The following is a 105,922-nucleotide window of genomic DNA, read 5'->3' as shown; positions in this document are numbered from 1 at the left end:
TAACCCGTGTAACTGCATAGGCTAAAGATCAGAATAATAATTTGTTTAATTCATAAAAAGTGTTATCCTATTAACTTTTTTTACTTCGGAATTTTTATTGGAGTAATCAAATTACTTATTTTATGATATTATTTATTATTAATATGAGGGCTTTAGAAGAGTCTCCAATTAGTATATATAAATATATCAAAAGTACAATCATGTTAAAAAATATTGTAGTTGATGAAACACGTAGCATGCAAGTTAATACATTGGGAAATAAAGTATTGCCGTATAATTGTAAAATATCTTATACTATGGGGCGCAGCAAGCCATAGTATTATTTGGTTAATTTACGTGCATTCGACGAATTCGTCATCGCTGGACGGAGAGCGACGTGACGCAACGCGGCAGACAATGAGTAATTAAGCATATACAGCATCATGTTGCAGTGACTTCGGCCCAACACACCAATTCACCACATTTGCTCAGATAAAAGTAATTAAAACGCACACAATAATGTCAGCAAAAGCCGCAGGCTACTAGCTTTCTTCGTCAACGATAATGGTTGATCCAGTGCCGATCCCGAGCTCCATGAGAGAAGACGTGTCTTCCTCCAAGAATTGTGGCAGAGGGCATCCCTGTCAAAATTTTGCCTCGATCAGTCCCAACCATTCCTAGCATGAAAGCAACAAACTATCTCGTTACCTCTTCCTCAAGATATAATCTCAGTTTAATATCCTTCAGTTTAAAGAAGCTCTCACATAAAGATTTTAACTTCCCAACCTGTCACACCGCAAGCATAAGCAGTTCAGACATCGTGATTAAAAAAAAAACAGGAAATTGTGTTCTAGTATCGTCGTTGCAAGTTGGGACTAATGTCTCGCGTATGAAAGCTAAACACAACCAACCAACAAAAAAGGATAGCTAATACTCCCTCCATTTTATAATGTAACGTTTTATAATGTAAGAAGTTTTAGCTATGCTTAGATTCATCTATTAACCAATATATATTGTTTATATATACGTCTAGATTCATTGATATTTATATGAATTTAGGATACGCTAGAAAATCTCGGAGATAGTAACTAACCAACAAGTACTTACAGTAGTAGCAGGAGGCAGCTTTTTTGTCAATGGTTGCTTCTCACCCATAGATGGCCCAACGCATTTCAAGGTGATGCCTGCGTGGAAGTAGGGGGAAAAAAAATCTCACTTTGCGTGCAGACCATAGAATTCTCTTGCCTTAATTATAGTTCAACGGTATTAACTTATAAGCCCAGAAGACAATTTTTGATGGCCAGAAGTCCTTGAAACCGGTTTCTCATCCTCAATACCATGGCAGGCCTTCAGCTCAGCAAATCTGCAGGTGCATCACTATCAGGTATCTGTCCCAGCCTCCCATGTAAGTTAAAAATAACAAATAAAACTAGATATATAATACTAAACGTGAATAACAGGTATAGTTATAACTAATATCTCTTCTCAATCTTATAATCATATAGGCTGGAGTAGACTAGCTAGATCTCTAGTTAGTAAGGTCATGGTTCATGTGGTTAAATCATTTAACTAAATGTTTCCTTTGAAGCAATATAATGACACATGTGATGACAAATCCATGGGTTATATACCGATCATGTGGTGTGAAAAATTAACGTGAAATTACACAATCTTACCTAGGGTGCAGCCGTTTGACCTCCTCAGGATCATATGATTCCACCTTTCCCATAACAAGGCGAACATATCTATATTTTGCATAAAAATATCAGATATCGGAATTGCGATATTCTTTCGAGAAAAGTGGGCATACATAAATACAAGTGATACACTTTCTAGAAAACCAGAACAAAATTCCACAGTTGCCATGGATAAAAACACCTGCAAACAAAGGATGGCTAGCCATACACAGAGGCCTTGTGCGTCATAAAATAAGGTAAGGGGTTAACTGACCTTATCTCCGCTTCCCTTCGCTCACGCGGGCTTACCTGGATATAGAAAAGCAAGTTGAACATATTTGTACAACATACATGCTCAAGAAACACCCACGGACTCAACATACCTCACTGCCATTCAGTATTTTAACTTTTCCTAGTCGAGCGATAAGCACAAATCGAGGCACACCGCCCTTGGCAGGGTCAGCTATAGGATTATCAGAAAGCCTGACATCCTTTAGAAAAGTATATATTAGTATTCGCATGCTAAACCGTAACTAAAAAAATACAGTGTGCTGGACATCACAACATTCTTGTAAATTTAAGAGTATCTGTGTATCAAAACCTAATTTTAAGCTTTTAACTGTTCAAACCTCCTAGAAAAAGAATTGAACATCGGTACTAAATCCAGAGTAATAAACACAACCCATTAGAAAGAAACTTGCTTACCGTTAAACTAGGAAAGAGATTAAGTGAATCCACAGAAAGGAAGTCATCTATTTGGTTAGATCCTGAGGGATTTGAAAATGATCAGCAGAAGTTATTCTGAACTTACTTGAACTGGAGGCAGTCCTCAACAGAAAATATTGTGGAACACAATTTGTGGTGCATGAGAAATTTTCCCAAATCTATCTATACTACTTTAAATGTCAGTGATGGTGGCAGTGAATATGCCACCTCACTACTTTCTACAGTTTTTTTTGCAAATTAGCCTATGGTATTTCTTGATATCATAGAATAGTCCATATTTCGTTGAAACAAGTGATATTATAGTTGATAAAAAATTCCTATAACATTTTGTAATACATTTCCATAGCAAAGCATGGGTATTTTGCTAGTAGTATCATAATTTTGTAAAGGAATAGACAAGGGAAGCCAGATCGAAAAAAAAATACCTAAGAGAAGAACTCGTAATTTTTCAAAAGGCACAACAGCTGCATCACCAAGAGATCCTGGTGAAGGAAGATTGGATGGATATGCTACATGTTTTAGCATGTTCTTGTTCAAATGGAGCTGTTCCAAACTACACGAGAAAAAAAGGAAGGAAAATGTAAATATCTACAGCTCTGAACTGAAATGCAGAAGTAGCATTCACTTACGACAAAAGCTTCAGTGTACCTTCGTAAGTAAGATAGTTTCACAATTTCATCCCATGAATCAATGTGATTGTCTTCTAAATTTAAGAGTCGCAGTGTATGGAAACCTTGAACAATATCTCCAACTGGAGTCTAGACAAGCGGACAAATAATAGTTAGCTCTTCAAAATGTTTCTTAATGTACACAATGTTGAAGAAGGAAAACCTTGCACTGCAATGGAAAGGACTACCTATTAAAATTTTCAATTCACTTTCCAATTAGCCAGGGGAAAACTTTTGTGAGGAGTTTATGTTTTATTTAGGATGAATAACAGTAAAGAAAGCAATAGAGATAAAAGACATGGCAAAAAATGTACAAAAAAAATGCTAACCATGATTATCTTTATCTTGTTCGTCATTAGATGGAGTTCACTGAGACATAAAAATGGGAATTTAATCTTTTCAACCTGTTCACATAAATAAATATCAACTTATATTGTGATTGGCATCGACAAATAGAAGCTTCAGTGTGCCAGAAAAGGGGTATACCAGTTCCCATGTTACACCACAGTAGTTGAGAACCAAAACACGGATATTCTTGACAGATGAACTTTTAGTAAAGTCATTCTCCATGGTATTGTTTGTCAAATCAAGAACTTCCAGTGATGACAGAGCTTCACAGAGAGAGAATATATCCTGTGAGAGAACAAAACTGTTCAACCAAATGCCAAAAGAAACATAGCATTAACATCAGTTGTGAGAAAACATAACAAAACCATTGGAAGATTAGGATATCAAGCAAGTCATAGACCATGTACTGTCAAGTGAGTAAAATATGCTAAATGTGCTTTCAATTTAAGTGAGGTATAAAAGATAGGATAATGGGTGATGATTACATAGATTACTGATGCACATGAAAAGTATGAATGATCCAATACAGGGATATAACACTAGTATTAGACAGGAATTAAAACAAACATAAATTTGAATAGCTACAAACTTATGAATAATCAAGTTCAACAGCACAACATGGCACAATTCTAATGAAGTGAGATATAGCATACAATCTTTTCTGTGCCTGTTTCAATTTACAAAGTTGTGTATCTTATATCCATACTAATTAAAATATGAAAACCATAATTTCCCACGGTACATACTTGCCACGGAGAGAGAAGATTTCCTGTTAAATCAAGCTGTATGAGATCTGAAACAAGCAAAACTACTGTAAGTACTCATCAGCTCAGGATAAACATAGGACAAGTATGCATGACAGTCCAACCAGCAAATTTTTAAGGAAAAATTAGTAGTAAAATCATCCCTCCAATTTTCAGTGCCTACAAATGGCCTAAGAGAGTTCATACTTCACAATATTTTCAAACAGATAATGTAATGGTGATACAACTGGATTAGGTTCTAAGAACCTGAATAAGAAACCTAGTCTTAACCCAGAACCTAGAGGCTAGAGGTAATTCAGTACATGTCATATTGATAGGAAATATGACGAAATCCTTGTTGAGAACGAGGCCATCTGTGGGGTGAATACAAATTTAGTTTGCTAACGGAAACTTTAATTAAAAAAATGCAGTTAAAAGGTATTTCAACTCAGTTATTGTAGATACCAGCATTGTTTAAGTCTGCCAGTACATTGAGTCGCAAATTTAGAATCAAAGAATCAAAAGTGATACAAACACAGAGTACTTAAGTTTATCTCCCTTTTTGTTTTTGCATATTGTTAACATACTATAAAGCTTATTCCATTATCTCCTTTCCCATGACAAATTATGCACTGAACTGAATGATTTAGATGCAGACCCTTCATTGAACCAAACAAGATACAGTACATTGTGTTACCTCTAAGGAGGGTAGCACTACCAAGATATAAGATCAGGAAGCTTCATAGGTATCGACAGGTTACAAAACAATCAAATAAAAGAGAAAATTTAAGGAGTAAAGGATAGCAATTACTTGGAACCAAATTCTTTAGTTCATCTTGTGGCCCAATTGAGCTTACTCCCATGTAGGATACAGATGCACCGGTCAGGTCATTGAGATTTTTCAGTTTTTCCTGAACTTTGTTCTTTCCAACCAGTTCCACCGACACACGCTTCTGGCTTGTTGAGAAGACATACATTTCATCTGGATGCAGCAAGTTGTTTATACCGGGCATCATTATAAACGTATAGAAGAGTATGCATATCGCTTTTACATGACAACATAGATGCGTGAGGCAAACAAAAAAAAAGTTTTTCTTTTTTAGTGTGACCATTTCTGCAACCCTACTCTGCAATGCCCACTTGATAGTAGAGGATGTGCGAGGAGGAGTTTTAGCAAGAGATTAGGTGTGGAATGGAAAGCTGCTAGATTTGGATTTGGAAGGCCAAAGGGAGGGAGGAAGCGGACCTTGTTCCTCCTTGGTGAAGTCGTCAACACGGTAGCGGGTGCGGAGCGCGTCGGGGAGCGTGATCCCGGCGCTGAGCGCGGTGGGGCGCGCGAAGGAGGCGGAGCGTTCTCCTGCAGCGAGGAAGTAGCGGCGGCCGGCGAGCGAGCCGTCATGGCGGCCGCCAGCGCCGGCATCCCAGTCGACGCCCACCCAGTCTCCGGAGTGGCCTTCGACGGGGCCCAGATAACGCACTGTTCCGACGCGCGCGGGGTCGCCGGCGGCGTGCACGCGCTGGCCCAAGCGGAAGGCGACGGCGGCCATGACGTCGTGCTTGCCGAGAATGAGGCGAGGCGAGGCGAGGCCGGAGTTGGAGCTGCCGTTCATTTGGTTGGCCCATTTCACTGACGACTGCGGCCCAATTAGGTGTAAGGAAAAATAAATAAATAAATAAAACCGTTATTTCTTTTATGATAATAAAACTGTAACTGTCATACTATACTTATTAATAAGACTATCATTTTGTTACCACTTTACTTTTCGCAAAACTACAGTTTTATCATTTTTATATATTTTATAGGTAGCCCAACTTACACCAATATAAAGCAATATAAGTGTAATGATGGTGGGTCTAACCTATCATATAAACATGGTAAGTGGTTTTTCGATAAAAATTTTACTCTCTACGTTTTATAATGTAACATGTTTGACTTTTTTACTTGTAATGTTTGACTATTTGTCTTATTCAAAAAATTATGAAAATATCATTTATGTTGCTTGTGACTTACTTTATATTAAAAAAAACTTTAAGCACGACTTGTTATTTTTATATTTGTACTAAATTTTTGAATAAGACGAATGGTCAAACGTTGCAATCAAAAAAGTTAAACGTCTTACGCTATGAAACGAAAGTAGTATGAAACATAGCTAAAACGTAACAAACTAATAGTTTTAATATAAATAGTTGCATTTTTATGAAATTTACTCCTTTTATTGCAAAGAACATGCATACGCATATTATACTCATACGCCCAGACTCTATAGTCTCGTTAAGATCCCATTAGAAGTACACCTTCGAGTACATAATATTTGTGATCGCTATAGTTTTAGCCTACTCGATAAGGTTATACACTTACTTCTACATTGGCACACCACCGGTTTTTCCAAAAAAAAAAAAACAAAACCTTTATATGTCAAGCTTTAAATAGCTTCACAATCTTTAGCTAATGCATCCATGGCAGTAATAAATAAAAGAAAACCTACCATAACCAAACCACTTTGCACTATCACAAAAATATAACAATATTAATCATACAATTCAAAAAAAAAATATTGCAATCTAAGAAATTGACTGTGCTTAGTCACCTGTCAATGAAAAGTTATCTGTCCTTTGGACTCTTAAAAATTCCTTTTCAGCCGGCAAAACCTAACCCACTGGAGAGTTTCTGACTTGGGTTTATGGCCTGATAAAACGGATGCGAGCGCACCAAGAAAAGGAGCAGCCTTTTTCCTCCCTTTGCTTCGTTTGTTTCCTTCTCTTTTGTTTGGGTTGCCTTCTTCTTCTTGTGATCCTCCTCCCTCCCTCTAAAAGTCTCGCCTTTAGTTAGTTTCTCGCCCTCCGAATCCGTCGAGACCCAACTACCCACGCCATGAGCATCGAGTAGTAAGTTCCCTACGCGCCGCCGCCGCCGTCGCAGTCTCCAGTTTCCCCCCCTTTGTTGTGACTTGTGACCGTGACCAATGGTGTTTGCGTTCTTCTTGATGCAGCGATTACCTGTTCAAGCTTCTCCTCATCGGCGACTCCTCCGTCGGCAAGTCATGCCTCCTCCTCCGATTTGCTGTAAGAAAGCTTCCATCTTTCGCTCGGAAACATCTCTCTCTTTCTTTTAATCTACAGGAAGAAACAGAGTTAGTGCAATTCTCCGTGGTTAAGTTCTCGTCAAGTGACAATTTCTGGTTGTTTTTTTTCATACAGGACGATTCGTACGTCGACACTTACATCAGTACCATCGGTGTTGATTTCGTCAGTACAAATGAGAATTATCTTTTCTTGCTATTGATGGGTCGTTAATTTCTGCGGTTGCGATCATCAAACTGAATCAATTTTTGCTAACTTTTTCGCAATGTGTCACTTTTTTTCAGAAAATTCGAACCATTGAACTAGATGGGAAGACAGTTAAGCTACAGATTGTAAGTTCATTCTGACTATTTAATTCATGTCTGGGAATGGGTTAGGACGCATGATTTTTCATGTAATAAGGAAGGATTGTCCACGACCCAGTTGTAGAAACTGTGTAACTCAATCCATTAGTATGAATAAGGAATGCTTGGCCTGTGTCCTAGCATTATCCTGTCAAAACTCAAAACTTGAGGCATGAGGTGGTGTTTCCAATCCTGACCCTACGTTTATATGTTCTCAATATTCAAAAAGTGGGGCTAGTTCCAATAATCCAAAATTGTAATCTCGCGTCCTCATCTTTTCGCTTATGCTTATACTTATAAGACAAAATATGAATTTTTAACCTTAGATTTGAAGATAATTTGGGGGTTTTTCATCGTAGTTTATTTTTTAGCATTTGCCTTTAGATCACTAAGAACACGTGTATAAAAGTTTTATTCATAAATTATTTTTTCGTTTGCAAATATGTCATCTCATTATTATTATTTTTTTGAAAAAGCCAAACGATGACCTCCTCGGAGTCATACAATGACTCAAGGGTGTTGATGGGTGTGAAATCTAAGAATTTTGCCATCTGTGAAGAATATCTTGAATGATACAAATATGCTTTCTGAGTTGTTGACCTGCCATTTTCTTCCTATTATTGTTGGAGGGAGAAGGGACAGGAAATGGAGGCCATCTTGGCTGGCACTTTATTTTAAGCAGTTACCATGCAGGCATGCATTGACAATTACCCCTAACCTAATATGACGAACTGGACTGTTCAGCAACCTTATTTTTGGAGAGGGCCTGGTATATTTGATAGGAGAGGTTTTCAGGATATAGCTATGTGCAATAATTTTTTTTGCCGGGGTTGGCAAGGAAAGCCACCCGAAATTTCATTAAGTAGAGAATGCACAACAAAGTACAAATGACCAGAGGTCGCGGAAGAAAAGAATGGAGGGAGTGGCTTAGAGCCAGAGATAGCTTATAGTAGGGCCCCTAAAGAAAGGCTTAGAGTTGAGATAGCTTGATCTTCTTTTTTTTAAAAAAAATAGATACCTTATAGTTGGGGCCCTTAAGAAAAACTTAAGAGTTGGGACAATGTAGATGCCAAGGAGCTAATTTACGGCGTCAGTTCACATTAAACTTATGATTGCACATGCTTGCCAAGTAGACAGTTTTGCTACAAACAATTGTAAGTTATCCTATATTTCAAAAGAAAAACACAACTGGAGGTTATGGTCTTAACGTTTATTTGTTTTGGGACTTTTGATTTGTCATGTCTTGTATTGATTTACGAGATCTACTGTGTTTGTTCAGCCTCCAGTTATAATGATGTTGTGTTTCTTTTTCAGTGGGACACAGCAGGTCAGGAGAGGTTCAGGACTATAACAAGCAGTTACTATCGGGGAGCTCACGGAATTATTGTAATTCCGCTTGACATTTTGGAATTTATGTGATATTTACAATCTTACATGGATTTTTTAGCTGTGCTGTTTTTCTTCCCCAATGTAGTACAGCAGTTTAAAATTGACTGAATAGGTTTATAATTTACTAGAGTTGTTACTGAATTGAGTTTCTTCCTTCTTCCTTTTGCATTATATATTGTACTCTACTTTTCAAGATCTAGACCTCAATACCTCTTATGATGCTTTTTCAGATTGTTTATGACGTGACAGACATGGAAAGCTTCAATAATGTGAAGCAGTGGTTGAGTGAGATTGATAGGTATGCCAGTGACAGTGTATGCAAGCTTCTAGTTGGGAACAAGTGTGATTTGGTTGACAGTAAGGTTGTTGATACAGAAGAAGCCAAGGTAATTTAGTTCTAAAGAAGTCACAGGCAATTTTAGTCATAGTACAAATTACGTATTTAATTTATGCAGTCATAATATGGTACCAATGTCATATTCACTGATTGTTGCTGCCATCAACTTATCACAGACTGTCTGTTATTAGAATGCATACATTTAATGTGGTTTCCATCATTCTGGCTAGCATCTAATTATGTTTATGTGTCGAACATAATTGTCAAGAAATGTTCACAATTGAAGGAACAGTGCATACATGGCTGCAAATAGTGGCGAATGTAGAATGAAAGTAGAGATGGGGCTCTTATGTTGAACCGATAACACAAGATATTTTTTGCACTAGTTTAATTATCACAAAATTTCATATTAGTACTAAGATGAAAGAAATATTCTTTTAGTACTGATAATCAAAATTATTACTTGGCAGTTTATACCTAAAATATAAAGATTTTATTTTATTTTTCCTATTTTGCTATGGCCTACGCTAGCAGACCTCAAGAGATAGAGTCTAAATTAGTAGGAAGCTCCATGGTCAAATAAGCTAGTTAGCCAACCAGGCGGTCGCCTTCTTCCTTGCTCCTCTTCTGCAGCCTAATGCTTCTGCTTTGTGCTCTAGAATTCTATTCTCTGTTTGGTTGGATCCTTGGAGCTGGGTTCTAGCCCCAACAGTAAAATCTCCCCTGGTTGCAAAAAAAGCATATAAAAAAACACTATGTAGTATGTACCTCCTTCATTTATTGATTTATATCTTTATATGTTCTTGATATATTTCTTCCTGAATGCATTTTCAGCCTTTGCTCTTCAGGACTAAACTATTGGTGTTAATTTCAGGCTTTCGCAGAGTCATTAGGAATTTCTTTTCTTGAGACAAGTGCAAAGGAATCCATCAATGTGGAGGAAGCTTTCTTAACCATGTCATCAGACATCAAGAAAAGGTGGAGAACCATATTTTTCCCAGCCAATTTTGAACTCTTTCTCATATTTTCAGCCACATCCTTTGCTTATGTTTATACTTATGCTTGTAAGCCAAAATTTGAATTTCGAAGCTTAAATTTAAAGTTGATTTTGTGATTTTTTTCATCGTAGTTTATTTTTCAACATTTGTTTTTAGATCGCAAAAGTATCTCCAAGAGAAAGGTCAAACGACTCTCTATACTAAGTTCTAGTATATTGAAAAAATAGCCTCTAAAAGACTACTCGTATGACTTGTCATGCAAATTTGGCAAGTCTCCCTCCGCCAAGCTAGATGGCTATTTGTAGGTTCCATAGGGATGGCCTACACTTAATAGAGAGTGGATATAGAAAGTCTGTCGGAGGTGTTGGAGTTTTCAAATTTTAAATAGTGATAGCTAACATTAGGATTTGAAGAGTGCGGATAGAGAGTTTGCTGGAGTGCACATCAATGGCGAGATTGAGATTTGGAGAGGCAATTTTTAACCAATGCTCTTGGAGATGCTCTAAAAACACATATATAAAATTTTTATAAATTATTTTTCGTTTGCAAATATGCATTTTCGTTTTTTCACTCAAAAAGCCAACTGATGACCATATATTGTCATGGATCTTTCCATCTTTAGAAATCCAGTCAACCATAAAATTTGATTTCCTGGGTTGGTAGTTATGGCCATTTTTGTGGATATCACTTTGTTCTTTATTAGTTAAATGGATGATGGATGAAACTGAGTTCATAAAAAATTATTCGTGGAGCACAAATGAATGATTAGACATTAGAAAATCAGAAGGTTAATTTAAAAGGGTTTTTAAGAAATGCTGATGAAAAAACTTTTTATTAGAAATCACAACATTTAATAGCTTGAGGAAATGTGCCAGCAATAATGCCAAAAAGAACATGACCAACTTCATGATGAATAATAAATGCCGATGATAGAGTTTATGTACCTTTTGTAGTTCCTTTCCGTGCCTTTCAACAATGGTGAGAGGTCTACCTGACTGACTACTAAATTTCCTTGCCGTGCAACCTCTGCAGGATGGCAACCCAGCCTGCCGTGGAGAGGAAACCAACTGTCCATCTTCACATGAGAGGGCAGCCCATTCAACAAACCAGCAGCAGCAGTAGCTGCTGCTCATCATGAACTCAAACAAGAGGCCGTTCCTTTCATGGCACTAGTACTTAGCCAGAGGTTGGAGAGGATTCATCACAACGCTGGAGAAAAAGCATTGGATTGGATACTTTAGCATTACATAACCATCATGCGTGCAGAAAGTGTTACTTGCTACAGTTTGTTGCGACGTGATATCATCAGTGCTTATAAGCCTAATTTTAATATATGATACATGTTGTTGGATACTTGGAACCGATCATGATGCTTGAGCTTGATGCAAGCTTGTCACTCTTGTAAATTGCCTTCGTTTGGAAGCTTGTCAGTTTCTGCTCATTAGCAGGATGTTGACAGATGCAGCCCTCAAAAATGGACAAGAGTAATGCAGGAGGAACCAATGATCTTGACATGATATATAGTAATTAACTGCTTTAGGTAGTAATATATATGACTGTCAGGTATAGCAAGGTAAATATCTGACAAAATGAATCAACGAAGCTTTAAAACTTTAAAAAAGAAGGAACAATCACAAGCACCACACAAGGTACACCAAATGACATCTGAAACTGAAGGATCGGTTCTAAGCTGAGCAGCATTGCTTCTTTTCACTATTGGCATCACCGGCGGCCACATTGATCGTCTTCCCTTCTTTGACAGCCCCGGCGGCACCTCCCCCGGCTTCATCTGACGCCACGGGCTTCTTGCTGATGGACCTGTAAATGTCACCAAGAATCAGCTGGAATGCCTCCTCCACATTTGTGGCCTCAAGAGCTGAAGTCTCGATGTAGGACAGCCCTTCTGCCTCAGCAAACTTGTGTGCATCATCGGTCGCGACGGCCCGGAGGTGCTTCAGATCGGTCTTGTTGCCAACGAGCATGATTCTAATGTTTGCGTCAGCATGGTCGCGGAGCTCCTTGAGCCACCGGCTGATGTTGTCAAAGGTTGTAGGCTTGCTCACGTCGTAGACCAACACTGCTCCTAGAGCTCCACGGTAGTAAGCACTGGTGATAGCTCTGTATCTCTCTTGCCCTGCAGTATCCCAGATCTGTGCCTTGATTATCTTCCCCTCCACCTACATCAAGTGAAGTCAAAGATTCATGCATTCAGTTTCTACTGCATGTGTTATCCTACATACTTACATTCAATAGAGATAACTACTGTAATCAGTTGCCACAAGAACTATTCCAAAAAAAAGAGAGAGAGAATATTGGGAGGAAACCTCAAATTGAAACTTGGGAGGAATGTGGATTGGCTGCAATTGAAGGCGAAGCAGCAAGTATAAGAAGGATGCATATATAGGCCACTGGGAGTTTATTTCTTTGTCGTGGTAAGTTAGGTGGTTTTCTTAAACTGAACAATTGAGTACATTCTGACTAGAACTGCAACCTATTGGAATATCTGCAAAGAAGCGAACATGGTGTCACAGTCTCTTGTCTAATTTCAATTTCTTGGTCGGTACGTACTGTATACGGAGTATAACAAGTGTTTTGATGGTCATGAGCAGGTCAAGCCTCACAGCTAGAAACTGTCAAACCTAGCAAGTACAATAAGAAAGAAACAAACTTTAAGATGTGCGAATGAAACTCTATTGCTTTTCTTCAAATGAAAAGAAAAGGCAAACTATTACTGTGGAGAGAGAAACAAGCAGCTAGTACTTGCTAAGTCAGCTACAGAATTGAGTGTGACGCTGAGATTAGCGCGTACTAATGGTGGTGCAGTTGGGTTATGGCCAATCAGGGTATCACACTCGATCCCATAAGGCGCACACGCAGCTGGCATCTCGTCATCATCCACATGTATGTGACTTCACTCGTTGCTCCTAGCTGGCTATTATTATTTTCATCTGCTTCTTTCTAAAAGAAAAATAGCTCACTGTTTTTACTGAGGAAGGTGGTGTGAAATTGATGAATCTGGTGATAGTTAGATCATGGTTGAGCAGCAGCATGGAAATTGAGAGAGGGAGAGAAAAGAGGACGAAAAGGGCGGAGGTAGATCTAGCTAGCAGAGCAGCTCATGACAGGGGATTGCAGATTGGTAAGGAAGAAGAGAAGGAAGCTAGCATGGATCCCTGATCTGCCGCCATGAATTTCCTGGTTCCATCAATTGGACATTCTTGCAGAGAAAAGACCCGATCTAGCTAGACGATAGCACAAAGCGGCAGATCCACGCGCGCGCTCGCGAGAGAGAGAAAGAAAAGATGGGTTCTTGCAGCATGGAATCCATCCCATCCATGGAGGAAGAAGAAAAGAAAGGAATAGGGACGTACATGGAGCGTGCGGGTGGCGAACTCGACGCCGATGGTGGACTTGGACTCGAGGCAGAACTCGTTGCGGGTGAATCGGGAGAGGAGGTTGGACTTGCCGACGCCGGAGTCGCCGATGAGCACCACCTTGAACAGGTAGTCGTACTCCTCCTCCGCACGCCGCGTCCCCGCCATTAACCTCCTTCTAGCTCTACCTAGATCGCTAGCTGCCTATGGCTTCCTCTCGTCGTCGTCGTCAAGAACTCCTCGACTGGGCTACTCTGCTCTGCTGTGCAGCTTCTACCTCTAGTCTAGATCTCCATTTCTCCACTCCACTTCACAGCCGACCCAAACCTGCCACCGCCGTTCCTTCTCCCTCGAGATTCGTGCTGCTGATTTGGCACTGTCCTCGTTTACTTACTTGCCTTGAGGGCAAATTTAACATCATGCCAGGCACCAATTAACTTTGCTGTTGATGCTACTACTAGTAGAAATAAATTGATAAATACTACTACAGCTATAAAGGTTGTTAATTTAAGATGCATCCCTGTGGCTGTCTTTTAACTCTTCCTCATCAGGACATATGACAATCACAGGTTACATGTGACAAATGATGTGTATATATATATATATATATATTTCACTACCTTCTACTATAAAAAGTGAGAGGGTATATCTCAATTCATTGGATAACAATATGGATGTGTATTAAGCTCTTATGATCTACTCAAGTAATTATACATTGCGTAAGTAATCCTTACGGAAGTCCAAAACATAAGCTATCTATATGTAGAAAGACTACCCACAAGGAATAAAAAATTCACCATTTTCCATTTCCCTTGCATTGTTAGCCCCTGTTTAATTTTCAAAAACTTTTAAGTTCATTTGTCACATCGAATTTTTGGATATATATGTGAGCATTTAATATAGTTAAAAATAACTAATCGCACAGTTTAGAAGAAATTTGTGAGACGAACCTTTTAAGCCTAATTAGTCTATGATTAGCCATACCTGCTACAGTAACTCACATGTGCTAATGATAGATTAATTATATTTAAAAAATTTATCTCGTGGTTTTCTGACACCCTATATAATTAGTTATCAAAATTGTTTTCCGAAATCCAGTCAAATATCCAATATGACACCATATCTGTAGATTTTCACGAACCAAACAAGCCCTTATTTTATCTCCTTCAAAAATAACTTTCAAACGTGAGATTCACAATAGTGCCCTCTCTACCATATACATGGTGAAGATTATTACGGTACATCTCAAAGAGAAGCAACATATGGTTGGATTGAGTCATATACATTGAGGATAATCTAATATATTGCTATCACTTGATTTCAACTGTATGCACATCGACTACTCTTTTTTTTTCATTCTGAAATGTAGCATATACTTGACAAAATGCAGAAAATGGGGTATCACATATTGACTACTCCCTCCATTCTGAAATAAAGATATTCTACATCGTTCTAAGGTTAATTTGCCCAAATTTGACTTAATTTATAGTAAACCTATTAGCATTAACACAAAATAAGTAAGCTATAGAAATGCATTCAACGATAGATTTAACACTAATTGAACTCAGTCTATAGTTGAGGGAGCCAAAATGTACTTTTCTTTTTCCTTATTAAGTAGCAATGTAGAAGATTAGTGCAAAGAGTTGATGGGCTTTCGGCCTGCTTGCTGCTGGATGGGCTGGGCTGGGCTGGGCTGGGCTGGGCTGGACGACGACCATGCATGCAGATATATACACACGTGAGGCTCGCTCTTGCATTAATTTACGATTGCAACAGGTAATTAACGCACGGGTACAATATGCATATTTCCATTAACAAGTTGCAAGGTCGCTATCCTAGCTCTAGCTGGTCCCTTGATTGGCACATATGTATATGATTTTTTTTATTATTTTTGAACATTTTTATTTTAAATTTTAAACTAAACTCTTGCATAATTTATTTTCTTATCTAAAACTTTTAGCCAAGCCACCTTATTTGACGTGGCCAAATAACACCGTTATGGCCGTGTTCCACAATACCGGTTACTAACATATATTCCCTTTTTTTTCTATATGCGTACTTCCCAAACTGCTGGACAGTATTTTTAAATAAATTATATATGAAAATTATTTTAAAAATTTAGATTAATCTATTTTTCTATTTTTATAGTTAATAATTAATTAATCGTATACGTTTTAACCCTTAGTACCTATGTACCTCTAATATCTTTCATAATATATCTTTCGCCATTTCACCGTGAGCCGTTGGATCTGTGCCATTCTAGAAATAAAACATTGTAAAGACCTCATTAGTATTATTTAGTACAATAAGGATTTCTATATTTATTTTCGTACTGGGGCTCTAAAAAGAATCAGTATGATGTTTAACATCACCAGACTTTTTTTACAGACAAGATGTGGCTTGAAAAAAGAGTGGCTAATCACAATTGCAGTAGCAACTAAACAACTAGTGCTTCACTATGAAATATAAGAAAAGTGATGTTTATGGCTGATATATAAGGTGAGAGAGATATGGCAAAGTTGTGGTTGAAGAAAAATCAACATCAAAATCGATTGGATGGACCATATATAGTGTTTACTGAACTTTCTCCAGCTTATTTTATTTCACGTCTATATATGACTTCTCGATCTATGTTTAATTATTTAACTTATTTGAATATTTTGTGTTGATATGTAAAATTACGTACAAGAGTGATGTTTAAACTATTTTTAATGACAAAAGGTTCTACAAAATAATATCATAAATATGCATGGTGGGCTCCACAATTACGCAGGCAGGCAGGCAGGCAGGCAGCTGTATTATATATGCATGCAGATGCAGATGCAGCTCTCCCGTGCCGTGCCACTAAAACAAATCAAATCAAATCAAATCAAGAAGCTTGAGCTAGCTAGAGGGAGGGAGGAGGAGGAGGAGGTGATCGAGGCATGGGCAGCGCCGGCGTGGAGGAGGATGCGGCGGCGGCGGCGTTCCTGGAGCGGTGCTCGGCGTCGGGGGACGTGGCCTACGGCGAGCTGAAGCAGCTGCTGGGGCGGCTGCAGGAGCCCTCCACTCGGCCCGCCGCCCGCGCCTTCCTCACGGCGCTCCGCCCTTTCTGCTCCGCCGCCGACTCCCTCTCCCGCTACGGCTTCCGCATCCACGACCTCTTCCTCCTCGACTGCGCCGCCGTCCTGCAGCCTCTCACTCTCAACGACGACGACGACCGCCGATTCATCTCAGCCTCAGGTATATATATCTACTCATCCATCGATTACGCCTGCTGCATGCCTGCCTATTTTCTCGGAATGGATTACGTACTCTGATCGATCGAGCAAGAAACCAATTTATATAGAGTATATATATAATTTCTTCATTGCATCGCTAGCTAGGCTAGCTGCTACGTACTGATCCATGGATCGATCAGAACTTAACCGTGAGTCATACTAATTAGCCGGCCGGAGTACTGTGTTCATCGATCCATCTCCTCCTCTCATTATATATATTAATTTCTTCTTCGTCGTCGTCTCATCACCAGAAGAAAGAAAGAAATAAAACAAGTAAAACGGTCGGTGTCGATCACCTGTATACATCGTCTGAAAAGTATGAATAATGCAGCAGAGCGACGGCGACGCCCGACCAATCGCAGCCAAGCAACTTGAGAAAATTAACAATAACGTCGTCTATGCACTCCAAAATGACTGCAGGCCGGGAAGGCATGGATATAATATATCCATAACAAATACTCCAATAATAACACTGCCTCAGTCAAATTAAGGTGGTGTTTAGATTGAGAAAATTTTTGGGAGAAGTGTCACGTCAAATGTTTGATTGGATGTCGGAAATGGTTTTAGGTCACAAATAAAAAAACGAATTTCACGGCTGGCCTAGAAACCACGAGACGAATCTTTTGAGCCTAATTAATCCGTCGTTAGTACATGTTGGTTACTGTAGCACTTATGGTTAATCATGGGCTAATTAGACTCAAAAGATTCGTCTCAAGATTTCTTTCATAACTGTGTAATTAGTTTTTTGGTTTATCTATGTTTAGTGCTTTATTTAGATATTCAAAAATTCGATGTGATGTTTTTAGAAAAATATTTTAGGAACTAAACAAGGCCTAAAGCTGTGCATATTATCTATCTATCTAAAGCTGTGCATATTATCTATCTATCTAGTAGATCGATCGACATGACAATGCAATTACCCCCTCCTCCCTCTCCCTCTGTCCGTGCAAAAGGTAACCTTTTGATTTCCATGTCGAGTGTTTGACCATCCGTCTTATTTAAAAAATTTTATAAAAAAATTTAGTCACACAATAAATAATATTTATGTTTTATCATGTAATAAAAACAAAAATATTAATCGTAGTTTTTTAAATAAGACGATGAGTCATGTATAAAAACCGAAAAATTGATTTGTTTTGAAATGGAGGGAGCAGTAAACCTAACAAAGTGTGGTGAGCAGGTTGGCACTCTCTGCACTGATATCTTCTCCTTCAGTTTCTACCCCTGTCCTATGGTACAACCCCTTAGTAGTATCTTTCATCTTCATTGGAGCAAAAGTCCTCCAAGATCAAATATCCCTTGAACCCATTGAAATGAGTGGTAATTAATACATGGTGAGAGTTGAGTAAAAGACAAAGAAATCTACATAGCAACAACGTAGCGTTCATGTTCAAAAAGGGAGAAAAAAATCATCAAGTTGGCATGCAACTTTCAGGATTTCACCTAACCCACAAATAAAGGCCACGGCCATGAGTTTTCTCCCTACCCCTTTATTTTGGAGAACTTTCCACCAAAAAAGGTAATACTCTCTCTAGATTTTAATATATAATGAACCTTTTGAATTGATGTTTGAACATTTATTTTGTTAAAAACACTGTACAAATATTCTTTTTAAAATATTGTGCTTAAAGTAGTTATAGGGATAAAATAAGCTACAATAAAATAAGTAATGTTTCCAATTTTTCAATAGGACAAATGACCAAACTTCATGTACAAAAGCAAAAGCGTCGTACATTAAAATATGAAGACAAATAGTAATTAAGAACAGTTTCGTAAGTATCCAAGTAAAGTAAATTTGAAGAAAAATAATAATATCATCTATATTAAATATATGACAATGTTGATTTTATTGGTTTGGTCAACTCTGGGGGGTGAATTTCCGTTAGACCGTAACAATTAATAATATATGTCAAAATTATAATATCGTAAAAGTACTATTTAGTAAAAAAAATGCATATATGAATCTACGTTTATAAACTAAATATTCTAAGAGGTACTTATAGTTGACTTAATAAAGTCTAGCAGTATTATTTTCTCTGATTATTAATATTTGATATTGTTGACTACTTAACATATTTATCACTATTTTTTTATTCAAAAAGTTTACGTAAACATGCAAAATATACGTCAGGCTCGTAGTAGCAAAACAAATCGTAATAGTATAAATCAATGGTGTAAAGAAAAAAGAGAAAAAGAGGGGGTATCATATACTGTATTTAAGTAACAAGGGAGGGCATTTTTAATAAAAAGGAAAAAAGAAAACAAAAATACTAGTATTGTCGTAACATATACAGAATCCTGATCGAGTATGTTGTCCTGCTCCTTAATAAGAATAGTATTTGTATCGGACGGGGTATATTCGTTGTATATAAAAGCGAGTCCTGCCCTGCCCGCCAATTTCTATTCTATTCTGCAGACCAACAAACCCAACCCAACCCATCGATCTATTCTATTCTATAGAGTAGAAATCCAATGGCCGCCGCCGCCGACCTGGAGCTGGAGCTGGAGTCCTTCTTGGCGACCTGCGCGGCCTCCGGCGACGCGGCCTACGCCGCCGCCAAGGCGGTGCTCGAGCGCCTCCACCACCCGCCCTCCCGCGCCGATGCCCGCCGCCTCCTCGGCGCCGTCCGCCGCCGCTTCGCTGGCCCCGCCGCCGGGGAGGAATGCTTCCGCACCTTCCACTTCCGCATCCACCACGTCCTCCTCGACGACCCCCACCTCCAAGGTACCCCTTTCCTTTCCTTCTCACTACACTACCACCCCACTCACCCCAAGATCTCGACTTCCCTTCTCCTCCCGTGGTGTGGTTGGGGAGGAGACGACCCCGCAGATTCGGCGATCTGATTGTCTGCCAACGGCATATTTACATACAAATAAAACTTTTTTATACGCGATCCAAAAGCAAATACTGAAAAAGACACTATCGTGTTATTATTGATCCCCCCCCCCCCCCCCCCCCCCCCCCCCCCCCCTTTGCGGGGAAGTAACTGCACTCATCTCACTTTGCCCATGAAAAAAACACCATGTATATTAACCCCTTTCGCAAACGGTTATACATTCGAGTGGGATCAACACTTGTCTGCAATGTTCACTATATGTGATAATGCTATACTGTTGATTCTGGCCAGATTGCTTATCACGTGTGATGCTGTTGCTTATTGTGGCCAGATTTGATCCACATGTCCCGTTTCTGGGAACAATTTGTCTAGGTAGTTGGATAATTTATGCCTTCTGTTCGGCATACTATAAAATAACGAACCCAACCACCAAACCACAATGCTGCCTGATTGTCTTTTTCTTAAAAGAATATTCTGTTGAAGGGTATCTACATTTTCTAATTTCTTCCTTGGCATAACTGCCCTGCCCGACTTATCATCAAAAGAATAAAAACATGGCATAAGCCTGGTGCCAACCATATACTTAGAAGTAATATTGGGCAGCATAATAGTGTTTAAATCAGAACAATTTTCTAGATTGCCTGGAGTATGGACCTGACAGGAATCCTCTTCTATTGTTTTCTTTTTGTTTTATGTGTGTTGCCTCAATGGTAAACCCTTCCTACTTTTTTATACCAATACATGACCCCCCCCCCCCTTCCCCGTTGTCTTGTAAGTATTTATTGTTTGGTTTCCATAACTTGACAAATTTATTATGTTTGTAGGATTCCAGCAGAGAAAGAAGCTAACAATGATGGAAATACCTAGCATTTTCATTCCTGAAGACTGGTCCTTCACTTTCTATGAGGGCCTCAATCGTCATCCAGATTCCATTTTCAGGGATAAGACAGTAGCTGAGCTGGGATGTGGCAATGGTTGGATATCCATTGCGCTTGCAGAAAAGTGGTCCCCTTCGAAGGTTGACATCTCTTTCCTGTGTACATTTTTTTAGTTCATCATTACTGATATAGAGGCAGAAGCTGCAGCGCTTATACATTAACTCAAGTCCAAATATGAGTTTTGGTAATACATTGATGTTCTAATTTTGTTTGATAAGTCTAGACACGATTATTGAAAATTTCTAAAATTTGACCAAGGCAACTGTTTTATACCTCAGAACTGTTTCAGTCTTGTTAAAAAGTTGGTGTACTGTGGTAATGAATACTCCCTTCGTATTTAATAGATGACATAGTTGGCTTTTTGGCACACGTTTGACGATTCGTCTTATTCAAATGTTCAAACGTGTGACAAAAAGTCAATGATGTTATCTATTAAAATACGGAGGTAGTAGTAAGGAAAACTAACATGTAATTTCTATTTTAAACTGAAATACCGTTTTATCTAACTAATTAGCGCCTGTTCTATGCTACCTCACTAGTTCAGCCTTTTTTTTTGTTCGCAATCCAAGCTGAGAATTGTTTGTTTCTTTTGAAGGTCTATGGACTGGATATAAACCCAAGAGCTGTCAAGATTGCATGGATAAACCTCTACTTGAATGCACTAGACGACGATGGTCTCCCAATCTATGATGGGGAGGGGAAAACATTGCTGGATAGAGTTGAATTCTACGAATCTGATCTTCTCTCTTACTGTAGGGACAACAAAATAGAACTTGACCGCATCGTTGGATGCATACCACAGGTACAGTCAACTGTTAGTTTTCCTTTTTGTGAAAATAACCATACAGAAGGAAAACTCTTACTCTCAAAATCCCCCCTTTTCAGATTCTTAACCCGAACCCAGAAGCAATGTCAAAGATCGTAACTGAAAATTCAAGTGAGGAGTTCTTGTATTCCTTGAGTAACTACTGTGCTCTTCAGGTAAACATCTGTACTTGATCAGTTGTCAGATTCTTTAACCCCAGTAGTCCATTGCTCTAGAAATACCAAGTCAGGCAAACTCACAAATTTATCGATAGAAAAATCAGTGAGTAGTGGTAAGGACATGAACTGACAATCTTTACTAATAGGGGCAAGAAGATGAAATATTGAAACTAGAAGTAGAAAAGTTTTGTGCTGTTGCAGAGCACTTGATAATAATTTATGCTGTGATGTTACAAATAATTTTACCACCTTAACATGTCTATAGCTATCTCCAGTTTGAATTTGTGTATTTGTTGTGCTTTTAATCTTACTGCATACCTTGCGGCATTCAGGGTTTTGTTGAGGACCAATTTGGCCTTGGGTTGATTGCTCGGGCAGTTGAAGAAGGGATATCAGTCATAAAACCTATGGGTATTATGATATTTAACATGGGTGGTCGACCAGGACAAGGTGTCTGTGAACGCCTATTTCGACGCCGTGGATTTTGTATCACAAAGCTCTGGCAGACAAAAATTATGCAGGTAGTGATGCTGTTATCAATTAGATGCTAATTGATCAAAAATTGTAATTTATATTGCGCAATACCTTTTTAGTAAGGACCTAGCCTTTTCATCTACTAGTTTATGCTTTTGCATTGCACTTCCATTTGTTTATCATGGTTAATCATATTACTAACTAGTTGGGTTCATTGCAGGCTGCTGACACAGATATTTCAGCTTTAGTTGAAATTGAGAAAAATAGCCGGCATCGCTTTGAGTTTTTCATGGATCTTGTTGGGGATCAGCCTGTCTGTGCACGCACAGCTTGGGCATACATGAAATCTGGTGGGCGTATTTCACATGCTTTGTCTGTGTATAGCTGTCAACTTCGCCAGCCCAACCAGGTTTATTGTGCACTCTTTATATTTCTTAAAGTACTGCAATGAAAGGAACAATGCTAATTCAGATAACTTTCAGGTGAAGAAAATATTTGAGTTTCTTAAAGATGGATTCCATGAAGTCAGCAGCTCCCTGGATTTGTCCTTTGATGATGATTCTGTTGCTGATGAAAAAATACCTTTCCTAGCATACCTAGCTAGTTTTTTGAAGGAGAATAAATACAATCCTTGTGAGCCACCAGCTGGGTGTCTAAACTTCCGGAGTCTCGTGGCTGGATTTATGAAGAGTTACCACCATATCCCGTTAACTCCCGATGTAAGACTTGGTGTCTGTTATCATTATAATTACATTCACTCACTAGAAATCAATAGATCTACCTATTTTATCATTCCTTACCTGTATATATATTTCCTGGTCCTCCAGAATGTTGTTGTTTTCCCTTCCCGCGCTGTGGCAATAGAAAATGCTCTTCGACTATTCTCACCTGCACTTGCGATTGTTGATGAACATCTGACCAGACATCTGCCAAAGCAGTGGTTAACATCTTTAGCAATTGAGGTACGCTAATTTCTCTCTTTCTATAACTGATCACGGTTCTGCATATTTCCCAACAAACAAAATAATACATAGACATGGATTTATCCCTGGAGCTTGTACACATCGTCCAGATTTTTTTTGGTGCATCTGATCTCTTCTTTAGTAGTCTCATGTCATTTTTCTTTCGCTTTTTTTCCTTTCTTTTTTTAATAAAAAAACCTTGTTCATAAGGAGCGGTGGAGAAGAAATTATGGGCAAGACTCATAAGACACCCATTCTATTATAGAATACAAGAATGTTGACGCCGTTACCTCTTTTTAAATTTCAGGGAAGAGCAGATTGTAACCGTGCCGAAGATACAGTTACCGTAATTGAGGCACCCCGCCAATCTGATCTGTTGATTGAGTTAATCAGGAAATTGAAGCCTCAGGTTGTTGTTACTGGCATGGCCCAGTTTGAGGCTATCACAAGTGCTGCTTTTGAGAACTTATTAAGTGTAACGAAAGATGTTGGTTCCCGGTTATTCATTGATATTTCAGAGCATCTGGAGTTGTCTAGTTTGCCAAGCTCCAATGGTGTATTGAAATACCTTGCTGGAAAGACCCTACCTTTCCATGCAGCTATACTGTGTGGTTTAGTGAAGAATCAGGTGCCTGTAACTATTGCAGCAGCTAATTTTAATTGACTAAACTTAATCTCCCTACTGTATTATTTTTTTGTGGCATTTGCTTTATCTTATTTTGGATAAATCCCTGCAGGTTTATTCTGATCTGGAAGTTGCTTTTGCCATTTCTGAAGATGAAGCTGTTTATAGGGCATTATCACAAACAATTGAGCTATTGGAAGGGCACACATCTCAGATCAGCCAGCACTATTACGGTTGTCTTTTCCATGAGCTGCTGGCATTTCAAATTGCGGACCGACATCCACAACAAGAGGTAAACACCCCCATCTTTTCGCTTTTGCTTATGTTTATAAGCCAAAATTTGAATTTCAACCTTAAACTTGGAGTTGATTTTGGTGTTTTCACCGAAGTTTATTTTCTAACCTGGGCTTTTAGATCACTAAGTATACGTATATAAAAGTTTTATTCACAAATTATTTTTCGATTACAAATATACCGTTTGGCTTTTTCTATGAATGACTTGCCTGTTATTCTTAACCTCATAGATCCTTATGGTGACCGTTGATATCTAGTAGTTCTTATATTTTGGACTGGTACCCCTTTGTTGGATAGCACACATTAATAATAAACAGCTAACTTTCTTAGAAGAGTTTAATGTGTTTTTTATTTGTTCTATCTTATGTCTAATTATGAGTGAAGTTGGTAAATTCCCAATGACCTAGAGACTGTTTTATGACCTTGGTTTTCCTTTTTGGTTTGTGGTCTTTTTAATTTTTCTCTTGCTCGTTTTCAGAGACAACCTGCAGAAGTGATACCTCAGAAGATGATTGGATTTTCGAATTCAGCTATGTCTACCCTAAAAGAAGCTGAATTCTTCGTTCCTGACCCCAAAGAATCTGGTGTTATTCATATGGATTTAGATCGCAGCTTCTTGCCAGTGCCTTCTGAAGTGAATGCCTCCATTTTTGAAAGTTTTGTTAGGCAGAACATAACTGAATCTGAAACCGATGTTCGCTCTAGCATTCAACAGCTGGTGAAAGATAGCTATGGTTTCCCAGAAGATCTTTGTTCTGAAATTATATATGGCAACACCTGTCTTGCACTCTTCAACAAGCTTGTTCTTTGCTGCATCCAAGACCAGGGTACCTTACTTTTCCCCTTGGGAGCTAATGGGCACTATGTCTTGGCAGCAAAGTTTGTGAATGTAAATACAGTTACTATTCCAACAAAGTTAGATTCAGGCTTCAAGATTGAACCACGGGTTCTAGCTGACACACTTGAGACAGTATCTAGGCCATGGGTTTATATTTCTGGCCCCACAATTAACCCTACTGGTTTGCTGTACAGTGACAATGATATTCAAGAGCTCCTTTCTGTTTGTGTTAAATATGGAGCTAGAGTAGTGATAGATACCTCTTTTTCTGGTCTGGAATTCCAAACTGACGGCTGGAGTCGATGGAATTTGGAAAGATGTCTTTCTGCTGTGAACTGTCCAAATCCCTCATTCTCTGTTGCTCTTCTCGGAGAGCTGTCCTTTGAACTGACTGCAGCAGGGCATGATTTTGGGTTCCTAATTTTGAATGATTCATCCTTGGTCGACACATTTCACAGTTTCCCAAGCTTGAGTCGTCCCCACAGTACGCTGAAGTACACTTTCAAAAAACTACTGGGCCTGAAGAATCAGAAGGATGAGCGCTTCTCCAATCTCATCATGGAGCAGAAGGAGACACTAAAGAGTCGTGCTGGCCACTTGATAAAGGTTAGCTTCTCATAACATTCTGAATGCTGTTTCCAGTTTAGCTTTCATTCACAGTTCTGTTCCCTTTGAAGGAAGAGCAAGGGCATATTGGCATGACTGAAAGCGAACATAGTAGCCTTAATATCCATGATAGTTGATATTCAAAAACTAGTTATGTCCATCTTGGTACATTGAAATGATCTTGCTGCAACTTAGTAGGCATATTTTGCGCAACACTGCAACTCACTACACACACCAGGCTTTCTGAGATTTCCAGCTAGGCATAACATTTTCTACATCTCCTTTGTTTTTTTTATGCAATGAACAGACACTCGAGAGCTGTGGCTGGAATGTTGCCGGCAGTCGCGGTGGCATATCGATGTTGGCGAGACCGACTGGCTACATTGGCAAAACAATCAAGGTGGAGGGGTTCGAGGGCAAGCTAGATGGCTGCAACATCAGGGAAGCCATTCTGAGGTCCACAGGGCTGTGCATAAACAGCAGCTCATGGACGGGGATACCGGATCACTGCAGGTTCAGCTTTGCTCTGGAGAGCGGCGAGTTCGAGCGTGCAGTGGGCTGCATAACTCGCTTCAACGAGTTGGTTCTGGGAAGCAAGGGTTCTGATATGAATGGTAACTAAAACGAAAGCATTGTCGTGAAAGCTGAATCCTAAAGAAATGTAGCCACCACTGTAATGCATATATTGTTACTCTTTTTATCCGTTGGTAGAGCCTGTCCGTGGCTGATTGAAGAACCCTTTTGTGCTTAGAAAAGGAATAACGGCATGGGATGCATGCACTTGTGCTGTGAATGAATGAATGATAGTATTGGCATTTGGAATCACGTAAGTCTGAAGGATCAAGGATGGATATATTGGCAATTGGCATTGGCATATACTATTTCAGCAGCAGATGCTTCTTCCGTTTTTTTTTTCTTTTTTTTAAAAAAAAATTCTGCTGCTATCTTGTGCCTGCATTTCTTCCACGGTAAGATGCTTAGATGCACCGTCATATATAACAATATCGAATTCTGCCCTCCATCCGCTGTAAAATATAAAAATTTCTACTTTATATGTTTTTCAAAATACACCTAGACGTAGGGGTGTTCTGGTGTATTTTGGAAAACATGTAACATAAATCCTTACATTTTCTAAAAGAGTAGGTATATGGTAATGGTAGTGTCATTTTTTCTCGTCAAAAAAACACGAAATATCTCGACCTGAATGTATTTAGAGCAGTTCAAGTTTGGTGCTTTGTAGAGTAGCAGGGGCCGTTCAAATTGTTGGCAAAATGAATTAAACCAAAATCAAAATTTGGCACTCCAAATGTTAATAAGTTGACGACATTGCCAAATTTTGGAAGAGCAAGATTATTTTGGTTGTGTTTAGTTTGTTGCCCATATTGTATCCTAACAAAATTTGGCATCATTAGCTCCTAATGACTGTCAACCCAAAATTTAGAAGAGTGCCGTAGCTGTTGCCAAATACTTTAGGCACCTTGGAACGTTTGTTAATAAACTGAATGCATCCATATTTTGTGGTTTATCGATCAAATGGTATGGTTTAAACTGGCATCAGTGAGCTTCTCCTATTATGATTGTTTGGAAAATAATTGTCCCGTCCTATAGTATAAGACTTTTTGTTATATAATAAATCTATATATATATATATATATATATATATATATGATTAATAATTTTTTTCACAACAGTAGTACTAACTACGAAGTCATCTCCTATTGTGATTCGTGAGTCGTGACGGGTGACTCATTTTTTTTCTTCTTCGAGGCTACGCGTTTTTTTTTCTTTGGCCCCGTTTAGTTTCCAAAAATTTTCGCCCAAAAACATCACATCAAATCTTTGGACATCTAAACATAATAAATCGAAAAATTAATTGCATAATTATGTGAAAAATCGTGAGACGAATCTTTTGAGCCTAATTAGTACATGATTAGCCATAAGTGCTACAGTAACATACATGCGTTAATGACGGGTTAATTAGGCTCAAAAGATTCGTCTCGCGGTTTCCATGCCAACTGTAAAATTCGTTTTTTTATTCTTGTCCGAAAATCTCTTCCGACATCCGATCAAACGTCTAATATGACATGTAAAAATTTTCGCTTCACCGACTAAACACCCCCTTGATCTGTGATTTGTGAGACGCGTTTTTTTGCTTCTTTATGAAGAAAGGCTACGGAATACTCATAGATTGGTTGGAAGGAAGAGGAAGCAGTAGCAAGCGGAAGCGATTTCAAACCCAAAAAATGGATATGGCGGCGGATGGCGTGGCGAGGCAAGCGGAGCTCCGGCGGATCGAGGGCAACGCCTGCTTCAACAAGGCTCGCATCGGCGCCGCCATCGACTGCTACACCGAGGCAACCTCCCCCTCCTTTCTCCTCTCTAGCAGTTTTACTGGGTCGGGATGTTCTTCAATCTCTCTCTCTCTCCGGACCAATCATTTTTTGATTCACTCCTTCTCGATCGCCTCAGGCCATCGCTCTTCGCCCCGACGTCGCCGTCTACTGGCTCAACCGGGGCCTCTGCCATTTCAAGCGCAAGTATTTCTCATCCCCTCCCTCCCTCGCCATCATCTCCTCTTTCTGGGAAGATGAAATCTTTTCACTTTCTTAATTTAATTTCATGTTAAATGTACAGGGATTGGCCCAAGGTGGAAGAGGATAGCAGGAAAGCTCTTGCGCTTGATGCCACTCTCGTCAAGGTATCATCATGCCAATGTCCCCTTGTTGTTCATGCAGAAATCAAGTCATGTTTTTTCTTCTTTTTTTTCTTTTCTTTTTTTTGGGTTAGGGGCGCTCACATTCCTATTTCTTGCGGTTGCCTGGTCTAGGGTCACTATTTACTCGGATGTGCGCTGCTTGAGAAGGAACAATGTGCTCTTGCTATCAAGGAATTCGACAGGGTTTGTTCTAGGCTCATCTCATCTTATATGTATTCTGCATCGACTGTTCAGACACCTTCTGAAAAACACCTCTCAGCAATCTGCACTGACTAAATCGTTGTGGCATCATATTTCTTTGTTACCTCTATTATTCAATTATTCCCATTCCTTTGAGATTTCCAAGAGCTGGATTTAATTCTTCTCATAGATATGGCAGTACCGTTTGATGACTCGCCTCAGTCAAATTCATGCTGCGCGTCTATCCTAACAATACAAGGAAACAGTGAAGTAAAAAACTAACCCTGTGTCCACCTTATTGCTCTTTTTGAGAAATATGGTGGCATAAACATGCGATGACTGATGACCTATAAAATGGCTCAGTGCCTCTTCCAGAGTTCTGCGCTAATTTATGGATTGAATCATCCTACTCCCTTTGATTCCAATTCAATTTGGTTTAGATTTGTGCTCAAGAATTGAAAAATATATGTTAGGGTTATATGACCTTGTTTCCCTTCATTTATGCTACACTGGAAAAGATGAGCCATTTATTTGTGGGAGAGAACGTTTATTTGGCTAGGGCAAACATAGAAGAATAAAAATGAAAAAGTACCTACAAGTTCCAAAATGCCTTGCACTCACGGAAGACTTTTTTTTTAGAACACAGTACAACGCAGACGCTCACAACGCACGCACACTCCTCCCCTAAGAACGCACGCAAACCCTACCCCTATGAGCACCTCCGAAGACCACCGCCGGCAAACTCTAGAATAACGAAGTCACCACAGGCACCTCGCTGAGGTGCCCTGTCATCTCCCACTCTCCCCCCCTGAGAACGCATGCAAACCCTACCCCTATGAGCACCTCCGAAGACCGCCGCCGGCAAACTCTAGAATAACGAAGTCACCACAGGCACCTCGCTGAGGTGCCCTGTCATCTCCCACTGAAAGCACAAAGCCGTTAGAATTATGCGAATACAGAACTTCAAGTGCTACTAAGGCCTTTGTAACCACTAGGCTACATGCCCGTTCGCATTCACGGAAGACTTGAAAAGGCAAAAACTACTTATATTTTGAATCTGAGGGAGTACTTACTAATTGCATGCTAATGTTGTGTCTTCATGACCGTACACACTTATCTATTTATCACTAGTGAACTCAGCAATATTTTGTTTTACATTCATGTTTACATGGGATGTTGTTGTCCTGCCATGCTATCGCTAAGATCTTGCCTATTTTACTATTAAAACAGGCTTTGGATCTTCTGAGGTCTTCAAATTTGAAGGACAAAATGGTGGAGGACATTTGGCAGGTTCTTGCTAAGGCAAAATACATAGATTGGGAAATACACTCGACTGAGAGAGTTTGGAAGATGCAAAGTTTAAAGTACGTTATATGGGAAATAATTACAATAATAATGTTTCCATCATTGTTTTGCAGATTAAGTGAACTATGATTCTTTGGCATTGCAGGCCAATGGCCAGTTGCTAACAACTTCAGCACTCCCTATAGTGCATAATATTTAGCAAACTTTCTAACACCTCTATTTCACATGGACATTTAGGGAAGCATGTGAAAATGCTCTCCAGGAGCATCACTTTCTTAGCGGCACACTTGTGGGAGATGGGGCAACCAGTGAGTACTCAGACCAACTGAAATTGTTATCAGAAGTCTTCACCAAAGCTACCATTGACGATACACCAACAGATGTAAAAACAGTATCTTTGCCTCTCTGTGTTTAATTTCTTTGTGTTAGCATTTCTTTTCTACTCTGTGACCTTAGGCTGTTGCCACCCTGAAAATCTAGGTGCCTGACTACCTTTGCTGCCAAATAACCTTTGAGATTTTTAGAGATCCAGTGATCACACCCAGTGGTATAACGTATGAGAAGTCCATACTTCTGGAACATCTTCGCAAGGTACTTCTTCCATGCTAATTTGGTATCTGTTTTTAGAAGGTTTTTGATTTTGGATATCTTTTTTTCTGCTGTAGCTAGTATTTCACTAAAAGGCTCATGTCTTAGTTGGCTACCTCAACAAATAATGTTGCTCCAACAGATCAAATACTTGATTGTATAAATATATAAATAAAATCAAAATCGAACTAGTGGAGTATGGAGTTAGTACATTGCTACAATATTTAAACATGAGACTGGCGTAGTTCGTATCTTCCGTAGATTATGTGTCGATGATCTAATGTAAGCACCTGCTTGCCTGTAATTGCTACCATACACTAGTAGGATCTACACTTGAACTGTAATTTTACATTGAGTTAGATGAGAATAGTATACTCATTGCAATCTTCCTTTCTTTCAGGTGGGCAATTTCGACCCAGTGACACGAGAGCCTCTGAAAGAGCATCAGTTGGTTCCTAACCTAGCCATCAAGGCGGCAGTTCAAGCTTACCTCAAGGATCACAGTTGGGCCTACAAGTTGAACTGATGATACTGCTCCCTAGCTGCATAGTGCTAACAATAGGTGTTGGTAAATTATTGGGTTGTCAAGGGGGAATTCTTCTTTACTTTTCTGATGTTCGTAAGTTCGTTAGTGCCCTCATGGAACTGAGTGGTTCTGGGCAACTGTTAACGAACATTGGCAGGTGTACATAAACATCACAGATTCACAGCTGTAGCTCTTTATCATGTTGACAAGTGTTCCTTCTACTATACCATGGGGATGATGTATGTCTAGTAACTTTCAGCGCCAAAATGGCAATTGTCAATGACAATCATTCCTTTTGCTGCATTTCACCATTGCAGCAGCATGCAAATTTAATATCTCTACTGGGTTGCTATATTTTGGAACGTGTGTAGTAGTACATATTTATAAGTAGATAGAATTAGACAGTTTGGCATTACACTTTTTTCTAAAACTTGCTGCTCTCTCTGTACCATATTGCAATGTGGTTTAGTTGTAAGAGCAAGTTCAATAGTATAGCTAGCTATTGGCTCTAAATTAGCTATAGTGAATCTAATAGTCAATTCATATAATAGTTATCTACAAAGCCTTAATACATGGTCCTACATATCATACACACATTGCTTCTTAGCTGTGCTGCAGCTGGCTATAAATTAGTAGTCCGTCACTCTTCTCTCTCCTCTCTTACCTCTAAAATATATTTATAGTTGGCTTATAGTCTGTTATTGTACCTGCTCTAAGTCCAAGTTTTTAAACTGCGATCAAGTCCACAAGAAACTAGTTAACATCTACTATACTTAGAGCCCTTTCTGTTGGTAATAAAAATATAATATCAAGATATTTGATACAGTGAATTTTAATGATACTTTATTTAATGTTGTACTTAGAGCCCTTTCTGTTGGTAATAAAAATAATAATTTATTGTTAAAATTTTTATATTTGCGTTATTAGCGATTTTTAAACAAATGTTGATAAAATTATTATAGAAACGAAAAAAAAAATCAAAATTAAGTTTTAAAATTCAATGTTTGGTAGCGACAAATACTTCGCAGGACCCTTGAGTCCTGGATCAAGACTAAAGAAGTTTGATTTAAAAGCTAAGCTATATAACGATGCATGCTTAAAACTTTTATATTTGTGTTACTAGTAACTTGAAAGCTAATACTAAAAAGGAAACTGCGATAAAAAATGCAATTCCAAACATAAGTTTTAAGATGACTTATTACAAACCATGAGTAAATTAAAACTAAAGAAGTTTGATTTAGGATAAAACCAATAAATGGAGGGAGTGCCAAAATGTAACAAATACTATTGACAAACACTTAATTCTAAGAAATAACATCGACGAGTGTGAGTTCTAAGAAATATCATCGTACAAACGAATTTGTCTAAGAAATATTGTCGTCGTCGTTAGGGTTCCATGATATTTCTTAGACAAATTCGTTTATACAATGATATTTTTTAGAACCTGTATTTGTCAATGATATTTCTTAGCCTTAGATGTTTGTCAATGATATTTTTAGATTTTCTCAATATAAGAAAAAATATTAGGCTGACATGAAAGAGGAAAAACACACAACCCACCTTATCAAGGGAGGGAGCAGAACATAAAAGAAGCACACCAACCCGAATCTCAAAGACAGTGGAGCAACCAATAAAACCCTAATCACAACTCAAGAGGACACGACGCCCGCCTCGCCTCCTTCCCGCCGTCGCCGCCGCCTCCGCGATAAGGAAGATTCCCCTTCGCGATGGCCGCGCCGGAGGGCCCCGTGCTGCTCTTCCCCTCCACCTCGTCGGCGTCCGCCCGTGTGGAGGCTGTCGTCGTCTTCAACATCTGCGACAGCTACGTGCGCCGCCCCGACCAGGCCGAGCGCGTCATTGGCACCCTCCTCGGCTCCGTCCTCCCCGACGGCACCGTCCATGTCCGCAACTGCTACGTCGTCCCCCACAGCGAGTCCGCCGACCAGGTAAACCCGCCCGCCCGCCCCAGATGATTTGAGATCTAGGGTTTAGTGCCTCACATTGCCTTCACGCCCATAGGTTGCTCTGGACATCGAGTACCACCACAACATGTACGCCTCGCACCACAAGGTCAACCCCAAGGAAGTCATCGTTGGATGGTAATCGCTCGTTTTCTCTGCTCACTACCATCTTGTCACTTGTTACAGCGTTAGTACTGAAGTGGTTTCACTAGATCAACTCGTCCAATCATGTCCGCCACGCACACCGCATCTCAATCTAACCGGTTTCTGTTATGTTTTATTTTGATAGCAAGTACAACAATTGATCTGATCTCTCTGTTTTAATTTCTCACGATTCTGTCCTGTTTTTATATAGTGCTGTGGAGGAAACTTACAATTAACAGTAGTTCAAAATGCAAACTTAGAATTGCTTTTATAACTTTTTACTCTTTCTGAGAAGGAAAGAAATATTCCACAAATGATTATGAAATCAGCACGCTTGCTTGGTTAGAAAATTAGTGCCCTTTCTATACCTCTAAAGTTGCAAGTTTGGTGATCTAATACATTCTATCTGTATGCAGGTTCTCGACCGGCTTTGGTGTTTCAGGGGGGAGTACACTTATCCATGATTTTTACTCAAGAGAAGTACAGAGCCCCATTCATCTCACTGTTGACACTGGGTTTACAAGGGGGGATGCTTCTATCAAAGCCTATATCTCATCCAACCTGTCTCTTGGAGACAGGCACCTTGCTGCTCAGTTCCAAGAAATTCCCCTTGATCTAAGGATGCTTGAAGCAGGAAAAGTTGGATGTATGTCTCATATTCATCATTGCTGTTCCATACATTTTGCCATTGATATAAAAATTCACTCTATAGAATTTATATGTTTCAGAGTAAGACCTTAAGAATATAGGATGACAGTTTTACCACATTAAATTAACAGGTTTATGTTTTCACTAAATACTGTATGCCACAGCTAAAGCCTGACGTGAAATTTAAAATATCCTTGTTTTGGCAGCTCTGAAGTCCTTAATTGCTCGACCATGTATAATTTCTTTTTGTTTTATTGATCCAAACATTGGAGGGTATTTATATCTTGGAACATTTCTCTTCCATTGGAGAAAATAATAGTTTTGCATGTGTGTAGTTCTGTATTCATTAGTATGTGGAATGCTTACTCGAAAGGTAGCAATCTGATTTTAATATTATCATGATCAGATTTCTGCCTTTAGTGTAAGCAGTCCACATGAATTCTTCTAGATGTCTTAAGAAATATTCTTTTCTGCAAGCAAAACATTTTTCATCGTGGTTGTTATTATTGCTTATGTAACAGTTGACATCCTGAAATCTACAATTGTGGAGAAACTCCCCAATGATCTGGAAGGAATGGAATCCTCCATGGAAAAGCTATATGTACTCATTGACGAGATCTACAAATATGTTGATGATGTTGTCGTAAGAATCGTTTGGTGCAAAACTCTCTTATTTTTTATGTACTGCAGTGTTAAAAAGCTCTTTCCATCGCTATGTAGGAGGGACGTGTAGCACCGGACAACAAAATTGGGAGATTCATCGCTGACACTGTTGCTTCGATGCCTAAATTGTCACCAGCTGCTTTTGACAAGCTTTTCAATGACAGGATCCAGGTGAATGCAAGCTTGTCGATATTTAAGCAAGTGAATTTTGTTTTCAATTTTCTAGTACATAATCATTGTGCCATTTGGTGATACAGGATAATCTTGCACTGGTGTACCTATCAAGCATCACAAGGACACAGATCAGCATAGCCGAGAAGTTGAACACCGCTGCCCAAATCCTGTAATTTCAATGTAGTAGCATCTGGGTGTCTGACTTGATGCTATTCTGTTTGTTTTCCATTTGCACGACTGAAAAATGAGGATATGTTGGCAGAGTATGCGTTTTTGTACTTCGTTTGTAAGGTCTAAAGAAATGATCAGTCATGTTTCAGATGATAATGTTATTGCTGATAGAGGTAGGGTGCACTCTTGGATTATCGTGTTTCAGATGGTATTGTTATTGCTGATGGAGGTCGGGTCTCGGGTGCACTGTTGAATTAGTATGTTGTTTGTAATTCTCTAGATATATTTGTATCGCTTGATTTTCTGGGAGAGCACTCTAGGAAGGTGGCGTCAATTTTATTGGGCCTTCATTTTGAGGCAGAGATAAAGGAACAGACCATCATTCTACCCTCCTGCCCTTCTTGGATCTAAATAACTTTATCTTTGTAATTCAAATCTGAAGTATTATATTAGTGCAAGCTGGGTTAAATCTGAAGTATTATGTGAGTGCAAGCCGAAGCTGTGTCCGGCCGTCAATGGCTGGCAGTCTTATATGATGATCAATTTAGAATGTAAAGAGTATAAGTTTAATACCATGCATTTCACATCATTATATTTGTATTTAAAAATATGATATTATACAATCCAATTAATAATCAAAGTATTACATTGGAGAGCGTGTAAAAAGGTTATTCATCTGATATATATTATGGCGTGGGACGTCGAGTGTATATCAATTCATCAAAGAAAACAGCGTGCATGAACCCTAAGCAGTGTTTTTGAAGGTTCTTATTTGGAGTACTTATTTTTTGGTAGCATGATTTGCTACATTGCTAGTGCTTAGTGATTACTACTAATATAATAGCGTGTGTTAATGTGAATGGTTGCATGGAGCAAGCGGGGCGCCGCAGAGGCACTTGTTGTGCTGGAAGCAATAGGCGTCGAAGCTGGCCATGTTGCCGCCGGTGGGCACCGCGCCGCAGAGCCGGTTGTAGCTGACGTTGAGCATCTCCAGCTGCGCCGCCTTCGCCGGAATGGTGCCGTAGACGAAGTTGTGGCTGACGTCCAGAGACCCCAGCTGGCGCGGCAGCTGCAGCTGCGACATGTCGAAGCTCAGGGCGTTGCGCGACAGGTACACGCCGTCGAGCTCCTCCTTCCCCTCCCCGAACAGCATCGACGCGTCGCCGGTCAGCTGGTTGCGCGACAGGTCGATCTCCATGAAGTTGACGGCGCCGAACTCCGCCGGAATGGTCCCCGTCAGGTTGTTGTGGGAGAGCTTGAGGGACACCGCCGTCTGGTTCTTCCGGCCGGCCTTGCTGAGCAGCAGCGGTGGGATGGCCCCGGCGAGCTGGTTGCGGCTGATGTCGATGTAGGTAAGGCTGGGGAGGTTGCCGAGGTTGGGCGGGATGGCGCCGGTGAGCGAGTTGAAGGAGAGGACCAGAGACTGGAGGGCGGTGAGCTTGTCGCCGATGAAGGATGGGACGGGGCCGGAGACGCCGGTGCGGGAGATGGTGAGGTCCGTGAGGCCGGGGATGTTGGCGAGCGCCTCGGGGATGGGGCCGGTGACGCCGGGGACCTTGAAGAACATGAGCCCCCGGAGGCTGGTGAGGCCGGCGATGGCTTCGGCGGGTATGGCGCCGGTGACGTTGTCGTCGCGGATGATGGCGAGGCTGAGGACGCGGTCGTCGTCGGAGGGGTCGTAGTCGTAGTCGTCGCCGCCGCAGTCGACGCCGTACCAGTGGCAGCAGGCGATGTCGGGCGTCCAGGACTGGAAGTAGGAGGCGTTGTTGAAGGCCGCCCTGACGGCGAGGAGGGCGGCGCGGTCGCCGGCGTTGCAGCGCGGATACCGGGTGGCCGCCGCCGCCATGGACAGCACGTGGGCGAGCAGGAGCAGCAGCCCGATGGCGCGCGCCATTTGGGTTGTGATTAATTATTTTTCGAATGATTTAATCTCTTTGTGTTGTGTATATATAGACGAACAAAACAAAACATGGGTATATCATGCAGTTTCGGCGCCAACCGCTTTTGAAGGAAACAAACGAACAAGCCAGCCAACCAACCAGAGAAGCAGAGGACCTCCCCTTTGACTTGAACTCTTTAGTGGAAGACTCATCACAAAAAAGTAATTTTTGCACCCGTGTGCCATAGCTGATAGCATCTATTATATGCATGCAGTCCAAATAGCTTTGAAAAAAAAATGACAAGGTACATTGAGTTACTCCTTTCGTTTTATAACATAAAATATTTAACTTTTTTTTTACAATGTTTAACCATTTATCTTATTCAGAAAATTATAGAAATATCATTTATTTTGTTTGTGACTTATTTTATTATCAAAAGAACTTTAAGCAAAACTTGTTATTTTTTAATATTTATTCTAAATTTTTAAATAAGATGAATGGTCAAACATCGCAATAAAAAAACAAAATCAAACATCTTATATTATAAAACAGAGGTAGTACTACACAAACATACAAGAAATAGATAAAGCAAATTTTGTTTGCGCTATGCAGGTGTTGTTTGCTCTCTGGGTTTAGTAATTTTTGTTTTTATAAATATAGATATAATTTAGCCTTACATTTTTTTGATCATCCTAATCAATTCTATCATTTTTCTAAAAAAAAATGAATAACCATTTTGACCGCGCGCACAAAATAGATGCTACTACCTCCATCGTCCAAAACTTTTTTTTTTGCTCTCTTTATTTTTCACAAAAATAAGACATTATTTTTAGAGCAATTATTGTATTGGAATTTGGTAATGTAGGAGACAAATCTATTGGATTTTTTTAAGGAACATGTGTATTGGAATTTGAAAAAAGTATAGAGAAGTCTCTTTTTTATTTATTGATATATGTGATGTAGGCTAAAATGAAGTTTATTCGGGGAGTATTGGGCGTAGGCGCTAAAATTCACTCACTCAGAAGCGCATCCTCATCATCTCTGTTCTTCCTCTGCTTTTACAGGAGCTAGCTAGCAAAATGCAGCTTAGCACACAGATTACAATTGAAGAACCCGACTTTATTCATTCATCCGTTCGATCGAAATATGCATGGAACATATATATGTTTCAGTTGCAGGCAGCGAGAAGCGGCGGTCCGCAGAGGCACTTGTTGTGGAGGAAGGAGTACTGGTCGAACCTCGCCGCGCCGGCGGGCAGCTCGCCGCAGAGGCGGTTGTAGCTCACGTTGAGGTAGTGCAGGTTGGCCATCCCGGCGACCTGCGCCGGCACGCTCCCGTACATCATGTTGTGGCTCAGCTCCAGCGACAGCCATCCCTCCCCTTCCCGCAGCCGCAGCCCGGTCATGTTGAAGCTCAGCGCGTTGCGCGACAGGTCCATCTGCTCGAACCTCACGCCGCCGTACTCGCCCGGGATGCCGCCGGTCAGGTTGTTCCGCGACAGCCGCAGGTAGGCTCCCTGGCTGCCGTTGAGCTTGCTGAAGAGCGCCGGCGGCAGGGTGCCGCTCAGGCGGTTGCGGCTGATGTCGACGCTGGACAGGTAGGGGAGCGCGGCGAGCGACGGCGGGATGGCGCCGGTGAGGGAGTTGAAGGAGAGGTCGAGCAGGGTGAGGCTCTTGAGCGCGCCGAGGAAGGAGGGGACGGGGCCGGAGACGGCCGTCCAGGAGATGATGAGCATGGACAGCCTGGAGAGCTTGGCGAGCGCCGGCGGGATGGGGCCGGAGAGGTTGGGGAGGTGGTGCCAGACGAGGGTGCGGAGGCGGGTGAGGTTGGCGACGGCGTCGGGGATGGTGCCGGTGAGGTTGGCGTCCTGGAAGACGGAGAGGCCGACGACGCGGCCGGTGGAGTCGTCGCAGTCGACGTCGTACCAGTCGCAGCAGGGGTTGTCGGGCGTCCAGGAGGCGAAGTGGTAGGGGTCGCCGAGGGCCGACTTGATGGCGAGCAGCGCCGCCTTGTCGCCGGCGTTGCAGTCCTTCTTCTTCGTGGCGGCGGACACGGCGTGGGCCGCGAGGAGCAGCACGACGGCGGCGGCAACGACGACGGAGGAGCGCATCTTGGATCCCTGCTCTGCTCTGCTTGCTGTTTTGGCTGTGCGTTGGATTGAGGTGGATATTTCGATATGCATCGCCATGTATTTATATAATATATTGCTATGCTAGGTTAGGTTGGTATTAATCAACTCAACTGTAGCCGTACTACCTCGGCGTACCAGTTTCTTGGGAAATATATACTCCATACTAATACTATCTCCATATAAAAAACTAATACTATCTTTATTTCAAAAAGACTTAATCTTTTGATTTCGTTTGTTCATGCGTCATATTTAAAAAATTATTAAAAAATAAAAAAATTAGTCACACGTAAATTACTATTTATGTTTTATCATCTAACAGTAATAAAAATATTAATTGCAAAAATTTTTAAATAAAATAAAGAGTCAAACGTTAGATTAAAAACTAAAATTAAACTTATTTTAGACCGGAGTGAATATCTCTATTTAGAAAGACATTATTTTTAGCAGAGGTGTAGTGTAGATAAGGAAGAAGCTTTTTTTGTCAGAGGTGTAGATCGCAAGAAAGAGCGCAGTACAGTGGTCAACATAAGAATTGACCAACCATGCATGCATGTGGATGTATAATTAATTAAGATGAGTGTAGAGTAGAGGCAGCTCATAGTGGATTGTATATGCGATATGTTTGTTAGGCAGCATTCCGCTTGCATGCACATGCGTTGCGAGAGAAACGGGATCCTCATGTGGTGAACAGTACAATGAAGGATTTTAACCGTACAATTAGAAATGGATAGATCAGATCTGATTGCTATAGCACTGAGGTGAACAACGGTAATCCTCTGCTATAATGTAGAAGATTCAGACCCGTTGTAAAAACAATACGAGTTAATAGTCGACCTAACTAGCGTGAAGCCAGCTAAATGTTGGAGAATAGTACACCTCCCATGTTAAGATATAATTATTTTTAGGATTTGAATTTTATACTTTCCTAGCATATAATAGTTATTTCATATTAACCACTTTGCATTAAATTTTACTAATTTCATTTCTATCAAAGTGTTAACCTCCCATCACCTCAACTCATTTCCCGTTTGATGATACCGGCTGAACAGCCAATAAATAATCTGTAAATATTTATATTTTACAATATTTTAACTTATTAGCGAGTATTGGTCAAAAGTTGCTAGTGCAAAACTGCCCAATGGTCAACGGAGCGGCAGTGAAGCTGTGCAGGGACAGAGGGGGCCGGGTGGGTATCATTCTCTTGTGTAGTTGTAGATCATTCATGCATCACGTGTTCTCACGCTCGTCCATATCGGAACAGTATGTATTGATATTCTTGTCTCAGAGAAATCCAATCTTATCTACTTAGGTGCGTTAGTGCGTACTGTAGTACAAATTCTGTGGTATTATTAATACGGACTTGCTAAATGTCATGTAACAGATTTTTTTTTTACTATATTTGTAGTCAAATATGTGACCTTCGAGTATGTTTCTGCTGGATTTTGTTTTGGGCTCTGCAGCCCATGTATTTATTCATCGTAGGTTATGCAAGACTATTAGAATTGATCAACAATAAGAAATAATTTAACATGCAACGACTCTATAATTTTATTTTTATGGATACCACGAGGTATATTTATATTTCATATATACAACTCTTACATTTTATTAACAAATAATTTTATTATCCTTGAGCTCTAGTTACCAAAATTTACACCTTAAGGTATAAATTAACTACGAGTAATAAATTTTATACTGAAAAATTTAGTATCTTTCGATAATTTCCGAAGGATCATAAAAGAAAAAATGAGCCATCAAAGTGATGGGTAGTGGTACTCCGGTGCAAAGTATGTGCAAGAGAGAGGCAGTAAAACAAAGGTAATTTAAAATCTCTGAAGTATAGCACAATCAACTTCGTTCACTAAATAGTAAAGTTGAACTGATCGATATATCACACAGTAATATAAATTACCGAGTACATGTTTATCTTTCAAGTTCATTTATATATGCATATATTGCTCTCTCCACACTTGCTCCATACAATTATTACCACTCGTAGCACAGCACACTACACTTTTGAGCATACATATGTGTGCTTAATTAATTAAGATGGACTAATTAAAGCGTAGCACGGTAATATATAGGATATTGCATGCATGCATTAATATATATGTTGAGTAAGTAATTAGAGGTAGCCTAGTATATAGTTTAGTTTGATGTATAGTCTATGGAGGGCAGGGTGTAGGGAGAGGAGCGCCGCAGAGGCACTTGTTGTGGTGGAAGCAGAAGGCGTCGAAGGAGGAGGAGGCCATGTTGGGAATGGCGCCGCAGAGGCGGTTGTAGCTGACGTTGAAGGTGCGGAGGCCGGTGAGGTTGGCCACCTGCGCCGGGATGCCGCCGCGGATGCCGTTGTGGCTCACGTCCACGTAGTACGCCTCCTCCGCCAGCACCACGCCGGACATGTTGAAGCTGAACCCGTTGCGCGACAGGTCCACGTACTTGGCCCGCGCCAGCACCGCCGTCGCGTCGCCGCTCAGCGCGTTGCGCGACACGTCCACCACCGCCAGCCTCACCTCCGCCAGGTCCGCCGGCACGCTCCCCGACAGGTTGTTGTGCGACAGCCGGAGGTACGCCTCCTGCTGCTGCAGGTTGGCGAAGAGCCCCGCCGGGATGGCGCCGGCGAGGCGGTTGCGGCTCAGGTTGATGGCGGACAGGTTGGCGAGCGCGCCGAGGGAGGCGGGGATGACGCCGGTGAGGGAGTTGAAGGAGAGGTCGAGCAGCGTGAGCGAGGTGAGGCCGGCGAGGAAGGAGGGGACGGGGCCGGAGACGGCGGTCCAGGAGATGGTGAGCTGGGAGAGGCCGGTGAGCGCGGCGAGGGAGTCGGGGATGGCGCCGGAGAGGTTGGGGAGGTGGCGCAGGACGAGGGTGCGGAGGTGGGTGAGGTTGGCGATGGCGTCGGGGATGGCGCCGGTGAGGTTGGCGTCCTGGAAGACGGAGAGGGAGACGACGCGGCCGGAGTCTTGGTCGCAGCCGACGTCGTACGAGTGGTAGGGGGGCTTGCCCAGCGCGTCGCTCATGGCCAGAAGCGCCGCCTCGTCGTCCTCGTCGCATTTCTGCAACGCGACGGCGGAGCAGAGGAGCAGCAGCAGCACAACAACCATAAGCTTCACATCCATCGTCATCACCATATATATCTCTATCGTTTTTGCCTTACCTCTGACAAGTTTATATGTGATGTACTAGGTGAGTGAAGTTGCCGTGCATGGGGCATGCGATGGTGTGTGTATATATATATATAATAGATATGTAGCTGGCCTGTGGCTCTCACTTTAGATTAGACTCAAATGAAAAAAAGAAAATGAATGTTTTCCTTTACCTTGATCAGAATTAAAGGTTAATAAGTTGGGAGCACCTGCACTAATGAATCTCTCAGATTTGATTCAGATAGATCGATTCGATTAAAAGATTGGGAAAAGCGCAGGCAAGTGCGCGACAAAGATACATGGAGGCAGGCCAGGCCATGCAATGCAGCAGCGACATTCACTCGCTCAGATATTTCACGCAGGCCGACCTCATGTGATCTTACTGTACTCGGCCTTTTGCCTTTCCATCGATGGATGCTTGCTTTGCCTGGACACATACATACAGATAGATAGACAGCCACTTGCAACAGCATGCATAAACAAGCAGCCCTTGTGGTAAGGGAGGAGGCAATCAACTGGATTGCCGGCAGCTTAAGCAGGCATTCTGTTCTGGCTGCTAACTGGAGCAACAAACAATGCATTTGCCTCTTCGACAAAGCGTAGCACACCACACACAAATGCACAAAAAGGCAAGGCTATCTTGAAACCTGTCAATCTCTTGTCTTTCCTCTTCTATTTGACACAAAACGGCCTTATGTCCTATCTCTACAGTGTGAAATCCTAACACCTAAAACTATTTATCCCATATTATACTGTCAGAATAAGAGAACAATCAGCTATGGACAAAGAAACTACCAAGACTTCTGGTCGATCATCGGAATCTAGTTTATCAATTTCCATGACCAATGTCCGTATGGTTTCAGACCTATCACTGCTGAATGCCCCTTCAAATGCAAAGGGGGAGGTTTTGCCACCAACTAATGCGTGCTCTCTTTTCATGATGCATAGCACTGAAAGAGAAGGCGTGCACATCCACGGTTTGCTTGTCTTGGCTTCACTATCTACTAACGAGCCAGCTTTGTTTAAATATAGCACTTCTCCTGAAGTTGCGTCCACGTCCAGATGCAGAATCACCTTGATTTCGGTAGCACTGCAAAACAAAATGTTGAAGGGTCATATATAAACTATATGCACTTTTTTTATAAAACAACAGCAGCTGCCTGACCCAAAAACACACACAATAAAAACGGTTCCAGCTCATCGAGTAAACCATAGATGTCCAATACCCAAGTTGATAAACAAAGTTAAATTGGTTATATTTTTGTATGAGAGAATTCACATGCAGTGCACTATTGGATAACAATCCAGTGTATGCATGTGGTGACTACCAACCAAATTATGGTTTCATTTTAAAGAAGTAAATAGCAAACCAAACAGCAGATTTCTTCTTAGTTGACATACCCTGTAGCATACAACTGAATCATCTGGGTACATGACAAATAGCTTGGTGCCAAGGCGGGCTCGACATGAATCGCATATGCTCTCATCAGTGAGTTGCACATGCCTTGACCTCTCCTCTAATCTGGTCAACCGCGCATCAAGGTTCGTCGCGCGTGATAAGTTATGAACAATCTAGCAATAGGTACAAATCAAAAGAGAAAATGGTAAGTCCAAACTTCACAAGAAGAGCAAGTTTGAGTTCAAGAGAAAGATTAACGGTGAGGAAGCAGAACTGTTCCTCGAACAGTCACATTGCAATAGAAGATATTGACTGAAAAACAAGCACGAAGATGTTTACCTGCCCTTGACGATGATGGTGCACCCGAGCTCTAAGCATTCGCAAAATTGTATCTGATGCTAGCTGAAGAGGCATGTCGGCAGATAATCTCTGGCAAAAGAAAATTATAACTCAACAAATTCAGAATTCTTGTTCTAATAAAAATAGCGCACAGTAGGATAACCACACCAAAAGCAGTGAATGATATAATCCTATAAGAACATGATCTGATGCCACTATGCCAGCTTTCTATTATCCATTGTATTCTTGATTTATTTCAAAAAACCAATACAGAGATTAACAAACAGGACTACAGAGAATGATCACAGCAGGCATCTACAGGCCAGGATGTTTAAGGAATATCAGGAACCCAAAAAGGTAAATTCTAAATACAACATTCAGGCAATGGGCATTGATGGTTCAGAATCTCATTCTGAAGGAACATGGACACTTTATTTCTCAGAGAACGACACGAATTGCTTGAGTATACTACTCACTAGCCCCCTTGTTAACTAGCATGCACACAATAATATCATCAAAGATGTTCTGGTCATATTTTTGTTAAGTGGTACCTCCAACACTTGTAGTGGATCCAATGATTCCCCATGATTATGGAGAAGTCGAACAGCTGCTGTAAACATGGGCCCCTTCCCATTTTTTGGGTCCAGATACAAATCCAACAGCCTGAATTCATAGGAAGATTTACACAATATGAACCCATAAGCCAACATACAAAAGCTAAAATCAAATCAAAACAGAGAATATACAAAGAACACTAACAAGTCACTGTATATAAATACAAACTGAGGTAATAACATACTGAATATAGGCATCGTCTCGACCGATCTCTGCACAGTACTGCTCAGCAGCTTCACTATCCTCCAGTTTCCTATATTACAAATGAAGAACCAACAAGTAAATCAGGGAAACAGAACTTGTAAACATTAGAGGCATAATATGCTGAAAAATTTGCATATGTCCCTAACATGTAGGGGCCTACAAATCCAGTCCAACAAAACAGTACAGGTTACAACAAATTAATAATAAATAATGCAACACAGCAGCTTACAGCGCTAATATCTGAAGTACAATGTTCTCTTGGCCCATTTTCCTATACAACATGGCCTGACAGAAGGAAAGAATTTTTGTCAACTATACCAGATGAGGACTAAAGGCAAGCATAAATTTCAATGGGTAGAAAACAAAATGAGCTAGAATAGAACACAGGAAGGAAGAAGACAAATTCTATAATCACCTTTTCCAGCCATAGCTCAGAGTCTGATATCACATCAAGAACTTCTTCTGGGTCATACAGGTCTGACGCTTGCAAAAATAATTGCAACCTTTCCCTCAATAGATAAATGAACTGCATATCAGATTCAAATTCTTTACTGTTTTTCTCTCCATGATTGGATTCCAAATGGATCGCATCCATCGCAGATTTGGACAGGGAAAGGGCATATGACGTATGATAGTGAGGCTCATCACAGCCCTGTTCTTCAATCAACCATTGCAAATATCTGCATAACTTAGCATATTAAGATTTCATAAAAGCTGAGGATTTTATTCAGCAAACATTAGTAGAAGGTTGTCCCCTTGATGATTGAGTGATTGACAGGTGTCAAGTGATGATAGTAACTATAGTTGATTAAGAACTATTAAACACAATATGCATATGTTACAACAGTTTCAAGAATATGTTATTTCAATAAGCATAATTATATAAACCGCATATATTTAGAATATACTTAGTGACAACTATTATTGTTGCAAAACAGCATTTACTCTACAGCTGGCAATGGAACCCAATGAGTAAGAAGCTTGACAAACTGCTGATCAGTTCATTGTTTATGGTCATACAATTAGTATAATGAACCAGAAGCACAAAATATACCCATAATTCAACTCTGTTACTATTTAACATTGTTTTTTTCACAAGGAACATTGGAGGATCATCACGGAATCTTAAGTTCTAACTTGTAATGGTTTTGCTGATTCATTATGTGTACCTTTGGTGAATGCCAACCTTCTCTGGATCAATGGCAGCAACAACCTTTTCTGCAGAATAACCACCATCCACAATGAATGTTAATGAACCATTACATTGAACGAGTCTCCTAGCAGCCCTAAGTAGTCATTGCACATAATGAGTTTCCTAACAACCATCCAGCTTTGACTCATTGACAATTCAAAAGAAAAAAAACTGGAATTTATTTGAAACAAAGCAATTACCAGGTGAAAGCTGTTTTTCCCTCATTTCAGATGTTAGAATTGTGGTTGCAAGCTCTTGATCAATATCTGCCACCTGCATGCAAACAGTCAGTAGAAGAACATGAAATGGAACATATCATTAATCATGAATTCCTTAGTGTGAAGCAATACCCATCCAAGATGTTCCAGAACAAGGTCCAGATCAGATGATGCTTGAAGTATCTTGGAGGCTTCAACAGCAGCAATTTCCTCGCCGGACATTTTACCAGCCGAAGTTTCAAGGGAGTCTGTTTCAGATAGGCTAGTATGATCCTTCCACAAACCAGTGCTGTAATTCCTTGCCAAGATACGCCAGATACCAAGAGATTTGGAGCACATTCCTTTACTGCCATATAAGAATGCAAGCGTCCGCAGATGTCCAGAATCATCCAAAAGTGATTCTAGTTCCTCCTGCTCCACCATTGTCTTTTTAGTATGCAGATTTCTTATTTTTAACTCACATGTGTGAGGGAAACATAAGAATATCACTGAACCGTACTATTCTCAAGTCTCAACTGAAGAGTTAATGACGATTTTTAAGTATATCATAGGTGGGCAACAGTTTTAGATGCTTCAAGGATCACAGATGTTTAAACATACCACAACACAGCTATTCTGAGATGATGCAAGCTTCTCCATGTCATCAACAAGATTAAGAGCTCTATAGAGATACATCAGAAGAGTATCAACTCCTTCCATTTCTGCAGAAGATAAATCCTTCTCCCTGGATGCACACAGGTACCTAGTTTCGTATAGCACTCAGACATCAACTGAACGATGAAGCTTCTTTATAATTCATAAAAGAATAAAACATGTCGTGAATGAAGCAAACCTGATAATATTTCTGATAGCTAGTTCCAACAGATCAGCTCTGCTTGGTGGATTTGAAAGGAAATCTTCATCCACAACTGTGTCCACACCTGCCTTTTTGAGAAACAATGCTTGTTGAAGTGTTACTAGCCCATCATCAATAACTTCTTCAAGAGGCTTTGGGGGAGCATGCAAGCCCCAATAGCGCTTTCTTGGCACCTAAAATTTAAAAAGTTCACAATCAAATATAAACTGTTGAATACAAAATGTAGCCATAGTGGAAGATGAACAGGTTCTATTGAAAACGTGATCAATATGTTAAGAGAAGAAAACTACAGGGTCAATTTAACAGTTGCAAATATATGTTGATAAATTAGCTGATCAAAACTCACAGATTTCCCTGCCAATAAAAGCTTTACGCTTAAATTTTGATGGAACGGGTTCATATATCAAGAAATCAATCAGATCTGATTCATTAAAACCACATTTAAGAGCTAAAAGAAGTTGCGGCATTCAACATGAACTTTCCGCATACAAAAGGAAAGAACACGATGAGAAAATCAATGGTAAGGTTTAACATTGAAGATTTTTCAAAAAGTCTTCAATGTTAAACCTTCACCATTGATTTTTCTCATAAAATGCATTTTCAATAGCTACAAATGAATCATTTGGTATTTGTAACTTGACTAATTGGTGGTCTAAATCTACAACTTTTGACTTCTTCAAATCAAAAGAGGAGATACAACACTCCAATTAACATGGGGCAATGAGGCATACCAGATCTGACCAACGATTAGGATCCCGCATGATGAATGGAAATATTTCTGCCGGTTGCATAGTTTCCGAGAGCAAGAAATGATTTACAGCATCCTCAAAACGCAAGTCAAAAAATAACAAGAATCCAAGTTGTGCATGCACAAAGGAAATCATGTCATTTGAGATTTCACCATCAGCCTTGAACTCTTGTAACAAAGAAATAGCTTCCCCATAACTCTTTCTTCGTAGTAGTGCCTTGATCTGTTCCACTGCTGATGCTTTACGGTAGCAAAATACCTGGTCAAGCCAATTAATTTGTCTATAAGTACAATAGGTGATACAGTCTCTATGATAAAATGGTGCTGCACATTTATGAGAGAATCCATTGTCAGGGTTTCATTTCAGAGTAGAAAATAACTTTCTTCATTGGAAATTGTATTTTGGAGTGTTAACGAACACAGACCGCAGCAGAGTAGCTAAGCAAGCTGGCAGCATAGATTAGAAATTATGAGACAAGTCGCACCAATCGATGGGTTGACATACCTAGGTTACGTTACCTTATAAGCCGTAGCAACAACAACTACACCGCTGCCAGTTCCAGCATCCTCGCTCGCTACAATCAGACCACCTGTACCAGCCCTCGCAAAAGGAATAGCCTGCAGATGTGCCCCGTTCCTTCTTCTGTACACATCCACCTTATAGTCCCCGGCAACAACAACATAGGGGAACACCTCGGCTATACAGTCCGGCGTGGTGTTAAAGACGAAGCTGCTTCCGATGGGATGCCCCGACCGATCCACAACTACACCGACATTGTCGACCAGCAACATCACCTCGTCACCCCCGGACAGGGGCTTCACCCTGGGTGGCCTGGAGGACTCAGGGAGCGTGAATATATCGACCCCTTGGGCGTTGGTGGTGGCGGTGGAGAAGAGCGAGTAGCCGGAGGCAGTGCCGACGAACACCGAGTCGCCGACCCAAGCCAGCGCCTTGACGGCATCGACGACGGCGATGTCACGCGTCTGCACCTCCAACTCGTCGGCGTCGTGTAGGGTGAGGTCAACGAGGAGCAGCTTCTTCCCAACGGAGAGCGCTAGGGAGCAGGAGGAAGGGCGATCGGGGGCGCGGGCGGCGACGGCGGAGACGTTGCGGAGGGAGCCGAGGCGGCGGACGGGGCGGGAGAGGAGGGGGTCGGCGAGGAGGAGGAGGCCATCGGCGAGGACGAGGAGGCGGGCGACGGCGGGGAGGGGGAGGATGGCGGAGACGGGACGGGTGGGGCCGATGGGGAGGAGGCGGAGGAACTCGGGGTCGGGGGAATCGAGGGTGAAGAGGAGGAGCTTGCCACCGCCGGTGCCGACGTAGAGGTAGTGGGCGGAGAGGGCGGCGGAGCGGACGGTGAGCGGGGAGGAAGCGGGGAGGCCGGCGAGGGCGGCCGGGTCGAGAGTGGCGAAGGGCTCGAGGGCGGTGCGGGACGGCGGAGAGTTGTTGGATCCCATGGGAGGAAGGCTTACTACTGTACTGCTTTACTTAGGGTTGGGACGGGACCCCCATGGAAGGATGGCGATGAGCTCAGACGGAGGAGGAAGAAGACGACAACGATCGAGTCCACCACCACCAACAAGTCTCACTAGTCTACTTTGGTCGGTGACGATTTGAGATCCTTCAACTAAAATCTACTCAAATATCTACCTATTTCACCCTAATCTCTCTCCATTCCAAATTCTCCCTCTGATCAAAACTATTTAACGTTGAGGACAAGATTTGATCACACTTTCAAAATTCTAATAATAAGATTTTTTTCAAATACTTGATTTAGTAAAATTCTATCGTGATATCGTACTACAATTTTAAAAGTTCAATCGGATAGTATCCATTATACTATAATATAAATATAGTTTTTGAAACAAATCACCATGTTTGGAAAATAAAAGATCTTAACCGTCAGGCCCGATGAGTGTAGATTATAACAGTATATATCGTATACGACATACAATTATATATGTAATTAAGTTATATATAAAATCCAAACATATAAAAATAGAATCTATGAGCTATATATTAAATCTAAACCTATAGAAATAGAATATAATAGTTGTGTATGAAATTCAAACCATATAGAAAAATATGGTGTTTAGCTTCTTTTTTTTTCACTCTTTACTACGTAGGTTTAATTTCTATAACAACCCTCTGAGAAGAGAGTAATAGAAGGTTAAATTTTAAGGTACAAGTTTTATATAAAATTCAAATACACTTCTGTATAATGATCTATTGAGAAATTTTTGAAGTGCTACATGAATTAATACAAGACTACGTTGGGCAATCCCTAGTCATTCTAAACATCAAATATTTTTTTCACCAGAGATAATTCGGCTGCGTCCATTTGCTGATGAATAGCACAGAAGTTTATCATGTCATATTTTTAAAGTAGATTTCAATTTTATAATAATTAATTCTATCATCTATATCATTAAATAGCTATATAAAAAATTAGATAACCTTTCAACTTTCATCACCAAAAGAACACAGCCTTCGGTGTGTTTATAATCGTCAATATACTTGATCTACCTAGAGAAAACTCAGCCAGTTAAACAATTTCTAATTTTGAGCCTCTTCATCCCATCCCACCAGGCATTCACTGGTGGAATCATGGAGGACAATAGCAGCCAATTAACCATTGCCGTGTACAACTCCAGGATCAAAGAGCAGCATTCTCATCAAACTAGGGAGAGATGATACTCCAGGCAGAAAAGATCCATACCATCATACCAGTATGCTTGCTACTACTTTATACAAGATCTAGAACATTACATGCATATAGCTATATAGATTTGCCATCAATTGTGCGGTAGGAAACATAATCTCCATTCATATATGCTACAAAATTAATAGCAACAAAGAGATGAGATGGCAATGACAATTTGCCAGCCTGCAGCTCAAGGCGTTGTCATTCCCATTGGCGCAGCCATATTCCAGTCTCTACCCATGTAACCACTGCTCTTCTTCATCTCATCCCCAGCTTCTTTACAGATTCTGTCCAGCATGGCTAGGAACTCCCTCACACCGCCGAAAACCCTCACCATCTGCCCTTCCTCGCCGCTTGAATCACCTTGGAAGAAGTACTCTGTCACCTCCTTCACACAAGACAGGCAGATGCTCTCCTGGGCCTGAAGCTTTAGGATCTCCTCCTCTGCCTGCCTCAGGAACATGCTCATCGTGTTGTGGAACCTCCTCGCGCTGTCAGCTGAGGTGACCATGCTGTTTAGCCTCAACACGTCATGGATCTTTCCGAGCCCTACGCCAAGCTCTGAAACATCTCTGCTGAGCTTCATCATATCAATGGATGAAGCTTTCTTGGTATTGCTCAGCTCAGCCGTGAGTTTGGACACAACCTGAACACCATGCTTTCTGCACTCCACATCATACTGCATGGTAGTACTCGCATTTGTTTTGTATAACGGATTGTGCCCTTCTGGTTTCACAATTTCATGGACAATATATTGCAGGAGAGCAGCCTTGCCATCAGCTCCTTTCACATCAACGATCTTTAGAAGAGTGTTGGGCTCCATGGCATGCGAATTTGGAGATCCTGTATTGATACTCATCAAGTTGCCAAAGTTCAAGACAGCCTCAAGGACCTTGTGGAACAATCTGCTACTTTTCAGCTCCTGGCAAGCTGCCTGTATTCAAAAAGTGAAGAAACCTTCAGACCCTATAAGGAGTTTGGTAATGGTCTATGCCATTCATGCACATTCTCAAATCATTTGTGCAAATACTAATATATAAAATACCAACTAGAATGATGGCCCGCTCAAATTGCACAGCAAGCATTTCCATCGAATTTTCTCATACAATACCACATATACTAAAGTGTTCTCATGTTTGGCTCAAAATATACATGAAGCTCCTATAAATTGCAATATAAGAAACATGCTATGTATTCCTATATGTAACCCAGAGTCGAGGGTAGTTTGCACGCCATCCTCATGGCCAGTGACATGATGCAACAATTATGTAGAACATGAATGAACGTGCGCTAGAGACGCAGGGCAAGATGCAGTGTGCAACGATTGATTTATCATTCCATTGCAATTGAGATCCTACCCGAGATGCTTGATTGATGCTGTAAGACTAACAAAAAACAACTTTGTACAGTTCGAATTCCACGTGGAGACATGGAGTTATCTTGAAGTCTTGGTTCAGGAAACAAATTTAAGACATTCTAAATTGTATTTCTACTTGGACTCATTATTTTAATCTAGGCCGCTATAATCTGGGTCAACACTTTAATTAATGCCTTACCATTTTTTCTTTATTGTTTTCCGATTAATGTGAGAATTTCTATGACATGAGAGCAAACGTAGTAGCTCATTTTTCTATTACTTAATTAAGATAATAGATTACCCATTCCACATGGGAAATAATTGTTTTGTTCCTTTACAGCAAAGGATGCAACACAATTTATACAAGAATTATAGTACTTCAGGTCTGAATATATAGCCAATATGATTTTGCTGTGACTTTTGAAATATACTACAAAATATTCAACCAAGGGCTCAAAATATACCTCAAGAGTAGCATATGACATCCTGAGCTGATTGACCTCCAAATAAAAGTTGGCAATATAGAGCATAGCATCCATTCTCTTGAACGCAAATGGCACATCCAGCATTGCCTTCAGAAAAGCTTCTACAGGGCAAAGTTTGATGGACGGATCATCCTTAAAATATTTCAGCTTAAGCTCTTCCTCATTGGTGACGGTCATCTGCATGAGCATTCGCAAAGCTTCAACTCCCAAACCATGTGCATTACCTGTATCCAGAAAGCACAAACAACAGGATTTAACAGTATGAAATCATACATGTATTAAGCCATAGCATGAAATTTTAGCAAATAATGTTATCAGGCTCAAGAGCTGCTTAACTATGATTTTAGTAACCATTTCCATGAAATTCTATCTTGTTAACTAAACTGTAGAAGCCCACCACAGGGAAATATGTACTCATCAACAAACATTTTACTGGAGTTTTGGAAAGTGTTGACCAGTACTCTGTTGATCGCAGAGGATGCAAAATGCTGAAAACAAGTTCTTTTTTTTTTCTTTACACAATGAGAAGGCAACTGTAAATAAGAGATCAGATCATGAGAACAAGGAAATTTCATGTGCGCTCATGTCAAAAGCGCAGGTTGTGAAATTAAGCAATTCAGCCAGCTAACCATGTCATGTGGGACACACTCAGAGGTCAAGAAACAAGATCAACAGATGGTTCAGATTTATGAATTTAAATGCTCATAACATTAGCCATTTTGTTGTATAATAAAAAGAATTTGTACTGAACCAAATTGTGCGATGTAACTGGTGAAAAGGCAACGAAAGTTCAAACAGGGACACCATGCATCATGCCATCATCTAGTCATCATTGATGGTGATTGGTGGCACAATAATGCATTGCAAATATGGGCCACTGGTACTAGCCACCCATTCCAATGCGGCGATGCCCCCACAACAAGTGAAGCGAACACTAGTTTCATTCAGAAAGATGACAACTTTCGACAGCATAATTCAAGACCACAACATTGCGCGCCAAATCCAATTTCTAAGAAGAAGCAACCACGCATACCTTCCATGAGGGCTTCGCGCACTTGCTCCTTGGAAACACCCAATGCTCCCACCAGCATGCCGATGCCATGGCACCTTGGAGCACCCAGTAGGCACACCTCCCTCGGCATCGCCGCCGCCATGGTGGAGTTGTTCAGGTATAGGTGGATCATCTCATCCTTCGTGCTGCGAATCAACAGGAAGAGCAGCAGGTGGCGTGAGAAATAAAATCGAAATCATCAAAAAGTAAGAACTTGGAATGAGAGAGAGAGCTGGGTGGTACTGAAATGTGGAAAACGCCTTACTGCAAAGACCCGGGCTTGAGCTTATCCGAGTGCAAAGGCCGCGACTTGCGCATGCTCTTCTCCGACGGCGAGTCCTCCTCCTCCGAGGGAGGTGCCTGAGGCGGCGTGGGGACGAAGGGGTTCCAGGCGTGCGCAGCCATTGGCTCCGGAGGCTGCGGCCTCCGCTTCGGGGGCGATGGATTGGGGGCTCGCCCACGCGGCTGCGGGATCGACGGCGGGCGGAGATGGACCGGGCTGGAGCCGAGCGTGGGGGAGGAGGCCGACGGCGAGGAAGGGGAGAGCGACGACGACGATGCCTCCGCGGCGGCGGGGGGCGCGGTGCTGGGGTCGGAGGCGGAGCTGCGGGAGGCGAACTCGCCGGAAGGTGGGCCAACGCGGGGGAGCGGCGGGAGAGGGCGGAGCTCTGGCGATCCCGGACGGAGATGCGAGGTGGTCGGGGGCTGCTGCGGCGCGGCGAGGGTGCCGAGGTATAGGAACTCCGTGCTGGGGTTGGAGGAGGAGGTGGGCATCGGCGGCGGCTTGAGGCGGCGGCCCTCCTCATCGCCGTCGCCGTCGTCGTCATCGTCGTGGGTGCGGCGGTGCGTGGCGGAGGCGGAGGAGGGCGGGCGGGCGCGGTGGCGGCGGAAGAGGTGGAGGGAGAGGAGCGCGGAGAGGAGGAGGAGGCAGAGGGAGAGTAAGGAGAGGAGCAGCGCCTGGAGGAGCGGGAAGCGGCGGGGTGCGCGCGGCGTGGGGTGGACGAGGGTGGAGATGTTGGCCGGGAATGTGGGTAAGCCGCCGTCGCCGGAGGATGGCTGCTGCTGCTGCGCGGGGGGCGGCGGGGCGGCGAAGTTGGGGAAGAAGGGGTAGTTGGTGAAGGGGTAGGCGTCGGGGGTGGGGGTGGGGGTGGCGGAGGAGGAGGGGAACTTGGGCGTGGGAGGTGGAGGTGGAGGTGGAGCGGCGGGAGTGGGGGTGGGGGTGGGAGGTGGCGTGGTTGAGGTGGGTGGTGGTGGCGGCGGCGGAGGGGTGGGGGGTGGCGGGGTGCGATGGCGGTGGTGAGGAGGCCTTGGTGCGGAGGGTGGCGGGGGAGAGGGGAGAGGAGGAGGAGGCTGGAGCTGCTGCAATGGCTGCAGCTGGGGCTGGGAGGTGTGGTTGTGGGGGGGAGCGGAGACGGAGAGGGATGAAACGGCGCATGGGCCGCCAAGAAGAAGATGAAGAAGCAGCAGCAGCAGCATGAGGTCTGGGAGGGGGCGACGTGAGGACGGTGGCGGCATCGCCATGGCCATCGCCATTGCCAAGCCCTGCAACTGCAAAGCTCTGGGTTTTGGGGAGGTTTCTCTATGAAAAGGCACAGTTGCTGATGGGGGAGTGCAGTGATGATCCTGGCAAGTGTGTGTCCTCTCCGTGAAGAGCAGGCCAGCTAAGGCGGTGGCAGCAGCATCTTGGTTTGGTTCCTGGATTCTTGTGTATTAGAGCAAGTTTCCAACTGTCGGCTCCAATTTATCTATAACTAATTTCATAGCCAATTTATATAATAACTATCTATAAAATATATACCACCATGTCACATAGGTTATACATATATTCTGTTTTGGAGTTCGTGCTGCAGCTGATTTTTTAGCCCACTCCTATTCTCTTTCTTTTCTTGTCTCTTAGAGCAAGTTCAGTAGTATAGCTAACTACTATCTTTAATTCATCTATAGTTAATTCATACAATAGTTATCTACAAAACATCAATATATGGTTTCACATGTCATACACACAATTTGTCTTGGAGCCCGTATGCAGCTAGCTATAAATTAGTAGTTCATATCTTTTCTTTCCCCTCTCTTATCTATTTAAAATATGTTTATAACTGATTTATAGTCTATTATTGTCTATATTTTTAAAATTTATTTATAGCTGGCTTACAGGATATTGTACCTGCTCATAGTGGTGGCGAAGTGGGGGTGAGTGGTGACCCTCCCTCCTCTTGCTCTGCCTGTGGCTCAGTGTCTCGTTTGCCTTGGGAAGACAATACAAGGGGCCTTTCTGCCTTTGAAAATTGATTACGGATAATCAGTGGCTAAAGGCATCTCCTTTTTGAATTTGACGATCTTTTGGTTGTCGGCCAAACTTATCAGATTAAGATTTTATGGGGATGGTTTCCAATATTAATGTATTAGCGAAATACCATCTGACTGGATAAATAATCAGTCTCAACTATAGTACTTGTGTATGACTGAAACACTACCACCATTAATTAAACAAAGGGGTCAAGTGACACTGCAGCGATCAATTGGGTTGTATGTAAGTCGGATGGTTTAGTTGTACGCATAGCAATTTTTATAGATAATACATGTGTTCCTAATACAAAAATTCACCTTGCTAATATATCACTTAGATGTTGCGTTCAAGTGACCGATAAGAGTTGATTAAATACGTGGATTAAATGCATTACTCTCAGTGAAGGTTTCATGTTTCATAGTCTAGGTATGCTTACACCAAGTTTCATTCTCCCAAAACTCAACACATCTCTTCTATCATACTCTCATCATATTTTTTATATGACGTCATTGACTTTTAAGTCCATGTTTGACCATTCGTCTTATTCAAAAAATATATAATTATTAATTATTTTTTATAATATGATTTATTATTATAGAAACTTTAATTATGCATTATAATTTTGCATATTTAGATATAAATTTTGAATAAGACGAAGGGTCAAACGTGATTCTAAAAGTCAACGGTGTCATACATAAAAATATGGAGGGAGTAAATTTTATGCCCCATCACTAATTTTCCATATTTGAAGTTTTTCTTTTCAATATGGATATTACTATATTTTTAGATAATTAGATAGATGACATGTTGGAACTCATTTTTCTTTTATATTATCTATTTTTAAGATAATGGTAGGATACACGATCTGTTGTGTTTGCTCTTAACCGTTGTTTAGTTGTAGCCATAGTTTAAACAAGAGTCATTTCGAGCAAACTAGGCTCTATATGTCAATGAGACTAAAAATTGTGACAAGATTCACTTAAACTTGCTATATTGTGGCTAAGAATTTGGTAATCTTAACTTAGGAAAGAGTGATGATTTTTGTTATGTCACGGTGGTGAATATAGTTGCCAATTAAACAAAAGTCCTTAAATTGTCAAAGATTGTCATATACTTTTTAAGTTAAAATTGTAAATAACATGTAGGATTCATATAATTGTGAAAAAAACTTATTGCAAACGTAGTATGAACCAGACAAATATTTAATTTAATCAAATCTCCCTAAGTTATTCGTGGCACGATAAGACAAATCGTGGCAACGAACCAGCGGCCCCTGAAAATGGGTGCCATTTTCCTGTCAGTGCGTGTATGCCCTTGGGTTTGAAAAAGGAACAGCTGAATTGTAAAAATGATGCTTTGCTTTTTTTTAGGCGCATTCTTAATGCACTGCTATATTTATTTTAAAATATAAGTAATTATAGATTGTTTAATAAATACTCCCTCCTAACATTTTTATTCATATGGAGGGAGTAGTAATGTTAAGAAAAAAAAAAGACTACAGCGTCCGTTAGTGATAAAAAATAGGTCACGGTGGAGGAGTAGGTGTGAGATAAAATAAGAATATTAAATAAAAAGTGATCGACGGGATAACCGGTATTGCGAATAGTGCTATAAATGCATATATTTAGGACAAGATACAAATGTTTGAAATGATTACATTTTGAGATGAAGTTGCCTTTGCTTTTGACATTATTTTGAGACTGGATGTGATACATTAGAGTACAAATATATATATATATATATATTCATATTTATTACAACAGAATGCGTCAAAACTCTTACTAGGCTTTATTTTTATGGGACGGAGGGAGTCAGGCAGACGTATGGTTTTGGTACGGCAGAAAAGTAGGAAAATCAAGATGAGAGAATTTCCCAGTAGCAAGCAGGTTCACGAGCTGCATAGGAATGTGAGAACACATTTACATAGTGGAGTAGTATCACAGCAGGCTCATTGATCTTGTACATCCCATGTGGATGTGGTGCAGGGCCTCTTCCTCCTGGGATTGGATTGGATGCTAAAGCTTTGTTGCTTCCAATAACATGTATCCAAAATAAAAGGCGCCTGCATGCCTCACACTAGTGCGCCCCCTCTTCTTGTTTTGCATCCCACCTACCTATACATAGCATTCATTCGCAAGACAAAACTTTCTTCTTATAAGGGGCATGCACTATGCTCCGATGTGGTAGGTCGCTCTAGTCCACCATGTTGGAGCCGGCTCATCAACTGGGTATAGACTGTGCTCCCGCGGAGAGTACAGATCCTGCAGAGGCATTGAGGTCACTGTTGGAGAGTGTGGGAGCCACACACGCGGAGAGAAGAAGAAAAGATGTCACCTGGATCTCATCGGAGCTCCATCGATATCATTGGCGGCCGCCTGGATCCGTTCACTGGAGCTCCATCAATCTCGTCGGCGCCCGCCTAGACCCGCTCATCATAGACATCGATCTCATCAGCGCCCGCTTGGATCCGCAAGCCATGACGACGGCGGCGTCGGAGAAGACCGTTATGGTGGTGGAGTAAGCGACAACAATAACGAAGGAGGCACGACATCGGCGTGGCTGGGGTGACAACGGCACCGAACGTGGCGGCGGCATGTGACGGAGAACGCCACAGTCAAGAAAAAGGGCCCTGGATGATAGCTAGAATAGTTGTTGACTGAATGGTGATTGTAAAGTTAGAACAAACTTTTCTGAAAGTTCATATAACAGTATGATTTACTAGTAAGTTATGTAACTTGAAGATTTCTAATTGTCTGAGGACAGATGCATGACATCATAAGCAACAGAAGTGTAGCATTTTATGGATTCGTACCATGTTGAATGTTTAAAACTTATATTTTATCCTTACATTTAGAGTTAACTTTAAAGATTTTTATCATAATTTATTTTTTAATATTTGGTTCTAGATAGCTAAGGGCACACATATAAAAGTTGTATTTGCAAATTATTTATTTATGAATATTTTTTAATATTTCACTTCCACCTAGCCCAAATACCCCCCACACACACAGATATATATATATATATATATATATATATATATATATATATATATATATATATATATATATATAACATGCTTATTTTTTACTTCAACAAGTGTGAAATGAATAGTTTTATACCTTCGTTTTTCTTTTTAAAAATAAATTAGGATGGATCGCTTACGAATAGCACATCTATAGTTGAAACAAGCAAAATTGCAACCGGACATGGGTGGCTCATGTGCTGCTAGTATTTTATTATTCTCTTCTAGAAGGAGGACGAAGAAGACGACAAGATCCTTTCTTCTCCTCCAAGAAGCTAAGAACCCTAATTTCTCAAATCCATATACTACAAATCAATATGGTCTACATGTATCACATTGAGCTTGCACTGATTCTATAACAGTAGTATGGCATTTATTTATGCCCAAGAATTTGCAGTTTGATCTACAACATTCTATTATTACAAGTCAACCATTGTTTGAGCATATGAATGACAAAAATGGCCCTAGCACGATACCAAGGTGCTTCGACAAGAATGAAATGGTTTTCTTTGAAAGCCATAGCCTAATCTTTTGTTTAAGCATAAACAAAACGACATATTAATAATTCAGAAAAACACTAGTAAAATTAAAATATCTTAAAATAAAGTCTGAAAAAAATCAATTTAAAAATTAAGCTATAAAATTTAAATGTTAGCATATGCTCACATGAAATTGCCAAAACGATGGGACCCTATTTGTAGCATAAGCTGAATAGGAGTTATATGGAAAGTCAAAGGGAAAAGAAAGGGTAAGTTAGTGACATCATAAAACTAAAACACAATTGTCAGGCTATATCAACATCGTCTAATATTTACTTATAAACTTTATTAAATTAGAAATATTTTTCACTTGTGGTTTTATAATTTCAAACATATTAAAAAATGCTTTATTCGCAATTATTGTTATCTCACATTTATATGTAGTAATATCCTTATTTATGAAGAGAAAAGCTCTCTAACCTTGAGTACAAGCTGTGACTGCCCAGGACGTAGAGCAGGCTACAAACGGGGGATGGAGATATTAGATCAGATGGGGATATCTGATGGCAATGAGAGGGTGGAGAGGAGTGGCAAAGAGGGTGGTGGGGCGTGGTAGTGCGGCGGCGGACCACGGACCCGGTGAAGTAGGCGGCAGCGAGTCCGAGCTGCGGATGTGTGACGGTGACGATGATGGCAGCTAGGGTTCGGGGGATGGGCAGTGGACGTGTCACGGCGATGACAACGTCTTGGGTTTGGGATGGGCAAATGAGGTGAGGAGGCGCCTGGAGAGAGGGGAGTCAGATTGATCGTACAATCTAATTGATTTAGGCCGATGGATGCGTCACGTTATGATGATGAGTAAATCATATTTGTGCACTATAGGGCAATGCCCATGCTTCGCTACAGGCAAAAATCATTTAATAAAACTCTATTAAAATACATGGGATATATATGCATCATGTGTAAATAATTTAATGAATAGTTGAGCTCCATACTCTCCATATGTATTTTAATATAATACCCTTTACTTTTTGGCACATGTTTAATCATTCGTCTTATTAATAAACTTAAGTTACATATAATAAATATATTTTAATTATAACATACATTATCCATGTTTGCACATAATTTTAAATGATTAAACTTGTGTCAATAGGTCAACAACATTATTTATAAAAATACAGAGAAAATATTAACCTGCCCTCAAAATATTATCACCAAGCTAAGTAAACTTAAATAATATATCTACAATAAATAGGTGACACGTCAATCAATGTTTAATTAGCCAAATTAATTTATTAATAATGAAATACTCATGTATGGATCGAGACATACATGAGTTAAAAAATATGTGGTCCACGACCTCCATTGCCATGGGAAACAATTGCCCCACACGCGGTTACCCGTGGCTACTACCAACCAACGTAGCCTACTCTAATATAGAGTAAATATCCGTCGGATCTCGGGTGGAGGGTCTCCGTTACCATCTTTGATTGTTATACCATTCTTTACTGACGGTGAGTCCATAAATCGATTACATGACACGACAGAAACACTATTATTTTTTTTATAACAATAGATATTAGTGTAACACAGAGATTTGGATTATACAACTATTAAAATAATCTATCCTAAAATCATAATAATAATTTAATTTAAGAATTTATATAGGTGTCAAAATTCATCAATTTTTATAACTGTAGAGACTTGGATATTTTTTTTAATAATAATAGATATTTGGATTATAGAACAATCAAAACAATCTATCCTAAAATCGCAATAATGATTTAATTTGAGAATATATTTAGGTGTAAAAATTCTGGTGTTAAAATTGTAATTTATTTTCTGATATATATAATAACAAAAAAAATAAAAATAAAGCTATAAATTTAAGACTAAAATAAAATCTTAATTTTAATTAGTCCGCGGCTACCTGCATGTGCTGCAAAAATTGTAGGCGACTAGTTGAAACAACCCTAATTTGTATCTCCCCGACCTCACCCGCATCGCTACTCTCCGCCCGCACCGCAGGCCGCCGCCCCCACCTCCTCTCCTCCGCCCGCACCGCGAGCTCGCCGTACCTCGACCCGCGGACGCTTCCCCACCTCCTCTCCTCCGCCCGCAACGCGAGCCGTCACTCCTCGCCTCCCGCGGGGTCGGGAACCGGACTTGCCCAACCCGCCCCCGCCTCCGCCCCGTTGACAACCACTCTCGCCTGACGCCGCCGCCTCCCTTAGATTGACGCCGGCCATGGTGCTGGGCAACGTCGCCATCCTCCTCGGCTCTGGTGAGTCTCCCTCCAAAATCGCTTAAGGGCAGATGCCACTTGCAGCCAAGCCTCACTTCCATGGAGGACACTTTACCTAGATTAGATGAGAGCTAGACTTAAATGAGATGCCACTATCAAATCCCCCAAACTTAGGTTAGAAATTTAGAATGGATCACTTCTAGGGTCATCTGCCTTTTTTTTTTGTGTGTACCAATATATTTTGTTTCTTTGCAGGAATTCTTGGATCAATTCTTGTAGGTGGTGATGCCAAACTCCCAACAGCCGGGGAAGTACTTTATGGTGCTTCCAAGGTATTTTTTTTTATCTTTTATATTACTGCCTCCATGCCTTTTCTATTAATCCATACTATTGGCTATATGCTATAATTCACCCATCCCTCGATTTTTTTTCTTCTCCTAGTTTGTCAAGAAGCATGGAAACGAAGACAAAAAAACATCATCTAACAGCGATGCACACACTGCTCAGTTACTATCTCAGGTCAACCATCTCAGACAGGAGATTCAGTCTCTAGGCTCAAGGCCTGTTACAGTTGTCACCAATGCTGCTAAGTCAGGTCAGTTCCTGCTGACTAGCTACTGTAGGACGCTTTAGTTGAGAGTGAGACCGAGATCCTACAAACACAAATTTCGCACGATACACACTCTTTGTATGGCCCAATGTTGATCTGTTGCAAATAATTATTGTGATTTTAGTTGCCTTTTGATTATTCATATTTGATGTATTTTTCTTACCTGAATTATTAGATGTTTTCTACTCTACATGCTTTACAGAGCTACAACCACATTGGCTATTCACATACTCTGTTTTGTTATTCATATGTCTGCATTTTCTTTTGTTTTTGTCTCCTTACCTGGCAGAGACGCTATGTATTAATGATTCATTGTGTTGCTCGCTGCACTATAAAGATTCTTGGACATGTGAAAGTTTTCATGGTTATTGCACATAAACTGTCATCATGCCCTTTTGCCTTTAAACATACATGACTACATAATGTCTGTTCCTCTATAGTTTACTTGTTTCTCTGCTCAACAGTCCGTGAACAACATTCATGTTGCCTTCTCTTTTGTAGGACCTGGTACGTTTACTGTAACAGTGGTTGTTGTTGCTGGGGTTGTTGGCTATGCCTACATTAAGTGGAAGGTAATGTTTGACCTTTGATTATGCCAGTTGCAATTGATGTTTATTGTCATTCTATATCATGGATGCAAGCGCACATTGTTACAATCATATCTATTTGTCATCTCTTGTTTTGTCACTCTAGCTAGTTTCTAAACTTTGCACATTAATTTACAGGGTTGGAAACTTTCTGATATGATGTTTGTCACCAAGCGGGGTTTATCTGATGCTTGCAATGTAGTTGGCAGCCAATTAGACAAAGTTTCAGATGATGTTACTGTAAGTTTCTTAACTTCTTTCAGCAACACTGCTCTCATATTGTGTTACAAACAACACAGCTGTGTCGTGACTTCATATTTTCTTTGTTCCAACCCAAACATCTAATTGACCTTTGATTTTCACTATTCAGTCTGCAAGGAAACATCTCGCTGGAAGGATTGATCGTGTGGATATTAATTTAGATGAAACACAAGAAATTATTGAAGGGACAAGGGATGAGGTTGGAACTGTTTTCCTTCCTTTTGTTTAAATTTTATGGTTTTTGTTGCATTTTGGAGCAAACTAATAGCATTTCATGACTGACTTGTAGGTCACAGTCATCCATGGGGATCTGAGTGCTTTCCAAGAGGATTTACAATCAGTTAACCTTGTAGTTCGGAGTCTTGTATGTGCCTCATACTGAAACAGATTTCAACCTTATTTACTGAAATATTAGTACTCATGTAACATTTTATGTTGCAGGAATCAAAGCTCGTGAGTCTTGAATACACTCAGGTGAGTAGCTGCTCATGTTGTGACTACCTATTTTACGTCCAACAAACTTGACATGCACCTAATGCTATCTTCCTTCAATCTTGTTAGGATCGTACGGCTACTGGAATATCTGACTTGGTTGAGTTCACCCAGAAAGCCACTGTTCGCCAGGCAAGTTGGAATAGTCTAGTGATTTGTTGATGCCCATGCTGCTTGGTTTATTGAACAAACCAGTTCCACCTCAACTATTGCATCTCCCTTTTCTATATGTTTATTCTGAATATATGTTTTGGTTTTCAGGTCCCAACAGCATCCGTTCCTTCAGCTATTGGATCTTCAGAGCGAGTTGTTAGGAGGGTAAAGACTTGCACCTTTCCAAATCTGCCGTGGTCTGAACATAAACCTATTTGCTGACTTAAGTTCCTGTGTTTTTTGCCGCAGGCTACTTCATTGCCGCAGGCTGTTGCTCTTCCAGCTCTGCCGGCAGCCACACCTGCAGCTGAACCATCACATAGGGCAGAGGCATCAGAGGTCTGGTTTGGTTTCAGTTTGATGTTGCACTTTGTATGGCTATATATGCAAAATTTCAGTTTCCTCTTGCGTTTTCCATGATTCAAACCAGCTGTTGCTTGACGTTTGCAGGAGCAGCGGGGTATTGCGAGCAGAATATCATCTAGTAGCGAAGGATCAGGCCTTTTGCAGGAGCAGCGGGGTATTGTGAGCAGAACATCATCTAGTAGTGAAGGATTAGGCCTTCTGCGGGAGCATCGGGGTATTGTGAACAGAACATCATCTAGAAGGGAAGGACCAGGGCTTTTGCAGGAGCAGCGAGGTGTTGTCAGCAGAACATCATCTACTAGGGAAGGACCGCCTGAGTCTTCAAATGAAATCTCATCCCCAACTGGAGCGAGCACGAGCACAGGCACACGGAACACAAGCGCGAGCCGGTTTGGTGGTCTGAGGCTGCCTGGACTTGGGTTCCTTACGAGTTATACGAGTTAGTTGATGAGGTCATCTTTTTTAAGTTATCCAAGATTGTAGTTAGGTTGTACTAGGAGCATAGTGGTGATGGAATAAAACACACACATACATACGGGTTCCATTGTTCTTGAGGAGCCCAAAAATTTTTGTAGAAAGAAAGGAAGACGTGTGAACCTGGCATCATCCAGAGCAACGCCGATGTCGAGGTCTTTTTACCTGCAATGCTGCTGCCAACTTGGTTGGTTAAATCTATGATGAGACGTTACATGGTTATTACACATGTTAGTCCTAGTTGCTACTGTTATCTTGTATGGCAACCTATGCTGATAATGCTATCTTGTTACACACAGCTTTGGATCGACCAGGATGCTTGGTTACAGCTATATCATACTAGGATCATACATAGCACATACAAATAAGATATCATAAATTATTTTAATGTAATATTAGATAAACCAAAGATTTGAAGTTGTTTGTCTATTAATCCTATGTTAATTTGATATTTAAATAAATACTAGCAAAATAGCAGCAAATCACTTGCTAATATTGACTAATGTAGTTTTGCACAGTTAATTATAGGTGCCGTAGGTTGATAAAGACGAAAGTCTACACTTGATTATAATAAATTATAAGTTTTCAAGTTTGAGCGGTAATTGTATAACTTGTCATGTAAGTTTCAGAAATATTGTAATAACAAATTGATACACTAATAATTTCGGAATCACTACACTGATAAGTTCACACATTGTAAGAATAATTTTAATTAAATAATTTATTTACATTATCTAATATTAACGTAAAATTTAAACTTCAAACATTAACAGAAATCTGAAACAAATCCTGCAGGAGTACTTTTTCTTGACAAACATGAAACAGCCTCATGAGAGAGAGAGGAGAGAGGAGAGAGGAGAGAGAGTGTGTGTGTACGGGCCGTGCTTATATGGGCCAGGCCTGAGAGACGAGACGGGCCCATATGCTTCTTATACTAAGCAAGCCTAGGCGTTCCTCCTCCCTCTCCTCTCCTCTCGCCGCCACCTCCTCTGGCTCTGCTCTCCAGGCGAACTCTCCAGAAGCTTCTGGAACACTCAACCCTCCCCCATCCACATCCATGGCGGACGCCACCGCCGCCCTCTCAGGTATGACGCATCTTCTTCCAACTCAACTCGCTAGTCGACTGTGCTGACTGACTGATCCGAGGCTGCAGCTCGGAGCAAGGTGCAAGCTTTCCTCGAAGCGGCGCGCGCCGGCGACCTCGCCTCCCTCAAGAGTAGGTCCCCCGCTCTCCCCCTCTTTCGCTCTCCCTTTCCCTTGCATCTCCTCACGCCATGTACCCAGAGCTTGCTGCGGCGCTCGACGAGGAGGGCAAGGGCGCCGCCGCCGTCGCCGCCGCCGTCAAGGACGCCAACAAGCGCACCGCCCTCCACTTCGCCGCCCGCGAGGGCTGCACCGACGTGTGTCGCTTCCTCATCGCCGACCTCGGCCTCCCTGTCGACCCCAAGGACGATGATGGTGACTAACTAAACCGCTCTCTCCTGTACCCCTCCTCACCTGCTCCTGCTCCTGCTCTGCTACCTCTCATCCATCCAATTTTACATCCACCAGGTGAAACTCCACTCATCCATGCTACGCGCCAAGGCCGTCTGCAAACTGTAACCTATCTGCTCGAACATGGAGCCGATCCTTCCATTGCATCTAGCCTCGGAGCCACTGCCCTGCACCATGCTGCGGGGATAGGTAACCACCGATAAATATCAGATGCATTACATCTACTATTCCCCTTTTGAATTCACGATCAATCTGTCCAGTTCACTTCATTCTTGCCTTGGATAGATGCTCTATGCTATACTTTAGTTCCATTCTTTGATTGTCCGACATCTCTAGAAATGCGGCGCCTCCTTTTCTTTTATCTTCAGGGAACCTGGACCTTATGAAGCTGATTATATCTAAGGGAGTTGATGTCGAATCAGAAAGCGATGCTGGTACACCCCTTATATGGGCTGCTGGTCATGCGCAACGAGAGGCAGTCGAACTTTTGCTTCAACACAATGCAAAGGTTGCTCGTCAATAAATCCACTCTCTCCTATCTTACCTCATGTTTCACTAAGTAATGGACCTGATTTTCTAGTCATTCTGTTCGGTAATCTTGATTACATTGCAATTTTAATGTTGTCGAACAGCAATTGACACTTTAACAGTAACCACCTAGGGTTTTCAAGCTTGCTATTGTTAAAATGCTGTTTTTTGGTTCTAATAAGACCAGTCTCCATTTTGTTGCACAGCAATTCGACAAGCTTATCTTTTGTACTGAAGCTAGTTATTGCTTTGGCAGCCAAATACTGAAACCGATGATGGTATTACACCTTTATTGTCTGCTGTTGCAGCGGGTTCCCTCCCATGCTTGCAGGTTCTAATCCAGGTACACAGATCTGATTTCAAGAGTAATATATGTTTAGTTTCCTTTAGGATATTATTCATGTTGATGCCAATCATTGGTCATTCTATGCAATGTTTCCTTGTTTAACAATCTTTCTTATGCAATGGGAGTTCAGATAAGCTCACCCCCATCTTTTGGCTTTTGCTTATGCTTATAAGCCAAAATTTGAATTTTCAACCTTAAAATTGAAGTTGATTTTGAGGTTTTTTTCATCACAATTTATTTTCCAGCTTTGGCCTTTTGATCGCTATGAACACGTATATAAAAGTTTTATTCGCAAATTATTTTCCGTTTGCAAATATGCCATTTGGCTTTCTCCACCAACAAGTCAAAATATGACCCCACATTTTCCCGTCTCCCTACTTACTATCTTCCTTAGATTGCTGCATTGTAAGTCATCGTATGTTGCGTGCTTGTGTGTGTGCTACCCATATCAAAGATGTTGATATGAGGTTCAAAGTTTTTGTTCTTACTTTTTCTCATATGCTGTTTCTGACTTTCTGCTCTTGGAGTTGTCTAATATTCCATTGCTTCTACATATTTACATCTATGTTTCCTATCAAAAGTTAATTTGTAATCTGCTACACAGGCAGGTGCAGACCCAAATATCAGAGCTGGTGGAGCAACCCCATTGCATATTGCTGCAGATGGTGGAAATGTGGAAATAATAAATTGTTTGCTTAAAGCTGGAGGTGACCCCAATGCATGTGATGATGTAAGTTCCATATCTCATGTTATTTAGAATTCCAGTGTATCATTTAATGCCGATAGCCAGGTTCATGTGCATTGATTGATCGAAAAGATACATACGAGGGTGTCAAATGTTTGCCTTTTGTTCCATATATGCATGGTGATGAATATAACTTTCTTGGTTGCGGTGTGATGTTGCTACAATAACTTGTACTATTCTATTATGCAGCAAATAACTATTGTAACCATTTAGTGTATTGTATTTGTTTAGCTGGATTTGGCAACTACTTTTGTAATCCCCTCATCAATTTTTTTTAAAAACTTTTTGCACTATGATTGAGCAATCAGATCTGTGGTGTATGATCATATTTCACTGGAAGGATGTGACTGTTTATTTTTGTTCTTTGCTGTAGAGCCAAGTAAGGCTAAAGTTTAAATAACTATTCTTTTCTTCTGCAGGAGGGACTAAAGCCAATACAGGTTGCTGCTTTGAGGAATAATCGTGAAGTTGTGGAACTTCTTTTACCTTTGACATCTCCAATTCCAGATGTTTCGAATTGGAGCATTGATGGAGTTATAGAATACACTAAATCAGTTGAGGAAAAGGTGCCATTTCAATCTTCTTGTAATCTCTTAATTGCAAGTACTTTCTTGATCCCAACTGTTGAATACATTTTGCAGACACAAGTAAAGGAAGCGACAACTCAGAAAACAGACAGATTACAAACACCACAGCTTGTTGAGGTGCATTGCAATCTACTTTAATAGCTTTATTCATCTCCAAGACTCCAACGCTTTAATAAGTGTAGACTGAATATCTAACTGTTGCTGTTAATGGTGTGATTCTGACACCACTGGATTACTATACAGGTGTCCTCTGAGGCAAAAGGGAGATCCTTGGAGGCAAAATCGAGAGGTGATGATGCCTTCAGAAATAAAGACTACCTAGTAGCAGTGGATGCCTACACACAGGTAGGGACCAAATTTTCCACCTTGAAGAGGAAAAGAACATTAGCCCAACAGGAATCAAAATTTGAACTTGACCTGACATCTAAGTATTTGATGCAACCACAAGACAGCCTTTAGTTTTTTTAGAAGTGCATAACTTTATCTATGATCGGAAATTCGAAGAGTACAATGGAATGAAACTGCATTTCAGGCTATTGAGTTGAATCCGAACGATGCTACGTTGTATTCGAACAGAAGCCTTTGCTGGCTGCGGGCAGGGCAAGCTGAACGTGCCCTGGAGGATGCAAGAGCATGCCGAGCGCTGAGGCCAGACTGGGCAAAAGCTTGCTACAGGGAAGGCGCAGCCCTTCGCCTGCTGCAGGTTTGTCGATTTGAGAGATGGGTTTGGGAATTAATATGCAGTTGTGATTACATATATAATTGTTAGTGAACTTGTGGTGGCGACATGTGCAGAGGTTTGAGGAAGCCGCAAACGCCTTCTACGAAGGGGTGCAGCTTGAGCCAGAGAACACTGAGCTTGTGAGCGCGTTCAGGTAGTAAAAGTCTTGTTAGATCAGTGAGCAAAGGAAAAGCATGCAAAGTACTGCTAGCAAATATCATAGACATATATATGCGGTGTCGTTATGATTTCCTTTTTTTTTGGAACTCATGTTTGTTTGTTTGTTAATCCATCTTGCAAGTGAAGTTGATTGCTTGAACTGATTGACAGGGAGGCCGTTGAAGCCGGGAGGAAATTCCATGGAACGGACAAGCAGAACGCAAACGAGGCAGATGCAACAGTTTGATCGATATGATATATGCTGGAGTGGCTAGACCTAAGGATGACGAGGAATCACTGAATCCGTACCACTTGACTAGTTTGGCGAAGGAACGAAGCAACTGACATCTTAATACCATGTGATGTTGCTACGGAGTACATTATCAATATCATTTATCAGATTCAATTCCGTTTATCTGTCGTGGCTGGTTCTCGATTGTATTTTTAAACTGTAAAGTCATATCCTTTAGCATCTCTATATCAAAGCTACGCCATTGAGAATGAATGCATAACAAATTTATGTTGCCTCACCCATCCTAGGAACTCTTCCAATGCGAGGAGACAATGGATAGCATCACGCAAGACAACAATTGATGTTAACTGCAATTGTATACATTTTTGAGACAGGATCTAATTAATCAAAGAAGAGATCATAAGATTGTGTTAAAAATTATGAAGTTTTCAAAAAGTATTACGAGTATAACGCATAATAATTATGACGAATTTATCTTATATGTGCAGTGGAGGCTAATCTTCTATTTGTTTTTCTTAACATGTCCAACCAAGAAACCTTTTGCTTCGAATTGAATCTAAAAAGTCAATTGAAATAGATTATCTTTTTTTATTCTAGTCCACTTATGTAACAAACTTTACCAGGAGAGACTATACTTGAGCCATATTACTTGGAGTAAATTTCACCAAAATTGCATAAAACCATAAGTACTTTGGTATATGACATGTGCACGAATGCAGTTTTTGTTTTTAGTAAAGAAACTGCTTCATATGTACTCCATCCATTCCAAAATCATTCATGTGCGGTTGAACGTAAAACTAATATTCTGTGATGCAACGTTTCGGTACAAATCTATTAGTATAATTTTTTTATATAACAATAAGATTTTAATTTTATAATTAATCATTAGTTAATATTTTCAAAGTTCAACTTATATACAAAATAAAAAACAAAATGATCCGGGTAGCAATATTTGTCATAATGTGATTTTTTTTCTGGCATGCGTATTTTTTTTAAGACATCCACAATGTAAGTTTTATAAACACGATTACCTATTACCTAGAGTAACATGTCATCTAAAAAAGTTTGAATAGGATAAAACATCCCTATCTCAATGTATAGTTTCTTCTATTGTTGCTTACTAGGTTACATGTAAGACATAAGTTGTTTAGGTAACAGTGCAGAGAAGGTTTCATTTTCATGAAACTCATTCATATATTTCTTCATTACTACTTTGCCACATCGTAAAAAATGTCTACATAACATCCTATTTATTGCCCATAAAATCCCATTGAGATTGGTCTTATTAAAGCATCCCCAACAGCTCATCTGTCCCATCCTCTATCCTGAAAATAGATGATGAAGACTACAAATTGAGCTCCAACAGAAAGGCTATCCTATCATCTATTTTTAGATGCCATCAATATTAGGAGAGAGAACCTTCATATTTAGATGATCTCTCTCCATCCTTCAAAGAGATATACAGAGGATGTTATATATAGATGATCTAGTGGAGTGCAAAGAGATGATCATCCAGATGAAAATATAGATGACCAAATTTAGATAAGCTGTTGGGATGGTCTTGACATACTAATCCCTCCCAAAGAAGCTTGCAGCCACCTTAAAAAAAAAAGGACCAAAATGACCCCAGTGTTTACAGATCAAGCTCCTCAGTATCTTCCGTTCTATACTCTCTCTCTCCCGTAAGCGGCGGCCGGCCGGCGAGCTCCCCACTCCCGTCGCCTGCGCCACGGGCAGGGGCGCTGCCGTCACTTCATCCTCACCGGTGAGCATCCGTTACGTCTTTCTCCTACCTGGAATCTGCATCATCAACCCTAGATAGATAGGTGGATCGGGGCCTCGCAGGTGAATCCAAGTTCTTCTCCCCCCCCGCGCGCTCCTCGTTCCCTTCTCTCCCCTCTCCTCTCCGGCGTTCCAGGGGCCACGTACGCGGCCGCGCCGCCGCCGCCGCAGCCCCCGCCTTGAGGCCGCCTCCGCCGCCGCTGATGCGGGCACTCGCCATCGCTGCGACCCCCTCGCCCGTGCCCGCACCGCCGCCATTGCAGGCGTCGGCCCCCTCACCCCCGTCCGCTTCTACTGGCTACCCTTGTCCGCTGCTGTTGGTTTCTTCTTCTGCTGCTGCGGTTGCTGGCTGCTGGGTGTTGCTGCTGATGGATATGATATATGCAGTATGATATTGCTTTTATTTGTGCCAAAGAATTTGATACTTGGTAGTACACCATTGTGCACACAATTTTACTTGACATTTATTTGAGGAGCTCGCCCAAAGCTTCATGCTCTTGTCACCAATTCAGCTACCAGGATATTTTAGAGGTTTTGCTTTTACTCCAAGAATGCTGATAGCTGTGTGCACAACTGAAAGAAAACGAGAAAAAGGCGTGGCTTTCTCTGGCGCCATGGCCCATGGTTTCTGTTTGCATATTTCAGATTGGAGATGCAAATTCGTAGCTGCTGTTCTGGACTTCACTGATGAACTCAAAAAATATTGATCCCAACACTGATGCATAAATGATATTGCACAACTAAATTTGTTTGGGGTAGTTCAAAAAAAAAAATAAAATAAAATGTGCACATGCTAATGGTAGTTGGGTAGTTGGAAGATATCACTAAAATAAATATAGATGGTGTAGTATGGATGATCTCTTGGAGTGCAAGGGATATGTATGAGGAATCTTTTTTAGATGGTCATCCAAATGGCCATATAGATGATCACATATAGATGAGCTGCTGGGTTTGCTCTTATAGGTGAAAACCATGTCCAGTTCTGCGAAAAAGATATTAAGCTCAACACTGAGCCCAGTTTAAACAGCTAAACTTCCTTTTTAGGTCTAAAAAATGCTAGCTAAATCTTTTCATCAAAAGTTACTGGTGCTAATCTTTGCCATGTCCAAACCAATCTGGACTATATTCTGGTCTTGTTCAATCCTCACAGCCAAGTAACCGATGATACTCCCTCTCAAGTTGTCATTGCACAGTTGCAACTCTGGTTGATGGGTTATCCTTTTAGAATGGAAAGCTGTCTTAGCAAAATGCCCCACTTTTAGTTCGGCTGTAATGTGAAGACAACACTAGTTTAGTCCTGAGGTTACATCATCAAACCATATAAATGATGCCATTTTTATGTGAACTACTCCTTTGTTAGGGCAATACACAACCTTACATTTGCTTTGCTGCGAAAGTACTTGATGGTGTGACTGGATAACGGCTATGGGGATCAAGTTGGACAGCCGTCTTGCCAAAATTATTGTATTGTCTACCCTCATGTTCAGTTCAAATTTAGATATATATCGCTGGACTATATTCTGGTCTTGTTCAGTCTTCATGGCTAAGTAACATATTATGCTCTCAAGTTTCCCTTGTGCAGTTGCACCTCTTGCGGACAGGTTATTGCTGTACAGGTTCGATATTGGAGTGCTGACTAGCTCGAGTGTTTTGCATTATGATTGAAAACTGCCTTAGCTAACTCCCAGTTTTAGTTCTGCTGTAATGTAAAGACAACACTAGTTACATCCTGAGGCTACATCAGCAAACCTCCATGATGCTGTTTTTATGTTAAGTACTCTTTTGTTAGGGTGATGCACAATCTTATAGTTTTTTTGCTGCGAAATTACTCCATAGTGTGACAGGAAGTTGGATAACAGCTGCTGGGATCAAGTTGCACTGAAATTTTTGTATTGTCTACCCTAATGTTCAGTTCAAATGTGTATATATCAAAATTCTCTGCGCACTGCGCCTCAGCCAACTGATATTGATTGGCACCAATTCTTCCAGTTTTTGTAACATTATCTTCTTCACTTTCTGCAGCAATCAGTGCAAACTAAAGATGGCAGGACTCGGAAGCCTGGGACCCAAGACCAAGAACATTGTGGTGGCTGGTGGACTGTCCGCCTTCGTCCTTGGGGTGTATTACTACACCATGAGAGCGGTGGGAGGCACAGATGAGCTGCAGGTCGCCATTGACAAGTTTGAAGAGATGAAGAAAAAGGACTCTGGGAACTCATCCACCGCAGGATCCTGAGAACATTATTCAAAACTGGCTCTCCTTCCTTATCTGTACTGAACTGATATACTTCCATTGATGTACTTCCTTTCTGTACAATAATTGGCGATGTTAGACTAGGATGTGCTGCTTCTTTGATGATAGCTTGAATAATTTCTGACTGAATGGTGGCTGCAAAGTTAGAGCAATTTTTTTTTTCTGGAAGTTCATATAACAGTATGATGTGCTGATGAGTTATGTAATTTGAAATGCATTCACAGTGTAGAGTGCCTTGGTGAGTGTTTTCTAGGCGGTGGCTGGAGATGGGCTTGACGGACGGTGGTAGATCCAAGGTACAACACATGCATGCTCGAATTGGGGTCTGTCGTTTTTAGATGATGCTCCTCGCGCCCTTCACCCCGTCCTTCGATAAAACACACTTTTCTTTTCGAAGATTAAGAAAAGTATGACCTCCTGTAACACAAAATTCTGTCTAACAAAAAAAAATGAAAATAAACACCACACAGAAAACTGAAAGAAACACTATAGAAAATTAAACTATATATTTTTTAAAATTACTATGACAAGGACAAGTAAGTATTATCTCTTTTCCATATTTTCATTAGCACGTATATGAATATAGGCAAGTATAGAAAAATCTTATAATATGGAACCTAGGGAATAGACAATAGTCATCATATTTTTCATTATCACGTATAGATCTCTCTTTATGTTATATACTACTCTATGAGTTATTCATGGTAAGGAACTGGTGATACGTGAGGAGACGAAGGATAGCAGCACACGAGAAGAAAAAAAAATCCAAAGAGGAGAGTCAAATGAAAAAGAATGAAGGGAGACATATGGGCCCAACAGAAAAAAGCCCAACACTAACTAACAAGCCCAAGCCCAAACCCAAAGAGGACGGTCCTTCGTCCTCCTCACCGGCCAGCCTCTCTTCTCTTCTCTCTCTCTACCCACGCACTGCTACTTTTTTTTTTTCCCCCGTGCCGTGCAGCCGGCCGGCGAGCTCCCCCCCTCCCCCCTCCGCCCGCCGAGGACGAGGACGGGCTTCCTTGCGGCGGCCAGCCTCCCACCGCCTGCGCTGATCAGGGGCGCTGTCGTCCTCGGTGAGCATCCATCCATCCACATCCTCCTCTTTTCTCATCTCTCTCTCTGGAATCTGCATCATCAACCCTAGAGTAGATAGATAGGTTCTCTTCTCGATGGATCTGGCTTAATTTGCCTTAATTATAACATGTTCTTTTTGTTCCCAAAAAAAATTGTCAATGTGCCGCCCTCCCCCCCCCCCCCCCCCCCCTCTCTCTCTCTCTCTCTAGAGGGATCTTATAGGTGAAAACCATGTCCAGTTCTTCCTAGATAGATTGGAGGGTTCTATTGCTCGTTGTTTCTCTTAATACAAAGATGCACACAACTCTTCTGCGAAAAAGATATTAAGCTCAACACTGAACCCTATTGTAAACAGCCAAACTTACTTTTTAGGTCTAACATGCTAGCTAAATCTCTCAAAAGTTACCGCTGTTAATCTTTGCCATGTCCAAACCATTCTGTACTATATTCTGGTCTTGTTCAATCCTCACGGCCAAGTAGCCTATGCTACTCTCTCTCAAGTTGCCATTGCACAGTTGCAACTCTTGTGGACAGATTATTACAGTTCAGATTCGGTATCATTGAAAGATGTCTTAGCAAAATGCCCCTCTTTTAGTTCGGCTGTAATGTGAAGACAACACTAGTTACGTCTTTCCCATCTCTCTCTATCCACGCACTCTACTTTTTTCTCCTGCATCATGAACCCTAGGTTCTCTTCTGGATCCAGCTTAATTTGCCTTAATAAGTTTATAGGATACTGTTTGGTTTCTTTGTTCCCAAAATGTTTGGGGGTTCAACTGAACCCCCATGTCCCACAATAGATCCTTCCCTGGCCCTGATTAACTTGGCAGATGATGATAGTCATGCCCACTTTACAGCTTGTCTGAAGTATCAAATGCCTACACTTTTCACATATTCACATACAACAAGCACAGTGTGCTTCATTGTATTTTACCGGCACTTATTGACATGTACTTTCTACTTCTCACTGCCATCTACATTTCTTTACCTATTGTATACTATTTGCTTGCTGTGATGCCTGAACCTTCTCTCTTTTGGGACACTTGCTATTGAGCAGCTGTTTGTGACTATGGGTGACTACACAATCCAGATTAGCACCAAGCTAATCGACCAACTTGCTCGTGATGACGAGAAGGTCAAAAAGAAAACCAGGAAATCCAAGCCTAAGAAGACTGTCAAGCAACATAAAGAGCCTCAGGACAACTCAAGGGAACTCCCACCTTCTGAGCCCAATGTCACCACTGCTCCTCCTGGGTGGCCACTGCAAATGTATTTGCCTGTAACCCCTGCTCCTCCTCCACCCCCACCTGCTATTTCAGAGCTCGAAGCCATCCGCGCTGTTCTGGAAGAGAGTGAAAAGGTTCAGGAGAAGCTGGATAAGCAGCATGCCGGGATGCGCGATGAACTCATCAAGAAATCAAAAGACCTGCGTGACAAGGAGTTCAAGTTGCCGTACCAGAACCCCATGCCATGTACCGAGGAGAGAGCAAACTGCCTCCAGTGTTATGTGAGCAATGCACAGGACCCACTCAAGTGTGCTGAGGCAGTCAAGAGATTTGAAGCATGTGTTCGCTTGGCAAGGCAAATGGGCAACATGAAAGTCGCTCAGTAGCCCTGGAAGTTTTGTGATCAGGAATGAATTGATATAACGATTTTGCTATGATGTGATGATTTAATAACCTGGAATTTTGATGAGACTTAAGACATCTTTCAACAATTCTATTGGCATCTTGCTAGGCTAGATGAGGAAACTACAGATCCTTGAGTTCAGGAATTCTGTATTGCAAATATTGGGTACAAATGAAACATGAATTCTGAGTGCAAACTATCTGTCTGATTGGTATCATGAGTGAAAGCGTTATCCATACATCTAGGCTGTGGCAATTTGCTTTTGCAAACCCCTTATCACTTGTCTGGCTTTTTTCCCTTGGTTTGTGCTTTGGTTTAGCTAAGCTACGTCAACATGGTTCTTCTTGTGGTGTTATCTGGTGAAACTTAGCATTCATTTTATTACTAGTAACCAAGCATCCTTTAGTAAGGGTTACTTTAGTTCTGCATTGTCTATAGCAGTTTCAGAAGTAGATATTTTTAATGTGCTCTTACATTCAGTCTTAAGCTTATGATGATAGAGTCTTTCAGTAATCAGAATCACATGTAGTAGTATGGCTTTCAATCTTGTGTCCTTTTGCTTGTGAAATGGTAAGATTTCATGGAAGCCTAAGAAATGAATATCATCAATAGGAGTTTGAATTTGGGCCTGTCTTTGCTATGTGCTGTCTGGTAAATAGTGTAGTGCGTTTAGTTGTGAAGCACAAAAGCAACTGTATTTGAGATTATCGGCTATGGGTACAAGATGGAAAGCCAAAGTATATGCTCTTCGCAATTGACGTTTAGATACTGTGTATTCATCACTCGTGAAGGTGTTTAAGAGAAGCATTTGCAGTTGTCGTGATCCTTGTATATACGGTCAAATGCAATCAAATCTGACAGTGAAGTGTATAAAGAAATGGAGGAGAAAGGAAAGCAAGAAAGAGATGTTGCAGAAACGCGGTCCATTGATTTGGCTGTCATCCGTGACAGGAAAGGGCAGGAACCAGAAAGTAAAAGGTGTGAGTGAGGCTGACTCGCATTTCTCTTCTTTCTTTCTTTCTTTCTCGGTTGCTTTTGTTCTTATCATCTTGTAAGAAGAGACCATGGTGAACGCTCCAGGAGCAGACAAGGCGTGCATTCAGTATTTCAGTGGCCAGAAGAATCTATCTTGTGTCTATTGCTTTAGCTGACTGTCAGCTTCATCCTGTAACTGTGAGGCATACAACACACCCTCGGCTTGAAGCTTCAGAGTGGTATTTCAGTTCATATGTATATATATTACACTTTTACTAGTAGCGTATATATATATATATATATATATTACAAATACATACTACAGATACAGATACAAATACAGATACAGGAGGCATGGTCCTAGATGGATGGAGAAATATGTAGTGGTTGGATGGATAATGGAATGGGCAATGAGAGACGTACTAGTAGCACTACAAGTGTCAAACTCAAGCTGATGGCACCGGTACCCTAGCAGAGCAATCAGCAAGCAGTACACAGGACAGGACTACAGGAGGATTGCAATTTCCCTGTCCCGATGGACTCTACATCTCAACGACTTAATGCATCATTTAATATGGAATTTTCATACACATACATGCCCTTGATGTAATTGGGTGACTTCCATTGTATAAAACAAAATGACTTCATCTTGATGCATGTATAAAACTGCATCAGTTAAATGGTAGTGCTGGCTTGCAATCAGTCCCCTCTTTTTTTTCAGATAATGAGCTTACAAGAAAGTGTCAGGTCAGCAAAATGATAATGAGCTTGCAGGTAGTTAATCGGAGAACAATTCATCCAAGGCAAGGATTACATGCATTTAGACAAGAGAAGGTGAAGAACCGAGTAACTGCAGAGCCTTTCAGTTCTGGGAAACATCGCTATACATTCTTTATTTTAGCGAACTAAACATAATAGGCATATCATATGATAGGCTCATCATCAAAGAAGAAGAAGAAGAAGAAGAAGAAGAAGAAGAGAAGAGAATTAATCGGTGGTGATGTGTACTCCGATGACGATGACGAAGAGGGTGATGAGGGCGAAGTAGATGATGGAGTGGACGACGATGGACATGGCGCTGGTGTGAAGGTTACCGAACTCCACCAGGTGGTGCTTCCCCGGCAGCTGGATGAGCAACCCCGGCGAGAGCAGCACGAACAGCACCACCGCGATCACCACCGGCCCCCAGTCTGACATCCTTCCTTCTCTTCTTGCTTCTCTCTTCTTCTTGGTAGCAGCAAGCAATCAAATGCGAGAAGATCGAACAAGGTGTGGACGTGTGGTGGAGTGGAGTGGATGGAATGGAAAGGAAAGCAGAGCAGGTTGGCTCTCTCTCGGTTTGGTTGGTGCCGCTTCGCTTTCCTTTGCACATGCTCTCTGCTCGCGACACCTCTCTCCTCTCCACATACCAGATAATACTCACAGGAGCATCTACTACTGTCATATGGAGTACTAGCTAGTTGATTAATATTTCTGTGTCTGTCCCTTAACTTCATCTGAGTAGCTGATTAATATTACTTAACTTCATCTGAGTAGCTGATTAATATTACTGCCTCTTAATTGATTACTCCTGTCTTTCAGCTGCTTGGTGGTCGTCAAAGTCATTGTCAGCTTGCTGGTTATCCGGAATGAATGCTGTCTAGACCATGAGTAGTCATCGCATCACTTGTTTTTAACCATTTCTTGATATAACTGACAGACCACTCACAATGCTGAGCTTAACTATCTAACTAAATGCTTATTGCCTGACTCATCCGGTGCGCACCTCCTGATTAATTAATTAATTAATATTCGTCCTTTTTTTCTCTCTCTCTCTTCTCTTTGTTTCCTTTTTCAATGAAAAAGTGCTAGCTGCTAAATGCGTAGGAGTATTTGCATGTGCTAGTGAATTGGTATATTCTAGTAGTACAGAACAGACTGTCCGATGTTGCTAGCTGCACTACGGAGCTCCTTTTAATTGCTTGGACGGACTAGCTATAGAGAGAGAGACACTGACGGATTAGCATTACTATTACAACCAATGAACCAACCAACCAATCTAGAGTTTCTGGCTCTAGGTGCTTGCGTCTCATGTTTCGCTTTCAATTTTTCTATGCCTGGAGCACAAAAGGATATACAGATCAAACAAAAGTTTCTTCTTCTTTTCTTTTGCGTGCTGAAAAAGAAGCCGATCGATCAAGGTCGGATACGCCACCAAAAGGCACAAGAACATAGTAGACAAAATTGCATTGAGCTGGTCCAGTCCAGGAGGAATGACCTAATCCAGTGATATGCTGCTGCCATTCAAAAGCAGGGCAGTACCAGCAATAATAATGCTACAAGACCAAAACAAAATCATCCATATTTTCCCCTTTTTTTTATGCACGCTTTCATTTCGCCCACTTTTATGATGCAAACGTGGTGATAGACAGGACTGCATTGCTTTTCATACAAATTCAATCATACCAATAAGTATATCCACAGTAGCTAACCAATTAATCTGTCGATCGATTCGTCACTTAGCCTTGCTCTGGATTGATGAAAATTTTTGGTGCCAAATCATAAGATGATCAGAGTAAAGCAAGGAATCTTTGTGGTGCATATCAGGCTGCACAGATGTATTATCTCCATCAGCTGCCTAGCTTCTCCAACAAACAATTAATGTGCAGCTCTTGCATTATCGATATCAGAATGGGAAATGTTCAGCTCTGTGACGCATGCAATCGGCCGAGATGTCGTGTCACTGGGCTAATCTGCCCACCGTTTTCATCTCAGATCGATCACCCGATAGATGTTGCTAACTAATACTACTACTACTACTACTACGTTTCTCCAACCTGTTGGCGTTTGCTCTGGCACTGTTCTAATAGATCACTTTAATCCTCGTAAGCATGCAGCAGCAGAGGTCAAATAAAGCGGCTAGCAGCAAGCTTAAGACCGTTACTTTTGACATTGAATTTGATTAGATTCGAACAATATGATTAACAAATCATTGATCGCTTTTTTTTTCTATTCACCTGAGAGTTTGATTGATTTAATTACTAGATAGGGATTGGTGAGCAGTTGAGTTCAGTTTGCTCGGCTGTTGCCTTTCTCGTTCTTTATTGTGAGATGGCCTCATCAAACGTTTGCTAGGATCATATATACTGTCAGTTTCTAGGCAGATGCCAATTAAAATTCAGTTTCAGGTGGAGCTAGCAACGCCACACACACACACACACACATACAAGATAGAAGAAACTTTGAGGATCAATAATATTGTGAAACAATATAGTTTATTAGAAATGTGTGATCCTGAAGAAGCATGCAGCAACAGGAATAGGAATAGGGTGGATATGATCCATCAGACTCCTATATGGATGGTCAGTCGCTTGTACTGTGCACATAATGTGTAGCTTTTGTTTTGTTGCAGCACTTGTACATCCATCCAGTCGCTGCGAATGGCGATGGGGCAACAACTCCACGCCTCCCATTACCATTACCATAGTGCCACGCAAGAAAACACCAAATTTCCTCCTCCTCTGGGACCCTGCGCAATACTCAGTTGGTTGGGCTAGTTGGTTTCCTTGCACTTGCAGCAATTAACTGCCTCATCTGACTATTTTGCAAAGGCCTTGTTTGAAACAAATTATTGAGCAGGTTATTGCCGGGCATTGTCTAGATGATTAATTAAAGGATTTTGAAAAATAAACTTAACAAATAGTAGTAGCTTAAAACGAGTGACCTAAAAAAATGTATTTTTACAAATAACCCGGTGAATAAGCTGAAAAGAACAGGGACAGGCTTCTGTTCCTATGTCAATAGCATCTACTCTATCTGTCGAAGATTGCTCGTTCTTTAGGCACATAAATTACCACATTAATCATAGAAAAAGTAACAGTGGTGACCATTAGTTTGTGTTGTGCCCAACGTTTTTAGTGGTGTAGATAGATTGATACAGTGGTATACAAAATAGAGTCTATATCTATGAAAATAGAAGCTAAGAGTTATCAGATCAAATTCTACTTTTAAAAATCTATTTTATACAAAATGCTATTGTCGCATGTTAGAAACAAAAGTTAAAGAGTTGTATGTAGAATCTAGCTGTGTACGCAAAATTGAGCAAGAAAAGCAGCTAGTTAGTATCACTTGCTTGAGATTCTACGAATCATACATACAGCTTTGATAGATTTAGTTGGTATGGTGATGTAAGCAAGGAGTATGAGTATTGAGGTTTGAAATCAATTCGGTTCAGTTACAGCAGTAGTAATACAAGGGCATGCAAGAATGGAAGGAAGAAGCAGGAGTGCAAACTAAACAGATGATTAGGGGGAGGAGCCAAGGTTGATCTGGACGCCGATGGCGACGAGGAAGATGGCGTCGAGGGCGAAGAAGAGGACGGTGTGGACGAGGATGGAGACGACGCTGGTCTGGAACTTGCCGAACTCGATCAGCCGGCACTTTCCTGGTATCTGGAAGAGCAGCCCCGGCGAGAGGAGGATGAAGAGCACCAGCGATATCAGCACCGGACCCCAGTCCTGCATCTTCTCCTTCCTGCTGCTGGATCTTCTTGAGGCTATGGCTAGTGGCTCTACTCTATCTAGTGCTCCCTCCCTCCCTCCTTTTGTGTTGTGAACCAAGGAATGAATATGAATGGATATAAGGGGCCTTGCCTTCCCCTGCCTGCACATTTCTACGTATACTAAAGTATATTCAGCAGCAGACGACCATATAAAGTTTCTTTCCTTTCCTTGTGTTTTATTCATATAAAATACATATTATATCATGAGTGTTGCAACTTTCTACTAGCTCGGCAGCTGCACCAACGATTCGACCTCAAGATAGCAGGGCAAACACCAACCATGAGTAAGATCGACACGGGTATTAAGAAAATAGGTAAAAATAATCAAAGAAAGTTTGCTATTGGTCGAGAGAAGAATATTATGCGACGAAATTAAGTGGAGAATGATTGTAATTGACTAAAATAATGAGATAGGTGTAGAAACAGTTTCATTTTGATACAAAGGATGTGTGCTAAAAATAGCTTAATCAAGCCAAGCTCTCCAAATTTCCTGATCAAAAATTATTAACCTAGATTAAGCACAGCAACTGCAGGCAGCAGTGCAAGCGATCGAGGAGTTTATCTGCATCAGGTGCAAGCCTGCAATGAAGTACTACTTATTATGTGCTTAATTAATTAGCCTGGGCTTCTGCCTTGTACCCAAAACTGTCCAAGAAGCATCGTGTTCTTGCTAGCTACTGCAGTACTGCACATGGTGTTTCCATATATCACACGATTTGATGTTCAAGAGCGTGCGAGCAGCCTTATGCAGCAACAAGGTATTGGGCTAATGACTTCAAGTTCTCTGGGGGCGAACTGTGGTTTCTCATCGAATAACTTCCTTCAGTTGTCTGAGTTGAGTAACAATGAAAAGACAAGACATTTTCAGGAGGCGAAACACATAAGGTACTTCATCTTTCATGAGCCACAAAGTCATTCCCTGAACCTCGGGAGAGTAAGGTAAAAAACAGCCACGTTTTATTTCAGCCGAACAACAGAGGATTCACCTCAGGTTAGAAATCTTATCTTGGCCTCAACTCAGCATGATCTCTGACTACACTGAGAACAGGCGACAAAGTTCACAGCTTACTGTGAAACGGAAGGAAGCGAGTCCATCTGAGGGAAAAAAGACGGTTACACCTTATTAGACCACTGGAAGCTCACCACACTCACTGATGACCACCTTCTTCTTCGGGCGGTCCCCTCTGTCAGTCTCCTGCGATTCGATAATCCTAACGATGTCCATGCCTTCAACAACCTGCCCAAACACGACGTGCCTCCCATCCAACCAAGGTGTCTGCATCCATAAGTAGAAGTCAGCACATTTTGATGTTAGTTTACATACTAGTGTACTGAGAACATATTTGAACCTCAAATCAACAAAACAGCACCAGCGACAAAAAATATCCCTTTGCCTTTCATTAATAACTGGAGAAAGTGCACAGTTACCTTGACAGTGCAGATGAAAAACTGACTGCCGTTGGTGTTTGGTCCAGCATTGGCCATGCTGACCACTCCAGGTCCAGTATGAACCACTACAACGATTAGAAGCCATGTAATAAGCACAATCATGTGATTAAATTATTAGAAGCAGAATGAGTTGATCAGACTAGGTCAATGTAAGGCGTACATTTGAAGTTCTCGTCTTTAAAAGTGCGGCCATATATGCTTTTCCCTCCGGTACCCTGAAACATTCAATTTTAAAACCAACATCCACAAGCAACAGTTGAAAGCTCAATTGTTTAACATAGGTTGCGGGCCAAAGTTCATAAACCATGAGGCCATGCAGCTGTGTAGTTTAAATTAGTCCATACTAGACTAATCACAAACTAGCATGGGCGTAAATCCCATCATAATGTACATGGGGCAAAGTGATATGATTGTATAAAGCACTTATAGGGCAATTCTGAAGTGATGATACAGAGTAGTATAATGATACAAAACACACTATACATCAGCTTTCTATCCATAATGTAAATGCTTAAACAGCATAAAGCACTCAATTAATAAAAAACGTTAAACAGAACAAAATTTGATAGAACAGTTGCACAACAGTCACATAAATAAACGCATAAGCTCATTCAGTGTTGTAATGTTATTTGCGCAATAGCATATGATACAATATGCAGCTTCTTTTAATAGAATTTGTCAATAGATTATAAAGAAAGTAGGTAATGATTAATGAACACATACGTTGCCCTTGTCAAAGTCTCCACCCTGAATCATGAAGTCCTTGATGACACGGTGGAAACTGGACCCCTTGTAGCCAAACCCTTTTTCTCCTGAAAAGGAGAAAGGGAATGATGTGTCATGCACCACATTAGGGTAATCCTGTAAAGTAGATGAGAGAACAGATGCCCTCTGTACCAGTGCAAAGAGCACGGAAGTTCTCTGCGGTCTGTGGAACATCATCCCCATATAGCCCAATAACTACCCTCCCAACGTTCCTCCCAACAGGGTTTCCGATGCTTATGTCAAAGTACACCTTGTTTGTTATTTTAGATTGAAGGTCTGCTTCCTGCAATGCATGGGAGAATTTTAGCAAAACTGAAAAACATATCTGAAAAAAGTGTGGCCTCCAGTTGTCCCACAGGCCACGGGTTATATTTGACATAGAACTATAGCATAAGTCAACATCCAGCGAATGCAACCATGAAAGAGGCATAGCGCCTATGCTATAGTAAATCCCAAATTTTCAGTAATATACAGTGGCACAAGTGTTTTGTCACAGCATTGCAAGGAGACACTGATGATGAAAAATGTGTTTACATTCCGCACATAAACCAAATAATCAGGAAAAACGGTACAATGCTGATAAAGCTCATATAGTCACGTTGCAATTTTGGTAGCATAAGTTTTGCTAGGCAATTTAAGAATCTCACAAAATGTATTGCCTTCATTTTACATTTTACATTGTAAGATGGCCTTCGCTAGATTAATGCTAACGAATCTAGAAACATATATAAAACATATTCATTGATCTATGGATGAATCTTGATATGGCCAAAACATCTTATGTCAATATGAAACGGGGCGAGTATGTAACATCCAAACCCAAAGGCAGAGTGTTTATATGGAGATGGAGGAGTATATACTAGTGTACGTGATAATAGCAGTAGTAGTATAGAGAGAAGAAAAGAATGGATGCAGTGCGGGTGGGCCGGAGGCACATAATACTCCAATAGAACAAGGGAAAAAAAGATCCGACCTTGGGGTCAGCGCTGGCTGAGGTGACGAATCGTGGACGGCTCTGAGCAGCGGAGGGAGAAGGCGCGAATAAGGCCGGAGAGGAGAGGCGTCCGGCGCGGAGGGAGAGGAGCGGCGAGGGCGATTTGTAGGCGAGGATGGCCCGCTGGCCGGAGGACGCCGCCGCGATGGCCTGCAACAGAAGAGAGCGAGAGCTGTGAGATTGAGAGCTCCGCCATCACAAGGGTCGGAGGCGGAGGAGGTCTTACGAGGGTGGCAAAGGAGGTTGCGGCCGCCGCCGCCATGGATGGCACTCGGAGTCGGAGGAGAGGAGACGAAAGGTTTGGTTTTTTGGGAACAGAATTCACAATCTCAACAACAACAGTGGATAATAGAGAGATAGGGGTGCGCTTTTGCGTATGTGTTCACCAGGAATACAGGAATCACATAAAGGCCCTTTGCTTTCTACATGCTCTACCCTTTTTCTTTTTTAATTTTAGAAAAAAAATGTGAATGTATGGTCTTCACCATGCATACATGACATGATTCATGTAAAGTCAACAACTTGTAACATTGCTCATTTAAATACAATAGCCTGTATGTTATGTATAAACCATGATTAAGTGTACATGTGTATTGTTGTAATAACATTCCACAAGACGATTAAGGAAATAACTAAGAATTCATTTCTTTGTTACGAAAACATATAAGAAATAAAAAACCGTATCACTATCAAAATATGAGTTTCTTGTGGTATAAAATTCGAGTACAACAACATAATATGAATATTAATTCTTAAGCTAATTGTGCAAGAATTGGTAATGATGACACAAAAGCATCTTTGAAAGAGGATATTTTTATGTGCTTTTTCCCTCCCCATTTATGGTACTTGAATGTAACCGAACAAAAATGAAACATGATGCTAGTGCATCTCTGTATACAGAGAGAGACATATGAACTTTTTTATGCCTCAATTAATTGTGTTATTCTTTAAACAATCAGTGAAATTTGTGGTATGGACTAGCAAAAATAAGGCAATATGAGTATATTAGCCTACACTTCAGATATGTGCTCTTTTTTTGTTGTTAAAAGAAAAAAAAGTTAGCTTTACATCTGTCAACTGTGGTCCTTTGAACTATAACATTGTACATAAAACATCTCTTTAACTTCTAAAACATGTGCAAATCAAGTCTCCTACTAGAGTAGTTTTGCCTGATGTAGAGCCTATATGTTTCTCGTTTGACTTAATCTTTATCCCATGTGATATTGACATTACGCTCATGTGACATTAGAAGAAAAATAGAAAAACAATGGAACTCATATGTAAGTAGTATTTAGTTAGCAAAAATAAAAAAAATGTTAGTGTGACCCATGTATCTTTACCCTCTCTCCCTCCTTTATTCTCCCATGTCTTCTCTCCTGATACATCGAAGGGGTGGTGACGATGGTGTTGAAAGATGACAATCCAAGCAAAGCAATGATGATTCTGGTGGAGGACAATGACATCATAGGGTGGTCGTCGGCCATCTATTTTCCTCCACTCTGATCTCCTAACCTTGCACAAGCCCGTGGACGTTACTACAACTCGTTTTTTATGGATCCATGCGTATCCAAGCCACCTACATCATTAGTGCCACCCACTTGCCATTTGGGTTCACCCGTGCTGGCTGGACCACTACCTCCTCATCAACCTTGGTGTATAATAAACACCACTTTGATGTTGGGGGATGTGAAAAGAAGCAACAGTTCTGAGGCGGAGCGGTCGTTGGCACTATGGGGAAGAGCTCAATATTATAGTTTAGGGGAGGAGGGTTGCACTTTTGAATCGAGAGTCCGCGATAAAAGTGGAAATGTATTCGTTGGTCGTTGACCATAGAGGGAAGCCATGTTACCCATCGCCGAGGGCTTGCCACTTCTGGCCTCTAACCTCAATTCTTCTGTCAGTCTACTTAAGTGGCGGCATCACTTAGTATTAGAAGTTGAGGATCACTTTATGCCTGATTTTACGGTTGAGGGGTACGAAGGGAATTCAATCGATAGTTATGGAACCTAAAATGGACATTTTGTTTGTTTGGAAATATAAAGCCCAAGGTTTGCGGGTGTAAAAGCCCAACAACAGCAGCAAGAGGTAAGGTAAGGTAGTCGCGTAGAGTAGTGTTGCTCCCGAGCCGGGCGTGAGCGATGACGATGATGCGATCTCTCCTCCTCCTCCTCGTGGCGCTCGCCGCCTCCGCCGCCGCCGCCTCCGCCGTGCAGGATGCGCCCTTCGTCGTAGCGCACAAGAAGGTCGCGCTGTCCCGCCCCGGCCCCGGCGTCGAGCGCCTCGCCGTCACCCTCGACCTCTACAACCAGGGTTCCGTGTGAGTCCAGATCCACATCTCCCCACAGATCTCCTATTTCTTCTTGGAAAACGCTAAGCTCACTATTTGTTGTTGAACCACTCCACGGTCATACTCTCAGATCCAATTTCTCATACAAAGACTTGCTTTTTTTTTTTTTTGAAGTACAAAGACTTTCTAATTAATAATTCAATTTCTAGCATTATTATTTGCTCTAATCTCTTCTCTCTCTTTTTCCAGGACCGCCTATGATGTTAGCTTGAACGATGACTCTTGGCCACAGGAAGCGTTTCAACTTATCTCTGGAACCACTTCAAAGATTGTTGACAAACTTGATCCGTCAGTAACATTTCTTTCCTACTAATCCATTGCCATGCCACAGCCCAGCCACGCCGATATTCACAATTTTTACCTCTTGTGCTTCCAGCGGTGCTACTGCTTCCCACAACTTCATCTTGGAGACCAAAACGCAGGGCAAGTTTCAAGGCTCTCCTGCCATTATCAGATACCGTGTTCCCACAAAGGCTGCACTTCAGGTTCAAAAAATTATTCCTAATATACTAGTATTAAAATGTATCTGGTGATTGTGGTATGGTTTGCATGCAAAGTTAAACTTGAAATTATCCTTTTTTTGGTTGCCTGATGCTAATAAAGCATGTCATCAGAACAGAGTATACATGAGATTTTTGGTTACTTGTTTAGTAATTAGTATAGAGCACCAGTGAGCTTTTTCCCAAGGACATCAATGCGATTTCATTATTCCATGGATCATACCAAAAGGGTTAACTGTGATAAGCTTAAATAGCTAGTTATGACCTAGTATTTGGTGTGCTAATTATCATTTTCACCCTACTATTCTTTTAATACTCTGTTCTTGAGTTTAAACTGCTACTTGTGTTTCTGAAGGAGGCCTACTCAACGCCCATGTTTCCCCTTGATATTCTTGCTGAGAGACCTCCACAACAGAAATTTGAATGGGTTAGTTATCGTACCATTGCTTTCATTTAAGAGTTAAACCTTACTTAATTCTCATGTCTCAATGTGTTACTTTTTGTGCTGGTTCTCGCCTTCTGGATATCCAACTTTTGCACTTGACTTTTCCAGGCTAAGGTACTATCATTACCCTCCGTTTTGTGCAAACTTATCTGTTTCATCTAAGTGTGAAATAAGAAACTGTGTATAGACATTGTGAACTAATGAGTTAACAAACATCATTTGCAGAGACTTGTTGGGAAATATGGGCCACTGGTATCTGTCGTCTCCTTTGTCGGTGTGTTTGTCTACCTGGTTGCAAGCCCATCAAAATCCGCTGCTGCAAAAAGCAAGAAGAAGCGCTAAATCTGTTTATCAGCTTTTTATTCTTGTTGGATTTACAAGAATGTACTCCCTCAAATTTTATAAGGTTCTCCTATGTACTCTAATGGATTAACTAGACCAAGGCATCATTGCCATTTTGGCCTTCTGTAGCTGAGCGTCTCGGGTGAAGCCTGAGCTGACTGACTTATAATCAGAGGCGTAGATTTGATACATCTTAAATCATTCCAGTGGTTTTCTCATTTCCTAAAGGCTAAGAGTGTTACCTATTGTGATTTACATATTGCTTACAGCGGTTTTCTGGTAGAGCCTGTGTTTCACTGCTGCTGTAAACAGGTGAATTGTACAAGGAGCAGATGATGGACTGATGGGCGAATTCACAGGGGTAATGTTTCTGTGTCTCCTGAATTGCCAAGTTGAGATCCCATTCTACGATGTACTGCAGTAAGGGACAACATACATGTTGTTGTCGAGAATTTTCGCTGGTGCATCTTGTGTTGTGAATGTATATGAACAGCATAGATCTTGATGGACACTGTAATGTCAGTCATCATCCTACTATCTGTGTGCTAATACTATAAGCTTGGATAGACAAAGATGATGCAGTTGTAGCACGAACCGCTTGAATAAATGACATGACTGAAGCTGGGGGCTGAATCAGGCAGGCGAGGGGGAGGCTTTGTGGCAGCTGGTCCACCATCATATATACTCCGATGATGGGAGAGACTTCACTAGAGCACTTAAATTAACTGCACATTCTAGTCTATCTGGAGCTGGGGCTGGTCAGAAAAGAGTAGACATAGCCACAAGAGTATATAAGCAGCAGCAGCAGCTAGCTTAGCTAGGGAGGAAGGCCAGAGAGAGAGAGAGAGAGAGAGCTGAACCTCCTCAACAAGGAGCTCTCTTTCTTTCTTCCTTCTTACACACAGACATCCATAGGCAATCTATCTATCTAACATAGAGAGTAGCAATGGAGAGCTTCTGTGAGGCTGTGCATCAGCTGCATGACCAATCCTCCTCCTCCTCCTCCTCACTTCTCCCCTGCTGCTTCCTTTCTGCTCCTCAGCCTCTTCCTTTCCCAGGCTTCCCTGCCGGCAACAACCTTGAAGAGCCAGCGCCAGCAGCAGCAGCCATGGCGGCCTATGAGAGCAGCAGCTGCAGCACCCTTGATCCAACCTCAACGCCAATCATGATGTACTCACCAATGGTGCTGCAGCCGCAGGAGAGCCCTCTATCCTTTGAAAATGCTGTTCCCGGCGACAAGAAATGGATGCCTGGCATTCAAGGAAGCTGCACTTGTTCATTGGGCTCAACTCAAGAGATGGTAATTGATGTGCTGCATACATGTGGTATCTTTTCTCACACATTGGCACGCACACAACTAGATGAAGCTGCAAAATGCAGTTATATCTTTTTCTACGAAGTGTTTGTTTTAGCATGCATGCAAGCATTCTCTTACCTGAATTCTCCCCACATGTGCTACCCTTGGTGCTCTTCTTCATCTGAAAAATTGGTGCTATGCTTTTAATCCTATTTGAGTTTCAAGAGTGGAAATCTACGCAAAACCTGAAAGTAAGCACATACATGTATAAAATGTGGCACTGGCTGTTTTCTAATGGCAAGTATTGTCATTGATGTCAACCCTTTTCATAAGGAGAAAGTGTGCATGTATGATGGGCCCATTAGTCTTCTGTTGTTGCATGTAAAAACTAGTGTATCTGTAGCATCCTTATGTGGTGTTGAGGGTTACTCTGTGGTTTTGCCATTTAGGATGGAAGTTGGGGCAAGAGTAGAAAGCACAGGAGGAGCAATGTGGGTGTGAAGGGACTTGAGGAGAAAAAGGCAAGAAGGGTGGTGGTACAACAACATGGTGATGATGCAAAGGCCAAGGAGGCAGGTGGGGAGCCACCAGCACCAGCTGGGTACATTCATGTGAGGGCAAGGAGAGGCCAAGCCACAGACAGCCACAGCCTTGCTGAGAGGGTGACTGACAAGCTAGTGTTACGGACCTTATCTCCATTATTGTTATTAGTAGTTAGTGCGCTCCTCTACTTAATTAGTAGTAACGGCTAGCTGTTAATTTGTTCCTTGTAGGTGAGAAGGGAGAAAATCAGTGAGAGGATGAAGATGCTACAAAGCCTGGTTCCTGGCTGTGACAAGGTTACAGGGAAAGCCCTCATGCTAGATGAGATCATCAGCTATGTGCAATCTTTGCAGAACCAAGTTGAGGTACTAGTATTATATATCTTTCAGGCAAGAATTGAAGTAGCGTAATCAAGAACGTACTAGCATCCATCGATGGCTCTTCTACTCTATCAAAAACTAATTCATCCCTTTGCATGTGCTCATTCAGTTTCTGTCCATGAAGCTGGCCTCCCTTAGCCCTATGATGTACTATGAGTTTGGACCGGGCATTGGCATGTATCCAGATGTTCTTCCACAGGTAAAGTAAAAATAGGGAACAACAACAATATCAATCCAAATGCAAGCACATCTCTGAAGAATTCAATATTCTGTGATTCCAGTTTGCTTCTGCCATATATGCATGGCGATCAATAACTCTGACTCTGACTCTGTGTTACTTATTGAAGTACCTTACTTGTGTGCTTAAGCTTGCAAAGATGCCGCATGAGCAGCTGGTGCAGTGCATGGGCCAAGGAGACCAAATGGGCAGTACAGGGGGTGTACCAGGAGGCATCTCACTCTCACTCCCAGCTCAAGGAGGACCCACAGGCTTTGCTCAGGTCAAGATGATAACCATAGTTTCTCTGAATCCAATCTGCATGACTGCATGAGATGTGATGTTGGTTCTCCTGCGTTGAACACAAATTCCACCAAGCACTCAAGAGTATAGCACTTGCAGCACTCCAGCAGATAAGGCAATGTGACGCTCATCATGCATGCGCTGCCCGTGCTTCCCCTTTGCATTGCAGGATCAGGATGGCAGCAGCAACAGCAACCACATGAACGCGCTGGTGATGCAAGTTGGAGAGCAAGGGCAACAGGGCCCTCTTCACCAGGTCCAGATGAGCAGCCTCTGCTTCTTCCAGTAGTACAAGCCATATATATTATGGTAATTAAGACGCATGCATGATTGATTAGCTACTCCATATCAAGCAAGCAGCAAGCTTATAGTAGTTCTTTGAAAATGGTGGCTGATGATGTGTTGTTAACTTTTGCGATTGTCAGACTAATGCAGTTATCTAGCAATTGCACAAACTAGGAGTCTAGGATGCATTGCGTGGTCACCAAGCTCTGGACATCAAGAAGAGGAGATACATGATGAGTCAAACAAGTGAAGTGAACTGAGCAATATGAAGAAGAAGCAGTTGAAGCTGAAGATCCCACATGTAGGTTGTTGGCTCAGTTGTACCGTCTCCTCCTACCTGGGCTCCAAGAAGCACACTATCGCCATCACCAAGGTGCCATGTTTCTAGCTACTGTGCTTGCTTTTGCAGCAGCAGACTGCTGACAGTACCAAGACGAGGACATGTACTGTTGTTGCCCCTACGTTTCGTTTCATTCATTCAGCTACTGCTGTCCCTCCTCTTCTCCGTGTTGCATGTGTAGATGCCCTTCATGTTTTAGATTTGTGCATGTGTATGCGTGTTTGCATATATGCATGCATTGCCTTGCAAATGTACTTGATGCTGCATCCGGCCTGATTGATATGACTTGGCCTCCTGCCTCCTCAGTCCCTTTATCTCTGCTCTGATCTGCTCTTAGATCCATTCAATCCATTCAAAGCTTGCAAATGTGTGTGTGCATGCACAGAAAAGTGGAATCTTTAGGCAACCTGACCTGAACTGTTGCTGGAGAATTGACTTATTGGAGACATGAAAAATGGTAGGAGAAGCACGGGCTATCTGGGCTTATGGCCAGTGAACATTGGACTTGAAAGAGATTCATCAAAAAATTTTGCTTTTCCAAAGCTGCTGACACCAACACACCACCTTTCAGAGATGCAGAAGCCATGAGAGATGGGATGAGCACTCGGATGTTTGTTCGTTGAGTTTTGAGCCTTGACCAGGTTAATAACTGCAGGGATAGTGTACAGTTTCCTTTCTGCAAGTGCAAGCTATGTACAGTACATGTACGACGGTCTCTGTAGATAGGACTACAGTGCTATGTTGCCATGCATGCTCTGCTGCACCTTTAGGGTTGAGAATTCAATGTCCTTTTTCTGGGTAGGGTTTGTACTAGCAGCATTCACAGTGACTTCATCAGCTGGAATCGAATATTCAGCTCAAATTAAGGCATGGCGCTAAGCATTTGCAATTTAATCCTGTCGTCAGTAATGTAACTAGGCACTGGACAGACCAGCAAATCTCTTTTCGTCTCTATTTATGATTATAAGTCAAAATCTGAAATTTTTAGCCTTAAATTCAAAGTTAAGTTCATGTTAGGATTTTTTACTCGTAGTTTATTTTTATCATTTATTTTTAGATCACTAAACACATGTATATAAAAGTTTTAATAATAAATTATTTGTCGTTTGCAAATTAAATGCCATTTCAATTTTTCCATCAAAAAGCCAAAGTAGTGTGTGTTACGAGGGAATGAGAGTTTGAGACCTGAGAGGTATGAGTTGTTAATTCTGCTTACGAGGGAATGGTAGTTTGAGAGGAATGGGTGGATAATTCTGCTGCTGCTGACGGTGGATGTACGAGTTCTCAGGGGGAGTTTAGAAGCAAATTCTCACATTTTTAATACCTGGGAGGGATGGTATTTGGGAGAAAATCCCCCTACTTCTAAATAAGAGGGATAAATCCAAGCCGTATATCATCAGTTAAAATCAAATCTCCATATTATTTTTATCTCTACTTCTAAATAAGAGACTGAGAGTAAAACTAAAACTCCCATGATCAACTCCCTCCTCTGACCTACTCCCCTTTCCAAAAGAAGTCAGTGAAGTATTTGCGAGCTCCAGCAACACATCGATCGCTTACACAATTCATGCTCGAATCCTGGATCAGTGCAGATGTCAAATCTCGAGTCAACTGGACTTCCCTAAAAAATGTTAAGAACTTACAATACACAAGACATCTTAATCAGATAAGGCAACCAAACTGAACAAGAGATGGAAGCCAGCAAGCAGATTAGCCTGATAGCATACAGACAGCTGAATGGATGTAAACAGGTCTGCAAAATGCACCGCCGGCACAACCATATATATATATAGCACTGCTCTCTTATCTCTGTCTACAAATATATATACACCGTTGTTCCAAAATGCAAGGGCAGCTCAATCACCAAAACCGAATAAGGACTTTTATATGCCCCAGCAGCCAATTAAATTTACACTGTACTTCCAAGAGTAACAGATGCTCTTACATAGACCCTAAACAGAACAATGGAAAAAGCTATTTCCAATCTTAATTAACAAATTGTAGTGGTATATGAGCAAAGATATGCTCAATTCGTTATTGCATATGACATTATGTTTTTACAACGAGTCCAATCAACTACGGATCGATGCTTGTGGCACTGTTGGCAATCCAAGTTCATCCTCCTGCACCAACAAATAAAAGCAATTTTCATATTATTATTATTTTGTTTGCCAAGAGGATACATTAACTGTAATGCTTAAACTGAGTATTTGTTTACAAAGATCTATGTGGATTCATCATATCATATACTAGATACCCCACGCTTTGCTACGGAATATATCAATGAATGTATGTTAAATATGTTAAAATAATGCATGGTTTTATTTATTACATGATACATGGATGAATGTAGGTAAATAAGTTGAAATAATGGATAAATATATGTTGAAATATTATGAAAAAATATCATAAAATAGTAAAGAGAATGATGATTTGACATTGTTGCATATTAATCTTTATAATACAATTAATTATATATGACGTAGCATGATTATATGAACTTTAAATATAATAATTGCTAATGAGTTATGATATGTCATGTTTGCATACTTGTAGCATGCTTGCATGAGCTTTAAATATAATAGTTACTAGTAGGTGATGACATGGCATGTTTGCATATTGAACTTTATAGCTAGTGGGTAAGAACTATATAGGAAAAATAGATATGAAGACAAAGGACCCGTGTGAAATGAAAAAGGTTTAAATATTATCCTTTTATCTGCCAATCATGTTGTGTAATATCTGATTTATAAAGGTCAGGTTAGAACATGCCCAAGTATGAAATAATACTATATACCTACAGGTTACAAGGTGTCCTATCAGCTACTGAATTTATTCAGTACGAAAATAAATTAGAAGCTAAGAATACAAGTATAATTCAAATATGCACATCAAGATAAACAAATCCATTTAGAGTGTACTTCTAAGCATCATGAGGTACGCGAGAAATGAACTGCAGTCTTGTCAAACAAAGTAAGTCATGTACCTGCTGCCGGTTTGGTGGGGCGGGTGTGTGACCCATTGGTGCAGCAGGCAAGTTAAGCTCAGAATCTAGATCTGATTCCTTGTCTGGTTGAAGGTATGAGGGGACTGAATTTGATTCAAAGTCCATGTCAGCTTCCAAAGCATCAAGCTCTGCATTTTCCACACAAAGAATCAGGACATCAAGCAGAGAAGCATGTACCTTGGCTTTCGGTAAATCAACACATGAAAAACATAGGAACTGGTGAAAGACCAATAGCAAAGTACTAAAGAAATGGATTCACAAAAAATATCATCGATGAACTGCTATCTAGACAATTTGCTAGCTCAACACCGAATACAAATTTATATCAAAACTAACATCCACCAGATTACCACCAGAAACTGGAAATTGATTTCAATCAAACAGCAGAAAGCAACTAAGGCAGAGTCTGATTACAGCTATGGACAGAATTGTGAAAAAAAACAAGTTGACTAGATAACTTCAAGGAATGTTGTTTGTTACTATTTGTGGAGCCAGAATCATCTGAGAAAATTAAAATAACAAATAAGAGACATACCCCCCATAAGTTCTTCCTCGTCGATGTCATCAGGGACATTGTAGCTTCTGCCGAGAGTTTCTTGTATTTCATTGCTAACATCCATAAGATCCATCATCTCGTCTTGCATGCTCTACAGATTAGGGAAGGATGTATCTAGATTCAGATGCAATTGGAAACAGAAGTACACAATGAAAATGCGTTGTAAGCTAGAATCTTGACAACATGAAGAATATGTTACACAAAAAGGATGCATACGTCTATATCTTCAAGCTTGACCGTTTTCATCATCCCTTTCAGCTCTTTATTAGCTGCCTTCATTGCACTCATCTGCCCAATGGAAAACACTTGTAGCATAAGTTTGGGAATTAGGATATATAAATAAAAAAAAAAGTTGAGAGGGAACTATAACAATATATACCGTTTGCTGAGCATCTTTAAGTCCCTCTGATGCAAAAGCTACTTGGTCAAGGTTATATGTTTGGTTGTACAGCATATCACGCTGTCCTTCATACCTGTCAGGAAAGCATACAGAAGACAGTTTACACATGTGAACAATCGAGTAAGCTCCAAGGAGAAGCAGAAGAAAAAGATCAAAATGGTGAATGATGATTGGGTTCTCTTCACTAATTGACTAGTGATAAAATAGTAGTCCTCTAACATTAGTGTGACGCTTTGTAAAAACTTTAAACCATGTATGAAGAACCAACCATAAGGAGATTGAGATTGATGTGTATTAGTAAAATTGGGGGTGGGCAAGCATTGCAAGTAATATGTAATAAGGGTATTTATTGGTTGATAAAGCAAAAACAAATAATAAGAGGGAGGAAGGGGAAGGGGAGATGGATGGATACATTCTTCGCTGCTTGAGGATCCTCATGGCGCGTGCTTTGATGGCTTCCTGGGCGGGGCCAGGCCTGGTCTTCTTGATTTGCTCCTTGTAGCGGGCGAGCTCCGCATCGAGCTTCTTGATCTTCTCGTCCACGGAGTCGCCCCTCTTGCCGATCTGAATCCATCCATAAACTGATCAATTTGAATCCAAGATCGAATCAGAGAAAGAGAGATGTATAGAGAGAGAGAGGGAAAGACCCGATCGGTGGCATCCTGGAGGGTGGGCGGGGGTTCCTGGTTCTTCTTGGCACCGAAGATCTTCTTCATCCTTCCTCTTCTTCACTTGGCCAAGGATGGACTCCTTCTTCTTCTTCGCCGCGTCTCTCGTCAAATCGGGAGGGGAGGGGAGGGGAGGGGAAATTTCCTCTCCTTTGCCGCTTGCTTTCTTTTACGGATATCAGGAGCACTCTACATTGATAGATTTATTAACTAATTATTATACTATACTGATGATTTTGATTTTCCTTTTTAAATAATAAATAATCTGTAATTCTAGTAGGAGTATGTATCTGATCCGCTGCATGTTGCAAATTAAGGCCCATCTCAGCTCTAGCCCACTTCCTGAACGAACCAACCAGGTTTTCTTTTTCTTTCTTTACCATCTCCCTCTTAAAATATAACTGCAACTCTAGATAATGCTACAGGACTTGGGTACTATTTGAGATAGGTATGATTAAAAAAACATACTATTTTAATTATGTGATATCTATTTAAAAATATAAATGGATGAATAAACTTATATTACTTAATGAAAACATACTTTACACATGTCAGATGAGCCGCTTTTATATACAAATTTTGTTTTAGGAGATTGGAACGTGTGGTTGTAAAAAAAAAGAAGCTCGTATTGGATATTAACGCAGCCTAATATCTCATCAATTCACTCGCATTTAATTTTCTCTACATTAATTCACCTCTAACTTACTTCTTTCATAGTACCAAATTGCTGCATTTTGAATTTGAGGTGAGTAGGAGGCACCCAGTTCATTTTTGTACCCTCTTAATTTACCTTCACACTTATATGGTTTGGAGATTTCAATTCATAAGAATAGAAAAAAAAATGAAGGAACATAAATGCATGCACACGTCGACTCACAATTTTTTTTTACAAAAGGTTTAACTCGATATAAAATTCCCTTCGTTTTCTCCCTGCAATAAGAGGTGGAGTGGAGAAGCACCAGACTACGAGGGAGGAGTCCCCAGCGCGACGCGCCAGGCGATGAGCTAGGACACGGCGGGGAGGAGTAAGCCTGCCAGTGGATTGTAATCCAATCTAAATCCGCTCCAACCCATTAGCAGGCCTAGGGAGGACGCGGCGGCACTGGGCGAGCCATGCCTTGTCGGCGGTGGAGACGGAGGCTGCGCGAGGCGGTGGAGAGCACGAGGTCTCAATGGGCAGAGGTGGGCGGAGACGAGGGCAAGGACGTCCTCCGGCGGAGACAAGATTAGCTCCGCGATGTCGCCGGCGAGCTCGCCGGACCCCGATGTCTTCTCCACGGTGCATAGGGGTATTTGGTGCTATAAAATATAAACACTATTTCCTGTTCCACTTCGTTCCACTTCCGTTGCATTTTGTGATATTTTTAGGAATATAGGAAGTAGGGTTTCTCTTACCGTTCTTCCCGCGAAAACCACGGCACCGCGCTCCCGCGGATCCCGGAAGGTAACCGTAAAAATCACAACGAATTTAAAAACAAAAAATTTAAATTCAAAACCGCCTGGTAAATGCGGTTACAGCGCGGTTTTGCACGGTTACCGTGCGGTTTCACGCGGTTTTGCACAATTACCGCGTGGTTTCACGCGGTAACCGCGGTAAGTACTTGCTAAAACAACGCATGAAAACCGCGGTAACCGTGGTTTCCCGCGTGTTTTTTGCGGCCAAAACCACGGTTACCGCGAGAAAACCACGGTTACAGCGAGAAGACTGCGGGTGTGCTGTTAAATACAAACAAAATATTAAAAAATCTTAAAAAATACATGAAAAATAGGAAAAATATTTTGTGACTATATTTTGTGAGTTGTGACATATGAAAAATATGAAAAAAATGTTTTAGGGAAAAAAAGAAAATTTTCACATGATCTTTTCTAAATTCTTGATATTGCAACATAAACATACACCGTCATATCACACTTCAACAAATAATTCACACTAATAACAAATAACAATAACTTTATTTTGATTGCTACGTGACAACTATACCTACTACCCATTATTACTAACGTGCTGATATAATTATTCTCCATACATATTTTTCATATATCCATCGTCGTATATTTGTATTTCAACATTATTTACCCTAGTATATAGTGCAAATTAATAATGACTCAATAACAAAATATTCTTAACCATCTTCCTATGAAATATTATTTGCAATAGGCTATTTTTTAATTTTGTTTCCCGAAATTCTCGTTTATGATTTTTAATTACGCCGAAAATATAAATTTTCAAATTTCTTTGACAAAACTACATTATATATCAACATATACAACATATATTTTTTCCATTAAATTTCCTCAAAATTTTTAAATTCTCCTTAAATTCAAACTCGGTTACCGCGGCTTACCGAAGCCGTGCCCCCACGGACCCCGTGGTTACCGCCGCAGTAACCGCGAGATCGGAAACCTGATGGGAAGTTCTGTGGTATTTTTTTAGTACCGCTTAAAAGTTACGGTAAAGATGATTTTTTCCCTTCCAACAAACTTGTCTCTTACTTTCTCAAACCTCAATTAACACGCTTTTCGCATTTTTGAACTCCAACAAAATGATTACTTCAAAATAAAGTAAATGTTAGTTAAATAAAATTATTTTGATACGAATGGAGTATACGTGAACACAGAGAATACTAGTTGCTACTGGTACAATTTAGTGGCACATCTTGTCTTGACAGAATAAGTCACTCCAACCTTCACTTGAAAAATATAAATATTTCTATAATCTAAAGTTCTAATATGGAATTTTTGGGACACTGATTTTAATACAGGCAAAGGCAATCCATACTGCTGCTTGGGAGGGAAATCTAAGCGACATAAAAACCAATACTTAACAATAACATGACTGAAATGGAAATTTTATCGTTGTCCTTAGTGTTTATTGTCACTGTTGCATATTATAAAATATTTTATTCAATCTATGAATGCAAATAAACTTGAACACAAACATCGATTAATAGATAAATGTAGTTAGGACTAAAACATCTTATAATTAATATAAAATATATGGTGTACTAAATAACTTTGAATTGCTTCTTTTTCAAAACAAATGGAGTAGTAAATTGGATGCATCCTTCTCGTATAGCTTATAAGAATAGATAAAGAAGAAATATAAGAGTTATAATAGAAAAACGCTACTCTATGCAGGCTCACGAAGTCATATATTTTAATACGGGTGCAGTTAGAAACAACTAGGAGTAAATATCATAGTCCAAATATATTGCATATTAAAATTTAGATTATATATCTGATTGTTGCTCCGTGAGAGTATCCATGCCAGCTCAATCCATTACTAGTTTGTTTACTCACTTACGTTTCAGCTTTTGATTAACTTGTTGCCGTCGCTCGATATTATTCCTGACTTCACGGGAAAACTACGGCGGCTGGCCTGCTACTCTAATTAACTACTTTAGTGGAATTGTTTTACTAATTACTCTACCGTATACCCATCGATCAAAAAATACTAATGTGCTGAATAATAATTAATACTACCTCCGTTTTATAACGTAAGACGTTTGACTTTTTTAGTTACACCGTTTGATAATTCGTCTTATTTAAAAATTTAGCACAAATATAAAAAATAACAAAAGCAAAATAAATTATATTTTTATAATTTTTTAAATAAAACAAAATAGTTAAACATTACAAGAAAAAAGTCAACGTCATGATGGGCTATATATTACTATGATGCTACCCACTCCCCGTTGTATGCGTGCATCTAGTTCGCCTCCCCTCTAATCAAAGTATGTTTATATTCGGGAAACTAATAAAATTGAACTGCTCGTACCTTGCGTACATGGACGGACACACAATGAAAAGCCTAAATTAATTAAAGGCTGACGGAAAAAGACAACTAATTCCTTCACTCATTTATAGATCAGTAATCTTGACTTATCAATTTTCATACAATACTAAAAAAACTTGCGTAGTATCCCGATCCTATGCGATACTACATTTTTATGAAAATATGATTTAAAATAAGGTGGATTGAAAATAATGTAAATAAGTATGCTTAAGTTTACAAAAAGTGCATTAAATTTACCAAAATCAATATTATGTTCTTCGATTTATACAACATACTCCCCCGTCCCAAAATAAACCAATTTTTCACTTTTTACCTACAATTTTTAACTCTTCGTCTTATTCAAAAAATTTGCGATTGATATTTTTGTTTTTATTAGATGATAAATCATGAATAATACTTTATGTGTGACTAATTTTTTCCTAATTTCCTGAAAATTTTTCAAATAAGATGGATGGTCCAACGTCAGACACGGAAACCGGAGAATTGGTTTTTTTAGGGACAGAGGGAGTATTGCATATGTTATATAATAATCATGTACTTTCTAAAATAATGTGATGGTATTTCTATCCTACAATATATCCTGATTCTTTGATACTACCAAATAAAAAAAATGATCCTACATAATATATCGATACCAATTACCTTGGTGATACGATGACATGTATAATATCTATTTTAAGGGGGGAAAAGTCACAACTATTTGAACCGCTTGCACTACATCCTAAGAGCCAGCTAGCTTAAGATGCATGCATTTTTATTTGAACAAAGTATATGACGAAATACTTACACATATATGCATGGTGCAACATGAATTTTGCTTTGTACCTTGGTGCCTTGCCTTTTAGACTATTATCACTTATACCTGCATCTTAGTGCGTTCGTAATATTGGACTATATTATCTTTTGTGATTAGTATTGCTTGCACATGCTTTGTCAACCGTAATAATTTGAATTTTCAGCTATCTTTTAAAACCACTAAGATTAGTGGCAAAAAATTTAGAGACAAAAATAATCAGAAAACAACATCAATCATTTCCAAAACTTTCTTTTTGTCATATGGAATATTCAAATGGAAACATGCCAGTATTGGATAAGATGAGAATCAATTCAGATAATACTAAAAATATTTATATTTTATTAAAAAAATTAAATATATAAGTTAACGATTTAGAATAGAGCGAGTAGTTAATAGGACGATGTATCATGGAGAATAAATTAAATAATTGGTAACAACTATCCTAGCAGGAGTAGAAGGAATGGTACCAGAATGTTTCACTACTCTGTATTTTAATAGATGGAATTTGATCATTCGTCTCATTCAAAAGAAAATTTAAATAGTTATCATCTATTTTGTTATGATTAAAATTATTACTAAATGTGTCTAGCTATGTTATAAATATGACACACATTATACTTTAGTGCTAACGAATCCCAAGAATACCATGTAAACTATAGAGTATGCATATGTATCTTCATACTTCAGTAAGGATAAGATCAACAAAGAGAATTGTGCTCAGGAAACAAAAGATAAAGTAGTTGTATCCAGGTATTTAGTGGTACTACACAAAGTCTTCTTCGAGTCATAGCTCAAGAAGGAGATATCTCTCGGCATAAATACAAAGAGCTCCTAGGAAGACCATCTTGCCAATAGCCACCCACTTCTACTTCAATATCGTTGACATCTAATTAGTAGGTAGAGCAAAGAGCTCCATCCTTGTAATCTTGTGGTTCTCTCAACATTATATAAGGCAACATAATTAAGAGGGTATAAACATGTATAAAAATCCTTGTCTATTTCTCGTCAGTGCAATCTCATGTATGTATATTTTTATATTTGCCAAACTCTACGTTCTCAACTATCGTAGTTGAATATTTGTTAACTACAAAATATATTTTAATTATAACTTAGATTTTATATAAAACTTTTAAACGATACAAATAATCAAGCATACGACATGAGGTCCATTATTATCTACTGCTACATCCATCTGTACTTTTGCACTGTCTACATACTATGTTGACCGTTTGTTTTATATAAAATGTTTTAAGACTAGTATTTTTATTATTGTTAGATGATAAAATATAAATGGTATTTTATGTGTGATTATTTTTTTAAAAGAATATAATTTTTTAAAAAAACAAGCCGTCAACGTTAGTTAGACAAGTAAATCTATAAATACAGTTAGGAGGTAGCATTCAAATATGAAGCGAGCAGATCTGATAACGTCAAGCTAAACGTGTTAATCATTGGATTGACTAGGTAAATTAAAGGAGCAGTAAATGCATGACATGCAATTTAGGGCATTCCTAACCTAATGACTAGGATGGTGTCTATAGTATTAAATAAGTTGTCATATAGGATGAAAAATGACGTGGCAAGTGAATAAATGAGGAAAGAGAATGAAACCATGTCTTGCATGAGACATGGTTTCTACACAACATCCAAGATATTATGTGAGATAAGTAGCATTAAATTTAAGTGTGAAATAGTGGTGTTTGCATTGGAAGAGTAGTGTCTAGTACTAATTTCTTGATGATGAGAAGTTTATAAAAACCATGTCTAGTGTTATGGGTTGGGAATGCCCTTATAGTCATATCACTGGGGTTAGGGATAAGGCCCTGTTTACTTTGCGAAAAATTTTTCTAAGGGGCTCTTTAGTTCCGAAATTTTTTTTTCTAAAAACATCCCATCGAATATTTGGACATCTAAATGAAGCATTAAATATATATAGACATTAAAACTTATTATACAGTTATGGAGAAAATAGTGAGACGAATTTTTTGAGTCTAATTAGGACGTGATTAGCCATAAATGTTACAGTACCCAACATGTGCTAATGACGGATTAATTAGACTCAAAAGATTCGCCACCCGGTTTCTAGCCGGAATCTGAAATTTGTTTTGTAATTAGACTAAGTTTAATAGTTCAAATGTGTCTTTAAAGTTTTGATGTGATGTTTAAAAAAAATTGCAAACTAAACAACCCCTAAAATGATCGCATCGAATCTTTGGACACCTAAATAAAGAATTAAATAAATATATATATAACATTAAAACTAATTACACAGTTATGAAAAAATCACGAGACGAATCTTTTGAACCTAATTATTACATGATTAGCCTAAAATGCTATAATAAACTACATATGCTAATGATAGATTAATTAGTCTCAAAAGATTCATCTCGCGGTTTTCAAACAGAATCTAAAATTTGTTTATAATTAGACTACATTTAATACTTTAAACATCAATTTTTTCCGTGGCATGCAATTTACTGGTAGGCTAGTTGACACGTGGCGTGCACAGTGATGTACGTACTGCTGGTCCTAGCTAGGACCAGGACAACTCAAGCTTTTGTAGGGTGACTGTAGATGACACATGTAGCACCATTATTTGTTTTTACTTGTACTATATATATCTATCTAAATATATATTTGTAAATAAACATAATTTATAAATAATATATATATATATATATTTTCAGTGATCCAGAAGTTAAAGTTGAAAAATAAGTTTTTTGAAAAAATCAAAATCAATTAAAAATTTAAATTTAGGTTATAAGCGTAAGCATATGTGAAAAATGGGGTGTTAAGTTAAATTTTAAATTTTTAACATTAGTTTAGTATATTTTATTTGTTATTATAATTTCTTTTTAGCATTAGCTATTATATCATTAAGAATACACATATATATATAAAAAATTTTATTTATAAATTATTTTTATTAACAAATATGGTGTTTTGCTTATTGCCCAATCACCCCCAGATGATACAGCGTCAACATCCTCCATTTTCGGATTCTTTTTCTTTGATGAAGATACAGTAGTAATACCAATTGGATCTCAAAATCTCAAGAAACGACTTATCTCTCTAGTATGTGCACCCAAAGCCAGTAGACAAAATTCATGCTCCTCCAGCTAGATAGGAGTTGTACTTGTACGTGACGTGCCAACCATGAATCGATCAAAATAGATCAAGTCAGCTAACTAAACTCGATAACCTCAATCAATACTAATATTACTAGCTACTAGTAGGTTTTAACAGATAGAAAAAGATACTCGTATCAATAACCAGGCAGATGCATGCTGGCCGTTTATGTTATTGTTGTTGTTGTTTTTTAAAATCATCATCGTCATTATTATCATTCATTGTTATCATTAGAATTATTATTATTAAGGTAAGACAGAGCGGTTAGTTAGTTGTTTGTGGAAGCATAAGATACATGTGATGTGGACACGTGGTGAGGAAGAGATTCTTTCTTTTGGAGTAATCAATGGAGCAATATCCACATGTTTAAGATGGAGATATCTTCATCATCAATAGGAGTAGGCTGCTGCTATGTCTCTGGGGGTTTGCAACAAGTACTTATCTACTCTTCAATGGACAGTGACAGGGGCTGTCCCAGTAACAGAGTCCGCATTCGGCGAGCTTTTTGGATTTGGATACGGATGACAAAATAAATTTCATAGCTCATTTGAAAACACGGATCTTTTAAATCTAATTAATCTGTCCTTAGCTCATGCGGATTAATGTAGCACTTATAAGTAATCATAGACTAATTAGTCTCAAAATATTCGTCTCACGACTTTTCCCTAACTCTACAGTTTTTTTTATCGATGTGATGTTTTTGGGGAAAAATTTTAGGAACTAAATGGGCCCTAACTAACCCATCTCTTTTTCCGTAAGTACGTTTCACAAACTGCTAAACGGTATACTATTTTTTAAAGAGCTATATATAAACGTTGCTTTAAAAGTTTAGATCAATCCATTTTTCTAGTTTCTTTATAATTAATAATTAATTATATACTAATATAATACCATGTTTTCCACGCCGGTTATCAAAACCCTAGCCGAACGCAACCAGGTGTCATATTTCCCATGGTTAAATGAACAAGTCAAACGATTATATTTTTAAACGAAAAATAATTTATAAAAAACTTTTATATAAATTTTTTAGTGATCTAAAGCCAAAGGTAAAAATAAAATACGATGAAAAAACCTCAAGTTTAACTTTAAATTTAAGATTGAAAATTTAATTTTGCCTTATAAACATAATCAAAAGTGAAAAGATCGGGACATAATACTTCTTTACTGACTCTCTTCCTGTTAGACTTAAAAAAATATCAACAATCACTGGTTTATCGAATCATTAATTCACCATCAAAATTATCTTTTGTATGTATTACCATATTTTTTTATAATTTTTGACTAACTTAAAAAATTAACACAATTCTAAAACAGCGCTGCTGTAGGTACGTACGATAGTATTGTACAACCCATGTATAATTGTGTCCGCATGCGCTGCTACCGTCCGCGGCATGGGCGGTCATACACGGTTCGTACGGAACCAGTCTTATTCTTCACGAAATGAACTAAGACGAAGATAAAGAGCCACATAGGAGTAAATGGAGAGTAGGAGTACAGCGCTAAACTTTTGAATTTATTTTACTGCTAGGATAGTATATATTAGTAGAGCAGTACTGTTTCATCATGCTGAGAGAAAATAATCCTACTGGTTAGAAGGAAAAAGAAAAAAAAAACTTTACAGTACACTACCCGGGGTGCTGCTGCAGAAACGGAAGAGGTTGGTTTTGGTGGACTGCCTTCTGCATTCAGCTGTTCGACTGCTTTATCTACTGTGCTCCCCCTAATTTTTACTATTTCCTTCCTTTCAAAACTTAGCAATCTAGTTATCCAATACTTTAGTCCCCAGTTAACTAGAGTAATAATCTAAATAGGTAATATCTAATCTTAGTACTATATTGTCATATTATAAAATAATCTATTTGGTTATTTACTCCTAATAACTGACGCTAACACTGGAGGGGTTATTGTTTACCACATATTTACATATAAAAAATAATTTATTAATAGAACATTTATATACGTATTTTTACCGATCTAAAAATTAAGGCTGAAGAATAAACTTTAATAAAATGTCCTTAAAATTAACTTTAAATTTAAAAAAATTTAAATTTTGGTTTATAAGCATAGACGGTAGAAAAAGATGGAAACTTAGTGCATACTTCAATTTCGTGAGACCGTTTTTAGTCCCCAGTTAACCGGAGCAATACTAGTACTATTACAGAACAGGAGTTTCTTTAGCCGATGAGGCAGGACTAGCAGCCCTAAAGATACTAGTAACAGCATCTTTGACCATATTTTTATTATAAGTTTTACTTTAGATCATTCTTAAAATCATTTTTTCTTTAAATTGGGTAAATTCAAACCTCGTATAAAATTTTCAAATACACAATCTCACACATCGGCTCCGGTACATCGATAACTCTAATTTATCACTTTCATCTTTCCGTCCCTGCTTATAATTATAAGCCAAGTTT

General features: G+C 40.4%; 19 protein-coding genes across 22 annotated transcripts; 9 read left to right on the top strand and 10 right to left on the bottom strand.

Annotated features, from left to right (window-relative positions):
• Positions 1-377: 377 nt before the first annotated feature.
• Positions 378-5,689, bottom strand: LOC102711154 (tubulin-folding cofactor E). Its single transcript, XM_006653885.3, has 15 exons — positions 5,387-5,689; positions 4,952-5,122; positions 4,144-4,190; positions 3,536-3,682; positions 3,379-3,453; positions 3,030-3,139; positions 2,807-2,934; positions 2,361-2,422; positions 2,039-2,146; positions 1,930-1,964; positions 1,656-1,724; positions 1,251-1,342; positions 1,087-1,163; positions 688-765; positions 378-620 (listed from the first exon to the last, which is right to left on the bottom strand). Exons 1-15 carry the CDS (start codon positions 5,685-5,687, stop codon positions 522-524), a joined length of 1,599 nt encoding a protein of 532 aa, XP_006653948.1. The 5' UTR covers positions 5,688-5,689; the 3' UTR covers positions 378-521.
• A 1,186-nt stretch (positions 5,690-6,875) lies between these two features.
• LOC102710873 (GTP-binding protein YPTM1-like) lies at positions 6,876-11,685 on the top strand. The gene is made up of 8 exons (XM_006653884.3): positions 6,876-7,026; positions 7,131-7,203; positions 7,339-7,386; positions 7,506-7,553; positions 8,880-8,951; positions 9,185-9,340; positions 10,166-10,269; positions 11,322-11,685. Exons 1-8 carry the CDS (start codon positions 7,013-7,015, stop codon positions 11,425-11,427), a joined length of 621 nt encoding a protein of 206 aa, XP_006653947.1. The 5' UTR covers positions 6,876-7,012; the 3' UTR covers positions 11,428-11,685.
• Positions 11,686-11,805: 120 nt separating this feature from the next.
• Positions 11,806-13,954, bottom strand: LOC102710588 (ras-related protein RABA2a-like). The gene is made up of 2 exons (XM_006653883.3): positions 13,661-13,954; positions 11,806-12,466 (listed from the first exon to the last, which is right to left on the bottom strand). Exons 1-2 carry the CDS (start codon positions 13,829-13,831, stop codon positions 11,975-11,977), a joined length of 663 nt encoding a protein of 220 aa, XP_006653946.1. The 5' UTR covers positions 13,832-13,954; the 3' UTR covers positions 11,806-11,974.
• Positions 13,955-16,561: 2,607 nt separating this feature from the next.
• On the top strand, positions 16,562-26,343 carry LOC102710302 (methionine S-methyltransferase). 2 transcript variants are annotated; one of them, XM_040523887.1, is made up of 12 exons: positions 16,562-16,885; positions 20,585-20,778; positions 21,294-21,500; positions 21,584-21,679; positions 22,015-22,203; positions 22,377-22,565; positions 22,639-22,875; positions 22,984-23,118; positions 23,426-23,746; positions 23,856-24,035; positions 24,516-25,481; positions 25,789-26,343. In XM_040523887.1, the coding sequence occupies exons 1-12, from the start codon at positions 16,588-16,590 to the stop codon at positions 26,101-26,103; spliced, it is 3,327 nt and encodes a 1,108-aa protein (XP_040379821.1). In that variant the 5' UTR covers positions 16,562-16,587; the 3' UTR covers positions 26,104-26,343. The 2 variants fall into 2 exon arrangements, with proteins under 2 accessions (XP_040379821.1, XP_006653945.2); XM_006653882.3 differs by lacking the exon at positions 16,562-16,885 and adding an exon at positions 19,254-19,648.
• A 1,338-nt stretch (positions 26,344-27,681) lies between these two features.
• On the top strand, positions 27,682-31,140 carry LOC102707216 (E3 ubiquitin-protein ligase CHIP-like). The gene is made up of 8 exons (XM_006654834.2): positions 27,682-27,835; positions 27,951-28,018; positions 28,116-28,179; positions 28,309-28,380; positions 29,608-29,741; positions 29,920-30,064; positions 30,163-30,273; positions 30,671-31,140. Exons 1-8 carry the CDS (start codon positions 27,725-27,727, stop codon positions 30,794-30,796), a joined length of 831 nt encoding a protein of 276 aa, XP_006654897.2. The 5' UTR covers positions 27,682-27,724; the 3' UTR covers positions 30,797-31,140.
• Positions 31,141-32,405: 1,265 nt separating this feature from the next.
• On the top strand, positions 32,406-34,836 carry LOC102710020 (eukaryotic translation initiation factor 3 subunit F). Its single transcript, XM_040524703.1, has 6 exons — positions 32,406-32,742; positions 32,816-32,895; positions 33,318-33,547; positions 34,071-34,192; positions 34,270-34,383; positions 34,470-34,836. Exons 1-6 carry the CDS (start codon positions 32,524-32,526, stop codon positions 34,557-34,559), a joined length of 855 nt encoding a protein of 284 aa, XP_040380637.1. The 5' UTR covers positions 32,406-32,523; the 3' UTR covers positions 34,560-34,836.
• A 335-nt stretch (positions 34,837-35,171) lies between these two features.
• LOC102706943 (polygalacturonase inhibitor 1-like) lies at positions 35,172-36,451 on the bottom strand. The gene has a single exon (XM_015836957.2). It carries the CDS (start codon positions 36,449-36,451, stop codon positions 35,408-35,410), a length of 1,044 nt encoding a protein of 347 aa, XP_015692443.2. The 3' UTR covers positions 35,172-35,407.
• Positions 36,452-37,376: 925 nt separating this feature from the next.
• On the bottom strand, positions 37,377-38,595 carry LOC102709739 (polygalacturonase inhibitor-like). The gene has a single exon (XM_006653880.3). It carries the CDS (start codon positions 38,545-38,547, stop codon positions 37,606-37,608), a length of 942 nt encoding a protein of 313 aa, XP_006653943.1. The 5' UTR covers positions 38,548-38,595; the 3' UTR covers positions 37,377-37,605.
• A 1,890-nt stretch (positions 38,596-40,485) lies between these two features.
• Positions 40,486-41,758, bottom strand: LOC102706659 (polygalacturonase inhibitor-like). Its single transcript, XM_006654833.2, has one exon. It carries the CDS (start codon positions 41,694-41,696, stop codon positions 40,734-40,736), a length of 963 nt encoding a protein of 320 aa, XP_006654896.2. The 5' UTR covers positions 41,697-41,758; the 3' UTR covers positions 40,486-40,733.
• Positions 41,759-42,329: 571 nt separating this feature from the next.
• Positions 42,330-48,807, bottom strand: LOC102709462 (vacuolar sorting protein 3). Its single transcript, XM_006653879.3, has 14 exons — positions 47,802-48,807; positions 47,266-47,541; positions 46,511-46,707; positions 46,279-46,420; positions 45,811-46,089; positions 45,661-45,733; positions 45,438-45,486; positions 44,684-44,948; positions 44,498-44,553; positions 44,249-44,317; positions 44,001-44,112; positions 43,450-43,539; positions 43,113-43,283; positions 42,330-42,801 (listed from the first exon to the last, which is right to left on the bottom strand). Exons 1-14 carry the CDS (start codon positions 48,738-48,740, stop codon positions 42,709-42,711), a joined length of 2,811 nt encoding a protein of 936 aa, XP_006653942.2. The 5' UTR covers positions 48,741-48,807; the 3' UTR covers positions 42,330-42,708.
• Positions 48,808-49,796: 989 nt separating this feature from the next.
• Positions 49,797-54,497, bottom strand: LOC102709175 (formin-like protein 14). The gene is made up of 4 exons (XM_006653878.3): positions 53,146-54,497; positions 52,863-53,026; positions 51,809-52,053; positions 49,797-50,921 (listed from the first exon to the last, which is right to left on the bottom strand). The coding sequence occupies exons 1-4, from the start codon at positions 54,411-54,413 to the stop codon at positions 50,178-50,180; spliced, it is 2,421 nt and encodes an 806-aa protein (XP_006653941.2). The 5' UTR covers positions 54,414-54,497; the 3' UTR covers positions 49,797-50,177.
• Positions 54,498-60,654: 6,157 nt separating this feature from the next.
• LOC102708895 lies at positions 60,655-64,089 on the top strand. 2 transcript variants are annotated; one of them, XM_006653877.3, is made up of 12 exons: positions 60,655-60,958; positions 61,175-61,251; positions 61,361-61,514; positions 62,031-62,101; positions 62,255-62,356; positions 62,487-62,576; positions 62,667-62,741; positions 62,819-62,851; positions 62,939-63,001; positions 63,131-63,187; positions 63,272-63,361; positions 63,473-64,089. In XM_006653877.3, the coding sequence occupies exons 1-12, from the start codon at positions 60,922-60,924 to the stop codon at positions 63,830-63,832; spliced, it is 1,209 nt and encodes a 402-aa protein (XP_006653940.1). In that variant the 5' UTR covers positions 60,655-60,921; the 3' UTR covers positions 63,833-64,089. The 2 variants fall into 2 exon arrangements, with proteins under 2 accessions (XP_006653940.1, XP_015692848.1); XM_015837362.2 differs by lacking the exon at positions 60,655-60,958 and adding an exon at positions 61,023-61,093.
• A 733-nt stretch (positions 64,090-64,822) lies between these two features.
• Positions 64,823-69,085, top strand: LOC102708617 (ankyrin-1-like). Its single transcript, XM_006653876.3, has 13 exons — positions 64,823-64,947; positions 65,016-65,078; positions 65,147-65,320; positions 65,414-65,545; positions 65,725-65,864; positions 66,141-66,227; positions 66,835-66,960; positions 67,395-67,541; positions 67,617-67,679; positions 67,806-67,907; positions 68,095-68,265; positions 68,358-68,437; positions 68,614-69,085. The coding sequence occupies exons 1-13, from the start codon at positions 64,920-64,922 to the stop codon at positions 68,687-68,689; spliced, it is 1,389 nt and encodes a 462-aa protein (XP_006653939.3). The 5' UTR covers positions 64,823-64,919; the 3' UTR covers positions 68,690-69,085.
• Positions 69,086-73,686: 4,601 nt separating this feature from the next.
• Positions 73,687-75,672, top strand: LOC102708335. The gene is made up of 2 exons (XM_006653875.3): positions 73,687-73,804; positions 74,863-75,672. The coding sequence occupies exon 2, from the start codon at positions 74,875-74,877 to the stop codon at positions 75,415-75,417; it is 543 nt and encodes a 180-aa protein (XP_006653938.1). The 5' UTR covers positions 73,687-73,804; positions 74,863-74,874; the 3' UTR covers positions 75,418-75,672.
• A 4,904-nt stretch (positions 75,673-80,576) lies between these two features.
• On the bottom strand, positions 80,577-81,075 carry LOC121054423. The gene has a single exon (XM_040523930.1). The coding sequence runs from the start codon at positions 81,056-81,058 to the stop codon at positions 80,693-80,695; it is 366 nt and encodes a 121-aa protein (XP_040379864.1). The 5' UTR covers positions 81,059-81,075; the 3' UTR covers positions 80,577-80,692.
• A 709-nt stretch (positions 81,076-81,784) lies between these two features.
• LOC102708056 (photosynthetic NDH subunit of lumenal location 5, chloroplastic-like) lies at positions 81,785-84,493 on the bottom strand. The gene is made up of 7 exons (XM_006653874.3): positions 84,384-84,493; positions 84,137-84,307; positions 83,296-83,446; positions 83,122-83,210; positions 82,559-82,613; positions 82,378-82,463; positions 81,785-82,225 (listed from the first exon to the last, which is right to left on the bottom strand). The coding sequence occupies exons 1-7, from the start codon at positions 84,417-84,419 to the stop codon at positions 82,073-82,075; spliced, it is 741 nt and encodes a 246-aa protein (XP_006653937.1). The 5' UTR covers positions 84,420-84,493; the 3' UTR covers positions 81,785-82,072.
• A 1,727-nt stretch (positions 84,494-86,220) lies between these two features.
• LOC102707770 (translocon-associated protein subunit beta-like) lies at positions 86,221-88,018 on the top strand. The gene is made up of 6 exons (XM_006653873.3): positions 86,221-86,474; positions 86,694-86,792; positions 86,881-86,989; positions 87,360-87,431; positions 87,558-87,563; positions 87,675-88,018. The coding sequence occupies exons 1-6, from the start codon at positions 86,296-86,298 to the stop codon at positions 87,789-87,791; spliced, it is 582 nt and encodes a 193-aa protein (XP_006653936.1). The 5' UTR covers positions 86,221-86,295; the 3' UTR covers positions 87,792-88,018.
• A 513-nt stretch (positions 88,019-88,531) lies between these two features.
• Positions 88,532-91,438, top strand: LOC102706385 (transcription factor bHLH77-like). Of its 2 annotated transcripts, none has more exons than XM_015837372.2 (7): positions 88,532-89,091; positions 89,538-89,750; positions 89,862-89,996; positions 90,121-90,210; positions 90,380-90,511; positions 90,701-90,840; positions 90,957-91,438. In XM_015837372.2, exons 1-6 carry the CDS (start codon positions 88,738-88,740, stop codon positions 90,818-90,820), a joined length of 1,044 nt encoding a protein of 347 aa, XP_015692858.1. In that variant the 5' UTR covers positions 88,532-88,737; the 3' UTR covers positions 90,821-90,840; positions 90,957-91,438. The 2 variants fall into 2 exon arrangements, with proteins under 2 accessions (XP_015692858.1, XP_040380141.1); XM_040524207.1 differs by having other exon boundaries at positions 90,359-90,511.
• Positions 91,439-93,015: 1,577 nt separating this feature from the next.
• Positions 93,016-95,923, bottom strand: LOC102707490 (vacuolar protein sorting-associated protein 60.2-like). Its single transcript, XM_006653872.3, has 7 exons — positions 95,767-95,923; positions 95,532-95,683; positions 95,099-95,192; positions 94,936-95,007; positions 94,699-94,810; positions 94,143-94,291; positions 93,016-93,279 (listed from the first exon to the last, which is right to left on the bottom strand). Exons 1-7 carry the CDS (start codon positions 95,833-95,835, stop codon positions 93,229-93,231), a joined length of 699 nt encoding a protein of 232 aa, XP_006653935.1. The 5' UTR covers positions 95,836-95,923; the 3' UTR covers positions 93,016-93,228.
• Between the last annotated feature and the right edge of the window lie 9,999 nt (positions 95,924-105,922).

This window comes from Oryza brachyantha, chromosome 5 (assembly GCF_000231095.2).
Source record: "Oryza brachyantha chromosome 5, ObraRS2, whole genome shotgun sequence".
NCBI classification, from domain to species: domain Eukaryota; kingdom Viridiplantae; phylum Streptophyta; class Magnoliopsida; order Poales; family Poaceae; genus Oryza; species Oryza brachyantha.
Note: the sequence above shows the minus strand (reverse complement) of the source record. Positions and strands in the feature narration are given on the sequence as shown.

What these genes read in the sequence shown, in the direction of transcription:
- LOC102711154 (XM_006653885.3), bottom strand. Translation starts at nt 5,687, where the DNA reads ATGGCCGCCGTCGCCTTCCGCTTGGGCCAGCGCGTGCACGCCGCCGGC. An exon ending in ATCTTCTCTCTCCGTGGCAA is followed by an intron (nt 3,683 to 4,143) that starts GTATGTACCGTG and finishes GTTCTCTCACAG; the next exon opens with GATATATTCTCTCTCTGTGA. An exon ending in AAACTATCTTACTTACGAAG is followed by an intron (nt 2,935 to 3,029) that starts GTACACTGAAGC and finishes TTTCTCGTGTAG; the next exon opens with TTTGGAACAGCTCCATTTGA.
- LOC102710873 (XM_006653884.3), top strand. An exon ending in AGACAGTTAAGCTACAGATT is followed by an intron (nt 7,554 to 8,879) that starts GTAAGTTCATTC and finishes TTTCTTTTTCAG; the next exon opens with TGGGACACAGCAGGTCAGGA. An exon ending in TCATCAGACATCAAGAAAAG is followed by an intron (nt 10,270 to 11,321) that starts GTGGAGAACCAT and finishes CAACCTCTGCAG; the next exon opens with GATGGCAACCCAGCCTGCCG.
- LOC102710588 (XM_006653883.3), bottom strand. Translation starts at nt 13,831, where the DNA reads ATGGCGGGGACGCGGCGTGCGGAGGAGGAGTACGACTACCTGTTCAAG. An exon ending in TCGCCACCCGCACGCTCCAT is followed by an intron (nt 12,467 to 13,660) that starts GTACGTCCCTAT and finishes CACTTGATGTAG; the next exon opens with GTGGAGGGGAAGATAATCAA.
- LOC102710302 (XM_040523887.1), top strand. Translation starts at nt 16,588, where the DNA reads ATGGGCAGCGCCGGCGTGGAGGAGGATGCGGCGGCGGCGGCGTTCCTG. An exon ending in GTAACTACTGTGCTCTTCAG is followed by an intron (nt 21,680 to 22,014) that starts GTAAACATCTGT and finishes TGCGGCATTCAG; the next exon opens with GGTTTTGTTGAGGACCAATT. An exon ending in ATATCCCGTTAACTCCCGAT is followed by an intron (nt 22,876 to 22,983) that starts GTAAGACTTGGT and finishes CTGGTCCTCCAG; the next exon opens with AATGTTGTTGTTTTCCCTTC.
- LOC102707216 (XM_006654834.2), top strand. Translation starts at nt 27,725, where the DNA reads ATGGATATGGCGGCGGATGGCGTGGCGAGGCAAGCGGAGCTCCGGCGG. An exon ending in CTATCAAGGAATTCGACAGG is followed by an intron (nt 28,381 to 29,607) that starts GTTTGTTCTAGG and finishes CTATTAAAACAG; the next exon opens with GCTTTGGATCTTCTGAGGTC. An exon ending in TTCTGGAACATCTTCGCAAG is followed by an intron (nt 30,274 to 30,670) that starts GTACTTCTTCCA and finishes CCTTTCTTTCAG; the next exon opens with GTGGGCAATTTCGACCCAGT.
- LOC102710020 (XM_040524703.1), top strand. Translation starts at nt 32,524, where the DNA reads ATGGCCGCGCCGGAGGGCCCCGTGCTGCTCTTCCCCTCCACCTCGTCG. An exon ending in AAGGAAGTCATCGTTGGATG is followed by an intron (nt 32,896 to 33,317) that starts GTAATCGCTCGT and finishes ATCTGTATGCAG; the next exon opens with GTTCTCGACCGGCTTTGGTG. An exon ending in TGAAGCAGGAAAAGTTGGAT is followed by an intron (nt 33,548 to 34,070) that starts GTATGTCTCATA and finishes CTTATGTAACAG; the next exon opens with TTGACATCCTGAAATCTACA.
- LOC102706943 (XM_015836957.2), bottom strand. Translation starts at nt 36,451, where the DNA reads ATGGCGCGCGCCATCGGGCTGCTGCTCCTGCTCGCCCACGTGCTGTCC.
- LOC102709739 (XM_006653880.3), bottom strand. Translation starts at nt 38,547, where the DNA reads ATGCGCTCCTCCGTCGTCGTTGCCGCCGCCGTCGTGCTGCTCCTCGCG.
- LOC102706659 (XM_006654833.2), bottom strand. Translation starts at nt 41,696, where the DNA reads ATGGTGATGACGATGGATGTGAAGCTTATGGTTGTTGTGCTGCTGCTG.
- LOC102709462 (XM_006653879.3), bottom strand. Translation starts at nt 48,740, where the DNA reads ATGGGATCCAACAACTCTCCGCCGTCCCGCACCGCCCTCGAGCCCTTC. An exon ending in CTAATCGTTGGTCAGATCTG is followed by an intron (nt 46,708 to 47,265) that starts GTATGCCTCATT and finishes TTTAAATTTTAG; the next exon opens with GTGCCAAGAAAGCGCTATTG. An exon ending in TTCTGGAACATCTTGGATGG is followed by an intron (nt 45,734 to 45,810) that starts GTATTGCTTCAC and finishes GTTTGCATGCAG; the next exon opens with GTGGCAGATATTGATCAAGA.
- LOC102709175 (XM_006653878.3), bottom strand. Translation starts at nt 54,413, where the DNA reads ATGGCGATGGCCATGGCGATGCCGCCACCGTCCTCACGTCGCCCCCTC. An exon ending in CTCAAGCCCGGGTCTTTGCA is followed by an intron (nt 53,027 to 53,145) that starts GTAAGGCGTTTT and finishes GTTGATTCGCAG; the next exon opens with CACGAAGGATGAGATGATCC. An exon ending in GCGCGAAGCCCTCATGGAAG is followed by an intron (nt 52,054 to 52,862) that starts GTATGCGTGGTT and finishes TTCTGGATACAG; the next exon opens with GTAATGCACATGGTTTGGGA.
- LOC102708895 (XM_006653877.3), top strand. Translation starts at nt 60,922, where the DNA reads ATGGTGCTGGGCAACGTCGCCATCCTCCTCGGCTCTG. An exon ending in CGCCATCCTCCTCGGCTCTG is followed by an intron (nt 60,959 to 61,174) that starts GTGAGTCTCCCT and finishes GTTTCTTTGCAG; the next exon opens with GAATTCTTGGATCAATTCTT. An exon ending in ATAGGGCAGAGGCATCAGAG is followed by an intron (nt 63,362 to 63,472) that starts GTCTGGTTTGGT and finishes TGACGTTTGCAG; the next exon opens with GAGCAGCGGGGTATTGCGAG.
- LOC102708617 (XM_006653876.3), top strand. Translation starts at nt 64,920, where the DNA reads ATGGCGGACGCCACCGCCGCCCTCTCAG. An exon ending in GCACCATGCTGCGGGGATAG is followed by an intron (nt 65,546 to 65,724) that starts GTAACCACCGAT and finishes TTTTATCTTCAG; the next exon opens with GGAACCTGGACCTTATGAAG. An exon ending in ACCCCAATGCATGTGATGAT is followed by an intron (nt 66,961 to 67,394) that starts GTAAGTTCCATA and finishes TTTCTTCTGCAG; the next exon opens with GAGGGACTAAAGCCAATACA.
- LOC102708335 (XM_006653875.3), top strand. Translation starts at nt 74,875, where the DNA reads ATGGGTGACTACACAATCCAGATTAGCACCAAGCTAATCGACCAACTT.
- LOC121054423 (XM_040523930.1), bottom strand. Translation starts at nt 81,058, where the DNA reads ATGTGCAGGCAGGGGAAGGCAAGGCCCCTTATATCCATTCATATTCAT.
- LOC102708056 (XM_006653874.3), bottom strand. Translation starts at nt 84,419, where the DNA reads ATGGCGGCGGCGGCCGCAACCTCCTTTGCCACCCTC. An exon ending in CAGCCAGCGCTGACCCCAAG is followed by an intron (nt 83,447 to 84,136) that starts GTCGGATCTTTT and finishes CATGCATTGCAG; the next exon opens with GAAGCAGACCTTCAATCTAA. An exon ending in GAGACTTTGACAAGGGCAAC is followed by an intron (nt 82,614 to 83,121) that starts GTATGTGTTCAT and finishes TGAATGTTTCAG; the next exon opens with GGTACCGGAGGGAAAAGCAT.
- LOC102707770 (XM_006653873.3), top strand. Translation starts at nt 86,296, where the DNA reads ATGACGATGATGCGATCTCTCCTCCTCCTCCTCGTGGCGCTCGCCGCC. An exon ending in ATTGTTGACAAACTTGATCC is followed by an intron (nt 86,793 to 86,880) that starts GTCAGTAACATT and finishes TTGTGCTTCCAG; the next exon opens with CGGTGCTACTGCTTCCCACA. An exon ending in CCACAAAGGCTGCACTTCAG is followed by an intron (nt 86,990 to 87,359) that starts GTTCAAAAAATT and finishes GTGTTTCTGAAG; the next exon opens with GAGGCCTACTCAACGCCCAT.
- LOC102706385 (XM_040524207.1), top strand. Translation starts at nt 88,738, where the DNA reads ATGGAGAGCTTCTGTGAGGCTGTGCATCAGCTGCATGACCAATCCTCC. An exon ending in CTTTGCAGAACCAAGTTGAG is followed by an intron (nt 89,997 to 90,120) that starts GTACTAGTATTA and finishes GTGCTCATTCAG; the next exon opens with TTTCTGTCCATGAAGCTGGC. An exon ending in GACCCACAGGCTTTGCTCAG is followed by an intron (nt 90,512 to 90,700) that starts GTCAAGATGATA and finishes TTTGCATTGCAG; the next exon opens with GATCAGGATGGCAGCAGCAA.
- LOC102707490 (XM_006653872.3), bottom strand. Translation starts at nt 95,835, where the DNA reads ATGAAGAAGATCTTCGGTGCCAAGAAGAACCAGGAACCCCCGCCCACC. An exon ending in TCCAGGATGCCACCGATCGG is followed by an intron (nt 95,684 to 95,766) that starts GTCTTTCCCTCT and finishes GGATGGATTCAG; the next exon opens with ATCGGCAAGAGGGGCGACTC. An exon ending in CGAGGAAGAACTTATGGGGG is followed by an intron (nt 94,292 to 94,698) that starts GTATGTCTCTTA and finishes TGGAAAATGCAG; the next exon opens with AGCTTGATGCTTTGGAAGCT.